The 144,179-nt window shown below is 45.0% G+C and overlaps 1 protein-coding gene across 4 annotated transcripts; it reads right to left on the bottom strand.

Moving 5' to 3' along the window:
• Nucleotides 1-45,334: 45,334 nt before the first annotated feature.
• Nucleotides 45,335-132,950, bottom strand: LOC139275152 (tumor necrosis factor receptor superfamily member 19-like). 4 transcript variants are annotated; one of them, XM_070892219.1, is made up of 10 exons: nucleotides 132,748-132,950; nucleotides 130,867-130,995; nucleotides 126,158-126,268; nucleotides 98,896-99,074; nucleotides 93,318-93,403; nucleotides 63,167-63,331; nucleotides 59,717-59,842; nucleotides 56,567-56,669; nucleotides 48,870-49,290; nucleotides 45,335-46,467 (listed from the first exon to the last, which is right to left on the bottom strand). In XM_070892219.1, exons 2-10 carry the CDS (start codon nucleotides 130,984-130,986, stop codon nucleotides 46,456-46,458), a joined length of 1,323 nt encoding a protein of 440 aa, XP_070748320.1. In that variant the 5' UTR covers nucleotides 130,987-130,995; nucleotides 132,748-132,950; the 3' UTR covers nucleotides 45,335-46,455. The 4 variants fall into 4 exon arrangements, with proteins under 4 accessions (XP_070748320.1, XP_070748321.1, XP_070748323.1 ...); XM_070892220.1 differs by lacking the exon at nucleotides 132,748-132,950 and adding an exon at nucleotides 132,424-132,478; XM_070892222.1 differs by lacking the exon at nucleotides 132,748-132,950 and adding an exon at nucleotides 131,853-131,870.
• Between the last annotated feature and the right edge of the window lie 11,229 nt (nucleotides 132,951-144,179).

Genomic DNA, 144,179 nt, shown 5'->3' with positions numbered 1-144,179 from the left:
CAGGTCCTTCCTATCTACTCGATCCAGGCCCCGCATATTTTTATACACCTCAATCACGTCTCCCCTCCTCTGTTCCAAAGAAAACAGACACAGCATCTCTAATCTTTCCTCATAGCCAAAATTCTCCAGCCCAGGCAACATTCTTGTAAATCTCCTCTGCACCCTTTCCAGTGCAATCATATCTTTCCTGTAATGTGGAGACCAGAATTGCACACAGTACTCCAGCTGCAGCCTAACCAGTGTTTTATACAGTTCAAATATAACCTGCTTGCTCTTGTATTCCATGCCTCGACTTATAAAGGCAAGTATTCCATATGCCTTCTTAACCACCTTATCGACCTGGCCTTCTACCTTCAGGGATCTGTGGACTTGCACTCCAAGTTCCCTTTGTTCCTATACACTTTTCAGTGTCCTACCATTTACTATATATTTCCTTGCTTTGTTAGACCTCCCCAAATGAATTACCTCACACTTATCCAGATTGGATTCCATTTGCCACTGTTCTGCCCAATTGATTAGTACATTGATATGTTCCTGCAGTCCGCAGCTTCCTTCTTCATTATCAACTACACAGCATATGTTAGTGTCATCTGCAAACTTAATCATATCCCCAACATTTAAGTCGAAGTCATTGATATATACCACAAAAAGCAAGGGACCCAGCACTGAGCCCTGCGGAACCCCACTGCATACAGCATTCCTGTCACAAAAACACCCACCAACCATTACCCTTTGCTTCCTGCCTTTGAGCCAATTTTGGATCCAACTTGCCACTTTGCCCTGGATCCCATGGGCAATTACTTTCATGACCATGTGGGATCTTATCAAAAGCTTTGTTAAAATCCATATACACTACATCATACGCAGTGCCCTCATCTCTGGGTTACCTCATCGAAAAATTCAATCAGGTTAGTCAGCCACAACCTTCCCTTGACAAATCCATGCTGACTGTCCCTGATTAATCCATGTCTTTCCAAATGAAGATTTATCCTGTCCCTCAGGATTTTTTCCAATAATTTTCCCACCACCGAGGTTAGGCTGACTGGCCTGTAATTGGTCTATCCCTTTCTCCCTTTTTAAACAAAGGTACAACATTAGTAGTCCTACAGTCCTCTGGCACTGCACCTGTAGCCAGAGAGGATTGGTAAATGATGGTCAGAGCCTCTGCTATTTCCTCTTTTGCTTCTCTTAACAGCCTGGGATACATTTCATCCAGGCCTTGGGATTTATCCACTTTCAAAGCTGCTCAGCCCCTTAATATTTCCTCTCACACTATGTTTATCTTGTCTAATATGTCACACTCCTCCTCCCCCCTCATTGCAAAGTCTGCATTGCCCCTCTCTTTTGTGAAAACGGATGCAAAGTATTCATTAAGAATCCTACCCACGTCTTCTACCTCCACACATAGATTTTATTTATGGTCTCTAATAGGCCCCACTCTTTCTCTCGTTATCCTCTAGCTCTTACTGTATTTATAAAACATCTTTGGGTTTTCCCTGATTTTACTTGCCAACATTCGTTCATGCTCTCTCTTTGCTTTCCTGATATCTTTTTTAATTGCACCCCTGCAATTCTTATGCTCCTTTAGAGTTTCTGCAGTGTTGAATTCACGGTATCTGTCATAAGCTTCCCTTTTTTTCTTTATCTTACTCTGTATGTTGTTTGACATCCAGGGGCCTCTAGATTTGTGAGCCCCACCTTTTTTTTAAGGGAACATACTTGCTCTGTACCTGCACCTCTGATGTCAGAAATAATCAAATCATTTCAACATTCAACTCCTTCCACATCTGTAGATAAAATATGATCAATGTGAACAAACCTAACCTTTCCATGATCAAACATCTTGACCAAATATGTGCAAGGACCACATATCTTCACCACTCTTCCTGGTAACCACTTTAACCATTTATGATGATGGTTCTTCAATCTCACCTTCTGATTTAATTTCACATTTCTCTCTCTTTTACTCTACCTCTATCATAATTCTCTTTCTGCCTTAATTGTTTCTCTTCTACGGACTGTGCCAGGTTTGGCTTTAACAATGAGAACCTGGTTCATGGCTGTCGATTGAAAAACAACTCTGCTGGTGTTCTACCAGTAGTTGTTTGAGGAGTATTACGATAAGTAATTAGAAAATTTGCCAATTTGTGGTCCAACGACAACTGTTGTTTCTTTGGATTTGGATCCAACATTTGTTTGATGATAGCACATTTTACAATTGTACTGTGCACTCTGCTGCACCATTTGAAGCAGGGTGGTATGGTAGAACCTTCGTATGTTTCACACCGTTTCTGTTCGTGAACTGTGCAAATTCTTCTGAACAAAATTGTGGCCCATTATCAGACACAATCTCTTCTGCGAGGCCATATGAAGAAAATATTCTTTGCAAATTGTCTAATGTTTTACTTGTTATTTTCTGCATTAGAAACACCTCTACCCACTTCGAATGGCTATCAATCATAATGAACAATTGCTGTCCTTCGAGCTCAGCAAAATTGATATATAACCTTTACCACATGCTGGGAGGCCATTTCCATGGTTGTAATGGTACTGATGGTGGTTTCTTGTTTACTGATTGACATGTTGTACACTGCTTAACAATGTACTCTCTGGGCTAGACTTTCCATTATTGTGCAGATTGCCTAAAAATGGGCGTTGGTGTTTATTATGGGTTTTGAGATCGCCAGATTATCGCCCATTTTCAAAACCCCAACTTTCCATTTTATAAAATGGGCATTACCGTGAACGATCTGAAATCAGTGTTAGCATTAAATTTTTTGATCTCCTGCCGTAAACTGTCGACGTCCATAGCAACACCATGGCAACGGTCGCAGGGGTCATCAATAAATGCGCAGAAGAGGAGAGAGAGAGAGACAGAGGGAGCAGAGAGGAACTAAAAGCATGTTTGGGTGTGTTGTGAGGTTGTTTGGCTGTTGTGGGAGGTCGGAAAGAGATTTAGCAGCAGGAAAAGATAAAGTTGTTTGCACGGAGATTTTGGCAAAATGAATATAATTAAAATGGAAGGCATGGAGGAGATGACACACCACGATGTGGAGGTTGAGGACGTTGATGAAAGCAGCGAGGTGGGAGAGGAGCTAGAAGTGGGAGGACGAAAACGAGCTCAGAGATTCTCCGACGAGGCAAATGCCTCCTTCCTGCAGGAGATGCAGTCACGCTGCGATCAATTGACCCGGGATGGCATGGGAAGCTCACCCCAAAGGTTTACCAGAAGTAATGGCCAACATAGCTGATGTGGTGTTGGGGTAAAAAGGAGACTTCTCTTCCTCAAGGTGGACTCCCTGATATAAGGAATCGACACCTGCCCGTATTGTATAGCGACCACGGAATCACTCAGATGAAACCTCAGTTAACCGATTTTATTCGAACATGTTAGGGAAGGTTCCGATGAACACTTCCCCGATCAGAGGTTTTACAATTACAATTATACAGTTTTTTGAGGTTTGCGACCCTCCTACAAAACCACCGATTGGCCTACTGCTCAGACTGGCTCTGAGTGGTTCTCCCCCACCTGTCCATCTCCCATGGTGTCAACTTTGCTTCAGTCTCTCATGACGTGTTGATTAACTTTGCTTTCCAGGGTGGTATCCCTCTCCCACGAACTCGAGTCAAAACTACCAGTCACTATGTTCCCAGACACTTGCGTCCTTGTTCTGTACTGAATGAGTGTTCTAAGGTTAATCCAATGGATGGTTCATTACCCCATCAGGCTTCGCTATTCCCCTCTTACTAGCCCAATGTAAGCGAGTGTATGAGCGTGCTTTACATACATAAGCGGGTTATACATAATCGGTCAATAGTACAATCCATACCGTAAGACAGAAGAACTCCTGATTTCTCAGAATCTCCTAATACTGATAAGCCCTCTTAATCTGGATCATTTTACGTGTCAGATCAATTCACTACCTTCAGTATCTCCATTCGTGACCCTCGGTCTGTCTCCACTCTAGTTTTTTATCCCCTTACAGGTGCTCTCATTGCGTGAGGGCAAGAAGTGCTGCAAGCACTGGAACAACCTTGTCGGTTCCGCCAGAGTAAGTATTACATTTATTTACTTTACTTATGAGTTGTGAGTGTAATGAGTGATTAAAATCAGATGTGATGTCTTGCACTTATACCGGGAATGTTTTACTCAAAGCCTACGTTTATGGTGTACGTCTTTAGGTAATTATCATAATAATTATAATTATAATTACAATGATAATTATCATAATAATCATGATTATATCTGTCGGTTATGTATTGTATCAGTCTCTGTGGCAGTGCCTAGCAATGATCTCATGCCGTGTCGTGTGCTGTTGTTACCTTTTGCAGAAAAAGCTTTCGAAGAATAGGGCCGAGCAACAGCGCACGAGTGGGGGGCCACCAGTCATCAGCGAGCTCACCGACATCGAGGAGCGGGTGCTGGCACTAGTGGGGAGCCACCCCCGGTCGATCACATGAGTAAAATATACACCATTGCGTGATGTAAAGTCAATAGAAGCCACACCCACTCATATCCGAACAATTATATATGATAAATGATTGATAAAAGTGTTCTATAGATAATGATGGCCTCATGAAAATCATTGTAATGCAGAATTTGGTCTTGAAATGTGATGTCTGTGATGATTTTGACAGCGGCAGTGCTTTTGTCGTGCATATGCTGTGTGTAGCCTTTCAATCACTTTGTGACCCTAGCACCCCCTTCTCCTTTAATAACCTCATTTATGTTTTGTAGCTCAGTCAGCAGCACGGCTCCATTCAACACCACCGAGCCCAGAAGGTGTGGATCCGCCGCCAGACTCGCCAGCGGATCGTCAATCTGGTGCTGAGGAGGCCCGAGTCTCGCCCATGGAGCTGCAGGGTGCCTTCTCCACTGATGAGAGTGCCGACTTTGAGGAGCCTGCATCGCAAAGCTCCATCATCTATGCAACACTGATGATGTCTCAGAAACATAGAAACATAGAAAATAGGTGCAGGAGTAGGCCATTCGGCCCTTCTAGCCTGCACCACCATTCAATGAGTTCATGGCTGAACATTCAACTTCAGTACCCCATTCCTGCTTTCTCGCCATACCCCTTGATCCCCCTAGCAGTAAGGACCTCATCTAACTCCTTTTTGAATATATTTAGTGAATTGGCCTCAACAACTTTCTGTGGTAGAGAATTCCACAGGTTCACCACTCTCTGGGTGAAGAAGTTCCTCCGCATCTCGGTCCTAAATGGCTTACCCCTTATCCTTAGACTGTGACCCCTGGTTCTGGACTTCCCCAACATTGGGAACATTCTTCCTGCATCTAACCTGTCTAACCCCGTCAGAATTTTATATGTTTCTATGAGGTCCCCTCTCATTCTTCTGAACTCCAGTGAATACAAGCCCAGTTGATCCAGTCTTTCTTGATAGGTCAGTCCCGCCATCCCGGGAATCAGTCTGGTGAACCTTCGCTGCACTCCCTCAATAGCAAGAATGTCCTTCCTCAGGTTAGGAGACCAAAACTGTACACAATACTCCAGGTGTGGCCTCACCAATGCCCTGTACAACTGTAGCAACACCTCCCTGCCCCTGTACTCAAATCCCCTTGCTATGAAGGCCAACATGCCATTTGCTTTCTTAACCGCCTGCTGCACCTGCATGCCAACCTTCAATGACTGATGTACCATGACACCCAGGTCTCTTTGCACCTCCCCTTTTCCTAATCTGTCACCATTCAGATAATAGTCTGTCTCTCTGTTTTTACCACCAAAGTGGATAACCTCACATTTATCCACATTATACTTCATCTGCCATGCATTTGCCCATTCACCTAACCTATCCAAGTCGCTCTGCAGCCTCACAGCATCCTCCTCGCAGCTCACACTGCCACCCAACTTAGTGTCATCCGCAAATTTGGAGATACTACATTTAATCCCCTCATCTAAATCATTAATGTACAGTGTAAACAGCTGGGGCCCCAGCACAGAACCTTGCGGTACCCCACTAGTCACTGCCTGCCATTCTGAAAAGTACCCATTTACTCCTACTCTTTGCTTCCTGTCTGACAACCAGTTCTCAATCCATGTCAGTACACTACCCCCAATCCCATGTGCTCTAACTTTGCACATCAATCTCTTGTGTGGGACCTTGTCGAACGCCTTCTGAAAGTCCAAATATACCACATCAACTGGTTCTCCCTTATCCACTCTACTGGAAACATCCTCAAAAAATTCCAGAAGATTTGTCAAGCATGATTTCCCTTTCACAAATCCATGCTGACTTGGACCTATCATGTCACCTCTTTCCAAATGCACTGCTATGACATCCTTAATAATTGATTCCATCATTTTACCCACTACCGATGTCAGGCTGACCGGTCTATAATTCCCTGTTTTCTCTCTCCCTCCTTTTTTAAAAAGTGGGGTTACATTGGCTACCCTCCACTCCATGGGAACTGATCCAGAGTCAATGGAATGTTGGAAAATGACTGTCAACGCATCCACTATTTCCAAGGCCACCTCCTTAAGTACTCTGGGATGCAGTCCATCAGGCCCTGGGGATTTATCGGCCTTCAATCCCATCAATTTCCCCAACACAATTTCCCGGCTAATAAGGATTTCCCTCAGTTCCTCCTCCTTACTAGACCCCCCGACCCCTTTTATAACCGGAAGGTTGTTCGTGTCCTCCTTCGTGAATACCGAACCAAAGTACTTGTTCAATTGGTCCGCCATTTCTTTGTTCCCCGTTATGACTTCCCCTGATTCTGACTGCAGGGGACCTACGTTTGTCTTTACTAACCTTTTTCTCTTTACATATCTATAGAAACTTTTGCAATCCGTCTTAATGTTCCCTGCAAGCTTCTTCTCATACTCCATTTTCCCTGCCCTAATCAAACCCTTTGTCCTCCTCTGCTGAGTTCTAAATTTCTCCCAGTCCCCAGGTTCGCTGCTATTTCTGGCCAATTTGTATGCCACTTCCTTGGCTTTAATACTATCCCTGATTTCCCTTGATAGCCACGGTTGAGCCACCTTCCCTTTTTTATTTCTATGCCAGACAGGAATGTACAATTGTTGTAGTTCATCCATGCGGTCTCTAAATGTCTGCCATTGCCCATCCACAGTCAACCCCTTAAGTATCATTCGCCAATCCATCTCAGCCAATTCACGCCTCATACCTTCAAAGTTAGCCTTCTTTAAGTTCTGGACCATGGTCTCTGAATTAACTGTTTCATTCTCCATCCTAATGCAGAATTCCACCATATTATGGTCACTCTTCCCCAAGGGGCCTCGCACAACGAGATTGCTAATTAATCCTTTCTCATTACATAACACCCAGTCTAAGATGGCCTCCCCCCTAGTTGGTTCCTCGACATATTGGTCTAAAAAACCATCCCTTATGCACTCCAGAAAATCCTCCTCCACCGTATTGCTTCCAGTTTGGTTAGCCCAATCTATGTGCATATTAAAGTCACCCATTATAACTGCTGCACCTTTATTGCACGCACCCCTAATTTCCTGTTTGATGCCCTCCCCAACATCACTACTACTGTTTGGAGGTCTGTACACAACTCCCACTAACGTTTTTTGCCCTTTGGTGTTCTGCAGCTCTACCCATATAGATTCCACATCATCCAAGCTAATGTCCTTCCTAACTATTGCCTTAATCTCCTCCTTAACCAGCAATGCTACCCCACCTCCTTTTCCTTTTATTCTATCCTTCCTGAATGTTGAATACCCCTGGATGTTGAGTTCCCAGCCCTGCTCATCCTGGAGCCACGTCTCCGTAATCCCAATCACATCATATTTGTTAACATCTATTTGCACAGTTAATTCATCCACCTTATTGCGGATACTCCTTGCATTAAGACACAAAGCCTTTAGGCTTGTTTTTTTAACACCCTGCTCCTGCAGCCATGCCCTCCACCACCGTGGAGGTTGCGGCCCCAAGCACCTTGCCGCAGGACACCCCAAGTGTCCCCATGATGGCGCGGACCCTGCGGAGGTTGGTTCGACGCAACAGGACTGCTCCATGAGCAGCAGATCTGAGCGGGGATATGGTACACTTGTCCAGGAAGAGTGTTGACATAGGTCAGCAGATCCAACAGACAATGGGGGGCATATCCCAACAGCTGGCCAGCATGTCCGCCACCATGACTGAGTATGTGCCGCAGATGGCAGAAGCCCTGGAGGTGATAGGCAGGAACACTGGTGCCAGAGGGCTACCAGTGATCCTGGAGCACAGTACTGCGCCCCAAGGTGCCGCACTCCCATTGCCAATGACAAATGAGAGCCAGGAGGAAGCTCTTGCTTCTAGTTCAGAGGACGTTCCCTCCTCTGGACCATCCTCTCCCGTATCCGGCCAACCATTGGTTCTGCCGTTATCCCCTCTAATGAAGCAGCGCCTGAAGAGAAGTTCGGCAAGGCGGCTTGGAGTCGGAAGGGAAAGGGAAAGAGGTAGAGATGGGGAGGAGAAGCAGGGGGGGAAACAAAAGTGAGGTGCATGGCTGCAGGAGTTGTATTGCTCACAGTATTTTTATGTTGTTGCTATTTTGTTGGAAAGTTTGGGGGAAGTGGTGAGGGGGGTACCTTGTTTTTTAGCATTTGTGTTCTATGTTAATGAAGTTTCATTGGAAATGGAAAAAATGTAATGAATGATATAAATGTTATAAATTTACTGTGGGGTGGGGTGTTTTTTACAGTTATAATTATGATTTTATACAAATGTTCTCATTAATTTTTTTTTTTCACATAACCTTGTTGTGCATTGTCTCAGATAGCTGCACCGTTACACACTAGTGATTTCTTCACATGAAAGGGGATAATTCAACGACACTTGAATCAAATTAAACTTTAACTGTCACCAAGGTAATGCACACCATTCATTTATGAGCTGCAGACACAGCAGTCTTGCAGCTTTGTAAATACTACCAACGTTATTTCAAACAAAGCGCTCATTTATGAGCTGCTGACTAAGAGTCTTGCAGCTACGTAGCCACAAGGGCCCTTTCCTGCGGTCTAGAGTGGGGCGGGGGCCTGCTTTCATCGTCAGCCTGATTGGTCTGCCCCGAAGTCAGCGTCCACCTCCTCGTCCTCCTCTTCCTCGCTCTCCTGAGGTGGACCATCAGACCCTTCTGGCAATTCTTGTCCCCTCCTGATAGCCAATTTGTGCAGCATGCAGTACAACACCAATGACATAGGTAAAAAAAGGGATGAGTTCCTACGAAATGAATTTAAGGAGCTAGGAGCTAAATTAAAAAGTAGGACCTCAAAAGTAGTGATCTCGGGATTGCTACCAGTGCCACGTGCTAGTCAGAGTAGGAATCGCAGGATAGCTCAGATGAATACGTGGCTTGAGCAATGGTGCAGCAGGGAGGGATTCAAATTCCTGGGGCATTGGAACCGGTTCTGGGGGAGGTGGGACCAGTACAATCCGGACGGTCTGCACCTGGGCAGAATCGGAACCAATGTCCTCGGGGGAGTGTTTGCTAGTGCTGTTGGGGAGGAGTTAAACTAATATGGCAGGGGAATGGGAACCAATGCAGGGAGATAGAGGGAAACAAAAAGGAGGCAAAAACAAAAGACAGAAAGGAGATGAGGAAAAGTGGAGGACAGAGAAACCCAAGGCATAGAACAAAAAGGGCCATTGTACAGCAAAATTCTAAAAGGACAGAGGGTGTTAAAAAACCAAGCCTAAAGGCTTTGTGTCTTAATGCAAGGAGTATCCGCAATAAGGTGGATGAATTAACTGTGCAAATAGATGTTAACAAATATGATGTGATTGGGATTACGGAGACGTGGCTCCAGGATGATCAGGGCTGGGAACTCAACATCCAGGGGTATTCAACATTCAGGAAGGATAGAATAAAAAGAAAAGGAGGTGGGGTAGCATTGCTGGTTAAGGAGGAGATTAAGACAATAGTTAGGAAGGACATTAGCTTGGATGATGTGGAATCTATATGGGTAGAGCTGCAGAACACCAAAGGGCAAAAAACGTAAGTGGGAGTTGTGTACAGACCTCCAAACAGTAGTAGTGATGTTGGGGAGGGCATCAAACATGAAATTAGGGGTGCGTGCAATAAAGGTGCAGCAGTTATAATGGGTGACTTTAATATGCACATAGATTGGGCTAACCAAACTGGAAGCAATACGGTGGAGGAGGATTTCCTGGAGTGCATAAGGGATGTTTTTTTAGACCAATATGTCGAGGAACCAACTCGGGGGGAGGCCATCTTAGACTGGGTGTTATGTAATGAGAGAGGATTAATTAGCAATCTCGTTGTGCGAGGCCCCTTGGGGAAGAGTGACCATAATATGGTGGAATTCTGCATTGGGATGGAGAATGAAACAGTTAATTCAGAGACCATGGTCCAGAACTTAAAGAAGGCTAACTTTGAAGGTATGAGGCGTGAATTGGCTGGGATGGATTGGCGAATGATACTTAAGGGGTTGACTGTGGATGGGCAATGGCAGACATTTAGAGACCGCATGGATGAACTACAATAATTGTACATTCCTGTCTGGCATAAAAATAAAAAAGGGAAGGTGGCTCAACCGTGGCTATCAAGGGAAATCAGGGATAGTATTAAAGCCAAGGAAGTAGCATACAAATTGGCCAGAAATAGCAGCGAACCTGGGGACTGGGAGAAATTTAGAACTCAGCAGAGGAGGACAAAGGGTTTGATTCGGGCAGGGAAAATGGAGTATGAGAAGAAGCTTGCAGGGAACATTAAGACGGATTGCAAAAGTTTCTATAGATATGTAAAGAGAAAAAGGTTAGTAAAGACAAACGTAGGTCCCCTGCAGTCAGAATCAGGGGAAGTCATAACGGGGAACAAAGAAATGGCGGACCAATTGAACAAGTACTTTGGTTCGATATTCACGAAGGAGGACACGAACAACCTTCCGGTTATAAAAGGGGTCGGGGGGTCTAGTAAGGAGGAGGAACTGAGGGAAATCCTTATTAGCCGGGAAATTGTGTTGGGGAAATTGATGGGATTGAAGGCCGATAAATCCCCAGGGCCTGATGGACTGCATCCCAGAGTACTTAAGGAGGTGGCCTTGGAAATAGTGGATGCGTTGACAGTCATTTTCCAACATTCCATTGACTCTGGATCAGTTCCTATGGAGTGGAGGGTAGCCAATGTAACCCCACTTTTTAAAAAAGGAGGGAGAGAGAAAACAGGGAATTATAGACCGGTCAGCCTGACATCGGTAGTGGGTAAAATGATGGAATCAATTATTAAGGATGTCATAGAAGTGCATTTGGAAAGAGGTGACATGATAGGTCCAAGTCAGCATGGATTTGTGAAAGGGAAATCATGCTTGACAAATCTTCTGGAATTTTTTGAGGATGTTTCCAGTAGAGTGGATAAGGGAGAACCAGTTGATGTGGTATATTTGGACTTTCAGAAGGCGTTTGACAAGGTCCCACACAAGAGATTGATGTGCAAAGTTAGAGCACATGGGATTGGGGGTAGTGTACTGACATGGATTGAGAACTGGTTGTCAGACAGGAATCAAAGAGTAGGAGTAAATGGGTACTTTTCAGAATGGCAGGCAGTGACTAGTGGGGTACCGCAAGGTTCTGTGCTGGGGCCCCAGCTGTTTACACTGTACATTAATGATTTAGATGAGGGGATTAAATGTAGTATCTCCAAATTTGCGGATGACACTAAGTTGGGTGGCAGTGTGAGCTGCGAGGAGGATGCTGTGAGGCTGCAGAGCGACTTGGATAGGTTAGATGAGTGGGCAAATGCATGGCAGATGAAGTATAATGTGGATAAATGTGAGGTTATCCACTTTGGTGGTAAAAAGAGAGAGACAGACTATTATCTGAATGGTGACAGATTAGGAAAAGGGGAGGTGCAAAGAGACCTGGGTGTCATGGTACATCAGTCATTGAAGGTTGGCATGCAGGTGCAGCAGGCGGTTAAGAAAGCAAATGGCATGTTGGCCTTCATAGCAAGGGGATTTGAGTACAGGGGCAGGGAGGTGTTGCTACAGTTGTACAGGGCATTGGTGAGGCCACACCTGGAGTATTGTGTACAGTTTTGGTCTCCTAACCTGAGGAAGGACATTCTTGCTATTGAGGGAGTGCAGCGAAGGTTCACCAGACTGATTCCCGGGATGGCGGGACTGACCTATCAAGAAAGACTGGATCAACTGGGCTTGTATTCACTGGAGTTCAGAAGAATGAGAGGGGACCTCATAGTAACATTTAAAATTCTGATGGGGTTAGACAGGTTAGATGCAGGAAGAATGTTCCCAATGTTGGGGAAGTCCAGAACCAGGGGTCACAGTCTAAGGATAAGGGGTAAGCCATTTAGGACCGAGATGCGGAGGAACTTCTTGACCCAGAGAGTGGTGAACCTGTGGAATTCTCTACCACAGAAAGTTGTTGAGGCCAATTCACTAAATATATTCAAAAAGGAGTTAGATGAGGTCCTTACTACTAGGGGGATCAAGGGGTATGGCGAGAAAGCAGGAATGGGGTACTGAAGTTGAATGTTCAGCCATGAACTCATTGAATGGCGGTGCAGGCTAGAAGGGCCGAATGGCCTACTCCTGCACCTATTTTCTATGTTTCTATGTTTCTAACACCACGAATTGAGCTACCTGCTCAGAGTGGTATTATAACTCACCTCCTGAGTGGTCCAGGCATCTAAAGCGCTGCTTATGCACTCCAATGGTATTCTCAACGATATGTGAGTGGATCTGTGGCTCTCGTTGTATCGCTTCTCGGCTTCTGTCTGGGTGTTATGCAGGGGTTCATCAGCCAGCTGGCGAGGCCATATCCTTTGTCACCAAGCATCCAGCATTGGCCTTGTGGCAAACATGTCAGATACAATGCTCTCACGCAGGATGTGAGCATCATGGTTACTGCCCGGAAATTTTGCATTTGATCACCCCAATCCTCTTAATCTTTTTCACCTCCATGCTCCATCTCACAGTCAACAAGCTCCCCGCTGGAGTGGAACTAAACTACAGAACCAGTGGGAACCTGTTCAACCTGCGGCGTCTCCAGGTCAGAGCCAAGACCACCCCAACCTCTGTCGTCGAGCTACAGTACGCGGACGACGCCTGCGTCTGCGCACATACAGAGGCTGAACTCCAGGACATAGTCGACGTATTTACTGAGGCACACGAAAGCATGGGCCTTAAGCTAAACATCTGTAAGACAAAGGTCCTGCACCGGCCTGTCCTCACCGCATAGTACTGCCCCCTAGTCATCAAGATCCACGGCGCGGCCCTGGACATCGTGGACCACTTCCCATATCTCAGGAAGCTCCTATCAACAAGAGCAGGCATCGACAACGAGATCCAACACCGCCTCCAGTGCGCCAGTGCAGCCTTCGGCCGCCTGAGGAAAAGAGTGTTTGAAGACCAGGCCCTCAAAACTGCCACCAAGTTCATGGTCTACAGGGCTGTAGTAATACTGGCCCTCCTGTATGGCTCAGAGACATGGACCATGTACAGTAGACACCTCAAGTTGCTGGAGAAATATCACCATCGATGTCTCCGCAAGATCCTACAAATCCCCTGGGAGAACAGGCGCACCAACATCAGCGTCCTCAATCAGGCTAACATCCCCAGCATTGAGGCACTGACCACACTCGATCAGCTCTGCTGGGCAGGCAACATAGTTCACATGCCAGACACGAGACTCTCAATGCAAGTACTCTACTCGGAGCTCCTTCATGGCAAATGAGCCAAAGGTGGGCAGCGGAAATGCTACAAGGACACCCTCAAAGCCTCCCTGATAAAGTGCGACATCCCCACTGACACCTGAGAGTCCCTGGTCAAAGACCGCCCTAAGTGGAGGAAGTGCATCCGAGTCTCAACGGCAAGAGCATGCAGAAATCAAGCTCAGGCGTGCGGCAAACCAGTCCCACCCACGACTATCTGTGCCACCTGTGACAGAGTCTGTGGCTCTTGTATTGGACTGTTCAGCCACCAGAACTTACTTCAGGAGTGGAAGCAAGTTTTCCTTGAGTCCGAGGGACTGCCGATGAAGATGATGAATTTGCTGGTGGTTGACAACGAGTTGCACATTCAGGGAATTGAATCCCTTTCGGTACCGAAAAACCTCTGCATCCTGAAAAGGTGCCCGCATGGCGATGTGCATACAGTCTATTGCTCCCTACACCTTGGGGAAGTTTGCAATCCTGGAGATTTCTAGAGCCCTCTCAGTTTGTGCCTCCCTGGTCATAGGGAAGCTGATAAAGTCCATTCTGTTATGTAGGGAGTGCAGCAGCATAGAGTGGCATTTGTGAGTTTGGTAAGTGGGTGAGTTTTAAGGGTTATTCTCTTTAAACCATGTGGAGGCTGGAGTAAGTTGTTAGTGGCAATTGCCAGTAGCTTCTAAGTAAGGAGCAGTTTAATTTAAAGGGGAAAAATTAAATATTTGGGATTCTTTTAGGTTTAGGCAGAGAAAAACAAGGTAACTCTCCAGTAGGAGGCAATTAGCAGCTAGTTAAAACCAGTTCTGTAAACGACTGACCAGTAGTGAGTCATCTGACCTAGATACAGTTTAAAAAGAGGCAGCTCATGCAGAGCACGGTGAGTTTGGTAAGTGGGTGAGTTTTAAGGGCAAATGGGGGTGGCAGGTGCTGTTTTGTCTTGTTTTTCCTACCAATGCTGACACTAGAGCAGCTGATATGGATTGTGAGAGTAGGAGACGGAGGCCCAGAGACCAGCCCAACCAGCTGCAGACAAAGATAGAGGGGTGAGAAATCGAGAGGTGATGTCAGACTGTGGGGCGGAGCAGCGTCAGCGCCAGTCCGGGGTCAGCGGCCTACAAAGGCCCAGCGGCAGTCGGTGAGCGAGCAGTGCGGGGAGAAGGGACAAGAAATCAGAAAGTGACATCGCAGCCAAGCTGGTAAGTGGTTGGCTGATCGGCTGGTGAGTATATCTCTTTGATTTTGTGTTCTAATAGATAAGAGGATAAATTACTAAATAGCTGTTAAGTGTGTGTAGTGGGAGTCAGTGTTTTTGCTGGGTAATTTAAGGGTAACTAATGGGATGGCAGGGCAGCTCGTTCAAACGGAATGCAACACCTGTGCCATGTGGGAATTCCTGGATGCTTCCCACAACGGGGATGACCACATGTGCAGGAAGTGTCTGCAGCTCCTCCAACTCGAGCGCCGAGTCTCAGAGCTTGAGCGAGGACTGAAGGCACTGAGGAACATCCGAGAGAACGAAAGGTACGTGGATAACTCGTTTCAGGCGTTGGTCACCCCACAGATTAAAAGGGTACAGGAGGATAGGGAATGGGTGACCGTCGCACACAAGAGTATGGCGAGGCAGGTAGTGCAGGAATCCCCTGAGGCTATCCCGCTCTCCAACCGGTACTCTTTCTCACAACTGGCGAGGGCGGTGATGCCTCTGGGGAGTGCAGCCAGGGCCAAGTCCACAGCACCGTGGGTGGCTCAGCTGCACAGGGGGGGAGGAAGAAGATGGGAAGGGCTATAGTGATAGGAGATTCAATAGTTAGGGGAGCAGATAGGCGCTTCTGCGGCAGCAAAAGTGACATCAGGATGGTGTGTTGCCTCCCTGGTGCAAGGGTCAATGATGTCACTGAGCGACTGCAGAGCATTCTGGGAAGGGAAGGGGAACAGTCAGTGGTTGTGGTCCACATTGGTACCAATGACATAGGTAGAAAGAGGGGTGAGGTCCTGAAAGCTGAGCTTAGGGAACTAGGAGTAAGATTGAAAGCCAGGACCTCAAAGGTGGTAATCTCGGGATTACTGCCAGTACCACGTACTAGTGAGGGTAGAAATAGGAAGGCTAGTCAGATAAATACGTGGCTGGGGCATTGGTGTAGGAGGGAGGGCTTTAGTTTCCTGAACAATTGGGACCGCTTCTGGGGTAAGTGGGACCTGTACAAGTCGAACAGGTTTCACCTCAACAGAGACGGGACCAATGTTCTGGCGGGTGGTTTTGATAGTGCAGTTGGGAGGGCTTTAAACTAGCTTGGCAGGAGGATGGGAACCTAGGAGAGGGCTCTGAGCTAGTTAGAGTGGGTGAGAGCTCAGATGAACAGAACCCCAAGAAAGGAGACAAAAGGCAGGAGGCAAAAAGCAGAGTAGCACTGGGGTAAGTGTAAACCACAAGGTGATAGGAAGGGACAATATGTATGAATATAAAGGGGCTGCAGGAGGGGCCAAAACGAAAAATCATGGTTTAAAAACTAGTATTAAAACACTTTACCTAAACGCACGCAGCATTTGAAACAAAGTAAATGAGTTGATGGCACAAATCATTACAAATGGGTATGATTTGGTGGCCATTACAGAAACGTGGTTGCAGGTTGGCCAAGATTGGGAATTAAACATACAGGGGTATCTGACAATTCGGAAAGATAAACAAGAAGGGAAAGGAGGTGGGGTAGCTCTGTTAATAAAGGATAATATCAGGGCAGTTGTGAGAGACGATATTGGCTCTAATGAACAAAATGTTGAATCATTGTGGGTGGAGATTAGAGCTAGTAAGGGGAAAAAGTCACTGGTGGGTGTAGTTTATAGGCCCCCAAATAATAACTTCACGGTGGGGCGGACAATAATCAAGGGAATAATGGAGACATGTAAAAAAGGAACGGCAGTAATCATGGGGGATTTTAACCTACATATCAATTGGTCAAATCAAATCACACGGGGTAGCCTTGAGGAGGAATTCATAGAATGCATACGGGATTGTTTCTTAGAACAGTATGTTGCAGAACCTACAAGGGAGCAAGCTATCTTAGATCTGGTCCTGTGTAATGAGACAGGAATAATAAACGATCTCCCAGGAAAAGATCCTCTCGGAATGAGTGATCACAGTGTGGTTGAATTTGTAATACAGATTGAAGGTGAGGAAGTAGTGTCTCAAACGAGCGTAGTATGCTTAAACAAAGAGGACTACAGTGGGATGATGGCAGAGTTGGCTAAAGTAGACTGAGAACACAGACTAAACGGTGGCACAATTGAGGAACAGTGGAGGACTTTTAAGGAGCTCTTTCATAGTGCTCAACAAAAATATATTCCAGTGAAAAAGAAGGGCGGTAAGAGAAGGGATAACCAGCCATGGATAACCAAGGAAATAAAGTAGAGTATCAAATTAAAAACCAATGCATATAAGGTGGCCAAGGTTAGTGGGAAACAAGAAGATTGGGAAAATTTTAAACGACAGCAAAGAATGACTAAGAAAGCAATAAAGAAAGGAAAGATAGATTACAAAAGTAAACTTGCGCAAAACATAAAAACAGATAGTAAAAGCTTTTACCGATATATAAAATGGAAAAGAGTGACTAAAGTAAATGTTGGTCCCTTAGAAGATGAGAAGGGGGATTTAATAATGGGAAATGTGGAAATGGCTGAGACTTTAAACAATTATTTTGCTTCGGTCTTCACAGTGGAAGACACAAAAACTATACCAAAAATTGCTGGTCACGGGAATGTGGGAAGGGAGGACCTTGAGACAATCACTATCACTAGGGGGGTAGTGCTGGACAGGCTAATGGATCTCAAGGTAGACAAGTCCCCTGGTCCTGATGAAATGCATCCCAGGGTATTAAAAGAGATGGCGGAAGTTATAGCAGATGCATTCGTTATAATCTACCAAAATTCTCTGGACTCTGGGGAAGTACCATCGGATTGGAAAGCAGCTAATGTAATGCCTGTTTAAAAAAGGGGGCAGACAAAAGGCAGGTAACTATAGGCTTGTTAGTTTAACATCTGTAGTGGGGAAAATGCTTGAAGCTATCATTAAGGAAGAAATAGCGGGACATCGAGATAGGAATAGTGCAATCAAGCAGACGCAGCATGGATTCATGAAGGGGAAATCATGTTTAACTAATTTACTGGAATTCTTTGAGGATATAATGAGCATGGTGGATAGAGGTGTACTGATGGATGTGGTGTATTCAGATTTCCAAAAGGCATTCGATAAGGTGCCACACAAAAGGTTACTGCAGAAGATAAAGGTACGCTGAGTCAGAGGAAATGTATTTGCATGGATCGAGAATTGGCTGGCTAACAGAAAGCAGAGAGTCGGGATAAATGGGTCCTTTTCAGGTCGGAAATCGGTGGTTAGTGGTGTGCCACAGGGATCAGTGCTGGGACCACAACTGTTTACAATATACATAGATGACCTGGAAGAGGGGACAGAGTGTATTGTAACAAAATTTGCAGATGACACAAAGATTAGTGGGAAAGCGGGTTGTGTAGAGGTCACAGAGAGGCTGCAAAGAGATTTAGATAGGTTAAGCGAATGGGCTAAGGTTTGGCAGATGGAATACAATGTCGGAAAATGTGAGGTCATCCACCTTGGAAAAAAAAACAGTAAAAAGGAATATTATTTGAATGGGGAGAAATTACAACATGCTGCGGTGCAGCGGGACCTGGGGGTCCTTGTGCGTGAATCCCAAAAAGTTAGTTTGCAGGTGCAGCAGGTAATCAGGAAGGCGAAAGGAATGTTGGCCTTCATTGCGAGAGGGATGGAGTACAAAAGCAGGAGGTCCTGCTGCAACTGTACAGGGTATTGGTGAGGCCGCACCTGGAGTACTGCTTGCAGTTTTGATCACCTTACTTAAGGAAGGATATACTAGCTTTGGAGGGGGTACAGAGACGATTCACTAGGCTGATTCCGGAGATGAGGGGGTTACCTTATGATGATAGATTGAGTAGATTGGGTCTTTACTCGTTGGAGTTCAGAAGAATGAGGGGTGATCTTATAGAAACATTTAAAATAATGAAAGGGATAGACAAGATAGAGGCAGAGAGATTGTTTCCACTGGTCGGGGGGACTCGAACTAGGGAGCACAGCCTCAAAATACGGGGAGCCAATTTAAAACCGCGTTGAGAAGGAATTTCTTCTCCCAGAGGGTTGTGAATCTGTGGAATTCTCTGCCCAAGGAAGCAGTTGAGGCTAGCTCATTGAATGTATTCAAATCACAGATAGATTGATTTTTAACCAATAAGGAAATTAAGGGTTATGGGGAGCGGGCGGGTAAGTGGAGCTGAGTCCACGGCCAGATCAGCCATGACTTTGTTGAGTGGCGGAGCAGGCTCGAGGGGCTAGATGGCCTACTCTTGTTCCTAATTCTTATGTTCTTATGTTCTTATGTTATGTATGTAAACATTACCAATGTGTAAGACTTGCCACCAAGAGGCGCATCTGTGGGAGACCCAAGGGTTACCTGCACACCCTGGGCAAGCAGGTATAAAAAGCAGTCTACCATGCTGCTTCCTCACTCTGGTGTTACATTAAAGAGACCAAGGTCACAACAGTTTGAGCTTAAGATATACAGTCTTGTGGAGTTATTCTGAACGTAACACATCCTGCGTGCGTAAAGGGCTTCAGTCATCTGTCGAATGCAGCAATGTGTGGCATGCTGAGATATGGCGCAAATGTCGCCAGCTGTGGCCTGAAAGGAACCCGATGCGTAGAAGGCTAGTGCCACAGTGACCTTGACCTCAACGGACAGTGTGGTCCTGATGGTGTTGGCAGGCTACAGATCTCCCTGATGAGCTGGGATATCTCACTGATAACCTCTTTACGGAAGCGCAGTCTCCTAAGGCATGTGTTATCGGACAAGATCAGGTGAGACTACTTCTCCCTGTAAGTGCGTGGGGTGTAAGTTCTCGTCCTCCTCAGCAGTCTGCCACCTCTTTGATTGGGCACACAATGCTCTTCAATATACCTTCTGCCATCTCTAGACTGCAGCATCAAGACAGGCTGAGAAATTACAGGCCCCATTACAATAAAAATCAGTATTATACCTATTGTTCACAAACAATAAATTTACCTACGAAAACACCTAAAATAAATTCAAGTCGCCCACAGTATGATAAGATGTTTGTTCAGATGTTCAAATCACCTTAAAAGACCTCCAAGTACTTCAAAAGTCCCCAGAAGTTGAAGCAGCCTTTTATATGAACCGAGCTCCGATTTACAAAATGGCGTCCATACCGGGTTTAGTTTAGGTAAGAGCAATTTTTTCTCAGCGGTTTTTTCGGCGAGCAATGTTTTCAGCGATATGTGGGCGAGGTGCCGAAAGTAATGCTCGCCGATATCATGGCGATAGTTTCGCCCACTCTGACCTTTATGGCAGAAAAAAGTGGGCGAGCGGTATTATTAATTCTTGGCGTTAACTACATGCCAAAAGTAATGCTGGGCAATAAATGAGCAATACATGGGTGTTAGTTTCTATTTTGTGGCTAAATGGGTGATATCTGGGTGTTATACCTCATCTCAGCGTTAAAATGGACGTTAAGTGGGCAGTATCGATGCAAAAAAGTGGAAAGTCTAGCCCTATATCTTTATCTAGACCTGGCCACCATAAGTAACTGCATGTAAAACTCTTGGTCAAGCACATTCCCAGATGCTGGTCATGAAGATCTCCTAATAATTTGGACCTGAATTTATTTGGAATAACTACTCTTGCACCACACATGATACAATCTTTATCCACTGATAATTCATTCCTACGAATGAAGTATGGATGAAAATCTTTCTCTGATACCTGGTTTGGCCAGCCATTTGCAATGTAATCATACACCTTTGACATAACTGGGTCACGTTTGGTTGCTCTACCAATCTCTTCAGCTGTGACTGGCAGTTCATCAATGTATGAAAAATGGAACACTTCTTCCCTACTGGGTGTAACTTGTGATAGGGATGGCAATCTAGACATAGTATCAGCAGTACTGTGATCAGCTGATCTTCTGTACTTAATGTAATAAGTATATGCTGACAAAATCAAAGCCCATCTCTGCATTCGGGCTGCAGCTAAAGTTGGAACTGGGGACTTTGGATGGAGGATTGCTGTCAGGGGTTTATGGTCTGTAACGATGGTAAACTTACGACCATACAAGTATTTGTGGAACTTCTTAGCCTCAAAAATTAATGCCAAAGCTTCCCTTTTGATTTGCGCATAATTATGCTCACTGGCACAGAGTGTGTGAAGCAAAAGCAATTGGTCTCTCCTCCCCACTACATAGTACATGACAGATCACTACCCCAACTCCATATGGCGAGGCGTCATATGCTAACCTTATCTCCTTAGAAACGTCATAGTGAACTAACATGGTGCTCTCCACCAATTTGCTTTTACACTCCTTGAATGCTGCATCGCATTCTTCTGACCACTTCCAACGGACCTGTTTTTTCAACAGCTCATTCAGTGGATTTAACACTGTAGCCAAATTTGCTAGGAACTTCCCATAATAGTTCAAAAGACCCAAAAATGATCAAAATCCAGTGACATTCTTGGGAGTGGTTGCATTTCTGATTGCATCCAGCTTTCCCTTGTTTGGATGTAAACCATTTTTGTCTATTCTGTGCCCTAAATACTCCACTGAGCTTTGAAACAACTCACACTTGTGTGCAGTTACTCGTACTCTGTGCTTCTCTCGCCATTTGAGCACTTCATTCAATATGTTATTATGGATTTGCCTGTTTGGTGCTGAAATGAGTATGCCATCTAAATAACATACTAACCCTTCAATGCCTTGTAAAATCTGGTTCATCACCCCTTGGAATATGGCAGGGGTGGAAGACACTCCAAATGGTAGCCCATTAAATTACGTCTAGATGAGTATTTATGGTCAAGGATGACTTGGACTCCTCATCTAGTTCAAGCTGTAAGTAGGCATTCATAAGATCCAACTTTCAGAAGATCTGACCATCTGTCAGTGTTGTGAATAAATCTTCTACATTTGGCAATGTATTGGGGAGATTGCCCTCTAGAACCTGGTTTATGGGTACTTCATAGTCACCACTCAACCTTACCTTACCATCAGACTTAGGTACAACAACAATGGTTTTAGCCCAATTACATAGATCTATCTTAGAGATAATGTTCTCAGTCTCTAGTCTTTTGAGTTCTTGCTCAACTCTCTTCTTGAGTGTGTATGGTATGCGACGTGGCTTGCAGTAAACTGGTCTAGCGTCCTTCTGTACTCTGAGACTCACTCTGAAGCCTTGGATCGGACTGCCTGTTTCGCAGAACACCTTCGGATACTTCTTGATAGAGACATCATCTTTCAATGCAAATCTCGTTTCAACACGAAAAATCTCATTCCAATCCAGCTTCAGTGATCCCAACAAATTTCTACCTAGTAAGGCAGGCTTGTCTCCTGCCACTACTAATGGAGGCAAGCTCTGAAATTGATCCTTGTATTTCACTGGTATGGTGATACGAGCTACCACAGGAATTTTTCTCTCCTGAGTAGCCTCGCAGCTCTACCTTTGATTCCTCCAATGGGAAATCTCGCAATTTGTCAAGAAATAGCGATTCTGGTACTACGCTCGCGGATTCACCGGTGTCAATTTTCATGAATATCTTGGTTCCTGCAACATCTACTTAGATGATACTGTTCGAATCGCTGTTAGATACCCTCGTGCTCCTGATGATATATATCTCTTCGTCTTGTTGCTTTTCTTCCATGCAATGTAGTCTCTGGGGATTTCTACTTATATCCTTAAAAGTTGGTTTACTCTTCAGTCGGCATGCCTTCGCAAGATGCCCAATTTTCTTGCAGAAGAAACTCTCTACCTTCATATATGAGCAATGTGTTGTCCCAGGCACTAATAGCATGACTTCAATGCTCTGTTACCGTGGCCAGTTGCTGAGGCCTTGGGGTCCAACTGCCTTTTTCTTTTAACCTGCAGGCGATTCACCTCGGTTGTCTGATGACTAGAAATGGCATGAAATTCTCAGGAATATTGGTTGGCCATATCCATTGACATAGTTGTCTGACAAGCAAAACCAAAAGTCAAGTTAGGGGTTGTCAACAATGTCCTCCGGCTTGCTTAATTTTTCATCCCACAAACAAAGTGGTCACGCTTATACTCGGTCCTGAATGTTTCCAAAATGACAGTGAATAGATAGCTTTTTTAATGCTACAATGTACTCACTGATTTCCACTTCAGGTAATTGATCTCGTATTCCAAAACGATAACTTTCAGCAAATTCCAGGGGCTCAGGACTGTAGTGCTGTTCTAACTTGCTTAGAATCTCCGTAAGTGATGTTTCCTTTGGCTTGATGGGAACAAGCAAATTTTTCAGGGTTTCATACACCTCGGGGCCTGCTTCAGTCAGGAAGATATCCTGTTTTCTTTCTAAAACACCCAGTTATGGTTTTCATCATCAGGAACTTCAATGATATTATTTGTGGTGAAAAACATTTCTAGCCGCTCCACATATGCTCCGAAAGTCTCTTTGGAATTCACCCAAGCGCCCTATTATTCCTATAGGCGCGGCCATCTGGACTCTGTCAATTCAGCCAAGTGTGCTTGTAATTTACCTTGGATTTTTAGCTGTTCTGCAACACAAAGGACCTCTCTAGTCTCTCTGTTGTTTGGCTGGAATCATCCACCAACAAAAATATCAGCCAGGGTAACCAGGAATTCAATCGCCAAATGTGGTATATTCTCTATGACATCACAACACACAGACTTTACAAGATGGCTCTTAATACAGGAACTTGTCAGGTGACCTGTCACTTGATGCTTTTATTGTATACATAGCAATGGCTGCATTACCACAGTAGCCCACAAGATGGAGCAGTAGTCCACTAGGTAACCTGCCAATGGTAGAGCAGTTAATATCGGGGATGTTCAAGAGGTCAGAATTGGAGGAGCGCAGATATGTCAGACAGTTGTAGGGCTGGAGGAGATTACAGCGATAGGGAGGGGTGAGGCCATGGAAGGATTTGAAAACATAGATGAGAATTTTGAAATTGAGGGGTTGCTTAACTGGGAGCCAATGTAAGTCAATGAGCACAGGGGTGATGGGTGAATGGGACTTGGTGCGAGTTAGGACATGGGCTGCCGAGTTTTAGATGATCTCAAGTTTACAGAGTGTAGAATGTGGGAGGCTGGCCAAGAGTGCATTGGAATAGTCAAGTCTAGAGGTAACAAAGGCATGGATGAGGATTTCAGCAGCCGATCAGCTGAGGCAAGACCGGAGTCGGGCAATGTTACGGAGGTAGAAATAGGCGGTCTTAATGATGGAGCGGATATATGGTTGGAAGCTTATCTTGGGCCAGATAAGACACCAAGGTTGTGAACAGTCTGGTTCAGTCTCAGACACTTGCCAGAGAGAGGGATGGAATCGGTGGCTAGGGAATGGAATTTGCAGCAGTGACTGAAGACAATGGCTTCAAGGTGGCATTAGAACTGTTGTAAATGAATTAATACGTCTATTAAAATAGCAGGAAGGAATTTGATACAAGCATATTAAGCATTCATATAATAACTTAACTGATGGTAACTTCCATTATGTGAGTCTAATTTACGTAGTCTATATATTATTAATCACTGGTTTAAAAAAAAAATTTAAATCTGCCATTCCTGAATGACATGATTTCTTATTTTGAGTGAACACAAAATGCAACTTTTTTCTTATTTTTTCAAGGTGAAAGACATCACAGAGGAATACTACAATTTCTAACTTTTGGCATCCAGTGTCAGCATCAAGCACTCCCAGGTCAGGTTTAGCAGGGGCCAGATGTGGGGTGGAACTTTTGTGATGGAGGTCGTGGCTGTAATCAGAACAGTGAGGGCGTGTCAAGGAACAACAACTTGGTTTTCAGATTCAGAACTGGAACTACTGCTGGAAGAGTGCATGAAAAAAGATTGTCTTAATTGGCACATCAGGGCACTCTTCCCCAAAGGAGAGGAATCCAGGATGCCTGCGGGAAGATGTCAGTCATCAGAACTGCTAACAGTGCCACAGAGCGCAATCATGCTTGACACACATGATATTGCCAAGTAAGTATTATTTGTCATGAAACCATGTGTTCATCTTTCGTTTCTAATGTCTTTCCCCAAGAAACCACCATAGCTCCCAAGGGCATAGAAGAAGGCAGCATCTTACAGCAACCAGTGTCCTGCACTCCACCCGGTGCAGACATCAGCACAGAGATATCCACCCCAGTTGTTTGAGGAGGTGGCATTGGGTGAATCACAGAGTGCATGTGAGGAGGAGCATGTGGTTGTGCCAGTGAAGAAGCAGGAACCAGCTACTTTGAGAGCCAGCTTGCATCATTCCTCAGTTGCAGAGCTAATGAACTTGGACCTTACAGCGATTAAAAGAAGATTGCCTTCTTCTTGGGCATAATTGCCTTCTGGAGTTATTTGATCATGTGCCCAACACCTTGCAGGGTCTGACAGAGACAATGGAAGACTCCACGAGCTTCATCTGTGCAGTAATAAGAATAAAAACTGATGGCCCACGCAGCATCGACCTCGGCACCAGCTACAGACACGACAACGGCACACCTAGCCCAGTCGATCCTGCAAAGTCCTTCTCACCAACATCTGGGGACTCGAGCCAAAATTTGGAGAGCTGTCCCACAGACTAGTCAAACAACAGCCTGACATAATCATATTCACAGAATCATACCTTTCAGCCAATGTCCTAGCTTCCCCCTTCTCCATCACTGGATATGTCCTATCCCACCGGCAGGACAGACCCACCAGAGGTGGTGGCACAGTGGTATACAGTCGGATGGGAGTGGCCCTGGGGAGTCCTCAACATTGATTCCGGACCCCATGAAGTCTTATGGCTTCAAGTCAAGCATGGGCAAGGAAACTTCCTGCTGATTTCCACCTGCCGCCCTCCCTCAGCTGATGAATCAGTACTCCTCTATGTTGAACACCACTTGGAAGAAGCACCAAGAGTAGCAAGGGCACAGAATTTACTCTGGGTGGGGGGCTTCAATGTCCATCACCAAGAGTGGCTTGGTAGCACCACTACTGACCAAGCTGGCTGAGTCCTGAAGAACATAGCTGCCAGACTGGGCCTGCGGCAGGTGGTGAGAGAAGCCACATGAGGGAAAAACCTATTTGACCTCGTCCTCACCAATCTACCTGTTGCAGATGCATCTGTCCATGACAGCATTGGTAGCAGTGACCACACTGAGGACACCATCCATCATGTTGTGTGGCACTATCACCATGCTAAATGGGAAAGATTCAGAACAAATGTAGCAGCTCAAAACTGGGCACCCGTCAGACACTGTGGGCTATCAGCAGCAGCAGAATTGTATCCCACCATAATTTGCAACCTCATGGCCCAAGGATATCCCTCGCTCTACCATTACCATCAAGTCAGAGGACCAACTGTGGTTCAATGAAGCGGGTAGAAGAGCATGCTAGGAGCAGCATCAGGCGCACCTAAAAATGAAGTGCTAACCTGGGAAAGCTGCAACACAGGACTACATGCATGCTAAACAATGGAAGCAGCTGCGATAGACAAGGCTAAGAGATTAAAGCTCTGAAGTCCTGCCACATCCAGTCGTGAATGGTGGTGGACCATTAAACAACTAACGGGAGGAGGCGGCTCCATGAATATCCCCATCCTCAAAGATGGCGGAGCCCAACACATGAGTGCAAAGACAAGGCTGAAGCGTTTACAACCATCTTCATCCGAGTGGATGATCCATATCAGCCTCCTGAGGTCCCCACCATCACAGAAGCCAGTCTTCGGCCAATTCGATTCACTCCACGTGATATCAAGAAAGGGCTGAGTGCACTGGATACAGCAAAGGCTATGGGCCCTGACAACATCCCGGCTGTAGTGCTGAAGACATGTGCTCCAGAACTAGCCGTGCCTCTAGCCAAGCTGTTACGGTACAGCTACAACACTGGCATCTATCCAACAATGTGGAAAACTGCCCAAGTATGCCCTGTCCACAAAAAGCAGAACAAATCCAATCCGGCCAATTACTGCCCCATCAGTCTACTCTCAATCATCAGCAAAGTGATGGAAGGTTTCATCAACAGTGCTATCAAGCGGGACTTACTCACCAGAATTGGGGTCTGTAATGGATTCATTGGTAAGGATCACGGCCTGCATGTCGTCGTGAAGCAGGCGAAGGATGTTGACAAACTTTTGGGGGCATCCGAAATGGAAGAGGATGCTCAATAGACCCTTACAGTTGATAGTATCAAGGCTTTTGTAAGATCGAAAAATGCCATGTATAAGGCCCTGCATTTTTTCTGCAGCTGTCACGCGGCAAAGATCATGTCTGTTGTGCCCCATAGGGGACGAAATCCGCATTGTGATTCAGGAGGAGCCCCTCGGCCACAGGGAGAAGTCGATTGAGGAGAACTCTAATGACAACTTTCCCAGTGGCTGATAGCAGGGAGATTCCCCTGTAGTTGCCGCAGTCGGACTTGTCCCCTTTTTTAAAAATGGTCACGATCACTGCATCTCTGAGATCTCCCGGCATGTTCTCCTCCCTCCAGATGAGAGAGATGAGGAAAAGAGTGTTTGAAGACCAGGCCCTCAAATCTACCACCAAGCTCATGGTCAACAGAGCTATAATAATACCCGCCCTCCTGTATGGATCCAAGGCATGGGCGATGTATAGAAGGCACCTCAAGTCACTGGAGATATATCACCAATGATGTCTCCGCAAAATCCTGATAGGCACACCAACATCAGTGTCCTCGACCAGGCTAACATCCCCAGTATTGAAGCACTGACCACCCTCGATCAGCTTTGCTGGGCAGGCCACATAGTTCTCATGCCAGATACGAGATTCCCGAAGCAAATGCTTTATGCGGAGCTCCTTCGTGGTAAACGAGACAAAGGAGGACAGTGGAAACGTTATAAGGACACCCTCAAAGCCTCCCTGGTAAAGTGCGACATCACCACTGACACCTGGGAGACCCTGGCCGAAAACTGCCCGAGGTGGAGAAAGCGCATCCGGGAGGGCGTTGAGCTCTTCGAGTCTCAACGCAAATAACTTGAAGAGGCCAAGCGCAGGCAGCGGAAGGAGCGCGCGGCAAACCAGCCCCACTGACCCGTTCCCTCGATGAATGTCTGTCTCACCTGTGACAGGGTCTGTGGCTCTCGTATCAGATTGTTCAGCCATCAAAGAACTCACTTTGGGAGTGGAAGCAAGTCTTCCTCGATTCCGAGGGACTGCCTATGATGACTCACCAATAACCTGCTCAATGATGCCCGGTTTGGGTTCCGCCAGGACCACTTGGCTCCTGACCTCATTACATCCTTGGTCCAAACATGGACAAAAGAGCTGAATTCCAGAGGTGAGGTGAGAGCGGCTGCCCTTGACCAAGGCAACATTTGACCGAGTGTGGCATCAAGGAGCCCCAGTAAAACTAAAGTCAATGGGAATCAGGGGGAAAACTCTCCACTGGCTGGAGTGATACCTAACACAAAGGAAGATGGTTGTGGTGGTTGGAGGTCAGTTATCACTGTCCCAGGACATTGCTGCAGGAGTTCCTCAAGGCAGTATCCTAGGCCCAATCATCTTCAGCTATTTCATCAATGATTTTCCCTCCATCATAAGATCAGAAGTGGGGATGTTCGCTGATGACTGCACAGTGTTCAGTACCATTCGCAACTCCTCAGATAATGGAGCAGTCCATGTCTACATGCAGCAAGACCTGGACAACATTCAGACTTGGGCTGATAAGTGGCAAGTGACATTCGCGCCACACAAGTGCCAGGCAATGATTATCCCCAACAAGCGAGTGTCTAACCACTTTCCCCTTGACATTCAACGGCATTACCATCCTGAGGGTCACCATTGACCAGAAACTTAACTGGACCAGCCACATAAATATTGTGGCAACAAGAGCAGGTCAGCGGCTGGTGTCTCACCTCCTGACTCCCCTATGCCTTTCTACCAACTACAAGGCACAAGTCAGGAGTGTGATAGAATACTCTCCACTTGCCTGGATGAGTGCAGCTTCAATATTACTCAAGAAGCTCAACACCATTCAGGACAAAGCAGCCCGCTTGACTGGCACCCCATCCACCACCTTAAGCATTCACTCCCTCCACCACCGACGCACCATGGCTGCAGTGTGTACCATCTACAAGATGCACTGCGGCAACTCACCAAGGCTTCTTTGGCAGCAACTCCCAAACCTGCAACCTCTACCACCTAGAAGGGCAAGGACAGCAGGCGCATGGGAACACCACCACCTCCAAGTTTCCCTCCAAGTCACACATCATCCTGACTTGGAAATGTATCGCTGTTCCTTCATTGTCGCTGGGTCAAAATCCTGGAACTCCCTCCCTAACAGCACTGTAGGAGTACCTTCACCACACAGACTGCAATGGTTCAAGAAGGCGGCTCACCACCATCTTCTCAAGGGCAATTAGGGATGGGCAATAAATGCTGGCCTTGCCAGCAATGCCCACTTCCCATGAACAAATAAAAAAAAAGAAAAAAATTGTACACCACCACCTTTCAGAATTGCAGTGCACCATTGGGCACATGGTAACTCCATGGGCACCTGCAACTAAGCCTCCACCAACAGACTGGGGTGAGCGGCATATTACTGTGCCTAGGGATCCAGATAACTACATGGGCTCCATCAGTAACTAATTGGGGAATATGCTGTATGAAAGAATTAAAATGCCCTCTCAATACAGCAAACCAGCTGTACGTTGAGGGAATGGAATCCCTTACGATTGGTAAAGATGGCAGGCTGGTGATAGGGAGCATGTAAGGCAAAGTGTATGCAGTCTATGGCACCTTGCACCCTGGGAAAGCCTGCCATGTGGGCGAAGTCGTGTGCTCTCTCACCCTGCTTTGCTCTGTCAATAGGGAAGGAGATGTACGTGTTTCTCCTGGTGTAGAGCCTCAGTGATCTCCCTGATTACAGTGATGTACTGCAAACTGTGAGATGTCTCTGATGTCACCAGCTGCAGCCTGAATGGAGACGTAGCATAAAGGTTAATGGCCACATTGACCATGGCAGCCACAGGCAGTGCTGGTGCGTGGCTTGAGTTGTGGTTGCCACAGGTGACACATCTCAGTGAGAGCCTCCTTGGGGAAGTAAAGATGCCTGAGACATTGCTCCTGAGTAAAGTTAATGTCAGAGAAGTGTTCCCGGAATACCCGCTGTGCATATGGTCTCCTACACAATGCCTTCCTCCTCCTCCCTCTTATTGCAGCAGCTCCTGCTTTGTGCTGTCTTCATTGCTGCTCCCTGTCATCCTCCAGCCCCAAAGGCAGCCAACTATCTCTGAGACAGCCAACAGCAGTACAACACCAGCAAAATCATGTTCTGTATAAAGAAAATGAAATTTCCAGTGTAGCATAGCAATATCGGAAATGGGGCCTGCAAGAAGCGCAGAACCCTAACTTAAATAAGATATTCTGCTATTTGGATAATCCAGATATGGACTCCTGATGCCAATGCATCTACCTGCACCAATATGATGGATGGCACACTTCTGGCTCTTAATGAGCATGCAATTCCTGCCTGCCATATTGGGAGGTTGGGAAACCGTTTAGTGTTGCATGGCTGAATTTCTAGGTCTAGATGTTTACATAGGTAGTTTCGATGTTGAATATTGACGTAAAAATATGACCAAAAATTATGTCAACAGAAAGTACACACAGACACAAGGGAGGAGATATTCGGCATGTTAGTGCACCCAGTTAGCGGCTGGCGGGGGCACAAATAGAGCGCACAGGCAGTAGTGCTGTGATGGAACGAATCCTGTGGTGCGCGGCAAATTCGGCGGCCCTGTAGCACCGCCAATAATAATTAGCACCTCGGCACTTTTCGTCATGCAGATTGTGATGTCAGTGAACGTGCAGCGTTGTGAACCAGCCGGCTGACTGCTGTCAGTTGTCGAGGAACTTCTGTTCCAAAGGTCAGTTATGAGTGGCAGAGAGCGCAGGATGTATCTGCAACCAAATAAAGGCAGCTTAGTCCCTGGAGTGCTCCGGGCCGTCAAAGGACTTTACATTTCATCTCACAACATATCGCCGTTCTCCACTCCCTGAATCATTGGGGGTTGGTGTGCAGACTCCAGTGACCCTCCCCTTTAATGGCTGGAAGGCGCCTTTGCCAATGCTCACTCCCGATTACACAACACATCATATTCGTTATCGCTTGGAGCCTAACACCGCTCATCTGCGCCATTAGTGCCTGATTTAGTGCTCCCCTGCATTCTTTGAGCGCTGAGACTGAATTTAGCGGGCAGTGAGATTGATTAGCGCCTGTCGCTAAACTTTCAACTTGTCAGAAGTAAGTGTCCCAACTGGGGCGATAACAATTAAAAAATATATATTGATATATAGATGGTGTAGCGCATTTGTGAGGTCGTTACTATTTTCCACAACCTGAGGAGCTAAGTAAGTTTAACACCTATTGTAAAAATATATGTTGTTCTATTACGACTCTTCGTTGTCTTTATTTACTGTTTAATAAATTTGTTTGGCAGTAAGATCCAACGTCCATTGTGTTATTCTGCTGCCTTCTGAAGACAAGGTGGATCAAGTGAAATCACATGATAAAATCAATAGCTAAATAGTTCTCTGGTTGATCCCTGTACATAATACGAATTTACCCAGGTATTTGGGCAAGTAAAAACACATTCTGGGACACAGAGAGCTAGCGCTCGCCAATAAGAGTAATCTGAGTTATGGAAACCAAAGAAATACCTAATGTAAAAAAATGAGTAAAGAAATCCCAAAGGCATAACAGTGGATACATTCTTGTACGTTCTGGCCTCCTCTGTCCAGCTAGTTTATGGCACTTGTGAATGGGTCCTGTTGTCATCATCATCATAGGCAGTCCCTCGGAATCGAGGAAGACTTGCTTCCGCTCCTGAAGTGAGTTCTTTGGTGGCTGAACAGTCCAATACGAGAGCCACAGATTCTGTCACAGGTGGGGCAGATAGTTGTTGAGGGAAGGGGTGGGTGGGACTGGTTTGCCGCACGCTCTTTCCGCTGGCTGCGTTTGATTTCTGCATGCTCTCGGCGTTGAGACTTGAGGTGCTCGCCGCCCTCTCGGATGCACTTTCTCCACTTAGGGTGGTCTTTGGCTAGGGACTCCCAGGTGTCAGTGGGGATATCGCACTTTATCAGGGAGGCTTTGAGGGTGTCCTTGTAACGTTTCCGCTGCCCACCTTTGGCTCGTTTGCCATGAAGGAACTCTGAGTAGAGCGCTTGCTTTGGGAGTCTCGTGTCTGGCATGCGAACTGTGTGGCCTGCCCAGCGGAGCTTCAATGCTGGGGATGTTGGCCTGGACGAGGACGCTGATGTTGGTGCGTCTGTCCTCCCAGGGGATTTGTAGGATCTTGCGGAGACATCGTTGGTGATATTTCTCCAGCGACTTGAGGTGTCTGCTGCACATGGTCCATGTCTCTGAGCCATACAGGAGGGCGGGTATTACTACAGCCCTGTAGACCATGAGCTTGGTGGCAGATTTGAGGGCCTGGTCTTCAAACATGCTTCGGCGGCCGAAGTCCTGTAGTAAGCTTCAGACAAATGGATATTTTATTAGTTTACAATGCCACTAAGGAGTATTCACCCTTTTCAAAGTGCAGCAACAATACTTTTCTCATCCTGACAAGTATCGACTGAGAAATTCCATAGCAGATGAGGGAATTGGGAGTCTGCAATCAAAACCGAGAAAAACATATTTTACCAGCATTCTATTGTTTCTAGTCCATCCTTCCCCACCCATCATCAAGCCAGATTTCAGTCTGCCCCGAAATGTCTACTGTGTCATCCACAATTCTTGTTCATGAAAAAGCATTTTATCAGAGCAATATGGAAAATTTCTGGGAGGTAGTGGACGGTTGGGGGAATTGGAGAGTTGTTTGGGAAGCAGGTTGAAAAAGGTAACCTCTGAGGAACATAGCATATATTTGCTTCATGGGTGCTTTGCTTAAGAATTCATAGCAACAAATTGCTACTAAGAACGAGTTGGTTTATTAGCAAAGATTTAACAATCACACTACACATTACCAGTTCATCATCAGCCTCACAGCCACCTGCCTGTTTTGTGGATCCCCTGAACCCAACTGGCTGGGGTTTTATTGAACGGGAGATCGCTGAGGCCTACAAAAGGCCAGTCAGTCCGGGGAGCAGCAGCATCATGTCGGGAGACGGAGCGGGAGATCGCTGAGGCCTACAAAAGGCCCGTCAATCCGGGGAGCGGCAGCATCGTGTCGGGAGGCGGAGCGGGAGATCGCTGAGGCCTACAAAGCCCAGCCGGTGCAGCTGCAGCAGGGAGCGAAGGCAAAAAAGTAGAAAGAAATTGAATGGTGACGCCACAGCCAAGGGAGTAAGTGATTGGCTGGTGATTGGTGAGTAGTTTTTCTTTTTCTTTTCTGTATCAGTAAGTAACCTTTAGCATTGTTGTTGCCAATTTAATTTTATCTAAGGGTTAAGTCATGGCAAGACAGCTCGGACACATGTTATGCTCCTCCTGTACTATGTGGGAAGTCAGGGACTCTTCTGGTGTCCCTGACGACTACGTGTGCGGGAAGTGTATCCGGCTGCAGTTCCTGACGGACAGCATTGCGTCACTGGAGCTGCGGGTAGATTCACTCTGGAGCATGCACGGTGCTGAGAATGACGTGAATAGCACGTTTAGCAAGTTGGTCTTACCGCAGGAAAAGGGTACACAGCCAGATGGGGGATGGGAGACCAACAGGAAGAGCAGTGCAAAGAAGGTAGTGCGGGGGTTCCCTGCGGTCATCCCCCTGCAAAACAGATACACCGCTTTGGGTACTGTTGACGGGGATGACTCACCAGGGGAGGGCAGCAGCAGCCAAGTTCATGACACCATGGGTGGCTCTGCTGCACAGGAGGGCAGGAAAAAGAGTGGGAGAGCTATAGTGATAGGGGATTCAATTGTAAGGGGAATAGATAGACGTTTCTGCGGTCACAACCGAGACTCCAGGATGGTATGTTGCCTCCCTGGTGCAAGGGTCGAGGATGTCTCGGAGCGGGTGAGGACATTCAGAAAAGGGAGATGAACAGCCAGTTGTCGTGGTGCATATAGGTACCAACGATAACAGTAAAAAATGGGATGAGGTCCTACAAGATGAATTTAGGGAGCTAGGAGTTAAATTAAAAAGTAGGACCTCAAAAGCAGTAATCTCAGGATTGCTAGCAGTGCCATGTGCTAGTCAGAGTAGGAATCGCAGGATAGCTCAGATGAATACGTGGCTTGAGGAGTGGTGCAGCAGAGAGGGATTCAAATTCCTGGGACATTGGAACTGGTTCTGGGGGAGGTGGGACCAATACAAACCGGACGGTCTGCCCCTGGGCAGGACTGGAACCAATGTCCTAGGGGGGAGTGTTTGCTAGTGCTGTTGGGGAGGAGTTAAACTAATACAGCAGGGGGATGGGAACCTATGCAGGGAGATAGAGGGAAGTAGAATGGAGACAGAAGCAAAAGATAGAAAGAAGAAAAGTAAAAGTGGAGGGCACAGAAACCTAAGGCAAAAAGCAAAATGGGCCACATTACAGCAAAATTCTAAAGGGGCAAAGTGTGCTAGAAAGACAAGCCTGAAGGCTCTGTGCCTCAATGCGAGGAGTATTCGGAATAAGGTGGATGAATTGACTGCACAGATAGCAGTTAACAGGTATGATGTAATTGGCATCACGGAGACATGGCTCCAGGGTGACCAAGGTTGGGAACTTAACAAAGAAACATAGAAACATAGAAAATAGGTGCAGGAGTAGGCCATTCAGCCCTTCGAGCCTGCACCGCCATTCAATAAGTTCACGGCTGAACATGCAACTTCAGTACCCCATTCCTGCTTTTTCACCATACCCCTTGATCCCCCTAGTAGTAAGGACAACATCTAACTCCTTTTTGAATATATTTAGTGAATTGGCCTCAACAACTTCCTGTGGTAGAGAATTCCACAGGTTCGCCACTCTCCGTGTGAAGAAGTTTCTCCTCATCTCGGTCCTAAATGACTTACCCCTTATCCTTAGACTGTGACTCCTGGTTCTGGACTTCCCCAACATTGGGAACATTCTTCCTGCATCTAACCTGTCGAAACCCGTCAGAATTTTAAACGTTTCTATGAGATTCCCTCTCATTCTTCTGAACTCCAATGAATACAAGTCCAGTTGATCCAGTCTTTCTTGATATGTCAGTCCCGCCATCCTGGGAATCAGTCTGGTGATCCTTCGCTGCACTTCCTCAATAGCAATGATGTCCTTCCTCAAGTTAGGAGACCAAAACTATACACAATACTCCAGGTGTGGCCTCACCAAGGCCCTGTACAACTGTAGTAACACCTCCCTGCCCCTGTACTCAAATCCCCTCGCTATGAAGGTCAACATGCCATTTGCTTTCTTAACCGCCTGCTGTACCTGCGTGCCAACCTTCAATGACTGATGTACCATGACACCCAGGTCTCGTTGCACCTCCCCTTTTCCTAATCTGTCACCATTCAGATAATAGTCTGTCTCTCTGTTTTTACCACCAAAGTGGATAACCTCACATTTATCCACATTATACTTCATCTGCCATGCATTTGCCCACTCACCTAACCAATCCAAGTCACTCTGCAGCCTCATAGCATCCTCCTCGCAACATCCAGGGGTATTCAACATTTAGGAAGGATAGATAGAAAGGAAAAGGAGGCGGGGTGGCATTGCTGGTTAAAGAGGAAATTAATGCAATAGTAAGAAAGGACATTAACTTGGATGATGTGGAATCGGTATGGGTGGAGCTGCGGAATACCAAGGGGCAGAAAACGCTAGTGAGAGTTGTGTACAGACCACCAAACAGTGGTAATAAGGTTGGGGACAGCATCAAACAAGAAATAAGGGATGCATGCAATAAAGGTACAGCAATTATCATGGGTGACTTTAATCGACATATTGATTGGGCTAGCCAAACTGGTAGCAATGCGGTGGAGGAGGATTTCCTGGAGTGTATTCGGGATGGTTTTCTGGACCAATATGTCGAGGAACCTACCAGGGAGCTGGCCATCCTAGACTGGGTGATGTGTAATGAGAAAGGACTAATTAGCAATCTTGTTGTGCGAGACCCCTTGGGGAAGAGTGACCATAACATGGGAGATTTCTTTATTAGGATGGAGAGTGACATAGAAACTAGGGTCCTGAACTTAAGGAAAGCTAACGTCGATGGTTTGAGGCGTGAATTGGCTAGAGTAGAGCAAATGATACTTAAAGGGTTGATGGTGGATAGGCAATGGCAAACATTTAAAGATCACGTAGATGAACTTCAGCAATTGTACATTCCTGTCTGGAGTAAAAATAAAACGGGGAAGGTGGCTCAACCGTGGCTAACAAGTGAAATTAAGGATCGTGTTAAATCCAAGGAAGAGGCATATAAATTGGCCAGAAAAAGCAGCAAACCGGAGGACTGGGAGAAATTTAGAATTCAGCAGAGGAGGACTAAGGGTTTAATTAAGAGGGGGAAATAGAGTATGAGAAGAAGCTTGCCGGGAACATAAAAACTGACTGCAAAAGCTTCTATAGATATGTGAAGAGAAAAAGATTAGTGAAGACAAACGTAGGTCCCTTGCCGTTGGATTCAGGTGAATTTATAATGGGGAACAGAGAAATGGCAGACCAATTGAACAAATACTTTGGTTCTGACATCACGAAGGAAGACACAAATAACATTCCGAAAGTACTAGGGGACCGAGAGTCTAGTGAGAAGGAAGAACTGAAGGATATCCTTATTCGGCGGGAAATTGTGTTCGGTAAATTGATGGGATTGAAGGCCGATAAATCACCGGCGCCTGATAGTCTGCATCCCAGAGTACTTAAGTAAGTGGCCCTAGAAATAGTGGATGCATTGGTGATCATTTTACAACAGTCTATCGACTCGGGATCAGTTCCTATGGACTGGAGGGCACCTAATGTAACACCATTTTTTAAAAAGGGAGGGAGAGAGAAAGCGGGTAATTATAGACCGGTTAGCCTGACATCAATGGTGGGGAAAATGTTGGAATCAATTATTAAAGATGAAATAGCAGTGCATTTGGAAAGCAGTGACAGGATCGGTCCAAATCAACATGGATTTATGTAAGGGAAATCATGCTTGACGAATCTTCTGGAATTTTTTGAGGATGTAACTAGCAGAGTGGACAAGGGAGAACCAGTGGATGTGGTGTATTTGGACTTTCAAAAGGCTTTTGACAAGGTCCCACACAAAAGATTGGTGTGCAAAATCAAAGCACATGATATTGGGGGTAATATATTGACGTGGATAGAGAACTGGTTGGCAGACAGGAAGCAGAGAGTCAGGATAAATGGGTCCTTTTCAGAATGGCAGGCAGTGGCCAGTGGAATGCCTCAGGGCTCAATGCTGGGACCCCAACTCTTTACAATATACATCAATGATTTGGATGAAGGAATTGATTGTAATATCTCCAAGTTTGCAGATGACACTAAACTGGGTGGCAGTGTGAGCTGTGATGGGGACGCTAAGAGGCTGCACGTTGACTTAGACAGATTAGGTGAGTAGGCAAATGCATGGCAGATGTAGTATAATGTGGATAAATGTGAGGTTATCCACTTTGCGGGCAAAAACGCGAAGACAGAATATTATCTGAATGGTGGCAGATTAGGAAAAGGGGAGGTGCAACAAGACCTGGGTGTCATGGTTCATCAGTCATTGCAAGTTGGCATACAGGTGCAACAGGCGGTAAAGAAGGCAAATGGTATGTTGGCCTTCATAGCCAGGGGATTTGAGTATCGGAGCAGGGAGGTCTAAATGGTAGGCCATTTAGGACTGAGATGAGGAGAAACTTCTTCACACAGAGAGTTGTTAACCTGTGGAATTCCCTGCCGCGGAGAGCTGTTGATGCCAGTTCATTGGATATATTCAAGAGGGCATTAGACATGGCCCTTACGGCTAAAGGGATGAAGGGGTATGGAGAGAAAGCAGGAAAGGGGTACTGAGGGAATGATCAGCCATGATCTTATTGAATGGTGGTGCAGGGTTGAAGGGCCGAATGGCCTACTCCTGCACCTATTTTCTATGTTTGTATGTTTCTATGTCTTGTGCACATCATGTGACTGGCTGAGCCACTCTCAACTCAACAGCTCTACGACTATTTGAGTAGAAACTTTAAATCAAGTGCCTGGAACAGTTCCACAACAATTTTTGTGAACCTATAAATCAAGTGGCCCGTTGTCAACAGCTCTACAAATCTGTGAGCATACTCACAGGTGCATACATTACAGTATATGCTTTAGGAGAGGAGTATGAAGCAGCTCAGGAATGGGTGTGGGGGCCGGGGGGGCGGGGATGGGGGGTGGGGTGGCGGCGGGGGGCAGGAAGCATTAAAGGCAAAGATTGAGAAGAGGAGGTAGAAGCAGAAAATGAATGTCACTTTTAGCTCCACATAGAGGTGGGAGGCATTGTGGCAAAAGAGCTAACAATGCGGGTAGCAGGCGATTAACATATATGGGTGGACAAGGAATAATCAGTAGTTACAAGTTTACAGATCAGATTCACTTTGGAAAACAGTCATGATGCTTTGTTGTGTGTTATCACTCACATTGACAATGTTTTGGTCTCTCAAATGTCAACCATCACTCCATGCACACAAAAAAACAATTATGCTTTTAAATACCCAATTCTTCCAATCTGAGCTCAGAGAATTGGTCTTCGGGGAAGAATTACTAATGTTCCCTTCTTCGTGAGGCTAAAATAATTGAAATATTTGTTTTCTGAAAAGCTGACTTTTCCTTGATACCAAAATTAATGCCTGGGAAGGCTGGAGTGAAGGAATTCCTAATCTTTTTCCAGCTCAATACCCAAGCAGCTGTGAAGTCTTCAATCACAGAGATTGGTGATTGATGGTGATGCATTTTGGAAGGAAGAATGAGAAGCAATGTAAAGTAAATGATCCAATTTTAAAGGGGATGCAGGAACAGAGAGACCTGGGGGTTTATGAACACAAATTTTTGATACTGCTGTTAAAAAAGGATATGGAATCCTGAGCTTTATAAATGGAGGTAGAGTACAAAAGCAAGGACGTTATGCTAAAACTTTATACAACACTGGTTATGCCTCAGTTGGAGTATTGTGTCCAATTCTGGGCACTACACTTTAGGAAGGATGTCAAGGTCTTGGAGAGGGCTTTACTAGAATGGTACCTGGGATGAGGGACTTCAGTTATGTGGAGAGATTGGAGAAACAGATTGTTCTCCTTAGCGCAGAAAAGACTCTTCTTCTTCTCAGGCAGTCCCCCGGACCCGAGGATGATTTGCTTCCACACCAAAACGAGTTCCAAAGTGACAGCTGAGACCAATGCGGGCCAAGTCCCGAACGTCATTTTAAAGAGTGGAAGATGCCTGTGCGTGAATTCTTTTAACGTGGGGTGGCCGTTGCACACCAGCTACCACAGGGACTTGACAGAGCAAGGTCTTGGTCCAATGGCAAGTGGATCAAAGACAATTGGAGACCAGGCTCTGCTGTATGGGCCTGGATTGGTGGTCCAGTCCCACATAGAGGACTTCAAAATTTTGAGGGGTTTTAATAGATTACATAGGGAGAACTGTTTCCACTGGCAGGAGGATCGATATCCAGAAGATTCAGTTTTAGGCTAATTGGCAAAAGAACCGGAGGGGAGATGAGAATTTTTTTGCAGTGAGTTGTTATGATCTGGAATGCACTGCCTGAAAAGATGGTGGAAGCGGATTCAATAGCAACTTTCAGTAGCCAGCCTTTGACTTGCCGAGGTGGGTCAAATACAGGTGGCACAGAGGATTTCCACAGAATGAAGGGATCATGACTGCTGCCAGGATAACAGGTATTCATCAGCATGCTGAGCTTCCTGTGGTCACCAGCTGCACATTGAGTGAAATCCCTTTCGGTTCATGAAAATGGCCGAATGCATAAGATGCATGTAAGGCAATGTGTGTGCAGTCATTGGCACCCTGTAATCTGGGGAAGCCTGCAATGCGTGAAAACCCTCGTGTTCACTCTGCATGCTTGTCTCTGGCAAGGGAGGATGAGATGAAAGTGTTTCACTGTGTATAGAAAGCCTCACTTCCCTTATACAGCAGTGCACTGCAAACTGTGAGATTTTGCTTATAGCTCCAGCAGCATCCTGGAAGGAGTCAAGACACAGAAAAGTTAAGAGCCAGTCACCTTGACAGCCACAGGCTATGCTATCCTTGGCCTGCTTTGAAGCTGCAGTTGTGGCTGCGGCAGTTGGCAGATTTCAGTCACAACCTCTTTTGTGAAGCGACGACGTCTCATGCATTGGTCCTCACTGAAGTTAAGGTAAGAAAATTGCTCCCTGAAGACCCACAGCAGACAAGGCCTCCTGCTGAGAGCCCTTCTCCTTTCCCTCCCTCTTCCAGCAGCTTGTCTTGCTCAGTGTGGCCTCTCTTCATTCTCCTAATGATGCTCAATCAATGATTCCCAGAGGAAGTCCAACCAGGCCACCCATGTCTGGAAGCAACTTGTTTCAGTACAAGATTTCAAATGACTCAAAGCTACTTCAAGACCAGGCAAAATACCTGTAGAGTATTGAAACTTTAGCCAAGAATGGGAAAGCTCCAAAAGTGTGTAAAATTGCATCAGCAGCCAGAAGAAATAATCCAGCAACTAACCTGTAAGTAGTTCATGATCCCTTTAAAAAGCGCTGTTGGATGGGCCTTCATGCTGTTTAACATCGTGTTCAACTGTTCGAGCTGAAGAGTTGGCTGGAATGGGAATTTGAAAATGGCAGCGCTGGTGTCAAATCAGCATTGCACACTGATCCGCTTCATCATCTTGTTGCTCTGCATGCTGCCGGTGGTTGTTAGGTGTGTGCGTGCAAACCCCTTTACCATGATGGCTTCCTGCGTACTTACCATTGGAAGTGCATCTTAGACCCCATTTTCACCTAAAAAAACAGGCGCTACATGGCCCAATTTAGGCCCCCTAGGGGGTAGCATTGGGACACACACACCCAGTGATTTGAAACATGCATCCCAAACAGTAGTGAATTTAGAGCACCTACCATATAATTTCTAAACATTTTCAAATCATAGCTTTTTAAAAATTCGTTCACGGGATGTGGGCGTCGCTGGCAAGCTGACTACACCTGGAGGTCCCTGAGGATATCTGTAATCATTTTCCCACTCCGCACATTCTTTCCACACTCTACATGTTTTTATGTAATAAATAACAATATACTAAAAGAGAATCAACGTAGCTGAGTGACATAGAATAAAATATATTCCAGATGCACAGGTTTGTTCAGTTTTGCCTGTTTAAAGGACTGCAGTTACTTCACAACTGAAATGGTGAAAATACAATTGTAGTGTGAGAAACTGTACAATTAATAACAAATACTGATATCCTGAGGCTTTGCTCATGGGTAGTCTGGGACCTGGAGTATGGTTTCTGAAAATTCTGGTGTTTACTGCAGTTTCCCACTAATCTAAACATGACAATGGTTCGCTGTCATAAAGCACATTTCCTGAAGCTATGTGTCACATGAATGACTTGAGGTAATCTCCAAGTTTGCAGATGACATTAAGCTGGGTGGCAGTGTGAGCTGTGAGGAGGACACTAAAAAGCTGCAGGGTGACTTGGACAGATTAGGTGAGTGGGCAAATGCGTGGCAGATGCAGTATAATGTGGATAAATGTGAGGTTATTCACTTTGGTGGCAAAAACAGGAAGGCAGAATATTATTTGAATGGCGGCAGCTTAGGAAAAGGGGAGGTGCAGCGAGACCTTGGTGTCATGGTACATCAGTCATTGAAAGTTGGCATGCAGGTTCAGCAGGCGGTGAAGATGGCAAATGGTATGTTGGCCTTCATAGCTAGTGGATTTGAGTATAGGAGCAGGGAGGTCTTACTGCAGTTGTACAGGGCCTTGGTGAGGCCTCACCTGGAATATTGTGTTCAATTTTGGTCTCCTAATCTGAGGAAGGACGTTCTTGCTATTGAGGGAGTGCAGCGAAGTTCACCAGACTGATTCCTGGGATGGCAGAGCTGACATATGAGAGACTGGATTGACTGGGTCTGTATTCACTGGAGTTTAGAAGGATGAGAGGGGATCTCATAGAAACGTATAAGATTCTGAAGGAACTGGACAGGTTAGATGCAGGAAGAATGTTCCCGATGTTGGAGAAGTCCAGAACCAGGGGACATAGTCTAAGGATAAGGGGTAAGCCATTTAGAACTGAGATGAGGGGAAACTTCTTCACCCAGCGAGTTGTTAACCTGTGGAATTCCCTGCCGCAGAGAGTTGTTTATGCCAGTTCATTGGATATATTCAAAAGGGAGTTAGATATGGCCCTTACGGCTAAAGGGATCAAGAGGTCTGGAGAGAAAGCAGGAAAGGGGTACTGAGGTGAATGATCAGCCATGATCTTATTGAATGGTGGTGCAGACTCGAAGGGTCGAATGGCCTACTCCTGCACCTATTTTCTATGTTTCTAATACCTAACTTAATGATAAAGGCCTGTTTCTATTACTATTTACCTACCACTTCACAATGATAACTTGCATTTATATTATACTTAATATATAAAAACATCCCAATATGCTTCATAATGGTGTCAGGAAAGGTATGCTGATAAGGCGCTATTAGGAGGGCTGTGGGGGAGATTGGGCCGCAGGGAGGGAGAGAGACTGCACAAGAGGTTGGAATCAGAGGAACTCCCTTGCAGCAGCGTCTGCAAATCTTCCCTCACTTTATGAGAAATCCAGGTAAATCAGTAAACTCAACGTTGAGGAACTGAATGATGGATTGCAGGTCTTAGGGAACCATCTGGAGAGGTCAATGTCAACTGGATTCCAAAGTATGCAGAGCAGAATCTTAAAGGAACTACCGGTAAATGATATTCGGTTGACTCTCAGGAATTTAAAGATCTTTTTGATTCAGTTAGGCCCATTGTCCTGTTCCCAAAGCAGAGGCAAATCTAGTGTACATGTCTCAGAGGATGCTTCCCCTTACAGTAACGGCACAGAGGACTCCAACAGCTCCCTAAACCTCTCTGCTCATCCACAGTTCCTAGCTTCTCACCATTCATCCTTAATTGACACGGCAATTAACCAGTGGAGTTGGTGACTATGATAAGGAACTGACCTAACTAATATTGAATGTTTCTAATTCTGGAGTCCACCATCCTTGTATGGAGAGGGGTTTTGTTGCTTCCTTGTTTAGACTGCATTGGCTCCATGTGGAGGCTGTTTAGATAATGACCTCTTTATGCTTGGTTGGCCTGCGAGTCAGAAAATTACCCATTATATCTGATTGCTTCCCGATGGTTCAGTTGTTAAATAAACCACCCAGTATGATATTGAGCAATACAGACTAGGCAAGCACCAGATTTGATCCCTGGTTCACCGTGAATTAGCAGATCTTATCCGGGGGTGGCAGTAGAGGCACTGCAATTGGCTTCTTTACCCTGGCCTAGGGAGTGGAAAATCTGCTAGAGTTCCCACTGCTGAAAAGCAAGCATGGGAAGCTGTCAAATGAACACAAGAATGGGCTCTAGTGATTTCCCTTACAGTCTCACTGTCTTGGTTCAGGTAGGAAGAATGCCTTACTGGGCCAAGCTACCAGAGGGCAGCTTACACCTGTGGAGTTGCACATAATAAGGCAGCATTTTCATGACAGGGGTGAATATAGGGGCGAGAGTGGGTAACAAACAAACAATCTGATTGACTACCACTTACAAACCAGTATTACCCCATCTATTGTCATGAATGTTATTGTTGAGGCCAAGATGCAATATTTTAATTGATTAGAAAGACTACGGGGATAGACTTCTATAACTTGGCTATGCTGATGAGTAGGGGTGCTATTTCTAGTGAAGCAGATAAGGGAGTTGTGTTTGCTTTAACTCAGTGATGTAATCACTAATTAAAATACAGGCTAATCACTATTGAGCAATGAGCGGGGAATGGAAAATGATTTAAAATGCTAATCATTGTTAGACTTTCAATTTTACACTTAAGATCCCACAGGACTGTAAATTAGTAGCAATATTTTTTTGGGGTAGTTTTTCTGACGTTTTTCTTCATTAATTTGACAACTATGCATATTTAAGCAAATTATTGAGTGACTAGTATTAGGCAGTCCCTCATATTGAGGATGACTTGCTTTCACACCAAAAAGGGATGAGTTCACAGGTATTTCATTGAGGGACCTGACATTCTGTGTCCCGAACTACATATTGAAGGGTAGAAGATGCCTGTGCGTGGATTCTTTTAACGTGGGGTGGCCATTGCACACCAGCCACCACATGGGCTTGACAGAGCTAGGTCTTGATCCAGTGGCAAGAGTTAACCAAGACGACTGGAGATCTGCTCTGCTGCACGGACCTAGTGCGCACACATACTCCTCCTGTCCATAGATCGCAGTGTGGGCTGGTCATTGAGTGACTACCCGTCATGCAGGAGCGCCCAGTGAAAACGTAAAGTGTTATTGCAGTTCAAAATTGAATTTTTTTTTGGTGAGGTGGTTCATTCAGCACAACAGCTTCTGTGGAATCCTAAATACAATATACTGAGTGGCAGCATTTTGTACTTTGATGCTTATTCTGTTGTATTATTTCATAAGCGTTTAGAACTAGTGGATGATTCTTCCTCCTCCCCCCATCATAGAAACATAGAAAATAGGTGCAGGAGTAGGCCATTTGGCCCTTCAAGCCTGCACCACCATTCAATAAGATCATGGCTGATCATTCCCTCAGTACCCCTTTCCTGCTTTCTCTCCATACCCCTTGATCCCTTTAGCCGTAAGGCCACATCTAACTCCCTCTTGAATATATCCAATGAACTGGCATCAACAACTCTCTGCGGTAGGGAATTCCACAGGTTAAGAAGTTTCTCCTCATCTCAGTCCTAAATGGCTTACCCCTTATCCTTAGACTGTGTCCCCTGGTTCCCCTCACCCAAACTGGCAAAATGTGATTCAGATGAGCTGTGTATTTTTCTGACGATGACAAATTTCCTAGCTCTGGCGAAGAAAAACCAGTTCACTGATCCTTTGCCAATAATTATCAAAAGAGAGGCTGCAGTACTTTGAAGCAGCAGTGTGTACATATTTACAAAATCTGTCAAGTTACAGGCCATATCCAGCAGCTGGGAACATTCAGCTACTGCAGCAATCTATGGGCCTCATGGGCTACATACAGCACTTGGGGATTGAAAAAGAAAATAGGTTTTCCTTCTCTCCCCTGACAAGAGGGTACTCAGGGTATCTGTTCCAAAGCCTCTGCTAATGCCGCTCCATAACCAACTTTCAATTTGACTCCTCTCATCTACAGGATGATTTTACACCAGCACCACTTATATAGTCATACAATTCTTTTAATAAGGCATGCCACATGTTAATTTGTATAAAATTAAAAGTTGCATCTATTTCTGTATGAAATATAGTGACAAAACAAAATTAAGAAACATAAAACTGCAACCCATTACTATACTTATTGAAAAATAATCTGAAAGCACTGTTGTTGATAGAATGTTCCACCAAACCAGGGCTTCAAGACAGTGAGTGATCATTTGCAATAAATATAAATCCAAGCTGCTTATACGGGGATAACCGTGCAGTATAAACTCGTCATTTGGGGTATATCGTTAGCTTAAAGATGCACAAGGAAGACAGCATTGTAGTATGTGTTTTTTTTAGTTTATTGCGTTTGTAGCCATTAGCTAAAGAAGAATATCTTGAAATCTACTCTATTCAGATGCACTTTGTTAACCAACGTTTTATCATAAATTGTATATGAGCACCAATGTTCAACCTTTATTATTAATAAACAATGTCACGGTCTCTCAAATGATATGATTCAACTGAAAGTTATCCAACCTTTTGAAAAGAAGTAGAACATTGTATGATGAACAAACAATTCTTCTGGCCACTCATAGCATGCACTAACATGTAGAAACTAAAGTCGATCAACACCACCTCCACCATGTTCCAATATTTAGTGCACTATCAGCTAAACCAATCTAGCTTTCCTCAGCAAAGAGAATGATAAACACATCATTCATTTTAACAGTTTTTTGTTGAAATACCTACTTCAGGCACACTGTAGTACCTGTAGTACAATGGCAGAGGTGGAACACAATGCAAATGGCTACCTTCTTCATTTGTAATTATTAATACTTAAAGACAATTCATTCTCCACATCAACGTACAGTAACATTTTTCTAAAAAAAAGACATTAAAGTGTACAACCGCATTTCTAAAGCTTTAATAACAAAGATTTGTTTATAGTTGGATACCTAATGAATCAAAATCTTTTTGGTGGAACACCACTTCCCACAATCCTCCACAGGCAGTGTCTATGGCTACAGTTGTTAAGGCTTCAATTTCACATATACGCCAATCCCACCAGGTGCTGTCTGAACCATGGATCCCTCATCATTTGTCTTCAGAAATCCTTTAGCAGTTTGAGCACAAATACGTTTTGACAGAGTTCTTCATTGTCACCTTTGCAGTCATAAACATTCCTCCCAAGAGCTTTGAACAAGGTGCCAAATGTTTCACACAAAAAAGCAAATAGTAAATCACAACTGGTAGAAATAGACTGCTGCTTAAAATGGAGCATATATTCACTTGGATGTGGTTTCTGTCTGCGATGGGACATAGACAGATGGAGAAAACAATTTGCCATAGTTCAGCTGGGAAACTGTAGGATCCTGAAATTGCAGGCCTCAGCAGAGTGTATCTTTAGCTTGAGAGAGTCAACAGAGAAGGATCAAAACAGAGACACTCATCTGGCACCAGCAAGATGTATACTAGACACAATCCTGGAAACAGAAAATGACAGTCAATATGAAGGATCAAACCAAAAATAGGATCACACTGACATGTTGGAGAAAATGAATAACTAACTCTTTAAGCACAACAAGCAAAGCAGTAAAAAAAAAGTTATTTATTCCGACAGTATTACCAGTATGTTTAATTCTACATTATTGGACTTTAACAAAAAATATCCTCCTCTATATACCAGCAATTAAAAAGGAGCAAATTTAGCATTTTTAAAGCATCCACAGAGTGCTAATAGTATAATTAAAATATATAGGTGTGACAGTTTAAAAAACACAGCGATTAGTAAGCCACTATGATAAGTGTTTGATTGACACCGCAATGGTTATAGACTTCAATCCTCCAGATAGCAGGTGGAGTGCTAACTTTCGGATTGTGGATGAATTTTGGTGCAAATTTGAACATATCTGAATAGTTGTTTTGAATTTGAACTGTTTGGAATAGATTGGTTCCGGTAAAGGCACCGTCAGGTTCTTTAAGTGCAGCTGTGGTGCCTTAAAGGACCTGAAGATATACTCAAATGATTGAGCCATTTCTGACTCCAAATTAAATGACTTGAGGTTCCCCAGCCTTCCAACCTTGCAAGAATAATAAAATGAAATGGGGGGGGTCAGAGTTTTGGAATAAAATTCATCTATCTTCATCATTCTTCATTTTATAAGCTGCTGATCCCAATTTTCACTTTAACAAATTTTACTGGGAATTTGTAACAACTCTCCTAGAATTCCATGAGTTTCAAACTAGCGTAATTAGATTTCCTCGAAGTTAAAAATTACCTAGCTCAGACCTGTCAAACTTTATTAGATATGTCAATTGCTCACGTGATGTATGTTACTCAAATATAAACACAACTCCATATGTTTAAGTGGCTATGAAATCTGTGTCACTCTCACTTATCATAAGTGTCACTCCTAACAGTGTTGACAGGTCTGTTTTCCTGTTATGTTGTAGAACCTCTCTATTTTCATAATTTAAGAATTTCATTAAAGAAACATTCTTCATCTAATTGGATCACTGCAAAATTCTATGCTTTAATAAACTTGCCATCCATCTGTGCCTGCACATGCTCACATAGACATGGGAATGAGATAGGATGGGAAGAGGCATATTTGGATAATTCTCCATGCTTAGCCTATAGGTTTCCTGGAATTACAATGCTGTTCTTTACCAGTTGAGATAAGTGTAGCTTCTGTGCTTCCTCCCACAATAATGAAAACAGGAACATTACAAAAAATTGGTGAGAGTTGAATCCCAAATTCAGATTTGAACTGGCCTAAGGCCATCATTACCACTTCACATCAGCAAGAGCCTTCTCCAGCTACTGAAGACACATCATCACATAATCAGCGTTTTTTCTGTCAAAGTACATTCATTTTAATACTCAAAGTATTCAACAGAAGGGAAATGTTGGTGGAATTTATGACTTATGTCTGTCAAAAGTATACAAAAGGGACACCTCCGGCAATTCTGATTGCTGTAGACGGATTTCCATATTTAAGTTGTACTTTCGTATCGGAGGTTATAAGCTGCATTCACTTTATTCACTGCATTTTTAATCCCAGGAGACCTACAGGTTAAGTCTTTGGAAATATTCAAATATGAATCTTTCTGATCTCAATCCCATATTTATGTGTGAAGCACATGTAGGCACAGAGATGAATGGAAAGTTTATTGAAGCATAGAATTATGCAGCAAAACCGAGGATAATTGTACTAAGGTACTGACAGACAAGTGACAGGTTTGCTATCAAACAATATGTTCCAGCAATACTGGTTCAGCAAGTGATGATTCTGTATTCAGAACTTTAAGCATGTGGTCTGTGCTGAGTTACCCAATCTTATTCAGAACAGCAGTAGGGGTATCTACAGTTGGCTTCAGTGCCCCTGGGTTAGAGAAGGGGAATTCAGCCACAGTTCCTGATCCTAGTCACCATCTATTGATGGCTGCCAGAAGTGTGACATCAGGCAAAGACAGGAACAGATTTGGCTATCATGTCCTCCAGGGAGAATAATCTGCTGACAGTCACTATCTGGGTTCCTGCATGAAGAATGGCTATAGGTGATGCACCAGAGGGTGACTGGCATCTTGTGGAATTGTCCCCTGGCAAGGAGTCATTGCCTTCAGAAGGAAGGGACAAAATTGGTGGGAAAAAGGATGAAAAAGTACTTAATTTGTGCATAGTGAGAAGATTTATATTTCTAGCATCTCACCACAGTTCTCAGAAATGTCTACATACAATGAATTACTTTGACCTTCAGTATTATGAAATATTTCATTTTCAAATGTACTGAGATTTGATGTCCATCAGTATTATGTAAACAGGTCATGGATCAGGATTCTAGTAAAATGTTAGATAAGGGAGTGGTTGATTATTATGCATTACCCCAACTTCTTTCTTTGGAACTTGCTCAGCATTGCTCTCCATTTGGTACTGCTCTTGTTCTCCATTGTTTGGGGATGACAGAACTCCTGGATCTTCTGCATCATCTTGCTTTTTGGGCACTATTTTAATTCCACCTATCTCCACCGAAAGGGACTGCAGACAAAGTGAATCAGGTTGATCCTCTTGTCTTGGGCATGTATCTGAAGGTGGGATTATTGGGGTTTCCAACTTTGAGCTAAAGGCAGCAACGTCCGCTAGAGAAGATTCAGTGTTTGATGGGTGAAGAGAGTCACAGAATGAACCAGTGTCACTGCAGGCAGAGTCTCGCATTAGAGGCCAGGCTTCTGAGGTGTCTCCACCAAAAGAGGGTGTAAAGACATCAAGGAGAGAGGGCAGTATTTCTCCATTACAGTCTGTGTTCCTGTGTGTGACAGAAAGCACATTACAGTTAACATAGTGGTTAATAAAGGCTAACTGGTATAGTTATGCTGCTAAACATGTTTTATACCGTGTGGCAGCAATCAGTGACTCAGTGGTACTGGATATCAAAGCTTTATCTCTTTGTGCCATGACACCATATAAGAGTATTCCAATATATATGTCGTAATGTCACAAATAATTGTGAGAATTACAGGATACTACGCCGGGTTAGTACACTATCCTTTCACCTATGGGATAGGGGTTCAAATCCAGTTCAACCTAATGGTTGATCCCGTAAGTGGGTGAAATTGGTCTTTGATGGTAGTGCAAAATGGGCACGAGGGAACCAGCAGCCTGTTTTACACCGTGCCTAATTTTATTGAAGTTAATGGAAAAGAAAATCGGTCGGGTTCATAAGAACATAAGAAATAGGAGCAGGAGTAGGCCATTCGAGCCTGCTCCGCCATTCAATAAGATCATGGCTGATCTTCTACTTCAACTCCACTTTCCTGCACTATCCCCATATCCCTTGATTCCCTCAATATCCAAAAATCTATTGATCTCTGACTTGAATATACTCAATGACTGAGCCTCCACAGCTCTCTGGGGTAGAGAATTCCAAAGATTCACCACCCTCCGATGAAGAAATTTCTCCTAATTTCAGTCCTAAATGGCCGACCTCTTATTCTGAGACTGTGACCCCAGGTCCTGAAGGACCGCATTGCGGCACTGGAGCTGCGGGTGGATTCACTCTGGAGCATGCACGATGCTGAGAATGACGTGAATAGCACGTTTAGTGAGTTGGTCTTACTGCAGGTAAAGGGTACACAGCCAGATAGGGGATGGGTGACCAACAGGAAGAGCAGTGCAAGGAAGGTAGTGCAGGGGTCCCCTGCGGTCATCCCCTTGCAAAACAGATACACCGCTTTGGGTACTGTTGGGGGGGGATGACTCACCAGGGGAGGGCACCAGCAGCCAAGTCCATGGCACCGTAGGTGGCTCTGCTGCACAGGAAGGCAGGAAAAAGAGTGGGAGAGCTATAGTGATAGGGGATTCAATTGTAAGGGGAACAGATAAGACGTTTCTGCGGCCGCAACCGAGACTCCAGGCTGGTATGTTGCCTCCCTGGTGCAAGGGTCAACGATGTATCGGAGCGGGTGCAGGGCATTCTGAAAAGGGAGGGTGAACAGCCAGTTGTCGTGGTGCATATAGGTACCAACGATATAGGTAAAAAATAGGATGAGGTCCTACAAGACGAATTTAGGGAGCTGGGAGCTAAATTAAAAAGGGGACCGCAAAAGTAGTAATCTCAGGATTGCTACCAGTGCCAGATGCTAGTCAGAGTAGGAATCGCAGGATAGCTCAGATGAATACGTGGCTTGAGGAGTGGTGCAAAAGGGAGGGATTCAAATTCCTGGGATATTGGAACCGGTTCTGGGGTAGGTGGGACCAATATAAACCGGACGGTCTGCACCTCGGCAGGACCGGAACCAATGTCCAAGGGGGAGTGTTTGCTAGTGCTGTTGGGGAGGTGTTAAACTAATATGGCAGGGGGATGGGAACCTATGCAGGGAGACAGAGGGAAGTAAAATGGGGGCAGAAGCAAAAGATCGAAAGAAGAAAAGTAAAAGTGGAGGGCAGAGAAACCTCAGGCAAAAAGCAAAAAGGGCCACATTACAGCAAAATTCTAAAGGGGCAAAGTGTGTGAGAAAGACAAGCCTGAAGACTCTGTGCCTCAATGCGAGGAGTATTCGTAATAAAGTGGACGAATTAACTGCGCAGGTAGCAGTTAACGGGTATAATGTAATTGGCATCACGGATACATGGCTCCAGGGTGACCAAGGCTGGGAACTCAACATCCAGGGGTATTCAATATTTAGGAAGGATAGACAGAAAGGAAAAGGAGGCGGAGTGGCATTGATGGTTAAAGAGGAAATTAATGCAATAGTAAGAAAGGGCATTAGCTTGGATGATGTGGAATCGATATGGGTGGAGCTATGGAATACCAAGGGGCAGAAAACGCTAGTGGGAGTTGTGTACAGACCACCAAACAGTAGTGGTAAGGTTGGGGACAGCATCAAACAAGAAATTAGGGATGCATGCAATAAAGGTACAGCAGTTATCATGGGTGACTTTAATCTACATATTGAATGGGCTAACCAAACTGGTAGCAATGCGCTGGAGGAGGATTTCCTGGAGTGTATTACGTAAGAACATAAGAATTAGTCACAGGAGTAGGCCATCTAGCCCCTCGAGCCAGCTCCGCCATTCAACGAGATCATGGCTGATCTGGCCATGGACTCAGCACCACTTACCCGCCTGCTCCCCGTAACCCTTAATTCCCTTATTGGTTAAACCATTAGGGATGGTTTTCTCGACCAATATGTCGAGGAACCAACCAGGGAGCTGGCCATCCTAGACTGGGTGATGTGTAATTAGAAAGGACTAATTAGCAATCTTGTTGTGTGAGGCCCCTTGGAAAAGAGTGACCATAACATGGTAGAATTCTTTATTAAGATGAAGAGTGACACAGTTAATTCAGAAACTAGGGTCCTGAACTTAAGGAAAGGTAACTTCGATGGTTTGAGGCGTGAATTGGCTAGAATAGACTGGCAAATGAAACTTAAAGGGTTGACGGTTGATAGGCAATGGCAAACATTTAAAGATCACATGGATGAACTTCAGCAATTGAACATCCCTGTCTGGAGTAAAAATAAAATGGTGAAGGTGGCTCAACCGTGGCTAACAAGGGAAATTAAGGATAGTGTTAAATCCAAGGAAGAGGCATATAAATTGGCCAGAAAAGGCAGCAAATTTGAGGACTGGGAAAAATTTAGAATTCAGCAGAGGAGGACAAAGGGTTTAATTAAGAGGGGGAAACTAGAGTACGAGAACAAGCTTGCCGGAAACATAAAAACTAACTGCAAAAGCTTCTATAGATATGTGAAGAGAAAATGATTAGTGAAGACAAACGTAGGTCCCTTGCAGTTGGATTCGTGTGAATTTATAATGGGGAACAAAGAAATGGTAGACCAATTGAACAAATACTTTGGTTCTGTCTTCACGAAGGAAGACACAAATAACCTTCCGAAAGTACTAAGCGACCGAGGGTCTAGTGAGAAGGGGGAACTGAAGGATATCCTTATTAGGCAGGAAATTGTGTTAGGGAAATTGATGGGATTGAAGGCCGATAAATCCCCGGAGCCTGATAGTCTGCATCCCAGAGTACTTAAGGAAGTGGCCCTAGAAATAGTGGATGCATTGGTGATCATTTTACAACAGTCTATCGACTCGGGATCAGTTCCTATGGACTGGAGGGTAGCTAATGTAACATCACTTTTTTTAAAAAGGGAGGGAAAGAGAAAGTGGGTAATTATAGACCGGTTAGCCTGACATTAGTGGTGGGGAAAATGCTGGAATCAATTATTAAGGATGAAATAGCAGCGCATTGGGAAAGCAGTGACAAGATCGGTCCAAGTCAGCATGGATTTATGAAGGGGAAATCATGCTTAACATATATTCTGGAATTTTTTGAGGATGTAACTCGTAGAGTGGACACGGGAGAACCAGTGGATGTGGTGTATTTGGACTTTCAAAAGGCTTTTGACAAGGTCCCACACAAAAGATTGGTGTGCAAAATCAAAGCACATGGTATTGGGGGTAATATACTGACGTGGATAGAGAACTGGTTGGCAGACAGGAAGCGGCGAGTCGGGATAAACGGGTCCTTTTCAGAATGGCAGGCAGTGACTAGTGGAGTGCCGCAGGGCTCAGTGCTGGGACTCCAGCTCTTTACAATATACATCAATGATTTGGATGAAGGAATTGAGTGTAATATCTCCAAGTTTGCAGATGACACTAAGCTGGGTGGCGGTGTGAGCTGTGAGGGGGACGCTAAGAGGCTGCAGGGTGACTTGGACAGGTTAGGTGAGTGGGCAAATGCATGGCAGATGCAGTATAATGTGGATAAATGTGAGGTTATCCACTTTGGGGGCAAAAACGCGAAGACAGAATATTATCTGAATGGTGGCAGATTAGGAAAAGGGGAAGTACAATGAGACCTGGATGTCATGGTTCATCAGTCATTGAAAGTTGGCATGCAGGTACAGCAGGCGGTGAAGAAGGCAAATGGTATGTTGGCCTTCATAGCTAGGGGATTTGAGTATCGGAGCAGGGAGGTCTTACTGCAGTTGTACAGGGCCCTGGTGAGGCCTCACCTGGAATATTGTGTTCAGTTTTGGTCTCCTAATCTGAGGAAGGACGTTCTTGCTATTGAGGGAGTGCAGTGAAGGTTCACCAGACTGATTCCCGGGATGGCTGGACTGACAAATGAGGAGAGACTGGATCAACTGGGCTTTCATACATTGGAGTTTAGAAGGATGAGAGGGGATCTCATAAAACATACAAGATTCTGACGGGACGGGACAGTTTAGATGCGGGTAGATTGTTCCCGATGTTGGGGAAGTCCAGAACCAAGAACCAAGGGGGACAGTCTTAGGATAAGGGATAGGTCATCTAGGACTGAGATGAGGAGAAACTTCTTCACTCAGAGAGTTGTTAACCTGTGGAATTCCCTGCCACAGAGAGTTGTTGATGCCAGTTAATTGGATATATTCAAGAGGGAGTTAGATATGGCCTTTACGGCTAAGCGGATCAAGGGGTATGGAGAGAAAGCAGGAAAGGGGTACTTTTGGAATGATCAGCCATGATCTTATTGAATGGTGGTGCAGGCTCGAAGGGCCGAATGGCCTATTCCTGCACCTATTTTCTATATTTCTATGTTCTAGACTCCCCAGCCAGGGAAAACATCCTCCCTGCATCTACCCTGTCAAACCTTGTAAGAATTTTGTATGTTTCAACGAAATCACCTCTCATTCTTCTATGCTCTCGAGAATATAGGCCTAATCTACTCAATCTCTCCTGATGGACAATTCCGTCAACCTCGGAATCAGTCTGGTAAAACTGCCTTGCACTCCCTCTACGGCAAGTATATCCTTCCTTAGGTAAGGAGACCAAAACTGTACACAATACTCCAGGTGTGGTCTCACCAGGGCCCTATATAATTGCAGTAAGACATCTTTACTCTTATACTCAAATCCCCTTGCAATAAAGGCCAACGTACCATTTGCTTTCTTAATTGCTTGCTGTACCTGCATGTTAGCTTTCAGTGATTTGTGTTCAATGGGAACCCAGGTCCCTCTGAACACCAACATTTCCCAATCTCTCACTGTTTAAAAAATACTCTGCTTTTCTATTTTTCCTACCAAAGTGGATATTTTCACATTTCTCCACATTATATTCCATTTGCCATGTTCTTACCTACTCACTTAGCCTGTCTATTTCCCCTTGAAGCCTCTTTGCAGCCTCCTCACAGCTTACATTCTCACCTAGCTTTGTATCATCAGCAAACTTCTGATATATTACATTTGGTCCCCTGATTGAAATCATTGATATAGATTGTGAACAGCTGAGTCCCAAGCACTGATTCTTGCGGTATCCCACTAGTTACAGTCTGCCAACCCGAAAATGACCCATTTATTCCTACTCCCTGTTTTCTGTCCGTTAACGAATCCTCAATCCATGTTAGTATATTTCCCCAATCCCATGAGCCCTAATTTTGTTTCGTTATCGCCCATTGTGCACTACTGCTGAAGACCAATTTTAGTCTTTAGCAAACCTTCTGAGTAATCTGTTCTGCAGCATTAATATTCTCACCTTGGTGTCTACAATGTTTGGCTATTACATATGAAATTCAGTCTGTGGGGTCAACGATTCATTAAGAACTCATTATAAGTATCTGAAGTACGCGCTACTCCTGTAGATGGCGCTGTGATAAGCATTTTCAATGTGTTATATTGTGTGACACACATTAGGTGCAATACTATAACAGTAAATCACACTGTGATCGCACAATCTGATCAGCAGGCTCCCAGAAATCACTCAAAATGCTTTCTGAAAGATTTTTCATCCACCTCTTTTTTGTCGGTAAATGAAATTTCTAACATCCAAAGGGTTTAATACAAAATAAAAAATTCAAAAGATTCATGTACCGAATGGGATATTATTCTTTACCTCTAGCTGTTTCTGCCAAGTAGCTTTACTTCAAATCATTTTGAAAAACAAAACACATTTAAAAAGTTTTACGGAGTTAACATTTACATTGAATGTTCTTTTCTTTAAAGTGCGTGAAAGTCTGCGTGCGTCAGAGAGGTGTGTACATCTTCTGATGATTACACCTATTGTAGCTTATGTTTTGCATTAAAGTGAGGGAGAGGAGGATCTGAGAGTGAGCGTTTGCTTCATTTATTATTTCAATTAAAAACCTTTATTGAATTTTGAAGATATCTAAGATAGCTCAATGCTAATCAAATGCATTTGTGAGATAGAGTCTAACTTTTAATATCTGAGATAGAGAGAGGGAAAGAGAGAAAAAGAGACACAAATAGAGTGAAAAACAGTCAGTTAGTTGCTTTCCTCATTCTAAGATGAATTTCGAAAGCAAATAAAGCCTCTTTGAGGGAAACATATATGAAGGGAAGGTTGGAGGAGAAGGGGAGGAGGGAAGCTGGTTGATGGTGATGGGGCCTCTTACCTCTGCATGCATTCTTGGGCAGAGTTACTGGAAGTAGGGGGGACAGTGAATGTAGGGTTAAGGGTGAGATAAGTGACAATGGAGCATCAGGGGAGCCTACAAGGGTTGCTTTGGTATTCCAAAGGGGAAATGGTAGGTGTAGTAATAAGTGTGAGGAGGTGGAAGGAATGGGAATGGGTCGTAGAAGCTGAGGTGCTCGAGGATACAATGGTTTGAGGGGGTAAGGGGAAGCATGAGTGATTGAGGGAGGGGATGAGAAGGGAGCCACATCGGGCTGCATTTCACTTGCAATTTCCACTCCAAATGTAGCTTGCAGCCGTTGGTGGCTCCTATTCCTGCCACAAACACTGCACCATACCACCTAACTCCCCCTGCCCCGCACCCCCACCCCCCCAGGAAAAAAAGAAAAAGGAGAGTAAAAAGAGAGAAGAAAAACAGTTAAGAAGAGAGAAGCAGCAGAGAAGAGAAAGGGAAACATAAGCAGAAGAAGAGAGACAATCAGCAACACAAAGAGAGAGGAAAGAGAGTGACCCTATTCTGTGACCTACCGTGCATAATAGTACAGGAAATTAGCTAGTTAGCACTAAAAGAACTGAAAGTTAGCTGGGTGAACCGGATGAGAAATTGCTATAACCAGCCAAGCAGATTATGTTGGACATGACTTCGGAAGTATTTCTGCTATTACCTTTTATGAAGCACAGATCCAGATGGCGGGTAGAGGGTATCACTACTGTACTCCAGACTGCAGGTATCATCAAAACAACAAGATGGAACCAGGTGAACAGGCCCTAAGAAAAAAAAAGTACAATCACTTCAGTTAGTCAACAAATAAAACACATATTGAATGTGGGACACATTTAGCTGGATGTAGATAACGTTCATCTCTAATCATCCCTAACTATGGAAACCTTAGACTAGATTTTGCAATGTCACTCTCTAAGCTTTACTAAATGTTTTGAGTGTAAAGGGACTGGAGCCTGACACTCCGACTCTGCTCTGATGCCAACCCATTTCTTTGCAAGGGGCAATACCCCTTTAAGTGAAGTGGGTTTGGATTAATCCTTGCCTCGTTGTGAGCAGACTGTAGGGGCGATTTTTAACTATCTGAAAAACAAGTTGCCAGCAATTGAAAACCGTGCGGTGAGGTGCGACGGTGAGGGACACACCTCACCCTTCCCACTGATACCCAGGTCTGCCTGATGTAATTTTCAGGCCGGTCTGTAAATGGCCTGCCCACTTGAAACAGGCATGCAGCAGCTTAAGTAAACAAATCACTTCCATATGCAATTTTCAGTCCAAATGCCTGGTTGAACTAGGCATTGAGCGTTCTTACCAGCGATCCTTGAAGAGGACACTGGCGCCTCTCAAAAACAGCCCAAGAAGATTTCCATTTTCTTCTTGTTGGGCCCAGGAGGTACAAGACTGCTCCCCCTGGGCCCCTCAATAAAACCTTGCCCCAGAATTGCCACTCGCAGACTCAAGCTGCCAGCCAGCTCAGCATTGGAGCTGGACAACTTCCTGCCATCCCAGAGCCAGCCAGCTAGAATGTGGTGCCCACGGCTTGCCAGGGTAGTACTACTGAAGCCAGGCCTCTGCTGACTTTGCCCCCATTTTAGGCACTGCTTGATAACTGCCTCCTGTATCTCTTCTTTCACTTCATCTGTGGCCCCTTCATCTGCTGCTGCTGGTCCATTTCCCCCTCATTCTTCATCTAGAGATGAGCCAGAAAAATACCTCAAGGAACCCTTATGGTGTGAGTCAAGTTGTCTCGGGCAGTTAAGATTGTTGGATTTTTTGGGCGAAGCAGTCACATTCCCAAACAAATGTAAAGAAAAGGCTGCTCCTCAGGTGCAACAAAATCAGCAAAGTCAGAACCGCAAGCAATGACAACACCTTTACGAGTTTTTGATGGTTGCTGTGTAGGTTTTGCCCTCTGCTCCGGCATTTTTTGGGGACACCAGCAAGATATTGCATCAATGGTGCAAAATAGGGCAATTGTGTTTGTGTGCGTCATTAACAGGAGCATAAAACATCTCCAACTTGATAGAAGAAATATAGTATTTGTTAGTTTCTCTGTGATTTATAAAACCTAACAACAAATGTAATTAATGCCACTGATTCAGTGCCCTTGTCCAGATCTCTGGCGTTTGTCCAAAATTAAAGACATGCTATGGTTGGTGGTAACCTGATAAAACAATTATTGTCTTTGTCATTTGAACGTGGCTGGCTTGATTAGGTGTGCTTGTCTTTTTGATTGAGTTATTACTGAGAGTCTGCCACAAAGCATAATGTTTCATTCTGGAAGTGGAGGTGGGAACTAACGTTGCCTACCATGTCCCCGCATCACCTCAAATGCACCTAAACATGGGCATTGCACCATGGAGCAGCCCAAGCACTTTCGTTCACCTGCGCAGAGCTTGTCCAGAACCTGGCTCTGTTGAAGAACTCGCGCAGAGATCAAAATATCAATATTCTGCTCCCTCTGTACCACAAGGGAGTACAATTTCAGATCCGAGGATTCCTGGTGACTAGGTTGTCACATCTGGTTTGGCACTGCTGTGAACTATATTTTTCTTCAAAAAATTATGATTTATAAAATCAATTACAAAATTCTGCAAAAACCTACGATTCATATTCCAGCAATTCCTTTTGTTATAAAAAAGCCTTTGTTTGGTCTCAGTAACAGCACTGAGCTGCTTTAAGAACAATTAATGGTGCAGTACTAGTCCTGTGCTGGCCAATACTTTCAATATTACTAACACCAATAATTCTGTTGGCAGTGTGGGAAGTTCCAAGGCAGCTTCAGAAGAAAAACACATACCTAGTTAAAATATCAACCCATTAATTAAATTACTACACTGTACCTCTGTACCACATTTGATCATCTTTAAACAACTGGTACAGGTGAATTGATATTCAAGCATTGTGTTCCTATTGACTCCCTCTTTGTTATTTTCTCTCTCTCCTTCTATCCTTTTGTACCATGATCAAAAGGGGCAGGCAGATGGCCTACTCCCAGGCTTGTGTGAAAGCCGCTTTGTAATTATTTCCTTTGAGGCACAAGAGCCTGTCTGGATGACTCAGTCCCCAATATTTCCTCCCTGAAAAGGCAGTTGTGAACCTATTGGTTGGCATCTTCCCCAACAATGTGGTTGAAGTCAGGAACTTCCTATTGAAGAATTCTCCAAGGATACCCTTAATCTCCTGAAGATTACTCACTGCTGTGCATACTTGTCCAGAACTGTGAAATACTAAGAAATGGCTGCAGCGATATTATTATAACTGCTGTGAATGCTACTCTGTTAACAGTCACCACAAATGGGCCAAGAGGCAGCATTAGTTGCCACCACCACTTTCAAGATGAAAAATTGTACTTTGTGGCAATTTCTGTAGTAACTCAATCAAAAGGACAAGCACACATAACTGAGTCAGCCAGATTCAAATGACAAATAAGATAATTGTTTTATCAGGTTACCACAAAAAATGATACACATTTCATTTTGCACAAACACCAGAGATCTTGTCAAGGACACCGAATCAGTGGCATTAGTTAAATTTGTTAAGTTTTATAAATCATGGAGAAAGCAACACTCTATTTCTTTCAACAAGTGGAAATGTTTTATGCTCTCGTTAACAATGCACACAAACACAATAAAAATTGTGATTTTTACAATGCCATACACTCATCTCATGTTGCACATAAAAGGTGATTGTCTACTGTCTTAAACACTTAAGGGATGTACTTAGGAGAATCCACATCATCCAACTACAATGAGAGTGTCGACATGTCTCCTCTAATAAAGCAGTCCTCTGGGGATTCTTTCTTTACACCTACCACAAGCCTGCGTTGGACCTTGTTGACAGTGTGTGCAGGTTCTGTGTGGACTCAGATTAATCCTCTGCCTGTCAAAGGATGACAGTTCCGCCCCATTTAACTGAGCATCCTGTAGTCTCATTGACCCTTTGAAAAAAGAAAAGCGTAGCAATAAAAAATGGTGTTTTATGACAGATCTTAATAACCTCAGCAGAAACCTGGCAGTTAAAATTGCCCCGCCTCTTTCCTGAACAATTTTCCATGAGCAATTTTAACCTGCTCTCCTGATACGCAAGGATACGCACCTGGAGCCAACAGGGTCTTCTTTACATATGCGGGTCAATGACATCATTGGGACCGGGCTGTAATTTTAGCTTAGGCCTGAGTGAGGAATGCACCTGGAGTTAGCTTCCCTTTAGGTATATATTGTTGACTCTGGCCACTATATATTTTTTCAAATACCCAGTTTTTCTAATGTCAGACCAACAGAAGCAGCGTTTTGAGAAAAACAGTGACGCAGGCTATAAACCCACAAACATGAATAGAGCTGCTTTAGCCTTTCTTTTATTAAAAAAAACAATGTAGCATACAGTGGTTATCAATTTTTCCACAAAACCCAAACACCAACAGACACTGGAAGTGAGACTTGTGAGGTTTTGTATGATTCCAACGCACACACTGTGGTGCTGTAATAAACATTAACATTGGAGAAGAATAAGGACTTTGTGTAAACGACAATACTAACAACATTCGAGACAAGTTAAGAAAAAAAGACTTGGATTTATATAGTGCCTTTCATGGCCACCGGATGTCTCAAAGCACTTTACAGTTAATGAAGTACATTTGGAGTGTAATCACTGTTGTAATGTAGAAATGCAGCAGCCAATTTGCGCACAAGCAAGCTCCCACAAACAGCAAAGTGATAACGATCAGATAATCTGTTTTTGTTATGTTGATTGAGGGATAAATATTGGCCAGGACACTGGGGATAACTCGCCCGCTCTTCTTCGAAATAGTGCCATGGGATCCACCTGAGAGAGCAGGCGGGACCTCGGTTTATCGTCTCATCTGAAAGACGGCACCTCTGACAGTGCGGCACTCCCTCAGCACTGCATTGGAGTGTCAGCCTAGATTTATGTGCTCAAGTCCCTGGAGAAGGACATGAACCGCAACTTTTTGACTCAGAGGTGAATGTGCTACCCACGGAGCCACAGCTGACACTAATATTATGTTATGTCAATCCAAACCCGAGTTACTCCAAATGAGACCACAAACATTATTTTGTGAAGGAAGTTAAAAATCATTTAAATAGGCACAACCAGTTCCGCAACCAACATTTTAAGAATTTTCTACACCCGTAAGTTTTAATTAATTTAAAAGTCAATCCTTATTCTAAATAAAAGCAGTGAGTGGATCTTTGCAATCCTTTCTGCACATCAATGGCATATTGTATCAGACTACTGCACACGGTTGATCTAATGGGGTTGGTCACTTCACTTTGATTTTTATTCAGACATAGAGACAGTATGAATATAATCTAATTGAAAACATTCCTTCTTCATGAAGAACATTTTTTTTAAGTTTAGAAGTCTTCTCAGCCAGGCCTGGACCCAATCACTGTGTTAGACGGGTCATCTGCCTCCCAGATCAATCTTTAAAATACACAACATGTTTGTGTAGGTATAATAAAACTGCTGACTATGGGTGGTCTGCATCCTTGTGCTTGATCTTTGTGGCTGTTTATGGGGCAGTTTCAAATCCAATTGCAAGAGACCGAGAAGAAAAGGAGAATAACTCCCTTAGCTCATTCAAGGCACACTACCATTATGAGATAATTTAACTACATGAATATACTAGTCATAATGACATTGATTGAAGTTTGAGGACCATGTGGACAGGAATAAGCTCAACAGATGCCCAATTGATTCCCCTATTGCTGTCCCTTTTTTGGTCTGCCTGTACAGGCTAAAATAAATGAGTAAGTCTCTTCACAGCTCCAGTTTCAATATTGCTTTATAAGGATTCCGACTTCACAACGTTGGCCACTAAAAAATCACGACGTGGCCAATAGCTGACCAAACTAATCTTACATAAGGTAGGTAAATCGCAGTTATTGGTGGCGCCTTTTGGTAGCAGCTTTTACTTAGATCTCTGAGTCAGGTGCATTAACAGCTGAGATAGCAGGACCAGAATTATAAAAGGCCAACTGGAGCAATATCAAATTGCGCCTTTGGAAAGTATTTGCATAGCCTTTGTGCATATGGATTCTGCTGTATTTGCAACCATACTTTATATGCACATAGATTGGGAGCTTTCACATGTCTTGACAAAAAGTGAAGGCAATTTATAAGCTGATGAACAGTTTCTAATTTTTTCCCCTTCCTTTCCTGCAGGTGATGACTCATCAAGGGTGCAGTTACATTGGCACCAAAAGCCCATGGTCCCTCACACAACTGCCCATTCTTCATGAGAGAGCCAAAATAGTAAGGGGCTGAAATTTCCCCCGACTGAAAGTACCAATCCATGGCACGGAGAGTAGACCCGATATTCAGGATTTGGAAAAAAATTTCAGCTGCAGGCAGTGTTCCCGTCGGCTGTGGGACGGAAGTGTGCGTGGAGCAGGTCGGACGCCCCTCGGAGTCATCAGTGTCACAACATTCCTCCTCTTCAGTTAAAGGGGAGGGCGGCTGCAAACTCTGCAGCCACTTTAGTGGCGCAAACTGAGCCACCAAGGAGGGTTTTGGCCAGCAGCCTGGTACCCCAGAGGGAGTACAGGCGGTCCGGCGGAACCCATGGGCGCTATTGTGGGGCCGACCTCAGAGTCGGCCGACAATTAAAATAAGATGGCGTCTGCGGCAGTGCGTCCTCCCCTTTAAGGGCGAGCATGTTGCCCAGACACACACAGCTTCCAGCAGGGGAAAACTGTCAAGTGGCACCAACTGATGGTAGTGCCGCGCTCCCGCAGGGTAATTCCACAGGGGGCAATTCCCCGCGGGTGTCAGAAAGGGGGTCGCCGCCGGTCGGTGCATGTCCGCGGGTGGCAGAACAGGTAGTATGGAAACCCGTTTCTGCCGAGCCCGGCCCGGAGGCAATTTAAGATAGGTTGGCCCATCTGTCTGCCCCTGGTCGGTAAGGCCTATCCTTAATGAGGAGGGCAATTTCAGCCCCTAAGTGTTCACAGTTCTATTTAACTGTAACAATAAGTTACTCAGTTCAATCCAGTTCTCAATCCATTCATACACAGTGCCCAGCGGGAGTCATCGGATATCGATCAAAAGTAACCGCACTTTCCCCCCCCTCTCTGGCACAAGGAAGCTTTTACTAATTTTAGCACACTTCCTCACCTTAGCCAAGATCAGTTAGCTCAGTTAAACCTTTCTTGGTCTGTACAGCTCCATCTCACACTAGGGGATGCATTTAACCATTGAGCCATTTCAGGAGGTCAGAAACATTGTTATAACACAAACTTACAACTGGGTTTTTTCTCCATAAATTGCTTCTTGCAGTAGATGATGCACAGGATGAGGAGAGCCAGCAGAACCATGGCCAAAGCACTGCATATAACTGCCGCCAATGCCGTGTCACGAGGGCTGGAGGCAGTGGAGGGGATCTTCACCAGGTTTACTCTAGTGCTACCTAAAACCAAGAACAAGCAGAAAGGAGCATTAGGAATGACTACAAGACCACAACAACTTGAATCCCACACTTCGGCCAGAAATCAGAACTAAACCAATTTGTGTTCTTAAGTACATATGTCTATGTTGATGCTCTTCTAATATTCAGGGACGATAACGCTTTAACTCTTTTTTTCATTCATACTTTAGGATGATGTAACAATTTCAAATTCCAAGCACTTTTCAGTTCATAACCTCATTATTTTGGTTAAATGGGTCTTTTGATAATTAAAGGCTTGGATATGTCTATGAACTTGCTCTGCGTGTGTAAGTGTGGCAGAATGGAACCCCTGCCCACCCTGGCCCCATTCCATATCTTGAGGATGGAGTCATTTGCATATCCAACGTGGTCTGCCACTACCTGCAAGGATATGAGCCAATCCACCCTTTGATGGCAGAACCGTGCTTTGACTATCTGCTTGAAGTCTCCACCGCACAAGGATCAAATGTTAGGGCCACAATATTTTTTTTTTGCCTTAAGCTAACAAAAAATTTGAAACAATGATTTGTTAGTAAGGTAATGGATATATACAGTTTTGTGTACAGACAAAACTGTGTGTAATTCTAAATGTGCATGAAACATGGGGCTAGAACCTCCATTTTTGTGGTTATAATGGGCAATATTCCGGCGTGGGCGATAAAAAAGGGTTTTCAGATCACCGCCTTCTCGCCCATTCTCAAAACACCTAATCTCCACTTTTGGAAATGGCCGTTACCACGAACAATATAAAATGGGTGGTAGCGTTAAATTTTTTTGACCTTCTGCCATAAAGTGTGGCCGTCATTAAAAACAGCATGACAACGCTCGATTCCCGCGATTCTGGAGGTCAAGGGTCACCATGACATGCGCAGAAGAGGAAACAGAGAGGGAGGGAGCTTAGAGGGACTAAAGGCGTGGCTGGGTGTGGTGTGGCTGCTTTGGGAGGACGGAGGGAGACTTTAGAGCTTCACAGCAAGTAGGCAAACAAAAAGTAGCTGTTACCAGCCACATCTTTGACCGAATTTGGCCTATAATGGAGAGAGGGGAGGCATCGCAGCATGCTATGGAGACTGACGCTGAGAGAGCAGTGAGGTGGGAGAGGTGCACATTGGAGGCCACAAAAGAGCCAGGAGGTTCTCGGACAAGGCAAATGCCTCCTTCCTGCAGGAAGTCGAGTCACACTGGGGTGATCTGACACAGGGAGGGCATGGGAAGCCCACCGCAAAGGCATACCAGAGGATATGGACCCAGATAGCAGAGGTGGTCTCGTCGGCGACCAACGAGGTGCGTGAGGGCAACCAATGCCGCAAACGATGGAACGACCTTGTGGGATCCGCAAGAGTATGTATTACATTGATTTACATGTACTTATGTATTTATATAATTTGATTTGTTACAGTCATGAGTGACTATCAGCAGATGTGAGGTCTTGCACTTTTACCGGGAATGTTGTAGTCAAAGCCTGTAAGTCTTTAGGTAAAGAATGATAATCATAATAATTATGATGACATCTGTCAGTTATGTGTTGTATCAGTGTCTGTGACAGTACCTAGCAATGATCTCATGCTATGTCGTCCTGTCACCTTTTACAGAAGAAGTTATCGACGATGAGGTCCGTGCAGAGGCGAACGGGTGGGGAGCCACCAGTCCCCAGCGACATCACAGAGATGGAGGAGTGAGTGCTCGCATTCGTGCGGAAGCACCCTCGGATGCATCTGCAGACCCTGAAGTGATGCCACGTGAGTAAAGCTTACACCACTGTGTCATGTAAAGTCAATAGATGCCGCACCCACTCATATCCGAACAATCATATGTGATAGATGATTTCTAAAGTGTCATAGAAATAATGCTGGCCCGATGAAAATCACTGCAATGCACAATGTTGATGGTCATGAAATGTGATGTCTGTGATAATTTTGATAGCGGTGGTGCTTTTGTTGTGCATATGCTGTGTGTAGCGCTGGACTCATCTTGTCACCCTAGAACTCCCTTCTCCTTTAATAACCTCATTTGTGTTTTGCAGCTCAGCCAGTAGGCGGCCCCAGGCAAGACCACAGAGGCCAGAAGGTGGGGGCGCGGGGCAGGAGTCGGCGGACGATCCTACTACATCTGGTGCTGAGGAGCTCCGATTCTCGCCCGTCAATCCGCTGGGTCTGTTCTCCACAGATGGAGCACGGACTTCGAAGAACCGGCATCGTCACACTCCAGAAGCCATTCCACCCCAAGGGCATCGAGTGGTCCTCCGGTCATTCCCGCCTCCACGCTGGAGGTACGGGCCCCAAGCACCTCTCCACAGGGCACCCCATTTGTCCCTAGGACGGCGCCGACCCCGCGGAGGCCTCGTGGACGCGGCGGGTCAATTCCACGAGCGCGACATAACAGCAGAGTGATGGTACAGTTGTCCAGGAGGACTGTAGACATTAGTGACCAGTTCATCGAAGCATTGGGGGCTATATCCCGACAGCTGGCCCCCATGACCGAGTACATTCCGCGCATGGCAGGGTCCCTGGATGCGATAGCCAGGAACACTGCTGCCACAGGCTTCCCAGTGGTTCCAGAGCACGGCACTCCACCCCTAGGTTCCGAACCACCACTGTGAACGACAGATGAGAGCAAGGACCAAGATCCTGCTTCTGTATCAGAGAATGTTGCCCCCTCGGCACCCCCCGCTCCCGCACCTGTGCAACAACCACATCTGCCTTCGTCCCCCCAATGAGGCACCGCCTGAGGAGCTCCTCGGCCAGGTGCCATGGAACGAGGAGGGGAAGGGGTAGAGGTGGGGAGAAGGATGGGGGGGAAGGAAAGTGAGGTGCATGTGCGCAGGTGAAGGCTGTGTTATATCTCCATCTGGGTGTATGCAATTTGTTGCAATATATGGGGCTGGGGACCACATTCCTGCTTTGCCTTTGTATTCTGTGTTACTGGACATGTTGAACATGTGATTTATGTCAATGATGGAAAAAGTGGGGTGGGGGTTGGGTGTAATTGGCTGTGATACTTATGATTTCAGACCAATGTTGGTATTAAATTTTTGTTATTGACCATAACCTTGTAGTGCATTGTCTCAGATAGCTGGACCGTTATACACTGGTGATTCCTTACCATGAAAGGGTTAAACACAACTTAACATCAATCAACGTAAATTTTAACTGGCACCAAGGTGATGGGCACCACTGATGTCTGAGCTGCACACACACAGCAGTGTGTCAGCGTTGTCACTCACATCAGCGCTCTTTCAGTCAAATCTTTCAAATATCAGCTCCTCACGTAAGAGTGGGATTTAACAAATGCCAGCCACACCGCTGACGTTCGTTCCGGTTAATTCTACTTTTTGTGGCTGTTTTTTTGAGCGAGCGATAGTATGGGCAATATGTGTGCGAGGTGGTGAAATTGACGATGGCCGATCTCCATGGCCGCTAGTTTGGGTAAGTATGCTCTTTACGACAAAAAACAGTGGGTGGGCGTTAATATTGAATCTCGACGTTAATTCCGTGCGGAAAGTAACGCTGGGCGATATTATGGGTGTTGATTTCGACCATTCTGCTAATTTCGCCCAAAAAAAGTGGGCGGACGGTAATATTTTTTCCAGGCGTTAAGCACATGGGGAAAGTAATGCTCGGCAATAAGTTTTCATTTTGTGCCAAAATGGGCGATATATGGGTGTTATACGTCATTTCAGCGGTTAAATGGGCATTAAGCATGCAAAAAAAGTGGAGGTTCTAGCCCATGGTCATTTTCAGGTTGGCAGGCTGTAACTAGTGGGGTACCACAAGGATCAGTGCTGGGGCCTCAGCTATTTACAATTTATATTAATGACTTAGATAAAGGGACCAAGTGTAATGTATCCAAGTTTGCTGATGATACAAAGCTAGGTGGGACAGTAAGCTGTGAGAAGGACACAAAAAGCCTGCAATGGAATATAGACAGGCTAAGTGAGTGGGCAATATGGTGGCAGGTGGAGTATAATGTGGGGAAATGTAGGGTTATTCACTCTGGTAGGAAGAACAGAAACACTGAGTATTTTTTAAATGATGAGAAACTATTAAATGTTGGTTTTCAGAGAGATTTAGGTGTCCTTGTACAGGAAACACAGAGAGTTAGCATGCAGGTACAGCAAGCAATTCGGAAGGCAAATTACATGTTGGTCTTTATTGCAAAGGTGTGAAACTACAAGAGTAAGGAAGTCTTGCTACAATTGTACAGGGAGTTAGTGAGACCACACCGGGAGAACTGTGCAGTTTTGGTCTCCTCATCTGAGGAAGGATATACTTGCCTTAGAGGTAGTGCAATGAAGGTTCAATAGATTGATTCCTGGTATGAGAGGGTTGTCCTATGAGGCGAGATTGAGTAGTTTGGGCATATACTGTCTGGAGTTTAGAAGAATGAGAGGTGATCTCATTGAAACATACAATAATCTTAGGAGTATCATAGAAACATAGAAAATAGGTGCAGGAGTAGGCCATTCGGCCCTTCGAGCCTACACCACTATTCAATAAGATCATGGCGATCATTCACCTCAGTACCCCTTTCCTCTCCATACCCTTTGATCCCTTTAGCCGTAAGGGCTATATCCAACTCTCTCTTGAATATATCTAACGAACTGGCATCAAAACTCTCTGCGGAAGAGAATTCCGCAGGTTAACAACTCTCTGAGTGAAGAAGTTTATCCTCATCTCGGTCCTAAATGGCTTACCTCTTATCCTTAGACTGTGATCCCTGGTTCTGGACTTCCCCAACATTGGGAACATTCTAACCTGTCCAGTCCCGTCAGAATTTTATGTTTCTATGAGATCCCCTCTCATTCTTCTAAACTCCAGTGAATACAGTCAATCCAGTCTCTCCTCATATGTCAATCCTGCCATCCCGGGAATCAGTAAGGTGAACCTTTGCTGCACTCCCTCAATAGCAAGAACATCCTTCCTCAGATTCGGAGACCAAAACTGAACACAATATTCTAGATGAGGCCTCACCAAGGCCCTGTACAGCTGCAGCAAGACCTCCATGCTCCTATACTCAAATCCCCTCGCCATGAAGGCCAACATGCCATTTGCCTTCTTCACCGCCTGCTGCACCTGCATGCCAACCTTCAATGACTGATGAACCATGACACCCAGGTCTCGTTGCAACTCCCCTTTTCCTAATCTGCCACCATTCAGATAATATTCTGTCTTCGTGTTTTTGTCATGAAAGTGGATAACAACACATTTATCCACATTATACTGCATCTGCCCACTCACCTAACCTGTCCAAGCCACCCTGCAGCCTCTTAGCATCCTCCTCACAGCTCACACCGCCACCCAGCTGAGTGTCATCTGTAAACTTGGAGATATTACTCTCAATTCCTTCATCTAAATCATTGATGTATATTGTAAATAGCTGGGGTCCCAGCACTGAGCCCTGCGGCACCCTACTAGTCACTGCCTGCCATTCTGAAAAGGACCTGTTTATCCCGACTCTCTGCTTCCTGTCTGCCAACCAGTTCTCTATCCACGTCAATACATTACCCCCAATACCATGTGCTTTAATTTTGCACACCAATCTCTTGTGTGGGACCTTGTCAAAAGCCTTTTGAAAGTCCAAATACACCACATCCAATGGTTCTCCCTTGTCCACTCTACTAGTTACATCCTCAAAAAATTCCAGAAGATTTGTCAAGCATGATTTCCCTTTCATAAATCCATGCTGACTTGGACCGATCCTGTCACTGCTTTCCAAATGCGCTGCTATTTCATCTTTAATAACTGATTCTAACATTTTCCCCACTACTGATGTCAGGCTAACCGATCTATAATTACCTGTTTTCTCTCTCCCTCCTTTTTTAAAAAGTGGTGTTACATTAGCTACCCTCCAGTCCATAGGAACTGATCCAGAGTCGATAGACCGTTGGAAAATGACCACCAATGCATCCACTATTTCTAGGGCCACTTCCTTTAGCACTCTGGGATGCAGACTATCAGACCCTGGGAATTTATTGGCCTTTAATCCCATCAATTTCCCTAACACAATTTCCTGACTAATAAGGATTTCCTTCATTTCCTCCTTCTTGCTAGACCCTCAGTCCCCTCGTATTTCCAGAACGTTATTTGTGTCTTCCTTCGTGAAGACAGAACCAAAGTATTTGTTCAATTGGTCTGTCTTTTCTTTGTTCCCTATTATAAATTCACCTGATTCTGACTGCAAGGGACCTACGTTTGACAGGGCAGTTGCTGAGAAGTTGTTTCCCCTGGCTGGAGTGTCTAGAGCTAGTGGGCATAGTGTCAGAATAAGTGGTCGGCCATTTAAGACTGAGATGAGGAGGAATTTCTAAATTCAAGAGGGTTGTGAATCTTTGGAATTCTGTACCCCAAAGGGCTGTGGACGCTGAAACGTTGAGTATATTCAAGGCTGAGATAGATAGATTTTTGGACTCTCGGGGAATCAAGTGATATGGGGATCGGTCGGGAAAGTGGAGTTGAGGTTGAAGATCAGTCATGATCTTACTGAATGGCGCGAAGGGCTGTATGGCCTACTCCTGCTTCTAATTCTTATGTTCTAATGGGGCAACCGGGCCCAGTGTGCTGATTTTCTGATTGCGTTTGGAAGATAACTGTGAGGACAAACTTTATGTGGTAAATTTTTATAACACTGGAACAGTACCTAAAAGTACACATGCAAGTTTATTTTTTGACCTCCATGCCTTTTCCTCAGTGGCTGGGTAAGTCAACAGAGTAAATAAACCTGCATTGTTGCCCTGTACATGTGAATTGAACCACTCAGCTTGTCACCAGAAAAGCTGGTGGTTTTTGCCTCAGGTAACAGTGGCCAATGAGTTACCATTGGCAAAACCGATCAGCTAGGTTGTGACACCTTCACGGTAGAAACACTGTATCATTTGCCACTGAGATCAAGCTGGCTTTGGGAAAACATAACATAAAGCTTCACTCACTGCAGGTAATAGATACGGTGCCAAACTCAGTTGTTTTTCCTCGGGCAAAGATGCAAAATCATTTGGAGTTCGGGTCCAGATGCACGTCAAAAATATGTGTCAAAACCAGTGAGTGCCAAAAACAGTATGATTATGTAGAAATGCGAGCTCTTGCACAGATAGTACAACCTCCACCAAAAACAAAATTCAAACCCCCAAAGACAAAAAAACAAGAGACTCCCACACATACAAGTAAAACAAGGCTTCTCATACAAAGGCTAAGATGCACAAATATTTAAGCTCACATTCTCTTTGCCCCATGCCTCTTTTTTTTACCTCTCCCGATGCCTAAATACTAGCATGCTTCATCCTCAACATGCAGGGACTGGAGGACTGGTAAAGGCTGATTTTTGATTGGTGCAAAAAATGCTGTTTCTTGATTGGTCTAAATCTACCAATCAAGGAGCATCCTCGCCCACTCTTCCAGTGCTGCTTGGAATAAAGGACTGAAGCTGAGCCAAAGTAGAAATTGGTTTTGTGCACAAATATGCAACGGTGAAAGGAATCTTTAAAAAAATTATCATCCAGATAAAAGGAGCTCATAGGCTTGGCACAACCTACCCCCCGCCCCCACCAATCTAGGTCACAGGAAGTTTAACCAAAGCAAAAACGTGTTTCAAACCAGTAAAATGGGAATAGTGGTAATTACTGAAGAATGAAGGGCATCAGATGAGTGGTTAATACTGCACCATGATAGTCATTGCTACATTGTAATATTTAGGAGAAAATTGGTAATACTAATGAGGGCACTTTTCCTTTTTTAAGTGTAGACAGCTGTTTCCCTGGTAAATTCAACACTGTGGCAATGTTAAATCATTATTTGTTTTCTCAACTTCTTAAAATATCATGAAAGAATCTTGGGAGTAAGAATTCCTTTGTTTGCTATTTTGAGCAAAATGGGAAACACGTTCTAAAAGAATTCCTTCATATTTCACTCAAAATACTAAACAGAAGAAACATTCATAAAAGTCATCACAGAGAGGAGTCCTTACCCTTTAGTAATAACTTGTGCAGTGCTGGATGGGCAAAGTAATGGAAATTCAGAAAACTCAGACTGATAATCCTGATGTTCACAGAAAGGATCGTGCTTCTAATTTCTGTTCTAAATATTTCTTTGCCTACACTGTTTCAGAGGACCCCCATGTCAGAGGCAGGAATTGCATTTCCACATTATTGCAGGCGGTGCCAGCATGAGAGTAAGTTACTGACTAATGTAAATTGGCCGATTTTCATTAATCATTTTCAGGTTGGAAAATGAACACGCAAGTTTAAACATTCTTTTCTGAAGTGTGTCCTTTACTTGTAGTTACACCCAAAATGAGACCAGTCTGTGTACTTACTGAATGATGACAGGTAGAATCTTGAACAAGGATGGGTAATAACTGAGCCCGGAGTTGACTCATGAGAATTCATGCAAACTCCTTTGAAATTGTACAAAACAAACCAGTAAATTGAAAAGGATGATTAATGAAATTGTCCCAGGTCATCTCCATTGAGTTTAATGTTTTAAGTGGGAGGATGACACCACAGTGTACTTGTGGAGATCTAAGATACTGACTGGGTCTGGCGCTAGTCCCCAGTTTAGATCAGTTAACTCAGTACAGACCAAGGAGCAAACCTGCCTTGCCTATGTTCAGTATGATGGTGTTTTGACACACCGTGCTGTTGGGCAAACACCTGAAAAGGTGGTTTTGCTGCAAATTTACAATACTCTTGAAAGAACATTGTTTATGACTCTTAGGCAGCGAAATTGCCCTGGGGGCAGTAACCAGCTGGGGCCTGGATTTTCTGCTCCTGTATTAGGCTTACCGCCCATCAAAGGAAGTAGAGTACAATCTTGCACACTCCACTTCCTTTCGGGGCGGGTCCCGGGGTGCTACAGGGGTGAGACCTGCAGTGCCAGACGGATGCTCCATGTAGCGCCGACACGCTTCAATGCCGCTTCCCTTCGCTTAAAGGGGAGGGTCGCTGTGTACTCTGCAAAGCCTTTGCTGGCTTCCAGTAGGCCAACAGGACAGCGGGGACCGGGCCTGCAGCCGGGCACCCAAAACGGAGTGCCGGGCTGCACAATGGCGATCCACACCACATTAGGGATGATATACTGGAGCTGACCCGAGAGTCGGCAAACCAGTAAAGTTGACGGCGCAGGTGATCTCCCCTTTAAGTTCCGCCCTGCAAGCGGATGTCGGCCAGCTTCGCGACTCGGTGAGGGGTCACCGCGCATGGCGATGACGTCATCGCTGATTGTTCGGTGGCCCAGCGCTGCCATGGCAGCACCTCCGCAAACTCCTAGGCAATTTCCTCTAATGGACCTCTAAAAAAGGGTCAATTTCACCCCGTTAATCTTTGGGGGGTGTTGAACAATCCTATTTCAGCCCACAAAGGTTTACATGGTTGAAGGGCTGCAAGACAAAAAAAATTACTGCTATTAAATTGTCCCAGTTTAAGAACACTAAATCCTATATGAATGTAATGTCACTATTCACAGGTCTGGCTGCATACCAACGGTGCAATAATTTCAATAAAACACTAGGTGGTTGGCCTTGGAGGCATAGTCTTGCAGATGAAAATCCTGGGAATTCCAAGAAGTTAAATGTTGTCTTTTCTAGGAGCACAGGTAGTAACTTGTAGAACTATTGTATTATGTAGATAACTACAACAATGTAATAATATGGGGATGTGTATTGTGCTTTCTGTCTGACTTTTAACTGAATGATCCTATTCTGGTGCTTTAGGCAAAGTTGTCATGTTATTTCGTCCCTGACGACTACGTGTGCGGGAAGTGTATCCGCCTGCAGCCCCTGATGTACCGCATTGTGGTACTGGAGCTGTGGGTGGATTCATTCTGGAGCATCCATGATGCTGAGAATGACGTCAATAGCACGATTAGCGAGTTGGTCTTACCGCAGGTAAAGGGTACACAGCCAGATAGGGAATGGGTGACCAACAGGAAAAGCAGTGCAAGGAAGGTAGTGCAGGGGTCCCCTGTGGTCATCCACCTGCAAAACAGATACACCGCTTTGGGTACTATTGAGGGGGATGACTCATCAGGGGAGAGCAGCAGCAGCCAAGTTCATGGCACTATGGGCGGCTCTGCTGCATAGGAGGGCAGGAAAAAGAGTGGGAGAGCTATAGTGATAGGGGATTCGATTGTAAGGGGAATAGATAGGCGTTTCTGCAGCTGCATCCGAGACTCCAGGATGGTATGTTGCCCCCCTGGTGCAAGGGTCAAGGACATTCTGAAAAGGGAGGGTGAACAGCCAGTTGTCGTGGTGCATATAGGTACCAACGATATAGGTAAAAAAACGGGATGAGTTCCTACGAGCCAAATTTAGGGAGCGAGGAGCTAAATTAAAAAGTAGGACCTCAAAAGTAGTAATCTCAGGATTGCTACCAGTGCCACGTGCTAGTCAGAGTAGGAATCGCAGGATAGCTCAGAAGAATACGTGGCTTGAGGAGTAGTGCAGAAGGGAGGGCTTCAAATTCCTGGCACATTGGAACCGGTTCTGGGGGAGGTGGGACCAGTACAAACTGGACGGTCTGCACCTGGGCAGGACCGGAACCAATGTCCGAGGGGGAGTGTTTGCTAGTGTTGTTGGGGAGGAGTTAAACTAATATGGCAGGGGGATGGGAACCTATGCAGGGAGACAGAGGGAAATAAAATGGAGGCAGAAGCAAAAGATAGAAAGGAGAATAGTAAAAGTGGAGGGCAGAGAAACCCAAGGCTAAAAACAAAAAGGGCCACATTACAGCAAAATTCTAAAGGGCAAAGTGTGTTAAAAAGGCAAGCCTGAAGGCTCTGTGCCTCAATGCGAGGAGTATTTGGAATAAGGTGGATGAATTAACTGCGCAGATAGCAGTTAACAGATATGATGTAATTGGCATCAGGGAGACATGGCTCCAGGGTGACCAAGGCTGGGAACTCAACATCCAGGGGTATTCAACATTTAGGAAGGATAGACAGAAAGGAAAAGGAGGCGGGGTGGCGTTGCTGGTTAAAGAGGAAATTAATGCAATAGTAAGGAGGGACATTAGCTTGGATGATGTGGAATCAGTATGGGTGGAGCTACGGAATACCAAAGGGCTGAAAACGCTAGTGGGAGTTGTGTACAGACCACCAAACAGTAGTAGTGAGGTTGGGGACAGCATCAAACAAGAAATAAGGGATGTGTGCAATAAAGGTACAGCAGTTATCATGTGCGACTTTAATCTATATATTGATTGGGCTAACCAAACTGATAGCAATGCGGTGGAGGAGGATTTCCTGGAGTGTATTAGGGATGGTTTTCCAGACCAATATGTCGAGGAACCAACTAGAGAGCTGGCCATCCTAGACTGGGTGATGTGTAATGAGAAGGGACTAATTGGCAATCTTGTTGTGCGAGGCCCCTTCGGGAAGAGTGACCATAATATGGTAGAATTCTTTATTAAGAAGCAGAGTGACACAATTAATTCAGAAACTAGGGTCCTGAAATTAAGGAAAGGTAACTTCAACAGTATGAGGCGTGAATTGGCTAGAATAGACTGGCAAATGATACTTAAAGGGTTGATGGTGGATAGGCAATGGCAAACATTTAAAGATCACATGGATAAATTTCAACAATTGTATATCCCTGTCTGGAGTAAAAATAAAACGTGGAAGATGGCTCAACTGTGGCTAACAAGAAAAATTAAGGATAGTGTTAAATCCAAGGAAAAGGCATATAAATTGGCTGGAAAAAGCAGCAAACCTGAGGACTGGGAAAAATTTAGAATTCAGCAGAGGAGGATAATGGTTTTAATTAAGAGGAGGAAAACAGAGAACGAGGGGAAGCTTGCCGGGAACATAAAAACTGACCACAAAAGCTTCTATAGATATGTGAAGAGAAAAAGATTAGTGAAGACAAACATAGGTCTCTTGCAGTCGGATTCAGGTGAATTTATAATGGGGAACAAAGAAATGGCAGACAAATTGAACAAATACTTTGGTTCTGTCTGTCTTCACGAAGGAAGACACAAATAACCTTCCAGATGTACAAGTGGACCGAGAGTCTAATGAGAAGGAGGAACTGAAGGATATCCTTATTAGGCGGGAAATTGTGTAAGGGAAATTGATGGGATTGAAGGCCGATAAATCCCCGGGGCCTGATAGTCTGCATCCCAGAGTACTTAAGGAAGTGGCCCTAGAAATAGTGGATGCATTGGTGATCATTTTCCAACAGTCTATCGACTCTGGATCAGTTCCTATGGACTGGAGGGTAGCTAATGTAACACCACTTTTTTAAAAAGGAGGGAGAGAGAAAACGGGTAATTATAGACTGGTTAGCCTGACATCAGTAGTGGGGAAAATGTTGGAATCAATCATTAAGGATGAAATAGCAGCGCATTTGGAAAGCAGTGACAGGATCGGTCCCAGTCAGCATAGATTTATGAAAGGGAAATCATGCTTGACGAATCTTCTGGAATTTGTTGAGGCTGTAACTAGCAGAGTGGACAGGGGAGAACCAGTGGATGTGGTGTATTTGGACTTTCAAAAGGCTTTTGACAAGGTCCCATACAAGAGATTGGTGTGCAAAATCAAAGCACATAGTATTGTGGGTAATGTACTGACGTGGATAGAGAACTGGTTGGCAGGCAGGAAGCAGAGAATCGGGATAAAGAGGTCCTTTTCAGAATGGCAGGCAGTGACTAGTGGAGTGTCACAGGGCTCAGTGCTGGGACCGCAGCTCTTGACAATAGACATTAATGATTTAGATGAAGTAATTGAATGCAATATCTCCAAGTTTGCAGATGACACTAAACTGGGTGGCGGTGTGAGACGTGAGGAGGACGCTCAGAGGCTGCAGGGTGACTTGGACAGGTTAGGTGAGTGGGCAAATGCATGGCAGATGCAGTATAATGTGGATAAATGTGAGGTTATCCACTTTGGGGGCAAAAACACAAAGGCAGAATATTATCTGATTGGCAGCAGATTAGGAAAAGGGGAGGTGCAACGAGACCTGGGTGTCATGGTTCATCAGTCATTGAAAGTTGGCATGCAGGTACAGCAGGCCGAGAAGAAGGCAAATGGTATGTTGGCCTTCATAGCTAGGGGATTTGAGTATAGGAGCAGGGAGGTCTTACTGCAGTTGTACAGAGCCTTGGTGAGACCTCACCTGGAATATTGTGTTCAGTTTTGGTCTCCTAATCTGAGGAAGGACGTTCTTGCTTTTGAGGGAGTGCAGCGAAGGTTCACCAGACTGATTCCCGGGGTGGCAGGACTGACATATGAGGAGAGACTGAATCAACTGGGCCTTTATACACTGGAGTTTAGAAGGATGAGAGGGGATTTCATAGAAATGTATAAGATTCTGACGGGACCAATGTTCCTGATGTTGGGGAAGTCCAGAACCAGGGGACAGAGTTTTAGGATAAGCGGTAGGCCATTTAGGACTGAGATGAGGAGAAACTTCTTCACTCAGAGAGTTGTTAACCTGTTGAATTCTCTACCGCAGAGAGTTGTTGATGCCAGTTCAAGAGGGAGTTAGATATGGCCCTTACGGCTAAAGGGATCAAGGGGTATGGAGAGAAAGCAGGAAAAGGGTACTGCGGGTATGATCAGCCATGATCTTATTGAATGGTGGTGCAGGCTCGACGGGCCGAATGGCCTACTCCTGCACCTATTTTCTATGTTTCTATATTTTACTTGTTCCTTTTCACCAAAAATTTAAAGTAATTGGTAGAAGGATTAGAGGGGCGTTGAGGAGAACTTTTTTCACCCAGAGTGTGTTGGGTTCTGGAACTCATTGCCTGAAAGGGTTGTAGAGGCAGAAACGCTCATCACATTTAAAAAGTACTTGAATATGCAGTGGAAATGCCGTAACCTACAAGGCTACGGATCAAAGGCTAGAAAGTGGGATTAGGCTGGATAGCTCTTTTTCGGGCGGCGCGATGGGTCGAATGGCCTCCTCTGTGTCGTACATTTCTATGATTCTATAAAAAAAGAACATGTATAGGCACATATGTGTGATCGTTAGTTATAGAATCATAGAAATTTACAGCACTGAAGGGGGCCATTCTGGCACATCGTGTCCGTGCCGGCCAGCAAGAGACTATCCAGCCTAATCCCACTTTCCAGCCCTACAGGTTACGGCACTTCAAGTGCTCATCCAAGTACTTTTTAAATGTGGTGAGGGTTTCTGCCTCTACCACCCTTTCAGTCAGTGAGTTCCAGGCCCCCACCACCCTCTGGGTGAAGAAATTTCCCCTCATCTCGCTAAACCTCCGACCAATTACTTTAAATCTATGTCCCCTGGTTGTTGACCCCTCTGCTAAGGGAAATGAGCCCTTTCTATCCACTATATCTAGGCCCCTCATAATTTTATACATCTCAATGAGGTCTCCCCTCAGCCTCCTCTGTTCCAAAGAAAACAAACCCAGCGTATCTAATCGTTCCTCATAACTAAAATTATCCAGTCCAGGCAACATTCCCGTCAATCTCCTGTGTACCCCCTGTAGTGCAATCACATCTTTCCTGTAATGTGGTGACCAGAACTGCACGCAGTACTCTAGCTGTGGCCTAACTAGTGTTTTATACAGTTCAAGCATAACCTCCCTGTTCTTGTATTCTATGCCTCGGCTAATAAATGTAAGTATTCCATATGCACACGTCGTCATCGCAGGAACAGCGGCCGACGGCAGGAGGGGGGCACTACTGGTTAGTTCCCCTCCCCCCCACCCCCCCATCTCCCGCAGAATTTTGCAGGAGTCAGTAGTGACACCGCGCGAGAAGTCGTTTGCGCCGTTAGCACCCCCTAATGGGAGGCGCAAATGACCCGAATTTCTCCCTCAAAGTCTTTAATGGGTTCTGTAGCTAAGCTCAGGTTGTGCAGAAGTGGTTTAAATGATGTGACAGTGATTAAATGTCCTGGCCATTTACTTTAAACTCTTTAAACAATTTCTCATTTTCTCTTCTTTTTTAATTGTTGAAATATCCACGGTTTTAAATGAATTAGGAAAAAAAATCATAAGGCATGTAAATATTTGTAATGAATATTAAATGTGTTTAAATATCTACATGCATAACAATCCTGACTGAAAAAATTAGATCCAGCAGAAGTAAAGTTTTAAAAATAAAATAGATTTATATCACTTTTAAAATAACAAAGGAATTGAATGCAAACATTTGTATTATTGACATTGTGTACTTTCCAGGCTTATGTATCATTTGCATTTATAATTTATGGCCCGTGACCATTCTGAACAGAGGAGGAAGCAATGAGCACCTTAAAGGTCACATAATAAATAAAATTCACTAAAATATATATGATGATAAAATTGCTTAATTAAAGGTATAAAAAGTTAACCAGTCAAATACACATGACGCTTATGATCAAATCCTTTAAATTGCAACAGCTTCTGAAATGTAAATTTCTCAGTGCAAATCCTGTGCAAACAGGTATATGATGGGAGAGGCCAGATTCTCCTCCATCGTTATGTCAGATGATTCATCTCCATTAAAAGCAGTAATTACAGTAAAGGATCAGCAATCCTGTTATCATGCAACTGTTACAGTTTATACCAGAAGTGTGGGAACAGAGCCTGTAGAATAGCACACATATGTTTATCAATGACAACAACTTGTATTTATATAGCGCTTTTAACGTAGTGAAACGTCTCAAGGCGCTTCACAGGAGTTTTATGCGATAACAATTTGACACCGAGCCGCATAAGTAGAAATTAGCACTGCAAGGTCAAAGAGGTATGTTTTAAGGAGCGTCTTGAAGGAGGAAAGAGAGGTAGAGAGGCGGAGAGGTTTAGGCTAGGTGTTCAAGAGCTTAGGGCCCAGGCAACAGAAGGCACGGCCACCAATGGTTGAGCGATTATAATCAGGAATGCTCAGGAGGGCAGAATTAGAAGAGCGCAGATATCTCGGGGGGTTGTGGGGCTGGAAGGGATGACAGAGATAGGGAGGGTCGAGGTCATGGAGGGATTTGAAAATAAGGATGAGAATTTTGAAATCAAGGCATTGCTTAACTGGAAGCCAATGTAGGTCAGCGAGCACAGGGGTGATGGGTGAGCAGGACTTGGTGCGAATTAGGACACAGGCACCCGAGTTTGGATCACCTCTAGTTTATATAGGGTAGAATGTGGGAGGCCAGCCAGGATGTTTTGAAATAGTCAAGCCTAGAGGTAACAAAGGCATGGATGAGGGCTTCAGCAGCGGATGAACTGAGCGAAAGGGAGGTGGGAGGGGGGGGAATGGGTGATGTTATGGAGGTAGAAATAGGTGGTATTAGTTATGCTCCGGATATGTGGTCGAAAGCTCATTTTAGGGTCAAATATGACACCAAGATTGCAAACAGTCTGGTTCAGTCTCAGACAGGATTTGGGAAGAGGGATGGAGTTAGTGTCTAGGGAATGGAGTTTGTGGCGGGGATCGAAAATAATGGCTTTCCCAAAATTCAATTGGAGAACATTTCTGCTCATCCAGAACTGGATGTTGGACAAGCAGTCTGACAATTTAGAGACCGTGGAGGGGTTGAGAAAAGTGGTAGTGAGGTAGAGCTGGATGTCATCAGTGTACATGTGGAAACTGAAGCTGTGTTTCCGGATGATGTCACCAAGTGGCAACATGTAGATGAGAAATAGGAAGGGACCAAGGATTGATCCTTGGGGGACACCAGAGATAACGATGCAGGGGCGGGAAGAGAAGCTGTTGCACATGATTAGCTGGCTATGATTAGATAAGAATGGAATCAGGTAAGTGCAGTCCCACCCAGCTGGACAATAGTGGAGAAGCGTTGGAGAAGGATAGAGTGGTCAACTGTGTCCAAGGCTGCAGACAGGTCAAGAAGGACGAGGAGGGATGGTTTGCCTTTGTCACAGTCACAAAGAATGTACAGGCAACCTCAGTAAGCTTAGACTAATTGTAATGAGTTATTGTGTAGCCATAGGAACTCCGGATTCTCGACGCTTTACATGTACCAGTAAAGAATTATGATGGAATACTACTCAAGCAGAAAGTGTTGCTTATGGAAAATAAAGAAGGGTAGGAAGTTACACAAACCAGTAGAGTGATGGAGGTTAATGTTCCCCATACGGTAAGCTCCAGATATCATCAACACTGTTGAGGGAGGCATCGAGCATATTTGAGATGGGAAAAGAAGAAAACATGGAGAAGTATCCAAAAGCTCTTTATGATGCTTTTACACTTACCAGATTTTTGTTCCTGTTTGGGAAGAACAACCTACATGCACCATTTTACCTCATTTTCATTTGATGGCTGATGCCAATGTCCCTAGGTATATTGTGCTCCACTAAGTAACAAGGCGATTCAAAGCACAAGCTGTACCTGAATTTCACATGTTGATCATTGGGACTGGCCAGATGGACCCAACGTTAGCCTTTGCTGATTCTGAATGTTCCTATAATGCTGACCTTGAGTTTTGCAGCCTCTTCTCTACCTTGATAACAAACACTAATTTTGTGTTTCTGACTGACAGGAAGGTTTTAATAACACTGCCCTCGGGATGCGTTGCCAAATTAACAAGTGTTAAAACTTGTTCTTGGGGCCACTTAAGCTGTCAGGAATTGGAATTTGCTTGGATAATATCATAACAATATTTCCAGCCAATAATAGTACACACACAAACACCATGGCCCCAAGTTTCCACATGATTTGCTCCTGATTTTTAGGAGCAACTGATGTAGAACGGAGTATCTTAGAAATCGGAATTCTCCACATTTAGTTTGCTCCAGTTCTAGTCAGTTAGAACAGTTTCACTTTGGAACAGAATTTTTTTTTCAAAAGGGGGCGTGTCCGGCCACTTATGCCTGAGTTCAAAGTTTCGTGAGTGAAAACTTACTCCAAACTAACTTAGAATGGAGTAAGTGAAGATGTTTGTACGCTCGAAAAAACCTTGTCTACACTTTAGAAAATCAGGCGTAGGTTACAAATTAGGCGTAGGGAACGAGGTGGGGGGGGGGAGGGAGGGGAGGAAGGGAAGTCATTAAATTCTACAATCAATCCTTAGTTATACTTATACAAATATTATACAAATAAATCCAACCTGAATAAAAATTTATAAGCAAAGAAAAGATGAAATAAACCATGTTCCTACCTGTGTGAAAGTGCTTCAGGCAGGCCTTTCATGTTGGAGACAGGCAGCGGTGTGGCGTCAGTGTCTCGACGGCAGTGGCAGCAAGCTTCGAGCTGAGCTGCAGTGCTTGAGGCAGGCCTTCATTCTCTTCGTGGCTGGCCGCGAAGAAGCAACACCGGACGGACCCGAGGCCCTTCGGTCATGAGATATCAGCGGCGTCAGTGGCTGGCCGGCAGCCAAAGAATCAGCAGCGGACGGACGTGAGGCCATTCGTCAATAGGATATCAGCGGCATCAGTGGCTGGCCGGCAGCCGAAGATACAGCAGCAGCCTTCGAGCTGTGAGGGGGACTGAGGCCATTTGGACAGGGAGAGGCAGCCACATCGACAGTTTTATATTTAAATTTGCAGAATGGGTGCTGCATTGTCAACACCACGTATTATAGTAAAGTTGAATTGGCACTCTTATTTCTCCAAACACACAGTCCTTACTTTGCATGCACCAATGCAGCACCGGTTCTGCAAGTTTAGCAGTGAAAAGCTGAACTCACTGATTTCAGCAGGTGATTTATTCAGCAGTGCTGCTAAAAGCACTCCCTCACACACAGAAATATCAAAAAAAATTAAATTACAAGCCTTTGCAGGGGTCCAAGAAACAAATCTTCACTTTTTCTGCAGTATTTAAAAAAATGGCCGAGTGCCAATGTTTGTGTGAGACTGCGCGTGCGCGCACACTCCAATGCGCACACGCAGGGTTGCCGGCACCACGAAGGCTAATTTAAATTGTACCCGCCCCCTGCTACTTAGAAAATCGGTGCGAGTGTTAGGCTCCACCCCCTGCTGCGAAGAGCGCGCCGCGCCAAGCCGACATCGAGCTCCAGAATATCGGACTTTTTTTTAGGCGCGAAAAACAGGCGCCCAGCTCGGAGGTGTGCCGTTTTCGCCGCGGCACGAAACTTGGGGCCCATATTCCATTTCTAGTCATAACATGGATTACAAAGTGTAGGCTGCAATTACGGTGAAAATTTTAAGCTCTGGCCATGGGAGGGAGCGGGTGAGGTAATCACTCATCATTTCATTACCCCAGCCTGCAAAGAACATTCTTAATTATGCAAATATATATATATATATATATATATAAGATATAAATGAGAAAGTGGAATGCGAAGGTATAATGGTATCCCCCCAACAAATGTAAATTAAATTTTAAGTAAAAAAGAAGACATTTACAGTGAAATGTTTACTTTAAATTGACAAGCCAAAATGAAGGGTTGAAGCCTATATTGCAGATCACCAGTAAGATTGAAAATAGTAAATGTGAAGATAAAGAAATAAGGAAATGATTGGGTGACACCAAGCTTGGATTTTAAAAGCCTGAAGATTATAGTAGGAAGGAAAGGAAAGTAAGGAGTGTCAGAATTCTGAGGTCTGAAAAAAGAGGAAGCGGTTAGGAAATTACTTGATCAGGGCTTTGAATGAACACTCACTCCCATTTACAGCTTAATTATAATCTGAACACTCTTGCACCATTCTTCTGCAGCTCCAGCAATAGCAAGCCTTCCCATCCCAGCTTTGCATCTCCCTCCCCCAATCATAACACATATCAATGTACCTTCTTCTGTTTCTACTTGCACACTTTACACCTGCTAATGCCCTCACAATTACTAGTCTCTCTTCCCCATATCTGCCGCTTCTTTCTCTCACCGTGCACATGCGATTAGTTCAAATCAGCCCTGGTATGACTGTAACACTCAGTAATTAGAGACCACATCAGCTTCATGAATTTCAACGTGTTTGCTGTATCATTCAGTGGTGATATCAAAAGTATCAATTTATTTATGGTTCCCGGCCTCTTCCTGAGCATGGACCTCTCACTACTGGTGGGGCCCATTTCAGCCCACCCAGAGGCCAGTACGCTTGATCGCACTCAGTGCATCAGCTTCCAGTTCTGTCAGATCCCGATGAGTCAGGGAAGAGGGGATGCCCATTGTAGGGAATCTCCACCCCACCGGAGCCACCCTCTGATGTCATTAGCCTTTTAAAGGGTGAGTGGAGATTTCGTACCTTACAAGGTTGACTGATAAATCCCAGAAACTTCCAGTAGGATCCACTGGATTCCTGAGGAAATTTGATGCCCTTACTTAGGTCAGATCTCCTAGTTACAAACTTAATACAATCTTTGGGATTGTGCACTATAATAGAAAGGCTAATGGGGGCTAATGGCTAAGGTGTTTGAGAGCATCTACAGGAAACTGGGATTTTGATGCTGGGCTCCTAATCATCATCATAGTCAGTCCCTCGAAATCGAGGAAGACTTGCTTCCACTCTAAAAATGAGTTCTTAGGTGACTGAACAGTCCAATACGGGAATTACAGTTTCTGTCACAGGTGGGACAGACAGTCGTTGAAGGAAAGGGTGGGTAGGACTGGTTTGCCATACGCTCCTTTCGCTGCCTGCGCTTGTTTTCTGCATGCTCTCGGCGACAAGACTCGAGGTGTTCAGCGCCCTCCTGGATGCACTTCCTCCACTTACGGCGGTCTTTGGCCAGGGACTCCCAGGTGTCAGTGGGGATGTTGCATTTTATCAAGGAGGCTTTTGAGGGTGTCCTTGAAACGTTCCCTCTGCCCACCTTGGGCTCACTTGCCGTGTAGGAGTTCCAAGTAGAGCGCTTGCTTTGGGCGTCTTGTGTCAGGCATGCGAACAATGTGGCCCGTCCAGCGGAGCCGGTCGAGTGGAGTGTGGTCAGTGCTTCGATGCTGGGGATGTTGGCCTGGTCGAGGATGCTAACATTGGTGAGTCTGTCCTCCCAGGGGATTTGCAGGATCTTGCGGAGACATCGTTGGTGGTATTTCTCCAGCGATTTGAGGTGTCTACTGTATATTGTCCACGTCTCTGAGCCATACAGAAGGGCAGATATCACTACAGCCCTGTAGACCATGAGCTTGGTGGCCTGATCTTCGCACACTCTTTTCCTCAGGCAGCCGAAGGTTGCGCTGGCACACTGGAAGCGGTGTTGAATCTCACCGTCGATGTCTGCCCTTGTTGATAAGAGGCTCCCGAGGTATGGAAAGCGGTCCACGTTGTCCAGAGCCGCGCCGTGGATCTTGATGACGGGGGGGTAGTGCTGTGTGGTGGGGTCAGGCTGGTGGAGGACCTTTGTCTTACGGCTGTTTAGCGTAAGGCCCATGCTTTTGTACGCTTCAGTGAAGATGTTGACTATGACTTGGAGTTCAGTGTCTGAATGTGCGCAGACGACGCTGTAGTTCGACAATAGAGGTTGGGGCGGTCTTGGATCTGGCCTGGAGGTGATGAAGGTTGAACAGGTTCCCACTGGTTCTGTAGTTTGGATTGGTGAATGATGTCGTAGAGTTTCATCAACAAGGAGAGAAAGGGCAATTGCTCTACTGTCTGTAATTTTTCACTTTACGGTGAACTCTTCCACTGTAAGTTCAACATATTGTGTAATCATGCGCCGCCTGCCCAAGATGTCAGGTGAACAAGTTTACTTTAATATAAAACTGCATAGAAAGCAAAAATTGTACATTTCCGTCTGATCTAAATCAACCCCTCTGTACAGACATGAAAAATATTGAGATCGGTTGGAACCTGTTCATGGAACAGTGGCAATCACTTAAACATTTTGTTTTAATTTCAAAAGCAAATTCCAAAGCTATCAAAATCAAAATCACCACATTCTCTTCTATGTATTAAGTTCAGGTTCAGATACCAATGAAATCTATTCACCATGCAGATATATATTATGTGTGTGTATTTTGGGGGGATAGATTTAAATTAAATAATGGGAAACTGTGAAGGATTAGGAACTGCTCTGATAACTGGCAGAAGCAATACAATAGTAAAATGATGGAGAAAGAGCAAATACTAATTGCTTAGATATTTGTGTTGTCCTTGAACTGTAAAAATTAAAATTCCAATTCCCAGAACTGATGAGTAGGCCTGACTGAATGACACAGAGGAACACAGTCAACTGTTTATTACCATGTTTGCTCTGCCAACTGACTGACAGTTGGGTCCTCTAGCTGCATGTTGTATTTTCTTTTCATACCCTGGATAAAAACAGAAATTGAGGTAGAAATTGGACATGACCTGTACTCGGGCACATAATCAATGGTGTGCATGGAGCGCTGCCCAACCAGGAAGCCCGAGGCTTGCCCAAAATTGGGCCTCAGGTCTCATTTCAATAATTTGGTGAGTTCCCAGTCCCTGTCGCACATCCAAAGACTATCATCCAATTTTCAGCTGCCTGCATCACCACCAGCAATGGGAGGGAGTCTGATCATAGGCAGGCAACGGCCCTCAAGAGTGCTCTGGAGTCACAAGGAGCACTCCTGCTCCTTTTTCTTTAATAATGCACTTTTTGGTGACGGTTGTCGCTTAGGGCGCAACGACCACTGACGAATCCTGACATCCTGTTCTCATGTGACATTCACAACATGCACTTTCCAACTGATAGCGATTAACAACAGGAATCCTGGCAAATTTTTTTCACTTTCTAGCCCAGAACCACTGAGACCAATTTTAGTAGATCAATTGGATGGGTGTAGCCACAACAATACTCAAGATGCTTGACACTATCCAGGATAGATCAACCTGCTTGATCAACTCCCCTGCCACTGGACTCAATATTCGCCCCTTAACACCAGTGCATTTGGCTGTAGTATGTACTAAATATAGAATGCACTGCAGCAATTTACCAAGCTTACTTCAACAGTAGGTTCATGATGTCTACCACTGAGAAGGACAAGAGCAGCAATATAATTGGAATTCCATCACCGCCAAGCTCCCCTCCAACTCACACACCTTCCTGACTTATGACATATAACGTTGCCGCCGGGTCGGTATTTTGGAATTCGCTACCGAACCAAACAGTGGGAGTTCCATCACTAGAATAATAATAACAACTTTTATTTATATAGTGCTTTTAACATAGTAAAATGTCCCAAGGCGCTTCACAACAATTTTACAACACGTTAGATATTGACCATTGAGGGAAAGAGAGAAAAAGCAGGAGAAGGAAGTGTAAAAAGAGGTTAAAGGCTCGGGTCTGAAGCAGCAGCCAAAATGCACATGCAGATAGACACAGGCGAAAATTTTTTTTTAAAAGAAATTCAAATTGCATTGTAAATAATACAATCAGGAGTATACAATAGTAAAATCAGTATAATGAAGATTAATTATAATTAAACAATGTTAAATAATATATACCAGAATTATAAATTAAGTTAAAATTAGAAAATCAGCATTTGAATCAAATTAAATAATTTCCTAGCTTTCTTTAAGATTCATTCCCGGTCCAGTGATTCAATTTAACAAGGATGGTCATCTGCCCCTTCACAGAACCACTCGGGATAAGAAACAAATGCTGCATTGCCAGCATCACTCACATCCCAAGAAAAAATTAAAAATGGCAGACCAGGATAAAAACTGGGATCTTCCTAGTCTCTGTGACATCATACTGGGCAGGGTAATCACTAAGGAAGCATTGCTGGATCTTTTAAGTGGAAAAGTAGAGAATGCTAGCCCAAGGATCTTTGGTAAAAACAGGCTTGGCTGTGATGCCCTCAGTGGATGAATTGCCTATCGATGCTCGTTGGGTTCATACATAAGGAATGCCACTCTAGGGCTGTGGGAATCACACTCGAGCAAGAGAGGGGAGAAAAGGAGAAAATTGGGGGGGAATGTTAAAAAAAATTCAACTAATTTCACATACACAGCAATAGAGGGAGAGAAAACAATCTTAACCGATCAGGATAAAAGAGGTTGGATTTTTTTTAATGTACCGTAATTAAAAATGAGTAGAAAATGAAACCTAAATTAAATCTCCTTTTGCAGGAGAAGAAGAATTCTGTGGCTGAATTCAGTTAAGGTTCTTGCATCAAATATTTTTCTAAGAATTACTCGGGCTGCAAAGTTAAAAGCTTGTGTTGAAGTACCTCATTGTGATTTTGTCAGCAGATGGAGTCATCCATCAGCCCATTTCTATTTATTTTTTACACCTGAATGTGTGCTTGTTCAGTCTGGGGCACACTGGCCTGACCACAAGCAAATAGCAGTCTTCTGAAGATTGCCACACTGGGATAAGGATGTATTATCATTCAATGGGATTTCCCCTCCACTCCCCTTCTTCCTGAATTCTATTTATTCTCACAGAACAAAACTGACAGGTCTGTCAGCAGTTGAGCAAACCAATCTACAAACAATTCAAATAAGTTTTTTTTTAAATAAACTTAAACGAAACAAATTTACAGCTCCGCAGATCGGGACTGCACTTTATTTAATTATTCAAGTGAAAAACCTTTTTAAGGAAAATAAAAGAAAGAAAAAAATAACCCAAGAGGCTCACAAAGAGGCCTTAATGTTGATGTGGGTTCAACCACTTAACATTTCAGAGGAGGAACTTCAACAAGCAATGCTGGAAAACTGTGAAGGAATGCTAGTGGACAATTTGTTATCTAAACATTAAACTGTCACCATTATGGAGGAAGGCTCTTGACTCCACTTTGCTGTCCTTTTGGACTGGAGCATCTCCAACCCAGCCACACATATTTACACTGCAGAAAACTCAAGGGAGCTTTGTCTCCGAGGTCCTTGGCTTATGTATATGCATGAAAGCAGTCCTCAATGCAGGGGTATCATTTATCAGTCTTGATACTAAGTTGTCATCCTTTGCTTTAAAAGACACCACGGGAGACAATGATGTGAAGATTCCAGTGACATTTTGCCTTTAAAGCTATAGAATCAGTAAACAGCAAATCCACTACTGGCTGTCATTGCAGTAAGATGTTTTTTATGCAGAAAAAGTACTTGAGGTACAATGGTTGTTGATTAATTTGAAGGCGAAGGCACTGTAGCTTGTGGTAATATTCATTAATCACTGTCTGCTTCTCCCAGATATTAAAGGGGCTTATGTTACATAAGCATGCTTGACTTGGCACACCTGTTCTAGTCTAACCTCAGTGTGATCACTGACTCTCCACTTGCCCTTCCACACTGAACTGCTTTCAGAAAATCACACTCAAACACCAGTTGAACATCATCTACTGGATATCTCAGACCTGATAAATACCACATGCATATCCAACTCTTCACTAAAAAAAGTAAAGCCAAGGTATCTTTTATAAAATGTGCTAAATTGTCCCCATTTTTCTGTCCTCAACTTTCTGTAATTTCATTCTATGGTGAGTCCTATTAAAAACTGACTTTAAAAAAAAATGTTCCTGGGATGTGGGCGTCACTGGCAAGGCCATTGTCTATTGCCCATCCCTAATTGCCTTTGAGAAGGTAGTGGTGAACCGTCTTCTTGAACCGTTGCAATGCATGTGGTGAATCACAGCCCCAGGACATCGCTACAGGGGTTTCTCTGGGCAGTGTCCTAGGCCTAACCATCTTCAGCTGTTTCATCAATGACCTTCCCTCCAGTATAAGGTCAGAAGTGGGGATATTCACTGACAACTGCAGTGTACAGTGCCATTCGCAACTTCTCAGATAATGGAGCAGTCTATGCCCGTATGCAGCAAGACCTGGATGACATCCAAGTTTGGGCTGATAAGTGGTAAGTAACATTCTCGCCACACAAGTGCCAGACAATCACCATCTTCAACAAGCGAGAGTCAAACCACCGCCCCATGACATTCAATGGCATTACCATCGTCGAATCCCACACCATTAACATCCTGGGGGTCACTATTGACCAGAAACTTAATTGGACCAGCTACACAAATACTGTGGCAACAAGAGCAGGTCAAAGACTTGATATTCTGCGATGAGTATCTCACCTCCTGACTCTCCAAAGCCTTTCCACCATCTACAAGGCACAAGTCAGGAGTGTGATGGAATACTCTCCACTTGCCTGGATGAGTGCAGCTCCAACAACACTCAAGAAGCTCGACACAATCCAGAACAAAGCAGCCCGCTTGATTGGCACCTCATCCACCACCTTAAAACATTCTCTCCCTCCATCACCGGCACACCGTGGCTAATGTGTACCATCTACAAGATGCACTGCAGCAACTCGTCAAAGATTCTTTGGCAGCACCTTCCAAACCCACGACCTCTACCACCTAGAATGACAAGGGCAACAGGCACGTGGGAACACCACCACCTTCACGTCTAGCCCCTCGAGCCTGCTCCGCCATTCAACAAGATCATGGCTGATCTGGCCGTGGACTCAGCTCCACTTACCCGCCCGCTCCCTGTAACCCTTAATTCCCTTATTGGTTAAAAATCTATCTATCTGTGATTTGAATACATTCAATGAGCTAGCCTCAACTGCTTCCTTGGGCAGAGAATTCCACAGATTCACAACCCTCTGGGAGAAGAAATTCCTTCTCAACTCGGTTTTAAATTGGCTCCCCCGTATTTTGAGGCTGTGCCCCCTAGTTCTAGTCTCCCCGACCAATGGAAACAACCTCCCTGCCTCTATCTTGTCTATCCCTTTCATTATTTTAAATGTTTCTATAAGATCATCCCTCATCCTTCTGAAGTCCAACGAGTAAAGATCCAGTCTACTCAATCTATCATCATAAGGTAACCCCCTCATCTCCGGAATCAGCCTAGTGAATCGTCTCTCTACCCCCTCCAAAGCTAGTATATCCTTCCTTAAGAAAGATGACCACACCATCCCGACTTCTAAATATATCACCGATGCTTTATCGTCGCTGGGTCAAAATCCTGGAACTCTCTCCCTAACAGCACTGTGGGAGTACCTTCACACACGGACTGCAATGGTTCAAGAAAATGGCTCACCAACATCTTCTCAAGGGCAACTATGGATGGGCAATAAATGCTGGCCTTGCCCACGATGCCAACATCACATGAACGAATTAAAAAAAAGATTCTCCCACAGTGCTGTTAAGGAGGGAGTTCTAGGATTTTGACCCAGCGTTGATGAAGGAACGGTGATATATTTATAAGCTGGGGTGGTTTGTGACTTGGAGGGGAACTTTTAAAATATAATGCTACTTATCTGTACATTGTTCAGAGAACAGTCACAACATCTCAATGTATGTATGGCAGTTAGTCAAGTGTCAGATTAATCAGTAATAAAGATTGAGTTTGAAATAATTAAGTTTTCAGGAGTAATCAAAGCCAAGCATTAATATCTTAAAGAAATGCTTGGGTTGATTTTAACCTTACCCACCTGACGGAAACTGAGTTGAAATGTCCTGGTGTACTTACCTCCCAGAAGGTCACCCAAATCCCACAGACTGCAAATTTTACACAGGCTTCTAGACGGGCTACTAAGCCGCCGGCCCAAAGCCTTCTTTAAATATGCTGACCAGTGTATGATGATGGTATCATTCGGCCCCGACTATGATTGAGGCTTTCCCACCAGACTGAAGAGAACTGAGACCTGACAGGGAGGTGAAAAGGCACAAGTTGCTTTAAGCAGCCAGGTGGAGCAGAAGTGCTCCTCAGATCCCACAAGGAAAGTCATGGCTTCCCCTGCCCCGGACTTAAGGCCAACCCCCCTTCCGTCCCCCTGTCCCCCCCAAATCCCTTCCCCATACCTACCTTCATGCCAGGAAGGTGGCCATGGGCTGCTTTCCCACCCAGTTCCCACATGAAACAGGTGGAAAGTGGACTGGCTCTGTGTTAGTGAGGCCCGGAAGTTAAAATAGCCCAGGTCTGAAATTTTCTCTGCCCGCCTGAAACCTGTCTGGAGTTAAAACTGACCATAGTGTGTCTTCATGTAAAAACCCTTTGTTTGGGGAAAACCAGGAGAGGCGGACACCATTTTCATTAGAATGGGGTCACATGGGACTCCATCGTGAAATGAATCACATTATCAAGCATCATCATAGGCAGTCCCTCGAAGCGAGGATGACTTGTTTCCATGCCAAAAAAGGATGAGTTCACAGGTGTTTCAATGAAGGACCTAATATTCCAGATTCCGAACTACATATTGAAGGGCAGAAGATGCCTGTGTCTGGATTTTTTTAACATGTGGTGGCCGTTTCACACCAGCCACCACACGGGCTTGACAGAGCTAGGTCTTGGTCCAGTGGCAAGGGTTATCCAAGACGAGTGAAGACCTGCTCTGCTGCACAGGCCTAGTGCGCGCACATATCGCAATGTGGGCTGACCCGTGCTGCCCCTGGGCCCCTGGCCCCAAACTCATGCCTCTCCTGGGCCCCATCACATCTCTCCACAGTGTCTCGCCACTCCTGTCCACGCTCCAATCACCACCATCTTGGCAGTCATGTGACACCACAATAATCGAGGTGTTGACTTATCATGGCAATCATTGACTCTGCAACAGACCCAGGCACGAGGCGAGGAAAGCCCCAGTGGTGGAACCATGTCACGTATCTCTCCGAAGCACGCTACACTCACCACGTGACCATAGGCTGAACCATCCCTAGTGAAGGGTGGATGTTTAGGAAAAATTTAGGAATTACAATGACTTAATTTACAACAAGAGGAGGAATCCAAAAATAAATAAATAAAAAGGTTTTTGGGGGACTTATTCAGAACAAGAGACGATTGTGAAAGGACACCCAGTAGTGAGATGGTTAAAGCTCATTTGCTCTGCAAGATAAGCACAAACAACATTTGCCAATGCAACCTGCACATCAACCATGGTCTCAATGCTACCTTCAGAGACATGGATTCTGTAGCACGGCAGATGCACATGGCAGTCAAGATTAATAGGTCTCTCTTGTCCTAGGTCACACGACACACTGATGTCACGCATGCTACCAGGGTTACCAGCTCTCAAAAAACACTCAGGGTCAAAATGGTGCCAAACGTTAGGAAAACAAACACGGGGAAGGAAAAGAAAAAAAAATGAGGAGGTTGGGAAGAAGAGTCCTTAAGGGGTAACCTAAGCGTTCACACAAATACTGACAATTCTGTAGGTTCTGCCTTATAATACTTCAGCCAACATCCTGAAAATATGGACTGCTTTAAGACCTTGCCGAGGACACACATTAACAGTGGGATTTATTCTGTTTGCAACAAACCTCTTATTACAGAGTCTAAAGCCTGGCTGTTACAGTCGTGGGTTAACTCCCTTTCCTCTCCGCCCACAGTTCTGCAAAGCCTTTTCAGAGCAGCACAGGAACACGAGTGGGCCATTCAGGCCCTTGGGGCCCATTCCACCATTCACTTAGATCATGGCTGATCTGTGACTCCATTTACTGTATATATAAGCTGAAAAAAATATTTTGCAAACACTTTTTCTTAAAGGCAATACTTTAATGAAGGAAGTAGTATTAGCAAGTTATTCTAATCCCAATTCTTGCCAGCATATGTTATGCAACAATATTAAAGATTAAATTGAGTAGTCTATCAAAGCCACACTGGAAACACATTCTTCAAGGATGTAGTAGATGTACATTTGTGGATCTTTTCTACGTCTCTGTGGCAATAGTTCAGTGTGAATGAGTCAACTAAAGATTCAGAAATTAAACTATAATACCCAAGACCCTTAGATATACTTCTAGGACTCACTTTTGTCCAGTTCACAGCTGCATATTATTTCTTGCATCAGGCCAGATATAAATGATGCATCTTGACATTCTTTCAGCTACTTGCTGATCACTATTTTCTTCATAGAGCTGAATGCAAGGAGTAACTGGTAAATTTGTGCTTGAATAAATACTGTAAGATTCATTCTGTATCTGTACTCTAAATGCTTTATATACTTGCTAGTGTGTAGTTAATTTGATACCTACTGTTTTTTGCATAATATATGCTAGTGCCTGTTACATTTGCTTCACAAAAAGAGTTGGAAAAAATTAATCACTTTATATCACACTCTGAAAGGGGTGACTGAACGTGGTAATGATTACCTGGTAAGTATTTTACTATCTCTTTGATTCTAGTATGCCTTCAAAAGATACTGATGCAGCTCTAGCTCGAAATGAATTGCAACTACAGCCCTAGGTCTGTAAGATACATGAAACAAGTTTATATACTCACAGTGAGGCTCATAAGGAGGAGGAGGGTCCCCACATGGAATGCACTCCATTTCCTGAAAGCCACCCAATTTGGTCTTTCTATAAAATCTGGAAGAAGAGATAATCATGTCAGTTTTAGGGGATCTAAAAATGCACTCAGTATTCGCCTTTTTCACTTTTTGGGCCACAGAATCCAAGCACCCAGGAGCCACTGTAGTCCTCCTACTCACAGAGACTCCAGCTGGCTCACTCTTCATACCAGTACCAGATGTAAAAAACTGAAGGCCTCAGGCCTTGTAAGGGGGGAGGATACCAACTGGAAGGAAGCATAAGCATTTTATAATGTAAAGTGCTTCTGCCTTTGAATATAATATTCAAAATAAAAATCTCCTGAATAAAGGAGAAATATTACACTCTAAACATGGTGCTGCACCTTTGGTCCTGACTGTGGTGACCTCTACAGTTGGATAGCTTGCCCAAACTTACCAGAAACCTCACAGCTAAATAGTAAACGTTGGGTGGTGTAATAGAGAGGCGACCTATGAAATCCTACTCCAGTTAGGGAGTTAATGCCTTCAGAAGGAGAGATAATTGGAAAGAAAGACTTGCATTTATATAGCGCCTTTCACGACCACCGAACATCTTTACAGCCAATGAAGTACCTTTGAAGTGTTGTAATGTAGGAAATGTGGCAGCCAATTTGATAATGTGTTTTTTTGATTGAAGAATAAATATTGGCCAGGACACTGGGGATAACTCCCCTGTTCTTCTTCGAAATACTGACATGGCATCTTTTACATCCACCTGAGAGAGCAGACGAGACCTCTGTTTAACATCTAATCCAAAAGACGGAGTTAGATATGGCCCTTACGACTAAAGGGATCAAGGGGTACGGAGAGAAAGCAGGAAAGGGGTGCTGAGGTGAATGATCAGCCATGACCTTATTGAATGGTGGTGCAGGCTCGAAGGGCCGAATGGCCTACTCCTGCACCTATTTTCTATGTTTCTATGTTACCTCCGACTGTCCAGTGCTCCCTCAGCACTGCACTGGAGTGTCAGCCGAGATTTTTCATGCTTATGTCCCTGGAGTTGAACCCACAACCTTCTGACTCACAAGGCGAGTGTGTTACTCACTGAGCCAGAGGAACTCTAAGAGGGGGTTGTGCAATATATAAGGTAAGTCAATTGTAAAAGGATCCATTGATTAAGTGAAGGGAGGTTACTGTGTACATGTGGCTAGAGATGGACCAAAGCACATGTAGAGCGGGAGTGACACGTTAAATTAATACGAGAGGAAATGCTTTTTAAAAACTAATTTTGAGTACTTCAAAGTACTACTGTCTCCTTAAAGATCTGTTGTAGGACATAGTTTTGAAGGAAGATACCCAACACCAAACCCTGTGCATGGTAATAATAGTGTAAACTGAGGCACTGCTACAGGGTCAATCTCACAGAAAGTCAGAGAAAATGATTTTATCTCTGTTTAAAGTACAGTTCTGCACAAAAAAATCTATTATGTTACAAAACTGGACTTTTTGGAGAGAAAAAATGTTGATTGCATAAATATTTAAAATTAGTAAATGTTTTTTTTTCTATAGAATTTTAAATTCCACTCATAACTCTCAGTATTAGAAAAGGTTTCATCTTAAGGGCCTGGGTTCAAATCCATCCTACAAACATGTGGTGTTATTTTGGTATTCTCATTCAATTCCTAGAAAACATGGGCCCATTCCATAAAACCGCCTCTAATCTGACACTATTTTGCACTAAATTGTCAGTCTCATTGAGAGACCACAGGATTCTTGGGGAAATGGAAAATCTTATACTGTTGCAGTAGGAAGTGCTTTTCTGAGATTGAGGCACATTGTTGGAATAACCATGCTGTACTTGGCCTGGGAATGCTAATGCTGAAACTGGGCGGGTGCCTGATCTGAAAGGTGTTCCATTCCCCAACACCATGATCTCTCACCCTGATAAGCACAAAATGCTTAAAAAAATAACAAAAAAACATTAGCTATCTGACCAGTGACCCTTCTTTACCTAACTCTGTTGTAACCTTTCCTGTCTCTGTTTTTATAAAATTACTATGGCCAGTGCTCCTCTCAACTCTCCCCCTAAGCTTCAAATACACCATCTTCCATGCTCCTCTTCTTCCCTACTGTGTTGAAATTGAGATGTGTTTCAGCATCTCCAAACTCCTCTTAATCTTACTTTCCTCCTACAATCTACAAGGTTTTTACAATTGAAGTTTCTTGATTTACCTAGACTTCTTTCCTATTCTTTTCAAACTTGGTGGCATCTTGCGATGTGAGCCACGGCCCTTCACCTTAGTTACATTTAAGAAAAACAGTTTTCCAATAATTGTTGAAAAAGAGCTTCAGATTTTAAAGGGTGAAAAAGTCATTCTAAAGGTGCTCTAAAAATATCAGCTGGAAAAACCACAATGTAAAACTGGCTGAATCACATTGAAAAACATAGAAATAAATAGTTTAGCATTGGGAGTCCTTTGATTATTACTTATAAAACAGAAATATAACAAGAAGCTTTCTTGCATCCATTTAGTTAATCAGTGGTTTTACAGGTTGGAAATACAGTAGGAAAAGTTTCAGACCGACTCATTTTACATTGGTTTGAAGTGTGTATAATGTGACAACTCGTAACTTTCTTACACACTATCTCAAAACTGTGGAACTCCTTCCCTCCCTCGGTCTACCCTTCCCTCCCTCCGTCTACCCTTCCCTCCCTCCGTCTACCCTTCCCTCCCTCCCTCAGTCTATCCTTCCCTCCTACCATCTACAGGCTTTTAAACCGCAAACTTGGCATCAGCTATCCGTTTCTTGTTTTCATAAATTCTTTTTAATCTCAGTGTTGTGATGCCTGGCCCTTCACCTGGGATTGTCACAAATTATTCATCTTATAAACACAGAAATCATTGCTCGCTAGAAGATTTTTGTTCCACTAAAAATGCTTGTTTTGTGCTGCACTGTGCCACACTTTACAAAAAGTAGCTTCTATACATAACAGGGCCGAGGACATAACTCGACTATTTGAACAATTGTGGAACATTCTTAGTATCCACCCTTGTTTACAGTTCTCATTTCCTGAGTTAATTCCTCACTAAAGTAAATTGACAGAGTATTAAATTCAAGCATTAAACTAAAATGGTAGAGGCTCAATTTTACAAACTGACCTTCCATTACCTCCTTTAAAAGCATATTATAGTGAACAAAGGAATGTGCAACAAAAAAGCATCAGACTGTTCATCTCAGAGTGAGCAATAAACAGAATGGCAGGCAATAAAACTGGGAAACATGCTAATGGCTTGTAAAAGTCTGCTCTAATAGTCACAGTTGTCAGTGTTAACTAAAGGATCAAGACATCATACAAAAAACAAATAAAAAATAGTGGCAGTTGTGATTTTGAAAACCTTTGAACAACCTAATACCCCAATTTAATTTCACGATGTATATAACCCAGCCTTTCTTTAAAAATAAGTTACCATGTTGTAACAAATGAATTGAGGGTGGCGCAGATCATGGCAAACTTTAATTAATTCAAGGGTGATGCAGACCATGGAGTATTTTCTTGCTCTGCACTGTAGAGTGGTAAATTCCAAGTTTGCTTTCACAGTTCCCCATAACTTCCCAATTTCAAGATATGACAGGGAGGTGATAATTGAAGGCTATGCATTTTTTTTACATGCAAGAAGCGAAAGTTGGAGGGACAGGCACATTGGATAGCTTTTGATTAATATCTAGTCAGGCCTTAGATACCTCAAAATATTCAATCAAAACCAATATTATAAAACACTAATCTATCTCCTGTGGGACTGCACACGGGGAATGACGACCAAGTGCCATTAGAGTTCAGGGCAAGAGCCATTAGAGTTCAGGGGGTGGGGGGGGAATAACTGGACTGAGGCTAGAGAGTTGATGGGGCTAGGGGACAGAAAGGATTGGGAGAGGAGGAAAGGAAAGGATTGGGGGAGTAATGATTGTTGGGAAGAGAGGAGGAAAGGGAGGAGGTAAAGGGACAGAGTAGGGGAGGGAAAGAGGGGAAAACTATCTCGGTGGGGTGGCGGGGGCATGGGAACCAAGGATTTTCATCTGAGCACTCCCTGCCTTTGTCCCCGTTATGTGTAGATGCTGCTTTTACTGACGTGTAGTCCATTACAGTACAAAATGACCAGAGGTTCCCATTCTGAGTAGAACAGTCCATTTGCAGAGCAATGTTTTCAGTATTTATGATAAGAATACTAGGTGAAGGGCCCAGCAGGAGAGTCCACAATCGCCCTTCTCATTGACAGGAATTTTGTGGCCTGGCATATTTTGATTGATGCAAGACTTAAGCAGTCTAGCTTGATGAGGTACAAACATGTGCCTCCACGGAGCAATAATACCTTTTATTTATCTGGCGCCTTTAACGTAGTAAAACATGCTATGGCGCTTCACAACAGTGTCACAAGACAAAACAGATAAATTTTACCCTGAACCACAAAAGAAGAAATTAAGTCAGATGACCAAAAGCTTGTTTAAAGTGGTAGGTTTTAAGGAGCGTCTTAAAGGAGGAAAGAGAGGTAGAGAGGCGAGAGGTTTAGGGAGGGAGTTCCAGAGCTCAGGGCCCAGGCAGCTGAAGGCACGTCCAAAGATGGTTGAGCAGTTATAATGAGGGATGTTCAAGAAGGCAGAATTTGAGGAGCGCAGACATCTTGTGGGGTTGTGAGGCTGAAAAAGATTACAGAGATAGGAAGGGGCAAGGAGTGATTTGTAAACAAGGATGAGAATTTTGAAATCAAGGCGTTGTTTAACTGGGAGCCAATGTAGGTCAGAAAGCATAGGGATGTGGGATCACAGTAAACCTTTCCTTAAACCCCTACCCCTGAAATAAAAAGACACTCAGCTATTGATCTTAGTCGTGTTGCTGCAGGGTAGCACTGGGTGCATGCAGGGCTTTCCCAACAGAGAGAGGAAGGAATCATCATCCTCCAGGTGACTTGTCCACCTCCCAGTGGCTGCTTTCAGAACAATATAGTTACGTCCATGGGGAGATTTCCTGGTGCACTGCCTGCAGATCCTCTCAATGATGCTTTTTACAGAAAATATGCCTCTGTGAAATGCTTTGGGATGTTTTTTTATGTTAGAGGCAAACCCCAAATTGTTGCACAATTCAGGGAAACCCAGCTGAGAAAATATGGAGAATAGAACGTAGAAAGAAAAGAGGGTTGCCCATCCAAAGAGAGAGACAGCAGATTCCGCATTGGCTATCTTGTTGAATTCTTCCAAATCAGGCAATATTTAATTTTGTCCATTTCTGTTGTACACACAGTCCCTTTAAATTCCCCACCATCAAAAAGAGTTTTGTCACAACAGAAAGTGGGATAAATGACATTGAGATGAAGGGAGAAGATTTTGAAATGGTTCAGATGGATTATTTTACAAAAGTGTGCAGATAATGAGCAGATTTTATTTTGTAACCCAGCATCACGTGGGAACCGATAAGCGAGAATTTTCCAACATTTTATGAGTTGAGGGAGATTGAAATTGGGTCATCCCAGATACTTGGCAAGCATACCGATCAAATCCGATGCTCCTTGAACCTACCCCGACAAGCAGTCTCCACACACTGCATTACTGGTGGCTGTGCAGTTGGCCTTTTGGATGCGGTTTACGAGAGCACAGTCCAAGCATGGCTTACACTTCTGAAATCCCCAGTCTTCCTTGAACCTACTTGGCCTGCAGGTCACGCACTGTCCATCATCCCCATATCCAAACCCACATTCCTGTAAGGATTAACAAGAAATACCCACTGTTAGAGAAAAAAAGGAGCGTGAATAAGGAGAAATTACTAGGATAAAAACAAGAGGCATGTGTAATGATTACTGCAGACAGACGTCAGTCAGGACACAATGGCAACCTTTCACTGGATTCAAATGTCCCTTTCACTCCTAATAATCTCCCTTACTGCTTTAATCAACACTTAATCATTCAGTCATTTCACAACGCACAGATAATTTGAATGACAATAAGGTTGGAGGTCTCCTACAGCTACATTATTAATAGCTGTGGTGGAGTTCTTTTTTTAATTAAGTCACTCATGTGAATGTCCAGGAGTAGTGAGTAAATTAAGTGCATTCATTCATTGTGTTGTTCTAAAATCTGAACAGTGCTGTGGGATTCATTTGTTTCTGAGGAATAGATTATTTCTGGACATTTAAGGACTTGCTAAAATTCTATTTTTAAATTATGGTACTCAATTTAATTTGTGTACTCAGAAATGGTATCTCCATCCCCCGTCCAATGAAACAAGAACAGCACTGGAACACTGAGTATAATGTAACAATTCCCTTACTCCATCTACTCTTAAATATTATTAGTCATTCATATATTTGGTAGTTTGGTAAGAATCTCCCTGCTATCAGCCACTGGGAAAGTCGTCGCTCGAGTCCTCCTCAACCGTCTTCTTCCCGTGGCCGAGGAGCTCCTCCCAGAGTCACAGTGTGGATTTCATCCCGTACGGGTACATCGGATATGATTTTTGCAGCGCCACAACTACAGGAAAAATGCAGGGAACAACGCCAGCCCTTATACGTGGCCTTCTTTGACCTTACAAAGGCTTTTAAAACTGTCAACCGCGAGGGTCTGTGGAGCATCCTCCTCCGTTTCGGATGCCACCAAAAGTTCGGCACCATCCTCCGCCTGCTTCACGACGACATGCAGGCCGTGATCCTTACCAACGGGTCCACCACAGACCCAATCCACGTCTGGACCGGGGTCAAACAGGGCTGCGTCATCACCCCAACCCTCTTCTCAATCTTTCTTGCCGCCATGATCCACTTCACAGTCAACAATCTCCCCGCTGGAGTGGAATTAAACTACAGAACCAGTGGGAACCTGTTCAACCTGCGCCGTCTCCAGGCCAGATCCATTTACTGGGGCGTATGAAAGCATGGGCTTCACGCTAAGCATCCGTAAGACAAAGGACCTCCACCAGCCTGTCCTCACCGCACAGCACTGTCCCCCAGTCATCAAGATCAATTAGAGCAGGCATCGACAACGCGATCCAACACCGCCTCCAGTGCGCCAGTGCAGCCTTCAGCCGCCTGAGGAAAGGAGTATTCAAAGACCAGGCCCTCAAAACTGCTACCAAGCTCATGGTCTACAGGGCTGTAGTAATACCTGCCCTCCTGTATGGCTCAGAGACATGGACCGTGTACAGTAGACACCTCAAGTTGCTGGAGAAATATCACCAACGATGTCTCCGTAAGATCCTACAAATCCCCTGGGAGGACAGGCGCACCAACATCAGCGTCCTCATTCAGGCTAACATCCCCAGCATTGAAGCACTGACCACACTCGATCAGCTCCGTTGGGCAGGCCACATAGTTTGCATGCCAGACACGAGACTCCCAAAGCAAATGCTCTACTCGGAGCTCCTTCACGGCAAACGAGCCAAAGGTGAGCAGCGGAAACGTTACAAGAACACCCTCAAAGCCTCCCTGATAAAGTGCGACATCCCCACTGGCACCTGGGAGTCCCTGGCCCAAGGCCACCCTAAGTGGAGGAAGTGCATCCGAGAGGGTGCTGAGCACCTCGAGTCTCAACACAGAGAGCATGCAGAAATCAAGCGCAGGCAGCAGAAAGAGCATGCGGCAAATCAGTCCCACCGACCCCTTCCCTCAACGACTATCTGTCCCACCTGTGACAGAATCTGTGGTTCTCGTATTGGACTGTTCAGCCACCAAAGGACTCACTTCAGGAGTGGAAGCAAGTCTTCCTCGATTCCGAGGGACTGCCTATGATGATGATGATGATGATGAGTTTTGTAGACAAACAATGAGTGTCATCCAGGCTCTGGGTCTCATCCGATCGACCCCAGACTCTGCCTGCCAGTCAGCTAACCAGACCCAAATCCTGACTTCCTAGGCCTCAAACTCCCACTGCTAGCCAAACCTTGAATCCTGAATGCCAACTAACTTACCAAGCCCAAATATCCTTTTACCCCAGACATTGATCCCTGATCATCGACCTTGTATAGGTCATCTGGTTTGTACATGTAACTCAAGCTCACTTCTGCCTCACTGAAACTGCCCTGCTCGGTTACAAATTCAACCAGGTCTCCCCACACCCCTTTCAAACCATTGTCACTCCGATTTTTCTCTCTCCCATATTTTAGTCCCACTCTCCTCCTCTTGTTACCTTTCCTACTTGGCCCCTATTATCAATGCACCCCACATTTCCTTTTTGATTCTGCAACCCATTTGTTGCTGCTCCTCTGCTGATCTCCTTTCCTGCCACTGCCCAGGGTTGTGTCTCTCCTGGATAGGCCCATGGCTTCCCTCTGCTCCGCCCTTGGCATCCTCTTTCATGTCCACCGCTGTTCCTGGTCTTCTAAAGCAACAACCTACTTCACTTCATTCCTCACCAATGGCACGACTCCTGGCCACCTCCTTCTCCGGGAGCAAAACTCTATAACCTCCTTCATATCTGCTCCTCCGATCACCTTTGTGGATACCCTACTACTGATCCACTCGCCACGATACTGGATGAGTCTATCGACATCCTAAGCCTGACCAAAACCTGACTCCCTGGTGGCAATTACTCCCCCTTCACAGAGGCCGCCCTGCCCCACTACCAGATTCACCACTTGTCCCATCCATGGCCCTCATCTCTGGGTTCTACTCTCTGGCACTGTTGTCTATTTTGAGCACCTGGCCCTCTACCATTCTTCTTGTTTCTTTTATAAAGATCTTATCATTTACTGCCCTCTCAAATCCCCGGAGAATTTCCTCACTGAAACCTCCTTGTTTTGCTTATGCACAGAACCCCCTAAATATAAATGTCATACCTCAATGCTCACACAACACTTAAAAAATCTCTAAGTCTGCTACTGCAAAACTGCACTTTTGTTTTCTTTCCTGTAATGCAAGTGATGAATGCTGGGTATATCTGCGGTGGTTACGCCAAGCCTCTGTCCCACTGCAGTTTTGGTGTAATTGTTGTACTTGTTTTCATATTATAGCTACAGCAACTGAGTTTCAACTGAGAAAAGTGGATGGAATTGTGGAATATGATCCCCTAAACACTGGTAAAAGTCCTAGAATTCAAATTGATGACAGCAGAATTTGATTTATTTGGTTATCAGAAACCCTTGTCATAAGTCTATGTTCAGGGAATTTTTCAGTTATCAGTTGTGCTTGAATTTGATGGTCTGTGTCAGTTGTTCTTGGTCATCTTTTGCAAATGTTTCAGATCGACATGTCTGTTGTTTCTGTACTGGTCAGTGTGTGCTTTTAACTGCAGAGAGCAAATTCGTACCCCTGTTGCTTTTAATTTATCTGCTTGAAACTCTGGTGGTACAGTTAAAGGGTGTTGACTATCTCCCAACCAATGGTTCCAGATAAGACCTGTCTTCCTGATCATGTGCCAATGTTTGGGATCCATTTTCCAGTTCTTGCCTAAGCTTATTATTATAGTGTGCCCGACTGTAGAAGGGCCTCCTCTACTGGTTTGTTTACAGGCAACAGTTGGCTTGAAGACACCTAGGACTAGACTTCCATTATTATCGCTATCGCCCAAAAATGGGCGATATTTCCAGTGTTAGTGGTTGTTTTATTTTTCAGGATCGCCGGAATAGCGCCCATTTTAAAAACCGCTAGTTTTACCCTTTTAATTTGGGCGATAGCCGTAGCGATGTGAAATGGGCGATAGCGATGTATTCAGTCGTGCAAGGTCGGCATCCATAGCAATGGCCGTTCTGTGTATGCGTGTTTTTTTCCTCAATTAACTTTTCCCGTGATTTGGGGGATCAGGGGTCAGCTGTGCATGCTCAGAAGACAAAGGGACGCAGAGAGAAAAGGAAGGTTGTGTCGAGACAATGGAGATAGATGAGTCGGGAGAGAGTGATGTTGTGGAGGTTACAGGGAGAAGGAGGGCAAAAGCCTTTTCTGATGAAGCCAACGAAGCTCTGGTCTATGAGGTGGAGACTCGGTGGGGCCAAATAACCCGGGGTGGGCGTGGGAACCCCCCTGCCACCCCCGGATATATCAGCGAATATGGGCGGACATCGTCGAAGTGGTAACTTCGACAGCCCACGATGTGAGAGGCAAACCAGTGCCGCAAGCGCTGGAACAGTCTGGTGGCATCTGCAAGAGTAAGTATTAAATTATAAAATTTATCATTGTAACGATGCACTGACTCATTAATTAGAACATAAATCTGCCAGATTGTAATTAAGCTGGGTAATCTTGGGTAGCATCCCTGTGAAGATTTGGATTGGGGTCGGAACCTGCGCCCCTAGGATTCTAACCCTGGGAGGGCACGTGTCCCAGGAACCATTCCGTGCAAATGTGCATTCGTAATCTTGCTGATGCCTTAAACTGAATCAATAGCATTAATTATTATTTAAACACTTTGATCGAAAATTGGGGCTAAAGGAATGACTGGAAACGACTGACCGCAAACACTTGGCATTTCCACCACTTTAGTTAGTTTAGAAGGAGAATTATTAAATTATATCACTGCTTGTGTGCTGTGAGCAACTCTTTAACTTGAGCACCGTCTCCTTTTTGGTTAGGTTGGTGGATGGAGGCATGACTGAGCGCTTAGGGGGCCGCTCAGCTTTTCCCAGACTGAGTCTCTCCGGCTGCTGTCAGTCATACAGTGACCCAGCCTGGACTGGGGGAGAGCGGCCCTGGGACACTTGGGACATTAGCTCTGGCCACATGGAGGTCTCGGAGCACAACCCAGGGACACGGTGCCCCCTCCCCTCATGGTCCTGTCATTGCCGAGTTCACCAGCAGTCCTGATTCCCCCCTCGGGGTCCTCCATTGATTGCAATAACTCAGCTCCCTCCCCTCAGGCGGCGAATGGCACAGCCCGTGGATGGGGCCTTTCCTGGCGATTGTACGCGAGGGGGTTGGTGTCACGCATTAGTTCCTACCATGCATCAATTGCATACAAACCGTATTAGCATAAAACGTTAACGATGAATAGCCTGTGCGATGACTAATTGTGGATTACAATATCTGTGTGTTTCCGTAATAGTACCTAGGCAATTAGTTTATGCCGTGCTCTTGTCACGTTTGCAGAAGAAGATATCTAAGAATCAGGCGTAGCGAAGGCAGACCAGAGGAGGGTCTGCGGATCTTTTTCGGTTAACCAACCTGGAGGAGCGTGCCTCAGCCCTTGTAGGAGCACATAATCGTTCTGCCACCCATGGTGGTGCAGATCTCGTTGTTGCACCACGTGAGTAATGTGTAAACCAGTGGTAATTTAAAGTTATTTAATGCCATTTGATTATATGAATGAGGTAATGCTATGCATGCAGCTTCTGTACTCTTCTGTACTCTCATGTTAATTATATGTAACCTCTCTCGTTCATATATATTGCAGTAGTGTTGCTCCTCGTACATATGCCTGCGCAGGGCAATCATTCTCATGTCTCCCCTTCTCTTCTACTAACCTCAATTGCTGCAGGTCGTACTGATCACGGGGGAAGAAGATACAACTGAGGAGGAGGATGGTGAGCCTGCGGCCACGTCATCCTCAACGGATGAAGTAGCGGGGCCAAGCGGCTTGCAGCAGGCCACGGCACTCCCGAGTGGTCCAGTGGCCACGCTGACCCCGCGGAGGTTGGGTCGGCGAGGTCGGCACGAGCAGCGACAGGCAGATGTGAACCAGGACATGGTGTCTCTGTTGAGGGTCGACATTGGTCGAGAGCTCCTCCAAGCGATTGGTGGGTTGACCGGCAACATTGCCACACTATCTGCGTGAATCTCGGAGGACCTGGGGGCAGATGGTTCCGGAAATGCGGCGAACGGCTGACTCTGTCGATGCCTTGCGGCAGGCAATGGTTTTGGGATATGGCACTGCGCCCCAAGGTGCCGTACCACCAACAACGTCGACAGATGCGAGTCAGGAGGAAGCATTTGCTTCTGACTCGGAAGACGTTTCTTCGGAAACGTTTTCTCCCGGGCCCCTTGAATTGAATCTGTCAAAGTCACCCCCGCCCCCACAGCAGCGCTCGAGGTGCCCTGCTGCAAGACAACTTAGCCCCGTTACTAGAAAGGGGAGAGTAAGTGGGAAAGGGGGGTTATGAGGCCGGGAGGGGGGGTAGAGGTAGAGGAGGGAAGCATGGTCACAAGTAGGATGGGGGGATGGGCCTTAAGCTATTTTAATTAAAATTGTTGACTGTTGTTCTTATTGTTACTAAAAATTTGTTGAATGTTGGGGGTGATGGGAGGGTGTTTATGTAGTGTTATCGTTATTAAAAATTTATTGTTGGATGAAAATGTTGTTCACTGTTGGGGGTGGGGGGAGGAGATGGGTGTTATAGTTTGCTTAAATTTTTTTTACATCAATTGTTAAATTATTCAAATGTTTTATTGAGCTTTACAATTGTTGTGAAGTGTCTTCGAATAATGTACGGTTAAACATCAATACAAGGGTTGCAAACAATGGTCAGGGCAGAAAAGGATGAAACATAATGCAACTGTAACTGTCCCCAACATAACCACATAAAGTGTTCATTTATGAGCTGCTGACGCAACAATCTTGCAGCTGCGTAACTACCGCGGGCTTTTCCAGTGGTGTGTGTGTGTGGCAGGGGTGGGGGGGGGAGGGGTCGTAGGGGCATTGGTTCATCGCCAGGCTGATTGTCCTCCTCGAGGTCCTCGTCCTCCTCCTCTTCCGCCTATGAGGTGGACCGGCAGTCCCATCTGGCAATTGTCCTCTCCTGATAGTTAGGTAATGCACCATGCAATGCAGCACACCACAATGAACTGACAACAGCTCAGGGTGGTATTATAAGTCGCCTCCTGAGTGGTCCAGGCATCTGAAGCACTGCTTCAGCACTCCAATTGTCTTTTTGATGATATTGTGTGTGGCTATATGGCTTTCGTTATAGCGCTTCTCGGCTTCTGTCTGTGTCTTTCGCAGGGAGTTATGAGCCAGCTGTCAAGGCCATATCCTTTATTCCCCAGCATCCAACCGTGACCTTGTGGCTGACTCTTAAACAGGTCAGAGACAGTATGCTCATGCAAGATGTGCGCATCATGGATGCTCCCTGGAAAATTTGCATTTACTGCCATGATTATTTGCTTGTGGTCGACAACGAGCTGTACATTCAGGGAGTGAAATCCCTTTCGGTTATGGTAAACCTCTGCATCCTGCAGGGCGATGTGCGTACAGTCTATTGCTCCCTGCACCTTGGGGAAGGTTGCTATTCTTGAGAACCTCAATGCCCTCTCACTCTGTGCCTCCCTGGTCATAGGGAAGTTTATAAAGTCCATCCTGCATGCGTAAAAGGCTTCAGTCACCTGTCGCATGGAGCAATGTGTGGCGTGCTGAGAGATGCAGCAAATGTCACCAGCTGAGGTCTGAAAGGAACCCGATGCATAGAAGGAAAGTGCCACAGTAACCTTAACCTCAACGGGCAGTGCGATCCTGACGGTGCTGGTAGGCTGCAGATCTCCCTTAATTAGGTGCCATCTCTCACTGATGACCTCCTTTTGGAAGTGCAGCCTTCTAATGCACGTGTTATTGGACAAGTCCAGGTAAGATCACTTATCCCTGTAAATGCGTTGGGTGTAAGGTCCCCTCCTCAGCTGTCTGCCACCTCTTTGGGCACATAATGCTCTTCAATGAACCTTCTCCCATCTCTATTCTGCAGCATGTGAGTAGTCATCAATACTGGCTGAGAAATTACAGGCCCCATCACTATAAATACCCTAATCTGTCTTCAAAATTCTTAAATTGTCCTCAACAAACACAATATAAAATCAAAATTGACCACAATGTGATTAGATGATTGGTAAGATTCTAAAATGCCCATAAAATCACACAAATTATTTCAATGCTCCCATCAACTTGAAGCAACCTTTTATTAAACTTCCTCCGATTTATAAAATGCCATCCATACCACTGGGTTAAGATCAGGTGAGTGCAGCTTTTTGGCCGAGCGATCATTTGGGCGCAATATGGACGAAATGCCGAAAGTAGCGCTCGGCGATAATCTGGGCGGTATTTGGGCATTAGTTTCCATTATAAACAGTATTCTGGGCCTTGCACGAGTGATGACGTCAAAGATTTTACTTTTTAAAATTGGCTGGGCGATGCCAGCTTTAAGTCATTGAACCAGTGCAAATACTATAAACCTCAGCCTTGTGCTGAAAGTGAGCCTATCAGAGACAGTCTGAGTACCATTAATATGTAGTAATGAACAGATTTGAATGCAGGTTGAAGTGATTTTCCATGTGTTCAAAAAATAAAATAATGTTAATGGAAACTTTACCATCAGGAGTGCATTACAGCAATTTTGACAAATAACAAGAAATTGCTACATGAAATAAATGGCCTGTTTACTTAAAAGCGAGTTTTAAATTCTTTCTAGTTTCTAATGAAACATTATTCATCATATAGTTACTTTATAATATTTGATTAGCTAGTTGAAAAAGGAAAAACCTTTGAAGTCAGAGTTCAACAAGTTTTATTGGGTCATTATGGCGAGTTATTGCCTTTGAAAGCTCAAGCTCATTATTGATTTAATAAAACAGATTCTTTCTTCAGTGCATTATCTCACAGTCATACACAAAGGGGCTCAGATAAACAATGTTTGAAGAGATATTACCAGCTCCCAGTCTTCCAAACACACATGGACCATAAGGCTATAAATGGCCTTACACACAACAAAATGCACACAACATATTGAGGCATCTTGCACACACTATAACAGGATACATAAACTCTGATGAAACAGCTCTTTCACATACAGACTAGATTCTAACTGTGCACACACTCAAAAGCACCAATTAAAACTATTGTATCTCCTTTGATGAAGACCACTCCTGAAAAAAGCTAACGTTGAAGACTTCAATGTCTGTAAATACCGATTGAAAATTACTTTCATATAAGAGAATAGAGCAGCTCCTTCAATAGCTATTGGGTAAGGCAGTCGAATGTAGCACTAGGCCACGCAGACCAGAAGGTCGCAGGCTCCATAACCAGTCTAGGCTGAATTTGTTCATAACAGCCAGGGCAATAGTTGGGGTGCTAAAATTAGTTTCAGCGCCCCTGGACTAAGGAGGGATAAATTCCTAGGGTTCCTGGTTCTGATCATTATCCAATGAGGTGCTGTTGGGAAGTGTGTGTATGTACAGATGCCACTATTCACCGTCAAGGCTCACATACAAAGAATGATTCCTTAGGCAAGATACGGGAGGGTAACTAGTGTAATGGAACTATATCCCAGCAAGATTTAAAGCCTACAAGAGAGGAGGGGACAAATTGAGGGGGTGGGAGGTGGAATACTAGACAACACTAGGAACAACATTTGTAAATAAATCTGCATAGACTACATTTATTCTCAATCTCAACTTTCTCTCTTGAACAGTCTTTAACTCATTAGCCGGGTATTATAAATGTTGGTAATTTGGCAAGTTACCAACTTATTTAAGTCATTTGTTTTGTAATCTCCCTCTAGGGTCAGCAACAGGTCCAGTTCTAAGGAGCTCAGTTTTGTTGCCTCTTATTATAAAATAACATCAGTTCTTGGGATGTTATCAATAACAAAATTTGCTGTCCCATTTTCTTAAGGAACAGTGGAGACTTCAGACAGACTTCCAGCTACATCTGATGCAATTTTCAGCTTTTAAGTGTCACTTCCAAAATAATTAATTGGTGATGTGATTATGTCACTGATCACAACACTGAACTCTTTGTTTAGTGCCTGGCATAGTGCCTTGAAAGACCATTGCTTAAACATTAGAAATAACTGGATAAAGACTGAAGACTTGCACACTGAAGAGGGGCCCCCATTAACAGGCTGTTGATCAACTGCTATTTGGAGAATTAAGATTGTTAGTTCATTAAAGTGATAGTTAGACATAGAAAAGAAATGCAGTTTCAATTTAAAACAGCTCTGGCAGCTCAAGTAAGCCAAGTTGCAGAATCATGAGAGTGAACATAAGTCTACGTTGGACTTCTAAACTTGAATGGATTTATTTGCATAAAGACAGCCTAAAATGGATTTTTGCTCTATTCAGAAAAAAATTCTTCCCTGATGTCCTTTTATTTGGTGCCATAAATCCACACAGATGCTTTTTTACAAAGGAAAAGAAGATTTAGCTGAGCATACGATCAAGTGGCTGGAGACTGAATTTGGCCAGCATCAGATACCGGGACACAGTGATGCATCCCTTGAATCTGTGCCTTTACAACATGTGGCCGGGAAAACTGGGCTGGGCACTCCCTCGTGTGATTCCTGCTGGCATATGGCTCTAGTGGCATGGCAGCACTCAACATCTCGCCTTAGCCGCCATTTCTCATGTGTGAGCTTAGATAGTGAGTGTTGGCAGGCTATTTTGTCATCTGGCCACCACAGATGTGCTCAATCCTATCCTTATCCCACATTAACATATATTTTCCAGTCGAAATCACTGTATAAGGATGAGAATCCAGGCTGACTTTTCCTTTTCCTAATCGAGGGTACCAATGTTCCTGTGAAGTGCCTACCACTGTCCAAATGACTGCACACAGGCCAGCTGAACCTACTTTCTGCCTATATAGCTCAGTTCCACAATTTGAAGTGCATTTATCATTTATTGTGTTTTTTTATTAATCTTGTTATTTCCTTTAACAAGGAGAATGTGACCAAAGCTTAACTTCTGCAGTATACTCTCTTGTAGATCTGGACCTGCTTTAAAAGATATCTTCCCAAAATACATGGGACAGAATCAAAACAAACTTTATTTAGAATGTCCCCTGCCAAAGAAAATGATGAAGGGACCTGTCAGAATCAGGCTGCAAACAAGATCTCAAACATGATGAGCTTATATCAGACTTCATGGAAAATGGGGCACTGTCAGAACCAAATTGTTTATACACAAACTGCTGTAATATTAACAAGTTCAGATGACTTTGAAGTGGTTGCCAAGCATGAATAAAAAATAGAAGTGGCTTTGTGAAAAGCCCACTTCCTGATAGCCTGTTAAAAAGAATGCAGGGTAACGTTTAGATAAGAGCAAAGATGTGGGTTGTAATGCAATTCTTTGAAAAACAATCCACAGATCTCAAACTGGATTGTGGATACGGTTTATTCCATTATATAAATGAGCTCTGTTAAATAACCAGAAATTCACTTCTCCAACCATGTCTGTACATGTTAATATCTTTGCTGAATGCTGGTAAATGAATTTTTTTAGTCCAGATTACATATTCGCTCAGGTTTATAGTGAAAACTGCACATTCTGAATCATATCCCTTTTGGCTGCAGTACACAGATTCTTTTGGCTTTCTGTCAAAAGACAGTGGAGTTAACAGTAAAACTAGTGCTGTATTCATTTAATAAAGTTAATCTTTGCTGCTTAAAGGCATTTGTGCATTGTCCTGTGGGTAGGAATTAATGGTCCATAGTTTGGGAATTTGTCCTTCATGTGAATGGATCCACTTAGGCCCAAGTGACCCGTCAATGTACAAGTGACAGTTGATAGAATGGGTTTAGTATCTGCAGCACAAATATTATACCTAAACTTTTTAGAAATACTGTAGTCCATCAATGAATGCTAAATGTTGGATGTGTTGATTTTGTAACGTAAAACAAAGAGCTTGCATTTATATTGCACCTTTCATGTCCTCAGGACTTCACAGCTAATGAAGTACTTTATTGAAATGTTGTCACTGTTGTAACATCAGGAAATGTGGCAATGATGATGATTGATAGATAAAAATTGGGCAGGGCACTGGGAGAACTCCTCCGCCTTTCGCTCGCCACAGATGCTGCTTAACCCGCTGAGTGTTTCCTATATTTTCTGTTTTTATTTCAGATTTCCAGCATCTGCAATACAGGGTATTAAGCTTTTTCTTCTGGGCTGAATATTCAAAAAAATATCAGTAATAGCTCTAATGAGCAAACATTTACTTCATTATTCAATTAAAAGATCAAGTGAGATTACAAAATTGTCCTACTGTGAAATGGGCCTTGCATCTTTTTATAAATCATATAATACATTCTTTTGACTTTATGTTATGCTGAAAGGCTTTATTTTCTATTGTTTTCTTTTAGTTACCATAGTAACACACCAATTCAAGTTCACAAAATTGCCAAAATATCAGGATAGATACAGCAAGCCATTGGCACTTTGTGAATGCACCTTTCATTTAAACAATTCCAAAAATATCTTTCCTTCTGTACTTTCAGCTGTAAAAGAGAATACATCTGACAGTACCTGCCAGGAAAGAAACTTTTGTGCATCATTTGAATCAATTCCAATGTAATGAAGAGTTGTAATGTCTTTTGTTTATTTTTACAACACAATCTTCAATGTAAAAGCAATCCTTTTAAGTCCTTTCAGAAGATGTATGTTAAATAAATCAGAACGAAACAATATAATAGATTCCAGGCCTCAAGTTAACCCCAGTTTTAATTATCAAATATGTCTATGCTTTTGGGTTGCCATCTAAATATTCTCATTCAGCCACCATTAGTTTCCTGAAATAAATTAGCTGGCCATACCCATATTGAATAACTCAGTATTTTTTAAATTGTTTTAACTCTGGCTTTTAAAGTGTATTTATCGCTTTGAAAATGTTAGGGCTGGAAACAAGTAAGACAGAAACCTATGCTATATACATTTTTTTTAATCTTGTGAATTTGTGAATGTAGGTAGTGCATCAGAGATCACTTTCCCTCCAACAAATCATATCTTAGAATTTCAATCCCTCAGATCCTAAGCCTTTTACATTGTTATTTGACAACAACAACTACTATAAATGCAGTTCTGATGAAGGATCATCAACCTGTAACGTTAACTCTTGTTTCTCCCCTCAGATGCTGCCTGACCGGCTGAGATTTCCAGCATTTTCTGTTTTTATGTCAGATTCCAGCATCCGCAGTAACAAAGAAACATAGAAAATAGGTGCAGGAGTAGGCCATTCGGCCCTTCGAGCCTGCACCACCATTCAATAAGATCATGGCTGATCATTCACCTCAGTACCCCTTTCCTGCTTTCTCTCCATACCCCTTGATCTCTTTAGTCATAAGGGCCATAACTAACTCCCTCTTGAAGATATCCAACGAACTGGCATCAACAACTCTCTATGGCAGGGAATTCCACAGATTAACAAATCTCTTGAGTGAAGAAGTTTCTCCTTATCTCAGTCCTAAATGGCTTACCCCTTATCCTTAGACTGTGTCCTCTGCTTCTGGACTTCCCCAACATCGGGAACATTCTTCCTGCATCTAACCTGTCCAGTCCCGTCAGAATTTTATGTTTCTATGAGATTCCCTCTCATCTTTCTGAATTCCAGTGAATACAGGCCTAGTTGATCCGGTCTCTCCTCATATGTCAGTCCTGCCATCCCGGGAATCAGTCTGGTGAACCTTCGCTGCACTCCCTCAATAGCAAGAACGTCCTTCCTCAGATTAGGAGACCAAAACTGAACACAATATTCCAGGTGAGGCCTCACCAAGGTCCTGTACAACTGCAGCAAGATCTCCCTGCTCCTATACTCAAATCCCCTAGCTATGAAGGCCAACATGCCATTTGCCTTCTTCACCGCCTGCTGTACCTGTATGCCAACTTTCAATGACTGATGTACCATGACACCCAGGTCTCGTTGCACCTCTCCTTTTCCTAATCTGCTGCCATTCAGATAATATTCTGTCTTTGTGTTTTTACCACCAAAGTGGATAACCTCACATTTATCCACATTATACTGCATCTGCCATGCGTTTGCCCACTCACCGAACCTGTCCAAGTCACCCTGCAGCCTTTTAGCGTCCTCCTCACACCGCCACCCAGCTTAGTGTCATCTGCAAACTTGGAGATATTACACTCAATTCCTTCATCTAAATCATTAATGTATATCGTAAATAGCTGTGGTCCCAGCACTGAGCCCTGTGGCACCCCACTAATCACTGCCTGCCATTCTGAAAAAGATCCGTTTATCCTGACTCTCTGTTTCCTGTCTGCCAACCAGTTCTCTATCCATGTCAGTACATTACCCCCAATACCATGTGCTTTAATTTTGCACACCAATCACTTGTGTGGGACCTTGTCAAAAGCCTTTTGGAAGTCCAAATACACCACATCCACTGGTTCTCCCTTGTCCACTCTACCAGTTACATCCTCAAAAAATTCCAGAAGATTTGTCAAGCATGATTTCCCTTTCATAAATCCATGCTGACTTGGACCGATCCTGTCACTGCTTTACAAATGCGCTGCTATTTCATCTTTAATAATTGATTCCAATATTTTCCCCACTACTGATGTCAGGCTAACTGGTCTATAATTACCCGTTTTCTCTCTCCCTCCTTTCTTAAAAAGTGGTGTTACATTAGCTACCCTCCAGTCCATAAGAACTGATCCAGAGTCGATAGATAGTTCCTTAACTACTCTGGGATGCAGACTATCAGGCCCCGGGGATTTATCGGCCTTGAATCTCATCAATTTACTAACACAATTTCCCGCCTAATAAGGATTTCCTTCAGTTCCTCCTTCTCACTAGATTCTCGGTCCCCTAGTATTTGCGGAAGGTTTTTTGTGTCTTCCTTCATGAAGACAGAATCAAAGTATTTGTTCAACTGGTCGGCCATTTCTTTGTTCCCCATTATAAATTCACCTTAATCTGACTGCAAGGGACCTACGTTTGTCTTCACTAATCTTTTTCTCTTCACATATCTATAGAAACTTTTGCAGTCAGTTTTTATGTTCCCAGCAAGCTTCCTCTCATACTCTATTTTCCCCCTCCTAATTAATCCTTTTGTCCTCCTCTGCTGAATTATAAAATGTTCCCAGTCCTCAGGTTTGCTGCTTTTTCTGGCCAATTTATATGCCTCTTCCTTGGATGTAACACTATCCTTAATTTCCCTTGTTAGCCATGGTTGAGCCACCTTCCCCGTTTTATTTTTACTCCAGACAGGGATGTATAATTGTTGAAGTTCATCCATGTGATCTTTAAATGTTTGCCATTGCCTATCCACCATCAACCCTTTAAGTATTATTTGCCAGTCTATTCTAGCCAATTCACGTCTCATACCGTAGAAGTTACCTTTCCTTAAGTTCAGGACCCTAGTCTCTGAATTAACTGTGTCACTCTCCATCTTAATAAAGAATTCTACCATATTATGGTCAATCTTTCCCAAGGGACCTCGCACAACAAGATTGCTAATTAGTCCTTTTTCATTGCACATCATTCAGTCTAGGATGGCCAGCCCTCTAGTTGGATCCTCGACATATTGGTCTAGAAAACCATCCCTTATACACTCCAGGAAATCCTCCTCCGCCGTATTTACTACCAGTTTGGTTAGCCCAATCAATATGTAGATTAAAGTCGCCCATGATAATTGCTGTACCTTTATCGCACGCATCCTAATTTCTTGCTTTTGTACTATAAATGCAAGTTGTTGCTAGCTCCTGTAGCCCAGGTCTCTTACAGCCAAAGGGCAGATGAAGGTAAACCTGCTTGATTTTGTTAGATCAGCATTAAGGAAACCTGTTTTCCCCTGGATCCCAGTGCCTGCTCGTGCCTTGTAAAGTAATGCACTGGTGGCACTAAGCGTGCCCCATTTGGATGATGTGATGACGTCCTCATGCATACGCTGAGTTTTGTGCATCATGCATTTCTCTTTTGCCTCCAATTCAGACAAACCAAAGTCAGGATTTGAAAGTAAATATGGGAGAGGGATAGACTTAAGTTGCTCTCCTTAGAGCTGTCTTATAATATAAATGGCTCTGGAAAGATTACATAGTCTCTGATTAACCAATCAGATCCCACAACCATCGCTGTAGCCACTTCAGATAACTAAGTCAATGAATCAAATTTGACCAAATCAAATTGTGTCATGCAGGGGCTGTGGCAATCCTTCAACTATGCCACTCCTAAACTTTACCACATAATTAACATAGAGAACAGATTTAGTAACCCACAAACCTACTCATAAACTTGCCCATTTCACCTTCTAATTTCTTCGAGGATCCCCCACTATCATAAGCAATGAATCCCACCCTCTATCAATGGCAAACAGTACCACGCCTGTGCCCTGGTCCAGTGTGGTATGGTCTGATGCTGAAGACCTCGTGAGCATACCAGTCACAAAGATGTTGATGAGTCAGTCACTCTGTTTGCTCTCTCCTCTGGCATACTGTGGTTCGGTTCCAGGAAAAGTTACAAAGCAAGGAAAACAGAGAGAAACAGGGAATGTAATAGAGACACACAGAGAGAGTAATGCATGAAAAAACAGAAAGGGAGAATAATAGGCATTGAGAAAGAGAGAAAAAGCAAGAGTAAAGTGCGTGCAAGAGAGTGCAAAAGTGAGTTACACAGAGTAGCTTTACCAGAGGCCCCCTAAAATTCTCGATATTTGTATACAAGGTAGCTCCAAGAAGGACACATGGGAGTAGATTTGTGAATTCAACTTATTTGTGCCTGATATGGTAGAACGCTAATCTGGTGGAGTGGATCGCCTGCCCTTTATAGAAACCACATGAACCCAATAGATTACTATCCATCCTCATCCTGATTGATAAACAAAGCCCTCAAGAAGTAACTAAGACCTTGATCAGGAACAAAGTGTTGACCTCAGTTCTGGTCAGGTAACATTAACACTCAAAGCCCCAATGTACCTGCGAACAGCACCAGGCTACATCTGCTAGTATGGTTTAAAAACAGTATGACAGCACACATGCAAAGAAAAATTGGGGAGATATCTCTTCTGGGTCCATTTAACAACAAATGAACTGCTAGGTGAGCAGGACAGATGGAAAGCAGTAACCAGCTTTTTGTTTGTTATTACCACTACTCTAAGCCCTGCTTCCATCCTAAAATGTGTGAAAGATTACCAAAAAATGTTGTTGGTTAAGGGCTGTTAAGGCATTGGTAAATGTCAATAACGTGAAAATGGCTTAGCACTGCACATGGGGCATTGTAGATGGAAATGAAAAATAGCTTCTTAACAAACCCAGAACTGGCATTGGCCAGCTTTGAACACAAACAATGCCAAGTGTCACCACAGTGACGCAGCTGGGGTCAGAGTCAATGTTTCTTCTTTTGATGCCTGTGTTATGAAGATATTGTATTGATAAATATAATTTCTGTACTTTTGTTTAATTATGATACATTAGAAAAAAACTAAAAGTAGGCAACGTATGAACATTTCCGTATCAATTCAATTATATTATATGTAAAATTATATGTAAAATATGCCACATTGATATTGAACATAAGACAGAACATAAGAAATAGGACCAGGAGTAGGCCATTCAACCCCCCGAGCCTGCTATGCCATTCAATAAGATCATGGCTGAACTTCTACCTCAACTCCACTTTCCTGCACTATCCACATATCCCTCAATTCCCTTAATATCCCACAATTTATCGATCTCTGTCTTGAATATACTCAACGACTGAGCCTCCACAACCCTCCGGGGTAGAGAATTCCAAAGATTCACCACCCTCTGAGTGAAGAAATTTCTCCTCATCTCAGTCCTAAATGGCCGACCCCTTATTCAGAGACTGTGACCCCTGGTTCTAGACTCCTTGCATCTACCCTGTCAAGCCCTGTAAAAATGTTATATGTTTCAATGAGATCACCTCTCATTCTTCTAAACTCTTAGAGAATATAGGCCTAGTCTACTCAATCTCTCCTCATAGGACAATCTCCCCATCCCAGGAATCAGTCTGGTGAACCTTCGTTGCAGGTGATTGATTTAGAAAGTTATATGATTGCATTAAATGATGTGCGTGACACATTAAAGGAAGAAACAAGCAATACTGGAGTTACCTAGTATATAAGGTGACAATGTTAAGATGAAGTGGCTTGGAATGGAAAAAAATGTGCTTTTAAACAAAGTTCCACAATACTCAATTAACACTGTACCTAATAAATTGAAAACAAATGAAAAGTTGCTGTAAATTGTTCATTCAGTGGGCTGCGCTTTCTATTATGTATGCATTTTAAAATAAACAGATGTGTTGGTATCTTTGGTATCAACGTCCATTCTATTAATTATATAATTTTGCAGACAAGTCCTTGAATCTGTTTTAAATTCTAATATGTTAATAGTTTTCTATCTTTTGGCCTCAGCCAGATTAAATATCATCCTCATTCAGTGAGGCAACTCACTGTTACAATTTGCACAAATTAATCCCTGTGTAATCTCTGCACATATTTATTGAATTAGTAGCTTGGACAATGTGTTTAATTTTCAAGGCAACATTTGTTCATGCACTAAGTGCTTGCACACAGCTTATAGGTAAATGGACAGAGTAGGCTGTGTAAGTAGCTGGAAGTTTGGAACCTGTCCAGATTATGTCTAAATTGTGTTCAATGCCTGTAAAGTTTGCATTTCTATGCCAAATGCACAAGCAGGAATGGACCAGTGGAACAGAAGAGATCAGTGAGATGTATTGGAATTTGTATTATATATGGGGTCGTGTAGATAAACTGGCATTTTCTCCATTTTTATGGTGTCATTACATATAATTATTGAGCATTCCACAGCTGGAATACCAAACTTTTCATTAGGTATACCATTTAAATGACTAGTTAAACTTCAAAATGTGAAGCAGTATTGTTACAGATGTGTTATGATTGTCTGACTTTCTGTCATTGTTTCTAATGAGAATGGGTGTCATGAAATCTCCCACAGAAAATCAGGCATAGCCGCTGTTTGGATTGAGTCATTAAATTGTACAAAAAAAGTGTTATTAATCTTTTTACCCCCCCACACCCCCGCAAAAAAAAAGCCCCTCATTGTTATCCACAAAAAATGTTTGTCTCCTGTGAATTGTTACCAAGTATGTGGACCATTCACTAAATATTTGAGGATAGACTTACCAATCAGTAAAGTTCATGTACATGTCTTTAATGCGCTCCTACTACATTCTATGCTAACACATGTGCAAAAATAGCTCACACAGGAATATTGTACAAATACATTAAGTACCTGTATGTGAATCTTACTGATCAGAAGGTTTATCCTTTGAAGACCAAACAATTTAAACAGAAAACAACAAACAGAGCTTGAAAAAAGCTGAGAATCCCATAATAATATTTTTCATGGTCTTCAATTATTGTCAGGACATCCAAATGATAAAACGTATTTTAAAGGAGACAGGAGTAAGGTAGTTTAACTCAAGTCTTGTAAGGCCACAGTCAGCACTTTCTTTTGATCTTGTACAAAATAGAAACTTATCAGTGAGAATAAATATTATCAATGGGGTAATAAATTGAAAATTATGCAAATAAAAATAAAGAAAGAACTTGCATTATAGTGTCTTATCATCATCAGCGAAATAATTACTTTTAAAATGCAGTCATATGTAGGCCAATGTGGCAGGCAGTTTGCATGTGGCAAGGTCCCACAAACAGAAGATGAATGAATGACCTGATAATCTGCTTTTGGTGGTGTTAGTTAAAGACACAGTGAACTCTCTGTTCTTCATCAATGAGTGCTATAAGAACTTTTACTTCCACCCGAGCAGGTTAACGGGACCTTGGTATAACATCTCATGTGAAAGATAAGGTCGCATTTATTTATAACACCAGGGGCTAGATTTTACATTTTTGTGCATATCGCCCAAAAATGGGCGTTATTTCCGGCGTGGGCAGTAAAAATGGGTTTTCAGATTGCCGGCTTCTTGCCCATTATCAAAGCACCTAGTCTCCATTTTTGAAATTGGGCGTTACCGTGAGCGATATAAAATGGGCAATTGCGTTAAATCTCTCTGACCTTCTGCCGTAAAGTGTCGCGTCCTTAGCAACGGCGTGGCAACGCTCGATTCCTGCGATTCAGGAGACCAAGGGTCATCATGACATGCGCAGAAGAGGAGACAGAGAGAGAGGGAGCTGAGAGGGACTGAAAGCGTGTGTGGCTGTGGTGTGTGCTTGTTTGGCTGTTGTGGGAGGCACAAGGGAGATTTACCAGCAGCAAAAAGCCTACTAAGCACCAAGAACATAGTTGGCACCAAGTTTTTGTCCAACAAATAAGATATAACATTAAAGGGATGGTGGAGGCCCTGGAGTTGGTAGCCAGGAACACTGGTGGCAGAGGGCTCCCAGTGGTCCCAGAGTGCGGCACTGCACCCTAAGGTGCCGCACCCTCCATTTCCAACCACACGAGAGCCAGGAGCACCATCTTGCTTCTGGCTCAGAGCACATTCCCACCTCAGGACCGTCCTCTCCCGTATCGGTCCAAGCAGCGGTTCGGCCGTCATCCCCCCCGCAATGAAGCATCGCCTGAGGAGCTCCTCGGCCAGGCGACTTGGAGTCAGCAGGGGAGGGTGTAGAGGTGGGGAGGAGAAGCGGGCGGGGGGGCGCAGGAAGGTTAGTTTTTACAGAAATACTGATGATTTCAGACAACTGTTCGGTTTAAATGTTTTTTATTTCACAAATCCCTGTTGTGCATTGGCTCAGATAGCTGCAACGTTGCACGCTGGTGATTCCTTAACATCAAAGGGTATAATGACACTTAACTTCAATCAAACTTAAACTTTAACTGTCACCAAGGTGATGCCCATCACTGATGAATCACCTGTACACCCAGCAGTGTGTCAGCCTTGTAAATACCACCAACGTTCTTTCAGGCAAAGCGCTAATTGATGAGTTCCTGACGTTAAGGCTCTTGCAGCTATCATGCCACCATGGGCCCTTCCTTTCATGCAGTCTACAGGGGGGCGGGGGCATGGCTTCAGTATCAGCCTGATTGTGTGGGCCAATGTCAGCGTCCGGCTCCTCGTCCTCCTCTTCCTCTCTCTGGTGAGGTGGACTGTCAGACTCTTCAGACAATTCTTGTCCCCTCCTGATAGTAAAGTTGTGCAGCATAGAACATACCAGCACAAATTGAGCTACCTGCTCAGGATGGTATTGGAGGTCGCCTCCTGAGTGATCCAGGCATTTAAAGACCTGCTTAAGCACTCCAATAGTTTTCTCCATGAAATTGTGAGTGGCTCTGTGGCTCTCATTGTATCGCCTCTCGGCTTCGGTGTGGGTGTCACCAGCCAGGTGGCGAGGCCATATCCTTTGTCACCAAGCATCCAGCATTGACCTTGTGGCTGATTGTTAAACAAGTCAGATACAGTGCTCTCACACAGAATGTGAGCATCATGGATGCTGCCCAGAACTTTATCATTCACTGCCATAATTATTTGCTGGTGGTCGACAACGCATTGGACATTCAGGGATGGAATCCCTTACGGTTCCTGAAAACCTATGCATCCTGAAAAGGTGCCCGCATTGCAATGTGCATTACAGTCTATTGCTCCCTGCACCTTGGGGAAGTTTGCAATTCTGGAGAATCCGAGAGCCCTCTCAGCCTGTGCCTCCGTGGTTATAGGGAAGCTGATCAAGTCCCTCCTGCATGCGTACAGGGCTTCAGTGACCTGTCTAATGCAGCATTGTGTGGCATGCTGAGACAGACCGCAAATGTTGCCAGTTGAGGCCTGAAAAGAATCCGAGGCGTAGAACGACAGTGCCGCGGTGACGTTTGACCTCGACGGACAGTGCAGTACTGATGGTGCCAGCAGGCTGCAGATCTCCCCTTATGAGCTGGCATACCTCAGTGATAACCTCTTTTTGGAAGCACAATCTCCGAAGGCAGGTGGTGTCGGGCAAGTTGTGGTAAGACCGCTTGTCCCTGTACTTGCAGGGGGTGTAACGTCTGGTTCTCCTCATCAGTCTGGCACATCTTACATTGGGCACATAATGCTGTGGAGCGTATCTTCTGTCATCTCGAGTCTGCAGCATGTAATTGGTCATCAAGAGAGGGTGAGAAAGGACAGGCCCCATTGCAATAGCTCTCTGTTTTCCACCGACTGGCCACAAAGAATGAATGTCCTGACTGTTATATATGTAAACCTGTAAATACCTTGTTTAACCATCAGAGGGCTCATCCCCTGGAGTCCCAAGGGATCCCACAATTCCTTGGGTGCACCTGTACATGAGGAGGCCTCACAGGTTGGAGAGGCACTCTGGAGACCTGAATAAAGGACTGCGGTCACACGTTACTTTGAGCTCACAGTATCTGGTCAGATTCTTTTTGCAAGACATAACACCAACGAAGGCACATATTAAATTCCAATCGGTCACAGTATGGTCAAGATGTTTGTACAGATGGTCACATCACCTCCAAAGACCTGCAGAGCACATCCAACCTCCCCCGAGGTTGAAGCAGAGCAGCCTTTTAAAGGATGCGACATGTGATGTAGAACATGGCGTCCATAACGCTGTGATTAGTTCCGGTTGGTTCCACTTTTTTGGGCAAGCGATATTGTGGGCGATATGTGTGCGAGGCAGTGAAAGTGACGCTGGGTGATCTCATGGCCGTTAGTTTCGGCAAATGTGATCATTACGACAAAAAAAAGTGAGCAGGCGGTATTATTGAATCTTGGCATTAATTCCGTGCGGAAACTAATGCTGGGCGATATTATGAGCATTGATTTCGCCCATTCTGATGATTCCACCGAAAAAAGTGAGCGGGCGGTATGATTTTTTTCCGGCGTTACGCACATGGATGGGGAAAGTAACACTCGGCTATAGATTTCCGAAAAATACCCGTCAGTTTCCATTTTGTGGCTAAATGGGCGATATACGGGCTTTATGTCATTTCAGCAGACGTTAAGTGGCCGTTAAGCATGCAAATAAAGTGGAAAATCTAGCCCCAGATTTCTGATTGGTCGCCTTGGAAGACAAGACACACCCAGCAGTTTCTCTGAAATGTGTAATTAGATCTGCTGTCTAAGTAACCAATTACTTTGAAAAGTGTCATTCAAGCCATTCTGACTTCCAGTCCCCAGACAGAACAGCACTCACATAGAACAGACAGGGCTCACCGTCGCAGGTTCCTGCCACCCCCCACCCCCCACCCCAACAAGTTCCTAGCCTTCCTCCCACATCCCCACCCGAGTTTCTGACCTTTTCCCTCCCCAATACCTTCCTGACCTGTCCCCCACCTCCCTCAAACTGCAAATTCCTGACCACCTCCCCTGCCCGAGTTCCTTACCCTCCCCCACCTACCCCCCCTCCCAGCCCCAAGTTACTGGCCTCCCCCCCCCTCCAAGTTTCTGGCCTCCCCCCACCCCGGAGTTACTGGCCTCCTCCCCCCCAAGTTTCTGGCCTCCCCCCACCCTATCCCCCCTCCCACCCGAGTTACTGGCCTCCTCCCTCCCAAGTTTCTGGCCTCCTCCCACCCTATCCCCAAGTTTCTAATTCTCCCCCCCCCCCCACCCCAAGCTCCTGAACTCCCCCCGCCCAAGTTTCTGACCTCCTCCCCAGCCTAAGTTCCTGACGCCCTCCAAGCTTCTGACCTCCTTCCCCCACCCAAGTCCCTGACCTCCTCCCTCCACCACCCCCCGCCCAAGTCCCTGACCTTCTCCTCATGCCCAAGTTCCTCCCTTCTCTGGGTTCCTGACGTTCTCCCCCAACAAGTTCCTGACCTTCCCACCACCCCCCTCATAGATAGGGCATTGTGTGTGGGTCACGGACTGTTAACAATTTTATTGGGTCTGACGTGAATCATGACAGTGTTATGACCTCCAGATTTTGTTGAGTCCAATGATGTCACTTGCCACACATGCTACAGGCTGCAACCATCGGGTACTGTGTATGCGCGGCCTCGGTAAACAGCGCACATGCTCAGAAGGCCGCAAAGATGTTCATGAAGATAACCACTCCAGGAAGATAATGCAGCACTCCCTCAGTACTGCATTAAAGTGTCTGCCTACATAATGTCCTCTACTGGGGCTTGACCCTTCTGACTCAGTGACGAGTGCTACCAGCTGAGCTAAGCTGACAGAGCAAGAGATTTTTAAAATGACAAAGTTACTTTCTCGCCCCTCTCGAGTCCATGCTGACCTATGCTGCAGTACGGTTGGCAGTGATAGCTCAGCCAAGTGAGCTATTCTTCAAGTGTATGTTCGGGCCTTGGCAGTTGAAGGCACAGCCGCCAATGGTGAAGTGATTAAAATCGGGATGCGCAAGAGGCCAGAATTGGAGGAGCACAGGTATCTTAAGAGTGCCGCAGGGCTGGAGGTGGATACAGAGATAGGGAGGGGTGAGGCCATAGAACGATTTGAAATAAAGGATGAGAATTTTAAAATCACACCGGCGGGAGTCAATGCAGGCCAGCGAGCACAGGGGCGATGGTTGAAAGGGATTGGTGCGAGTTAGGATATGGGCAGCAGAGTTTTGTATGAGTTTAAGTTTTTGACGGTTGGAAAATGGGAGGCTGTCCAGGAGTGCATTGGAATAGTCAAATCTAGAGGTAACAAAGGCATGGATGAGGGTTTCAGCAGCAGATGAGCTGAGACATGGGCGGAGTCGGGCGATTTCCAGAAGTGGAAATAGATGGTCTTAGTAATGGTGCGGATATGTCGTCAGCTCCTGTGAAATGCCTTGGGACGTTTTACTATATTAAAGGCGCTATATAAACGCAAGTTTTTGTTGTGTTTAGACAGTTAGGACTGGTGGGCTATTCGTGCATCATAATAATTAATAGTAAGCCATACACTTATATCATGCTCAATCAAATTAAAATTTTCAAAATGCTTCACAAAATAAATTACTTTGACTGTGTAACCAAATGAGGCAGCCATCCTGCACCAAAAGCACTCACGAACAGCCAATTAAATGAATATCATTTGTTTTGGCTTTTTGATGTTGTTGGTTGAGAAAGGAATATTGTCCAAGTCACGAGAACTCTGCTTATCTTCATATTGTGCCTTGTGATTTTTAACATCCACTTGGCACAGAGTATGCAGACAGGACTGGAACAAGCAAAGGATTTCTGTTTCCACTTCATCCAAAGGTCAGTCTCTTCAGTGATGCAACACTCCCTTCTGTGCTTCATTAGTCAGCCTAGGTTATGAGTTCAAACCTGTTACATCCTTCTGACCAAGTTTGAAGAGTGCCATAAAGTTGCGGGAGGCATCAGAGCTTCGTCTTCACTTGACATCCACACATGCACTTTCCAGCAAGGATCAACTAAATAGTGATCATGAATTGGAAATGTGGCTGATATTTGCACTCCCTAGCCCAGAGGCATTCAGCCCGGTTGCTCCTGCTACTTCCCTAGCTGAGATTAGCTAACTTAGCACGCAATTCAACCATTCTAACAGAAACATTCTTCCCCATACTAAGGGGTGTAAAAAGCAGGGAAAACGCTTGTGCTGGGAGTGCAGGAATATCAGAGGAAGACGATGAGATGTAAATAGGAATTACTAATTTGGCTACCCTTGCTTAAACTTGTGTGCAATTTTGCTCCACGGTTCTCGGGCCAATGATCAAAATTCGTAATGGTCCATGAACAACAAAGGGTTAGTTGAGCACAAAGGCACAATGTGCACAAGAACAAACACTTGAATTTCAATGGATGACATGGCATTCTCACAAACAAAAAGTCACCATTGTCCCTGACTTCTGAGCATGACCATGTAAAGCAGTTCTAATGTGGGTAGGAACACTATGATAGAACTAAAGATAACTTGAAGCCAAAACAGTCATCAATGTCTGACAAAGTAAACAACAACTTAATCTAGTTTCCCCAACAATAGGACTTCTAAATCACTTTTCTCTCTTCCCCCCACTCCCATTTTTATGCTAATCATTAATCGATTTTAACCAAATTGTATTTTATATCAGGATTTTAATTGTTGTAAACCAGTTTTAATCGTTTGATAGCAAGTTTATTAACCTCTTGAGAATATGGGAACATTTTGGGCTTATTTTTAAAACATTACATTGTTGATTTCTGCAAGAGATTCAATTAGCTGATAAGAAAATGTTACAACTATATTCTTTTCCTTTTCATTTGAAATGCACCGCCTTCAGAATAGCAGTTTTGAAAATAATAGTGGGGGGTTATCATATTCTGGACATAAAGAGTTAACAAACCTGATTTATCATTTTTTTTTTAAAGAACAGCGTATGTTTCTAATATCCTTTGGAAAAAAAAGGCCCTCTTAATCAGTTCTGGCCTTAAGCTTCATTTTCACAGTGAATCTGGAGTCAATTCTGTTAACTTTTATTTTGAACTTGCAGCAGGAATTGGCAGAGCCCCCAGAAGATCTAAATCAGGCTAACCCTCAAATTCCAGGATTGGGATCCAGACCCATAGCCTGGGTTCTGCATACAACATCATCGACAAAACTTCTGGCGCACTCATTTTGAAAACACCGCCTACCACCATTTCCTCAGATTGCCTGACAGCACGAAACAACATAAGAGTAAAAGCAAACTTGGTTTTAGTTCAAAACAGAAGATTTTTTTTGTCAATAATTCTAAATTTATTCTAAAATGGCCTCTAACCACATTTACAACATAGCTTAGTTCAGCGCAAATGTTACTTTAGTCTGTCTTGAGTATGTGCCTCCTGTGTAAATGGGCCTTTATAGCAATCACTGTGAATCAGTCTAAGCCCGAGTGTGTAGAGAGTTGATTTTACTACGTATGCACAACAAGACAATGCAGAGCACAGCAGGGCTCCGGGTCTGACCTTTTTGTATTTCCTTGTGATCTCTGAACCAGTGCCCCTTTGTGTACCAGGACCCATAAACAAATCCAAATGACATGAACTTACTCACTTTTCAAGTCTAAGGCAGCAACTGATTTAAATTAATTGTTTCAAATGTACCCAAGGGAAGGAGCATTAACTCACAGCTTATAGCTGTGGCTCTTTGCATGTGTTTTGTACTCTGCCAGTACTAGTCTGCCGTTCCATTCACTTAGAATTTGTGCTGGCAAGTGTATGCAATGGAGATTCAAATTTCAGAATGAACTTGCTCAGGATAGATTGAATTTAATTCATTAATGCATTATATGTCTATAGGAAGCAGAGGATGAAACTGGAGAAACAAATTCTTCAGTTCTTCATACCTTTGAGAGTTCTTGCCCTGGACCACACTGTTTGCAGGCCACACAGTTCCCAGCTTGGTCTCTGTACTCCTGCTCCCGGCAGTCTCCTGTCTCGCCTGCAGCTCCCAGAACCTAATGAAATAAGGCAGATTTACTGAACAAACTCAGTTTCATAAGAGTCTTTTGTTTTTCAATGAAGTTGGAAGAGCAAAATAGTACTATTTGGTAAGTAGTAACTGGATATTTTTTCTGTTCGTGTATAGGCAGTCTGCAGAGTAATATTGAAAAAGCAGCTATTGACAAATGCAATATATATATATTAAATGTATAAATTTTACTTGGCTACCCTAAACAAGTTGGTACAGGAGGAATCAAAAATAGATAAAGCCTGAGGAAGGGTCTTTTAAACTTAAAACAACAATTAACTGACTTGTGTTGTTCCACAGATACTGCCTGGCCTACTGAGTATTTCCAGTATTTTCAGCTTTGGTTTTCAGATTTCCAGCATCTGTAGTATTCCAATTTTTAGTGTGGGAAGAAGTTTGATGTGGCATTGATGTCAGAGCGAGTTTTGTTGTGCCAGTTGCTACTGCAGGCTCCATGCTGGCACTGCCACTGCAAACAAAGCTTTTGGCAAGATAACGGAGTCCATGTTTGATCTGTGCAATTGCCTTCAGCACAGTGTGATGTTACTGTTTTGCTATCTGCTCTGTCTGCTTACACGGCTTGATTCCATGGTCTGACGCCTGTAGTGGTGTAAATGTTGGGGACATCAAACATCTCAGCAGGACCCAGAATAAATCATACCTGCATGACTTTGCTGTGGGAGGTAACACTATATAAACAGCATGGTCTGCAACATCAAAACCTTCTCTGACAAAAGACACATTTCTGGAACTCCCAGCATTTAGCTCACTCAATGGCTTCAGCATCGTATCAACTTAAGTTCCAAATTTAATATTGGACACTACTTATTTTGTTTCCTATTTATAATATTTCGGTGTTTCCTTGCCTTGTCACCTCCGGTTTTATTTAATTCAGAAATGTTAAAACAGGTGTGAGAATATGTGATTAAAAAAAGACAGCAATGTAAACATAAACATAAACTGCTCCTTGTTGAAATTTGAATATAGATATAAATAGTCTATCTTCCCTTTCTTAATCATTTTTTTAGTCGTTCTTTGCTGCCTTTTAAAAGCTTCCCAGTCTTCTGTCCTTCCACTGGTTTTGGCCACTTTGTATGCCCTAGTTTTTAATTGGATACCGTCCTTAATTTCCTTAGTTAGCCACGGATAGCTATCTTTTCTCTTGCACCCTTTCCTCGTCACTGGAATATATTTTTCTTGAGAGTTGTGAAATATCTCCTTAAATGTACACCACTCTTCATCAACTGTCCTACGCTTCAATCTATTTTCCCAGTCCACTTTATCCAACTCAGCTCTCATACCTTCATAGTCTCCTTTATTTAAACTTAGTACGCTAGTTAGAGATCCAACTTTCTCACCCTCCATCTGGATTTGAAATTCAATCATGCTATGATCACTCATTCCAAGGGGATTCTTTCATTGGAGATTGTTTATTAATCCTGTCTCATTACACAGGACCAGATCTAAGAGAGCCTGCCCTCTGGTTGGTTCCATTATGTTTGCAAATGCAGCAGGGCGGCGAGAGACTATGGAGGGATGTGATCGGGGCCCAGGGGAGGCGCGAGTTTGGGGCCAGAGGCCCAGGGGCAGCACGGGCCAGCCCACACTGTGATATGTGTGCGCACTAGGTCCGTGCAGCAGTTGTCTTGGGTAATCCTTGCCACTGGACCAAGACCTAGCTCTGTCAAGCCCGTGTGGTGGCTGGGGTGCAACGGTCACCACACGTTAAAAAAATCCACACACAGGCATCTTCCACCCTTCAGGATGTAGTTCGGGTTCTTCATTCGAAACACCTGTGAACTCATCCTTTTTTTGGCATGGTAGCAAGTCATCTTCGTTTCGAGGGACCGCCTATGATGATGATGATAGATATAAAGGATTAAGTAATAACACGTGTGAAAAGTCCTTGAGATTCATTTAACAAAACAGGATAAACAAGGCTTTATTAAATTGGCTCAACAGAAACAAACATCTGTGAATTGCAACGTAATTTTAGTGTTATTGCTGCATTGTGATATATAAAGAGAGATTAGCTGGATCGACACTACAAGGATTGCCAAGATTCTACTTGGGAGTCCATTATAGCGGTTTTCTGAGACGCTCCCTCTACTGCATGGATACTTACTTTGATTTATATTTTGCAATCGCTACTCACTGAGTAATTCTTCATTTTACATAATTAAAGGGCTGCAAATTTGTCATGGTCCCAACTGAACTTGCTTTTTACAACAAATATGTACATTAAAAATGACAATAGAGGCATTTTTTAAGAATGGTAGGTCATTCACAGATGTACTTAAGGGGAAACTAGGTAAGTACATGAGGGAGAAAGGAATAGAAATGTATATTAATAGGTGAGATGTAGTAAGGTGGGATGAGGCTTGTGTGAAGCATAGACCTGTTTGACTGAATGACCCGTTTCTGCACTGTCAGTTCTATGTAATCAGCTAGGTTAAACTACGAGCTGAGTGTGATTTGAGAAATAACTTGTAGCCTTAAAAGTTTTGTTAACTTTTGAGTTAGACCGCCACCTAGTGCACTTAGTTACAACTCAACTAACATATTTAAAAAAGAATTGGAGAGATTTCTGATTCAGCGAGGAATGAAATGTTTTGCTGTAAAGACAAATGAAAATAGCCCAGCATGAGCCCTGAAAGACATCCTAATTGGACAAGCTGAACAGCCTTTTCTTAATCAAAAATTCTTATGTTCCTATTACTTTGCTTAGCTCCTTTCAGCTTAATATTAAAACATAAATAGAACCAAATGTGCATTGCCCTCTGGTTCAATTATTTTGCTCAATTTTGAGGTTATTACATTTTATCGAATAACTGATTTACTGATTGGCCTTCCTTCCACATCACCCTGTGTACAGGTCGAGCAAATGCTTGACTTACAAATTTGACAATCCCTTTCCCTGGATAACAACAAACTTGCATTTATATAGTGGTTTTAACATATAAAAGTATCCCAAAGTGCCTCACAGATGCCCTATCAGACAAAAATTGACATCAAGCCAAAGGAGCTATTGAGGGGTCAAAGAGGTAGGTTTTAAGGAGGGTCCTAAAGGAGATGAAAGTCAAATAGGTTTAAGGAGAGAATTTCAGAGTTTAGGGCCCAAACAAGCTGATGACATGGCCGTCAAGGGTGGGGAGAAGGGGATGGATGGTTGCACAAGAGGGGAGAATGGGAGGAATGCGAGTTGTCAGAGGGTTGTACGGCTGGAGGAGGTTACAGAGATAGGAAAGGGATTTGTACATGAAGATGAGAATTTTAATTTGGAGCATTGAGGGACCAGGGGCCAATGTAGATTAACGAGCACAGGAGTGATGGGTGAGCAGACTTGGTGGATGGGATAGGCACAACAACAACAACAACAAATTGCTTATATATAGTGCATTTCATGTAGTAAAACATCCCAATGAGCTGTCAAAGAAGTAGTTTTTAAGGAGCGTCTTAAAGGAGGAGAGGTGGAGAGGCAGAGTGGTTTAGGGAGGGAATTCCAAGGCTTAAGGCCTCAGCAGCTGAAGACATCACCGCCAATGATAGAGCAATTAAAATCGGGGATGCACACAAGGTCAGAATAGGAGGAGCGCCGGAATCACGGGCTGGAGGAGGTTACAGAGACAGGGAAGGGCGAGGCCATGGTAGGATTTGGAAATAAGGATGAGAATTTTAAAATCGAGGCATTGTTTAATAGGGAGCCAATGTAGGTCAATGCAGCACAGCTGTAAGAAATCTATTTAAGAGTATTTGATGATACACCATAGATTCTTATGGCGATTTTAAAAGAATGAAGTAAAAAGAAAATCTATTTTCCGTGAACGAAGAATAGCACAGGATCTAAAATGTTTAATTGACAGTAATGTATGTTTGCCTGGTGATTTTAAGACAAAGACAAACACTTCAGATTCAGTGGAACCGTAATTACAAACATTTAATTAGAACAAACTTGCTTCTCAGGTCAGGCAGAAGCTATCATTATATCCAGTAAAAGAGTTCAAACCTCAAAAAGTCAAATTCCTGATAAGAGCTACTTTGCTCGTCATCCTAAACCAGTAATAACAAGGTTTGACTGTACTTAGTTGTTTCTGAATAAACTATGTGTATAAGCTAACCCTTTCTCTGACCCTTCTGAATAAACAAGAACTCTAGAAAACATACACAACTATTAAGCACTTTGAAGGGTTAACTGCAACATAACAATTTGAAAGTAATATTTTGGAAAGATTATCCACCATTTGGCAAAAGTGCAGCATTATTTTTTTGGAATGACTAGTCCCAATCCATTGTAAAATATAACAAGAAATCTTTGTGTTATATGCTTTCTGAATATGCAATACTTTTCATATCTCTCAGTGTACACTCTCACAGGCTGGAGAGAGCCAAATGGCCCCATTTTAGTGAAAGTATTCTATATTTGGACACAAAATGCAACCCTATCACATTTGAACACATATCACAATCATAACATTGGAGTCTTGTGATATTTGCAATAGTTCCTGCAACGATGCACTGTAATTTGCTGGAAAGTTGAAACTTTTTCAAGGACTGGTACAAAGACATCAAATACAAGCTCCTTACCAGACAAAACAAAGCGATCAGCAGGTGTTGCAACATGCCTTTTTGTTTGCGGGACATCCCGACTCTCAGTCCTGCTGTACAAAGTATCTCCACTGAGATCTGCCTCGGCTTTCTCATCATTAACTAGGACTGGAAAGTAAAAGACTTTCTAGTAAATCTCAAGTGGACAAAGAATTATAGTAAGAACTGTGTCACAAAACAATCGGTCCTTATATAGGCATAATAAAATGCTCCCGTGGAGTGCTTAAAGAATTCCTTGCCATTTATAAGTGATACGGCTACAATGCTGCAAGATGTAATTCAATCCTGATTCCTTTTAAAGAAATTCTGGAATATCAGAATTGTTCATAAGTATCCCGAACCGCGTCCCGTGCTAAAATTAAACTGCAGCAAACCTATTCTGTTTTTTTGTTGTTGTAAAATTGTAGACATACCCAATGTTCTTGACGAAGGTTACCAACCAAACGTTAACATGTCTTTTCTGAGCAGATGCTGAGGGTCCAACAAACTCTGTTTTAGATTTCCCATTTTTTTTCTTTTTCTTTTGTACCTAATGTATTTTTTTTGAACCAAGACTTTGGTTGATTAGAAAAACCTATTATGAATTCTGAAGTGCCGAATTTTGCCTAGATTCCAAATTTAAAGATGAGCAAGACCCGATCATTTTGGAAATACGGAGCTGTAGGAAGGAAATTTTCCACAAACAGCTCCGCTTTATTTATTTATTGACTGGCAGAGGCGGCTTTTGCAACGGGCAGCTTCTCCAAAAAGGTGGTTCAATTCGCCCGGGAATCCCTTGCAACGCCGCCGAGATTGGCGGTGGACTGGCAGGGGCCGGGATCAGAGTTTGCCGGCTTGTGTGAATCGCAGCTTCGGGGCAAACAATGTTGTCCGGCCGCTACGTGTAGCGACAGGGTGAGTGCATGAAAAGCAAGTGTTTGTGGTGTCGCTACACATTCCGACCAGAGCAACTCTTCCCTCCTCACAGTAAGCTGATGCTCGAACCGCGTCGATGGTCAATTTTATGTCCTCGCTGATTTTCCAGGAAAATTCCCCTTTTTCTTGCCCGCAGTCTCCTCACAGCCTGACCCCGGTGTAACCCGATGGCGGGGGTCAGAGCTCCACACATGATTTAATCCACGCACACTCGCCAATTCTCTGCTTTAAATAAAGTGTGGGGGGGGGGGGGGGGGTGACGATTTGGTGAAGTGAATGACTGAGATGGACGGCCGATATTGGCCGTGGGCTGCAAGGGATGAGTGAACGACATCTCCATCCCGCCGCGGCTCCCGCGGGTGGACTCGCGCCTTCCCTCCACCGCTTTCACTTCACCCCATCAGAAACCCCCCCAGATGCACGCTCCCTGCCCCTGGGAACAAAAAGCACCAAGTGCAGAGGTGCCTTGGCCAACCGAAACCCCGCCGACACAAGTGCAATCGCCTGCGATCGACCCGATTCCATTCAAGTCGGAATTGGGAACACAAACCCGCACTCGCCTCCTGGTTACAACCCGAGCCGCCGGTTTCCTCCAGCCCGCAAGCCATCGTTTGTTTTTACCTGCCCCCGAACCCGCCGCGATCTTCACTCCCTTGCCTTTCTTCTTTGGTTCCGCTCTGCTCAGATCTGAAAGTTCCCGTCCACCCTTCCCCAGCCTGTCCGTAACCCCCCACCCCACCCCCCCGCCGCACTCTCTGATCGCCCAGCAACATGTCAATGCAATGCAACCACTTCAAAGGGAGCAGCCACGGCCATCAGACTCTGGTAATCTGATCGCAGATCACTGTGCGATCAAAGGCTCCTGCGGACCATGAGCATTTCCACAGGTACAGCACCGACCGCAGAGTTCGATCTCAGTCCCCGTTTCATAATCTTGCTATCTACCTCCAAAGTCGACTCCTTGGGGTTTTTTTTCCCCCGGATGCGATCGCTTTTCTTGTGCCCAGCAGTCCGAAAAAAAGCAACGAGCTGTGCCAGACTTCCTGCGCTGTGTGATGTTTTATCTGGGACTAATCGCTGGGCTCTGGAGTGTTTGAGTTTCAGACTGTGTGTGAAGCACTTCTCAGCGCCAGGGGTTACAGTCTATCCCTTTCATCTCGGTCTTCAGATCCCATGACATCATCTAAACTTCAGACTGCAAAGGGATTGGTTAGGAATGAGGCATCCTGGGGAAAGTTTGTAATAGTATAGGACAAAACTTTAATCCTTCTTCAGACTGGGGTTGCACAAATGCTTGCTTAAATTGAGAGCCTAATCCTGACTAGCACTGGACAAAGATACATGCATCCACCGCTAGATGCAGAATCTCGTTAACTCTCAATACATGCATTTGGAAATCTCGTTGAATCAATAGGAATGCGTGGACGCACTTATTTATTTATAATAACGACTGCAAGATTCATATTGTTGAAACTGCATTGCATGGAATATTACCCTCTGTAATGAGTTGTATACAACCATACAAAGCTGTATACAAAGAAAAATCTATTGCTTATAAAACGGGAACAAATTGGGATCGTGACAATTTTCAAGCAGTTTGACATTGACAGGATTTTTTATATGAGAATTTGGCTTTGCTATTTTTCTCACTGATTTTTCTCTGCGTTGACTCCCAGCTGGTCCGGTTGCCCTCCAGTACCTTTCCCAAATGCTCATGTGTGAGCCTTGACAAGTGCCACAGCTTATTTGATTGCAAATTGCTTCAAACTCGAATTTTGTCTGATCCAATGTCCAAACGTGCACACTTCTAGTAGGGATTGTTAGATGGTAATCAAAAGTGGGATTCCTGGTGATATTCCCCTCCTTAACTCAGGGAAGCTGAGTGCTCCTACAGCCACTTTTGCTCAGACCATTTAACTTAGCACAGGCCAGTAATGACTTGGGAGCTTTCTGTTCTGTGTAGCTTAACTATTCACTGTCGAGCTCAACTATAACTTGCTGAGAGAACTTTGACTGTAGTTTGGAATCATGATAGAATTTGTTTTTCTATTTTCCAGCTTAAATAAAGTCAAGAACGTTGCCAGGACTGGAGAATTTTAGCTATGAGGAAAGATTGGACAGGCTGGGGTTCTTTTCTTTGGAACAGTGGGGGCTGAGGGAAAACTTGATTGAGGCGTATAAAATTATGAGGGGCCTAGTTAGTGGATAGGATCAGCTGAATGGCCTGCTTTGTCGTAATTTTCTATGATTCTATGATGTAGTTCCCCTAGCAGAGAGGTCAATAACCTGGCTCTTTGAAAGAGTGATCCAATTAGTCCCCCTCCCCAGCTCTTTCCCCATAGCCCTGCAAATTTTTCCTTTTCAAGTATATATCTAAATACTTGTAAAAGTGTAATACCTGTTACATTTTGCCATGTATAGTGTATATTAGGAAGCAATGTATGATAATACACCCTCGCTGAAGAATAATTGTAATAAAAGCCTTGAGACCTAAAACTATGCTTTTTCTGAATTTTGGACCTATATTTGGACCTGCTCCCTTTCAAAGATATCAATGAACTAACCATAGTCTTTCAAATTCACACACCAACAAGTAAACAAAAATATTTGAAATGTAGCCTATTGTTTTCTGTGACATTTGTTCAGTTGCTTAGGGTGAACTGCAAAAGCCTGATTAACTGGTTGATGTTGCTGACTGACTATTAAATGAGTTAGCACATCTATAATACATGTCGAGAGCATACAGAAATCAAACGCAGGCTGCGGAAAGAGCATGCCGCAAACCAATCCCACCCACCCCTTCTCTCAACGACTATTTGTCCCACCTGTGACAGAGACTGTGGTTCTTGAATTGGACTGTAGAGCCACCGAAGAACTCATGCTAAGAGTGGAAGCAAGTCTTCCTCAATTCTGAGGAACTGCCTATGATGATGATGATGATGATGATGAATACACAAATCAAATTATACATGCAGGCATTGGTGATCTTTTGGGTGAATGTATTGCATTTCAGATAGGGTCAACTTGATCCAGAAATTCACCAGATCCTCATGGGGAGCAGACGCTCAAACCCTCTGTCCGGCAGCACTTGCCCTGATGTACTATACAGTGGAGTACTGCTCTCCGGCAATGCTATCAAGTCCGCATGTCAAATCCGTTGATGTCCAGCTGAATTCTACTATGAGAATTATCACCGGTACGCTTTTATCAACACCAACACCTTGGCTGCCAGTGCTTGCAAACATTGCACCACCACACCTACGCCATGAATATGCTGTCTCCAGAGAATACAACCGGTACACCAGCAAAGACGTGCCAATCCAGGCTGACTGGAACAACATATCACCAACCCGTCTCAAATCTAGGTGCCCATTATGGACCATTGCCGAAGCCTTCAGTGATCTCCCCTCAGCCTTGATGACCAATGATGAAATGTTTGGAAGATATGTGACATACAGAATGGATTCCTTATAGAGGACCCCACAATTCAACCTGAAGGATCAAACCTTCCTCGCAAACAGCAGAAAACGAACAACCGCCTTAGAACTGCTCATGATAGATGCTGCCACCTTTTCCATAGGTGGAAGATTAAAGCATCCCCATCATGCGTCTGTGGAGCTCCCAATCAGACCCTGGAGCACATCATTGAGCACAGCCCTCAGAGGAAATTCGCAGGCAGCCTACAAGATATCCACACTGTTACTCTGAAAGCTTTGGCCTGGATATCTGACTTAGATATTGACATTTGATTTGCTTTGTTACTACCATATGAAAGAAGAAAATTTTTGTTCAGATAACAGGTGTAGAAAAATGTTAGTTCTCAATATTTTAAGAATGTATAGTTTAAAAGTTATTTATGGTCCCCTTATTCCATTTACAGTTTTCTCACACTAACTACCATCCTCAGCTGAGAGGACAGATAGGCAGCATGCTCCAAGGCCTCTGCCCAGGTGATACTAAAGTAAATGTTGGTCCCTTAGAAGATGAGAAGGGGGATTTAATAATGGGAAATGTGGAAATGGCTGAGACCTTAAACAATTATTTTGCTTCGGTCTTCACAGTGGAAGACACAAAAACCATGCCAAAAATTGCTGGTCACAGGAATGTGGGAAGGGAGGACCTTGAGACAATCACTATCACTAGGGGGGTAGTGCTGGACAGGCTAATGGGACTCAAGGTAGACAAGTCCCCTGGTCCTGATGAAATGCATCCCAGGGTATTAAAAGAGATGGTGGAAGTTATAGCAGATGCATTCGTTATAATCTACCAAAATCCTCTGGATTCTGGGGAGGTACCAGTGGATTGGAAAGCAGCTAATGTAACGCCTCTGTTTAAAAAAGGGGGCAGACAAAAGGCAGGTAACTATAGGCCGGTTAGTTTAACATCTGTAGTGGGGAAAATGCTTGAAACTATCATTAAGGAAGAAATAGCGGGACATCTAGATAGGAATAGTGCAATCAAGCAGATGCAGCATGGATTCATGAAGGGGAAATCATGTTTAACTAATTTGCTGGAATTCTTTGAGGGTGTAACGAGCATGGTGGATAGAGGTGTACCGATGGATGTGGTGTATTTAGATTTCCAAAAGGCATTCGATAAGGTGCCACACAAAAGGTTACTGCAGAAGATAAAGGTACGCGGAGTCAGAGGAAATGTATTAGCATGGATAGAGAATTGGCTGGCGAACAGAAAGCAGAGAGTCGGGATAAATGGGTCCTTTTCGGGTTGGAAATCGGTGGTTAGTGGTGTGCCGCAGGGATCGGTGCTGGGACCACAACTGTTTACAATATACATAGATGATCTGGAAGAGGGGATAGAGTGTAGTGTAACAAAATTTGCAGATGACACAAAGATTAGTGGGAAAGCGGGTTGTGTAGAGGACACAGAGAGGCTGCAAAGAGATTTAGATAGGTTAAGCGAATGGGCTAAGGTTTGGCAGATGGAATACAATGTCGGAAAGTGTGAGGTCATCCACCTTGGGGAAAAAAAACAGTAAAAGGGAATATTATTTGAATGGGGAGAAATTGCAACATGCTGAGGTGCAGAGGGACCTGGGGGTCCTTGTGCATGAAACTCTTTTTGGAGTTTACCTGCAAAACATAAACATTAAAACCATGCCACCCGCCTGGGTGACACAGCAGACATTTTCAAGGCCCCTTTTTTTTTTCTTTTTTCTTTTGGTTTTTTTTTGCGGCGCTAAAATCAAATTTTTCCAGTGCCCCCTATAAAAGAGGAGGGGGACACTAAAAGTACCGGCAATGAAAACAAATTAAACTTTAAAACGTAAAATCAAATTAAAATTTGGTTGCCGGGCGTGATGATGCACTCCAGTCCCTCCGGTGCCCACCTCTTGCGGAAGGCCGCGAGCGTACCGGTGGACACCGCGTGCTCCATCTCCAAGGACACCCTGGACCGGATGTAGGAGCGGAAGAGAGGCAGGCAGTCAGGTTGAACGACCCCCTCGACCGCCCGCTGCCTGGACCGGCTGATGGCACCCTTGGCCGTGCCCAGGAGCAGTCCTACGAGGAGGCCTTCGGACCTACCCGTTCCCCTCCGCACAGGGTGCCCAAAGATCAGGAGAGTGGGACTGAAGTGCAGCCAGAATTTCAGGAGCAGCCCCTTCAAATAATAAAACAGGGGCTGCAACCTTGTGCATTCCATAAAAACATGGAACACGGACTCTTCCAGACCGCAGAAATTGCAGGCGGCCTGGGAGTCCGTGAACCGGCTTAAAAATTTGTTGCACGGCACTGCTCCGTGCACCACCCTCCAGGCCAAGTCCCCGATGAATAGTGGGAGGACCCCTGCGTAGAGTGCCCTCCATCGGGGACCCCCGCCTCCTCCGGACGGCAAGATGGTACGCCATGGCGTGTCCGGACGGCCGGCGAGGATGGCAAAGTTGAGGGTGTGCAGGAGCAGCCCGTACAGGAAACCCCTCCGCGCGGAACTGAAAGGCACGGAGGGGATTTCCCCGAGGCGGCTCAAGTTGTGAGGCGCCGGCCCCCGAGGGAGGTTCCGGGGTTTGGCGCCGATGAGGAATTCCGTCCGGACGGGGGTCAGTTCGGACGGGATCTCCCCACGTGCTTGAGCCTCCTCGATGCACCTAACGGAGTCAGGGCCCAGAGCTGTTTTTAGCGACTCGATGGCATCGGCCGCGTGGCGGAATTTGGCAGAATTTAGGCGCCGCGCCAGCGTGTCTGGCGCCATCCAGCCCGCTCCTCCGCCATCGAGCAGGTCCCTGACCCTGGTCACCTCACCAGCCACAGCCCTCTCTTCCGACCGCCACATAAAACCTCGGCCGTGGAGGTACGGATTCCCGAGCAGCGGTTCCTGCAGGACGGCCGCCACTCCAGCCGGCGGAGAGCTGCGCTTGGTGGAGACTCTGTTCCAGACCCTGATGAGTTCCCTGTAAAAGACAGGCAGCTCCCGGAGGGCGGTCCTGGCACCCCCCAAGTTCACAAACAGGAGCTGCGTGTCATAATTGAGGTCGCGCTGCTGGCGGAAGAAATACCTCGCCAGAGCGCACCACCTAGGAGGGGGCTCGACGTAAAGGTATCTCTGCAGGGTCTGAAGACGGAAAGTCGCGAGCTGGGCGCTGACGCACACCAACGACTGACCGCCCTCCTCAAGCGGGAGACTCAAGACCGCGGCAGAGACCCAGTGCTTCCTGTTGTTCCAGAAGAAGTCCACCAGCTTCTTCTGTATCTTGGCGACAAACGCAGGGGGAGGAGTCAAAGTGACCAGCCGGTACCACAACATTGCGGCCACCAGCTGGTTTATGACTAGCGCTCGACCCCTGTAGGACAGCACTCGGAGCAGTCCTGTCCAGCGCCCTAGGCGAGCGGTGACCTTGGCCTCCAGCTCCTGCCAGTTCGCCGGCCAGGCTCCCTCGTCGGGGCTAAGGTAGACTCCCAGATAGAGGAGATGGGTCGTGCTCCAGGCAAAAGGCCTGAGCTCCTCCGGCAGGGAGTCCACCCGCCACTGACCCACCAGGAGTCCGGAACATTTCTCCCAGTTGATCCTGGCGGAGGACGCGGCCGAGTAAATCTCCTGGCACTCACACATCCTCCGCAGGTCAGCGGGATCCTCTACCGCGAGGAGCACGTCATCGGCGTAAGCCGAGAGGACGACCTCCACGCCCGGCCCTTGCAGAGCCAGTCCCGTCAACCTCGTCCGCAAGAGGCGCAGGAAAGGCTCCACGCAAACGGCGTATAACTGGCCGGACATGGGGCATCCCTGGCGCACCCCTCTCCTAAAGCGAAGGGGCGCCGTCAAGGACCCGTTAACCTTAATCAGACACTCCGCGGCGGCGTACAAAAGTCGGATCCGGGCGACGAAATGCGTCCCGAACCCGAAAGCGCGCAGAGTTCTGAGCAGATAGTCGTGATCCACCCTGTCGAACGCCTTCTCTTGGTCGAGGGATAGGAAGGCGACCGACAGACCAGCCTCCTGGGAACAATGGATGAGGTCCCGGACCAGATGGATGTTATCGTGGATTGTCCGGCCCGGGACCGTGTAGGACTGGTCGGGGTGGATCATGTGGTCCAGCACGGCACCAAGGCGAGCAGACATCGCCCTGGCGAAGATTTTGTAGTCCGTGCTGAGGAGGGAGACCGGGCGCCAGTTCTTAAGGAGGCGGAGATCGCCCTTCTTAGGCAGCAGGACGATGACTGCCCTGCGCCAAGAGAGGGGCATCTCCCCGGTCGCCAGACTTTCCCCCAGGACCCGCGCGTAGTCGCTCCCCAGGACGTCCCAGAACACCCTGTGGAACTCCACGGTCAGCCCGTCCAGCCCCGGGGATTTTCCCCTCGAGAGCCGGGCGAGGGCACCGGTCAGCTCCGCCAGGCTTAGCGGAGCTTCCAGATTTTCGGTGCCCTCCGGGCTGACCTTCGGCAGGTCCTCCCACAAAACTCTACGCGCTTCCTCGCTGGACGGATCCGGAGAGAACAGAGCCCCGTAATATTCACGGGCCCTGTTGTTGACGCCCTCCGCATCCGAGACGAGAGAGCCGTCGTCGGCCAGCAGCGTCAAGAGCTGCTTACGGACACTCTGCCTTTTTTCCAGCGAGTAGAAGAAGGAGGAGCCGCGGTCCAGATCCCGCAGGAACCGGATCCGCGACCTCACGAACGCGCCTCGGGACCCGACGAGCTGCAGGTCCTTCAGCGCGGCCTTCTTCGCTTCGTACACCGTCCGCAGGGCCGGGTCCTGGACGACTTGACCGAGACGGGCTTCCAGGTCGAGCACCTCTTTTTCTAGGCGCCCGACTCTGGCCGCCCGCCTCTTGGTCGACCCCCTCGCGTACTCTTGACAGAAGACGCGGACGTGAGCCTTGCCCAAGTCCCACCATAGCCTCAAGGAGGGGAAGCCCCCCAGCTTCCTTCTCCAGTCGGACCAGAATCGACGGAACGAGTCCTGGAACCGCACGTCCTCCAGCAGCCGGTTGTTAAAGTGCCAGTACGCGGACCCCGTCCTCGCGCGGAGCGAAGCGAGCTCCGCCCACACCAGGTGGTGGTCCGAACACGGCACCGGCCGCATGGAGGCCGCTGGGACGCAGGAAACGTACGCCCGAGACACGTAAAGGCGGTCGACTCTGGACCATCCTACTCCAGGCCTCACCCAAGTAAAGGCGCTGGAGTCGGGGTGGAGATTTCGCCAGACGTCCACCAAGTCGAAGGACCCGACCAGGTCCCTCAACTTCTCCATCGCCGTCATGCACTGCGGGACACCGGAGCGGTCCCTCGCCTCGAGGGTGCAGTTAAAATCCCCCCCGAGGACAATGCAGTCGCCGACGTCGACGGAGCCAAGAAGAGCGGACACCTCTTCAAAGAAGCGCGTTTGCTGCGGGCCGGGCTGAGGGGCGTACACGTTCACGAGATGGAGCGGCACGTCCCCCAGGCGAACCGTTACATGCAGCAAGCGGCCTGGCACGGGCTCCTCGACCCCCAAGATCTCTGGCTGAAAATGCGGGCCCAGCAAGATGGCCACCCCACTAGAAATTGCGGTGAGGTGGCTCATGCGGACCTCTCCTTGCCATTCCAGGAGCCACGTGGCTTCGTCTCCCGGAACGGTGTGGGTTTCGTGCAGGAAGCACACCGCATATTTCCCCTCCCGCAGGAGCGAAAAATTGTCAAATCTACGGCGTGCCCCTCTGCCGCCGTTGATGTTGAGGCTGGCTATGGTTATCTTCATGGCAAAAGCATAGTGCAACCTCTACCTTAACCTATTGTGGGGGAGGGAGCGGAGTCTTTTGTTGAACTCCGCTCCCTCCGCAGCCCAGCGAGGAGTCCCTCGAGCTCGCGCAGCTCAAGGTGTTGCGCCTTTGTCAAGGGCCCGCCCGCGGCCAAGGTTTAAACGGCGGCGCGGACGGACCCCTTGATCAGCTCTGGCTCAGGCCATTTTTCCAGGGCCAGTCGGGCTTGGTTGCAGCGACCCCGGCTCTGGGCCAAAAAGTCCCGGAGTTCCTTTGCAGGAATGAGGATGGTCTCGGCGGCGGCCGCGAGCAGATCCACTGCCTCGCTGGCAGTGGTCTCAAGGTCTTCACCCGCGTCCCCCACCGAGTCCCCGTCCTCCTCCGGGAGGTGGCCGCCAGCAGCCGGCCCATCGACCGCACAAGGTACGGCAAATGAACCGGCCGCTCCAACCGGCCCTGGCTCTGCCCCGATCCCACCCCCAGGATCGTCAGCAGAGGAGTCCCCACTGGGCTCTTTTAAAAATGGTGCTGGGTCGGGAAATGACAGCGGAAGGGGTTCCCCCTCCGCCCCAGGAACCGGGGAACAAGGAGAGACCCGGCCATAGGAAATCCCCAGGCTCTCCAAGTGCTCCAGCTCCACAGCAAGAGGCGAGGGTGGGTGTTCCTCCCCCTCCCCGCTGCCACCCCCCGGCCCAGCATCTACAGTGTCATTATAAACATTTGTTTCGGTTTCTGCCGGGTCGAGCGACTCCCGGGGGAAGTTGGGTATTGGCTGGGCGGGCTCAGGTTCGGCCTTTTCGGCCCCGCCCGCCTCAGTCCCCGGGACGCCCGGCCCGGCGGCAATGCATTCCTCCGCGGTCCCCACGCCCCCCACGACAGGCAGATCTTCCACGCCATCCCCGGGAGGCAGAGGCTGGGCAGCCTCGACTGTCTCACCCTCCCCGGGGACAGACTCCTCCCGCCTACGGCGCTGCTTGGGGGCGCTGATGGGGGACGCGGGACACGCGGCGGGCACCGACTCCTCCGCGGAGGGATGTTGTTCCCCCTCCGCCTCAATGGAGCGGCGCCTCCTTTTGTTGCTGGAGGTGCGCTGAGGCAGGGAGACCTCCATGTCTGCCGAGGCCTCCCGCTCCGCCCCCCCCTTTTTCTTTTCTTGCCCGCGCCCGGGCCCCTCTGCGGTGTTGTTCAAGGGCTCGGGCACGGGCTCAGGGCACCCCGCGCTCGCCGGTGGCTGGGTTGGGCCGAGCGCGGTGGTCAATCTTTCTGGCGCACTGAGGGGACCCGCCTCTAGATGTTTCTCCTTGTTCCGCGCCTTCTTTCCGTTCGGACGCTCTCCCTCCCCCCCGCCGGAGGCCCCGAAAACAAAGGCCTCCGACGATGCCCGCGCACCTACGGCTCCCGGCACGCGGACGCAACTAGGGGGAGGGGTGGCGGCGGCGCCAGCCTTGGCCGCCTTCGGTGGTTTGGCGGCCTTGGAGGCGGGGCAGTTCTTGCGAATGTGCCCCACCTCCCTGCAGGCATGGCACCGCACGCCGTCCGACGTCCAAAAGACGCGGTAGGCAGTCCCCTCGTGCACCACATTAAAGTTCCCCTCCGTCGTCTCCTCCCGCGCCAGCCGGACAAAGAGCTGGCGGCGGAAGGAGAACACGTGGCGCAGGCTGTTCTCTCTGAGGCCGAGCGGTATGGGGTTGATCCCCGACCTTACCTCCCCCAGTTGGTGTAGGTGAGGGAGGAGGAGCTCAGCGGGAACAAAGGGCGGGACGTTTGAAACGATGACCCTCTGCGCGGTGGCCTCGAGAGGGTCCACCGGCAGGAACGTCCCGCCCACCGTGAGCCCCTTTTCGAGGGCCAGGGACACCGCCCGCTCCGACCCCAGGAAGAAAACAGCCTTCCCAGACATCTTGGAGGCCGCGACAATGGCCGAGGGGCCGACTACCCCAGCCATCGCCCGCACGCACTCCTCAATGCTCATTGTGGGGTGAGTGTAGCTCTTGACCCCGTGTTTTCTGGTAATTAATCTGAAAGGTGGCAGGGCAGCGGGTGGCGCAGGAGGTGCCGTGGAAGCGGTTGCCCCCTGCGCATACGTCTTCGCTGGCCCTGCCACCGGCGTGGATGGGGTCGCCATCATGGGGTCCCTTTAAGGGCTATACCCACCCCAAAGTCACAGGCCTTAATGGTCTTGATTGGCCTCGTTTGATTTGACTGAGCAGAGGAGCTCTTAACGAGGCACCTCTCCCCTAGTTGGCAATTGGGGAGGGGCCTTGCTCCCTCTGCTCAGTTGTCTCAATTGTTTTTTTTTAAATTAGGAGAAAGGGGCCTCAGAGAGAGAGGGGAGAAACAGAGTAACAGAGAAAGAGAGAGGGGGGTGGGAAGTGGCGGGGGGGGGGGGGAACTGCGAGGTCAGGTCTCCCCTCTCAGCTGTGGGTGGGTGCAATCCCCAGATGGCAAAAACACAAACACAGTCTTTGGGATGGTCTTTAGGTGAGGGGAGAAGATGTCTTCACCTGGGGCAGCTAGAGCCAACCAGGCACACACTCCCAACGATGTTTAATTAGGTGATGAAATTCTTGAGCCTGGTAGCTCCAGCTATCCCAGGCTAGGCAATTGGGGGGGGGGGGGTGGTTCAATTGTGTGTGGGGCCTAGTTGTAAGCAAGGCCCCCATACACACTTCCACACACACACACCCCCCGCGATGTTCCGGCCCTCAGTGGTCTTCTTTCCTCCCCCCACCGATATAACAAAGTCTATTTGGGGACTGCACCAATACACCCACCTGTAGAATGGTAGAGTCTCCCTCCTTCCCCACTGGATGTTGTTGTTGTTGGTCCTTTCCCCCTCTCTCCAACTCCTTGCAGAAATGGTAAAAAGTTGAAATGTTTTCTGCTTCCTCCTCTCCCTCTGGGTGAAAGTTGGTGGTGAAGCCCCTTCCTTCCTTCTCTTCCTGGCTGGTCTCAGGGCTCTCCAGGCAGGAGCACAGGTTGATAGCTGCTCCTCTCACTGCTCACAGCTCCAACTGAGCAGGACACGCCTCCACTGCTCTACCATTGGTTCCTTGTGCATGAAACTCTTTTTGGAGTTCACCTGCAAAAACATAAAACATTAAACCGTGCCACCCAACCTGGGTGACACACCAGACATTTACAAGGCCCTTTTTTCCTTTTTTTGGTTTTTTTTTTTGTGTTTTTC

The sequence above is a fragment of the Pristiophorus japonicus genome, chromosome 10 (genome assembly GCF_044704955.1).
Source record: "Pristiophorus japonicus isolate sPriJap1 chromosome 10, sPriJap1.hap1, whole genome shotgun sequence".
In the NCBI taxonomy this organism is placed as follows: domain Eukaryota; kingdom Metazoa; phylum Chordata; class Chondrichthyes; family Pristiophoridae; genus Pristiophorus; species Pristiophorus japonicus.
The sequence above is the reverse complement of the archived record's forward strand: the minus strand, read 5'-3'. Positions and strand labels throughout refer to the sequence as shown.

What these genes read in the sequence shown, in the direction of transcription:
- LOC139275152 (XM_070892219.1), bottom strand. Translation starts at nt 130,986, where the DNA reads ATGATGAGAAAGCCGAGGCAGATCTCAGTGGAGATACTTTGTACAGCA. An exon ending in TCCTCCTTATGAGCCTCACT is followed by an intron (nt 63,332 to 93,317) that starts GTGAGTATATAA and finishes TCTTGGTTTTAG; the next exon opens with GTAGCACTAGAGTAAACCTG. An exon ending in AGGTCCAACGCAGGCTTGTG is followed by an intron (nt 56,670 to 59,716) that starts GTAGGTGTAAAG and finishes TTTTTTTCTTAG; the next exon opens with GGCCTGTTCACCTGGTTCCA.